Consider the following 144,179-nt stretch of genomic DNA (forward strand, 5'->3'; position numbering starts at 1 on the left):
GCCTCCCAGTGTATACCCGGCAGCTGCAGAGAGGAGCGGCCACTAGGGAGAAGTAAAGCCGCGAGTTGTGATGTTCGATCGTCATGGAGTTTTTCCTTTTACCTTCTTTGATATATCGGAGATCAATGTGTATAAAAATAAATATTAATATTATTTCTGATTCTATGTATCCTTTTGGTTACGACGATTCCTCGTGGGTCAAGATATCGGACTGACGGTTAGGGACGGTTAAGTAGTTTAAAAGTGTAAAGTTCTATCCATGCGCAGTACACCACAAATACTGTATTTCTGTGTTATTGTATACTGTGTTACACAGAGAAAAGTTGTTTTGTTTTTTATAAAATAAGGTTAGATAAGTTTTAAATAGAATGTTCTTGACTTAATTTAATTCTAAAATAAATGACAATTTCTGAGCGGTTTTGGAAAAAAACAAACATATTAGCCAGTTAAGTGGTTACGCCCGCATATATTGATTAAACACACTCCCACAAGAGGGGTGATTCCGAGTTGTTTGCCCGCTAGCTGCTTTTAGCAGCATTGCACACGCTAGGCTGCCGCCCTCTGGGAGTGTATCTTATCTTAGCAGAATTGCGAATAGAAATTTCTTAGCAGTTTCTGAGTAGCTCGAGACTTACTCACAAATAGCGATCATTTCAGTCAGTTTCGTTCCTGGTTTGACGTCACAAACACGCCCAGCGTTCAGCCAGCCACTCCCCCGTTTCTCCAGACACTCCCGCGTTTTTCCTTGGCACGCCTGCGTTTTTCCGCACTCTCCCAGAAAACGGACAGTTTCCGCCCAGAAACACCCACTTCCTGTCAATCACACTACGATCACTTCAACGATGAAAATTCTTCGTTCGGACGTGAGTAAATCTACTAAGTTTTGAGCTAAAATACTAACCGCATGCGCACTGCGAACTATGTGTATGCGCATTTTTGCCTTAATCGCTCCGTTGCGAAAATCGGCAACGAGCGAACAACTCGGAATGACCCCCAAAAATCATAATCTAAGCCCATGTGACCATGAAAGCACCAGTCAGTATCAGCAGTAGTTAGCAAACAGCCAATTATAATCAGTTTAATAGTGGAACTGTCATCTTCCCCAGAATGCACCTTTCTCTGACCAACCAAAAATAATGTGACTTTTATAGAGGTACAGTATATGTGTTTTTTCCACTGCCTGCATATGTTCGCAGTTGTGCAAATACAACCCTGCATGGGCGCATACTGTATGCCCACTGTACTGGGTATGCAAAGCGCCAATTCATGCAAGTATAAGTGCACAAATCAAGTGCGGAATGCCGTTGTGTGATGCAAAAGCCAGCGCTTTCCTAACCCATCCACCTCTGGGCTCAGGACAAAACTTGACTCCGGCAGCGCTAAATAATGCAGTTTTTCCCTTTGTTACCGTCGTTCTATTTCAGGACAATTGGCTAAGTGATAATTGCTCCCCTTCCGCCTTATCCATACACACAAATATATATCTCCTCTAACAAACCCACATTTGTATGAAATGATTGTGCTGACATCACCGCGCTTCCAGTAACCCAGACCAGTAATTAGAAATCTTATCAGGAATTTCTCAATTGATTTGCAAATCAGACCTTACTCCTGCATCACAATTTATCTCTTCTGTGGCCAAATGAAGCTTCTGCTAAAATATTACGGGTTCTGTACCTCCAGCAGAAAACAGTTTTATATATATTAAATTCCCTGCGAGGTGACTGGAGAGGAAGCGGAATGTGGCTTAAAGTCCTTCAGTATTGATCTAGGAAGCGCGGTGAGGTCAGGAGCCGCTTGTCAGGAAGGCTCTGCGCTCGTAACCGTACGGTTGGGGGGGAAAGAGGGAAGAAAAAGGCATGAAAGACATAAAATACACTTTTATGTTCATCTAAGTGACTTTAGTAATTCCTTTCTCCCCCTCGGGGAACATTCTCTGGTTCTGTGCGCACATTTCCTGCTCTAACCAGATGTATCCGCGCAAGATTGCTTATAATAAGGCTCCATGTTACAGGCATTGATCCAAGATGTACAATGTAACACACGGGTCACCATGACAGTCTCCTCTAGATTGGGCCGAGCTGTCCCGGTATAGGGGCCGTCCCGGAAAAAGTGCTGCCATTAGGCCTTTGTTCCAGTATGGCGGCAGTTGGGAGATACTCGCCCTAAGTGATTCCACTTCTATGTCGTGAATACTGGCGGTACTGAAGGGGTGATTTTGTAGTAACGGGGCCTGGGGGGCGGTCCGGTTCTTCCGAAGTGAAGGTAGTAGGGACTCACCCAAAGTAAAGTGGCCACTCCCCCACTTGTGTCAACACGTCATTTTCTCCGGTGCCCTCGGTCCGAAGCCTCCATCATGAATATTGTGAGGTATCTGAGTAGGGGGAGTGTTCTCAGGCCTTATAAAGAAGACGAATGGAGGTGTAGAACATAGTAGTAGAACTAGAAACCCATCATTTTTCTATCACAGCCTATAAAATGACAGAAGTTGATTGGTTGGTACCTTGGGGGCAAGTTTATCCAAGATCGGAGAGAGATAAAGTACCAGATAACCAGCTCCTGTCATTTTTCAAACACAGCCTGTAATATGACAGGCCGGAGCTGATTGGCTGGTACTTTATCTCCGTCCACTTTATTTCCATCCAAGGCTTAGTAAATAGACCCCTTTACCTCTCTCCGCTTTATCTCTCTCCGGGATTTGATAAATCTGTGCCTTTTTCTCTCTCCAAGATTTGTTAATCCCCCTCATAGAGTTGTGTGCACTGCAAGTAAAGGAAAATGGGAGTTATTCAGAGTTGTAAGCAAACCAAAAAAGTTAGCAATTGGGCATAACCATGTGCAGTGCAGGTGGGGCAGATGTAACATGTGCAGAGAGAGTTAGATTTGGGTGGGTTATTTTGTTTCTGTGCAGGGTAAATAGTGGCTGCCTTATTTTTACACAGCAATTTAGATTTCAGTTTGAACACCCCCCACCCAAATCTAACTCTCTCTGCACATGTTACATCTGCCCCTCTTGCAGTGCAGCATGGTTTTGCCCAGTTGCTTACTTTTTTGATTTTCTAACAAACCTGAACAAGTCTCTAGGATCAGAAGCCCTGGATCCCCCCCCCTCCCCCCCGCCCCCCATGACTAATTATGCAATTGTAAGTTTTCAGTTAGCTAAATTGGCCCAGTATTTGCGCATCATTATTTGGGTGAAATTCTGCCATTCTGCAAAGTACAAAATACTGGGTTAAGATGTGGGACAGGTATACGGGGATGCTATATGGATGGAACAAGTGTTTTAAACTTTGCACATATGGGGGGGGGGGGGGGGTCATTCCAACCCATTCGCACGCAGCGGTTCTTCGCTGCAGTGCGAACGGGCCGAAAATGCACATGCGCGGCAGACGTAATGTGCATGCGCGTCGTTGCCTGGCGATGATCGTCGCCGGGCAACGCCGCCACCAGCGACAAATGGACAGGAAGATGGACAGGCGGGAGGCGGGCGGATACTCACCGTTTCCAGCTGTTTTCAGGGAGTGGTAAGAAAAACGCAGGCGTGTCCAGGCGAATGGAGGGCGGATGTTTGACGTCAAAGCCGTGACCTCCATCGCTGGATCCGTCGCACAGGGTAAGTATGTCCAGGGCTGGTCTTGTTTAGTGTGAAACTTTTTTAGCATGGCAGGGCTGCACAAGCGATCGCAGCCCTGCTATGCTAAAATACACTCCCCCCATAGGCGGAGATTAGTTGATCGCACCAGCAGCAAAAAGTTGCTTGGTGCGATCAACTCGGAATGAGGGCCTTGATTCATAAGTGGCCTCAAATTGCCCCACAATCAACTCTTTTTTTTACATTTATGTGAATCCCAAATCTCAGTATTTATATAAACAAAAACATTTGCTTTATATAATTTTATAAATTTTTCTTTAAAAAATAAATGCAATAATCAGTCATTTTAAAAGCTCCAAATATATTCTTTGAGACAGGAATATACATCTATACTGTCTGCTACCCAATATTTATTTAAGGGCATTTTGTACGGTACAGGCTGACTTCCACATGGGGTTTTTTTCCAGAAAAATTATCGCGGCCATTTTTTTCAATTGAATATCACGAGAATTGGGAGCGCGCATTGCTGCGTGAATTAGAAATTGGGATAACCGTGTCAAGTTTTGCGGGAAAAATCTTGCGTTCAATTGTATATGGCCCATAAAATGCAATGACAGCGAAAGTTAGAAAAACAACATGAGATGAGAATTACAGCCACATTATAGAGAACCCAGCAGCAGCAGCAGGAGCGCGGGGGGTGGGTACTAATTACCCGGACTTGTTGGAGAGGCCCAGACCAGCCATCCCCCTGCCTTTCCTGTCAATCAGGGCAGCAGCATCTCTCCTGCTGTGTGCTGGGCTGCGGTGGATCCAGTTCGCCAAAACGCCTGTCAGTCACTGGGTTATCAGCAGGTCACCTGATCAGTCCCATGATCTAACGCTTTATAATTAGGCACAAGGCAAACACTTTGCCCCAAATGTAATGAGCTGATACCGGCGAATCAACTGCTACATTTACAGAAATTCGCTTTAAGGCAAAGGGGTCATTCCGAGTTGATCGCTCGCTAGCAGTTTTTAGCAGCCGTGCAAACACTATGCCGCCACCCACTGGGAGTGTATTTTAGCTTTGCAGAAGTGCGAATGAAAGGATTGCAGAGCGGCGGCAAAGTTTTTTTGTGCAGCTTTAGAGTAGCTCAAAACCTACTCAGCGCTTGCGATCACTTCAGACAGTTTAGTTCCTGTTTTGATGTCACAAACACGCCCTGCGTTCGGCCAGCCACGCCTGCATTGTTCCTGGCATGCCTGCGTTTTTCCTGGCACGCCTGCTTTTTTTTTGCGAACACTCCCTGAAAACGGTCAGTTGACACCCAGAAACGCCCACTTCCTGTCAATCCCTCTGCGGCCAGCAGTGCGACTAAAAAGCGTCGCTAGACCTTGTGTGAAACGACATCTTTCTTTGTACTTTAATGTCGCGCGTGCGCATTGTGCCGCATACACATGCGCAGAAGTGCCTTTTTTTTGCCTCATCGCGGCACAGCGAATGAAAGCAGCTAGCGATCAATTCAGAATGACCCCCAAAATCAGGTTGTTTTGTCTTAAAACCAATTGTCGCTATAAATCTTGCCGATGTATTGTCGGAATCATATAAATATACATATTTATTGATTAACAATTCTTAATTTCCAGTAGTTCCTTTGTGTTTTCGAACGTCCTGGATTATCGTCATTAAGAGTTTGATGCCGCGTTAGGTACATTACAGTGAAATCACTTAGCAATCATTGACCACCCCCCCACCCCCACCCAAAGCCAGACAGCATCTGTTCCTGCATACACCGAAGACTTCTGATGATGTCATCAATACTGCCGGTGCCCCCCCCCCCCCCCCCCCCCCTACAGTTATTGCAGTAATACACCCATGGGAGAGCAGGGGTTAAAGAGGTTCTGTCGCGCTGGGAATTTCATCATAAACTCTATGAATCCAGTAAAACTGCTCACATGCAGAAACGTATTGATCCTGACCTGGACGCCATGTATGTAATGCTCCGGGGATTCTATCCACATTTGGAAATTAATTAGATAATTGATTTTGATTACACTTGAAGCTGGAAGCGGAGTGTTGTGGGGAGGTCGTAACCCGCGGTTCGCTTCCCCAGAGTGACTGGTAAGACCACTCCTCAATTGATCTGCAAATTTGGCGATGACCTCTGAGGTACGTATGACGGAAAAGACAAATCAAAGCTCTCGTTAACTCGGGGGAAGAAAGTCGTCAACTTCAAAAACAGGGTTTTCATTTCTCGGTGTGGGGAATTTGTGGGTACAGGAGATGGGGCTCGGGGTAGCACAGACGGTTATGTGGTGTCTAAGGGCGGGATGTACTAAAGGTAAAATGCGTCCAAAACCCCCAAAACTGCCGTTTTCAGACTTTGGACGCATTTCCCATATGTACTAAGCTCTTATCAGCAGGTGCCACATCACGGAAGCGAGCTTAGTGTATCCTGCCCTAGAGATAAGTAAAGCTGCGGGAAATGTTTTCATAAACCAATTGCCGCAGAATAGGCCATTGCACAGATGTGTAAAGCTCCAGCGATTAAACCTTCCAGCTTCGCTATTCATAGAACTAGGATAATGACGGACAATTCATTCTGTTGTGTTCACTTCCGCGGGTAACGGCAGGTTCAATTCCGCCGGCGAATTGTGAGAAATGTCATATTCCGGTGAGTGAAAAGTTACTTCTATAAAACAATTATTAACAATAATCCAAGTACATCTTATAACGTGTCTTTTAACAAAAAATACATTGTATAATATTTAGCAAACGGCTAATTAGCAATGCAGATTGCAGTCCCCATTATTATGTCAGACTACGGCCTGACTTCTCTGCAGTGGCGTCACTTCCACTAGGCCACACCCACTTTTAGGTCGAGGGTCTTGGGCAACGACGCCCCTGCCAATATGTACCAAACTATGAAACACAAAGCTTTCCAGAGTTTGGCCTCTTTAATTTACACAGGTGGTCATTCATACCCGGCCGCTAATGCATCCCACAGTGCAGTTTGCAGATGGATGCGACCGCAACGTAATTGACAGCGGCGGGCACTTGCGGGGTGGTGATGCGGCATTCGGGGGTGGGGCAAGCCGAACGGGTGCGGGCCGGGACCCTTTTCAGGGCGGCTGTGTGACATTACACGCAGCCACTGCACTAAAAAATTGGTGGCCGACCCCTTAACAGCGCAGCTTGCCAGGGGTCAACCTTAGTTCTGATGCATCTGCAATCTAATAGCAGACACATCGGGAGGCGGCCTCACACATTCTGGGCGGCCTTACCCTGTGCTGGGCGTCCCCCAGCATGTGAGGGAGGAGATGGACGCAGATCTGGCTGCGTATGCAGCGCTCTGCATCCATCTCTGAATAAAATCCAGGGGCATGGGGTGGGCATCAAATCGTCTCTGTGTCTGATTGGTCGCGCACATCAAATAGAGAGTCTGCACATATAGAAGAGAGTCTGCACATATATTTTCAAGTGTCATAAAAAACTATATATATATATATATATATATATATATATATACATACACTGTATCTCTATACATATATGTGTATGCTTTGCTTGGAATTTCCTCAATCTCCGGCATTTACTGCAATGTGTTTCCATTTTTAGTTGCCACAGGGCATCCGTGCCTCCAGTTGTATATTACAGGCGCATCTGACCCAGAAACGTGTAGCGAAGGGAGCCGCAGATACAACGCTGTGCTGACGGATAACTCTGACTATGGGGGTGATTCCGAGTTGTTCGCTCGCTAGCTGCTTTTAGCAGCCTCTCACACGCTAGGCCGCCGCCCTCTGGGAGTGTATCTTCGCGTAGCAGAATAGCGAACGAAAGATTAGCAGAATTGCGAATAGAAAATTCTTAGCAGTTTCTGAGTAGCTCCAGACCTACTCCTACACTGCGATCAGCTCAGCCTGTTTCGTTCCTGGTTTGACGTCACAAACACGCCCTGCGTTCGGACAGCCACTCCAACGTTTCTCCAGACACTCCCGCGTTTTATCCTGGTACGCCTGCATTTTTCCGCACACTCCCAGAAAACGGTCAGTTTCCGCCCAGAAACACCCACTTCCTGTCAATCACTCTCCGATCACTTCAACGATGGAAATTCTTTGTTCTGCCGTGAGTAAATCTACTAAGTTTTGAGCTAAAATACTTAGCGCATGCGCACTGCGTACCATGCGCATGCGCATTTTCACCTTAATCGCTCCGTTGCGAAAATTGGCAACGAGCGAACAACTCGGAATGACCTCCTAAGTCCTAAAAATGCAATTCTGAATAAGTCCCTATAACGTGCAACCTCTCAGGGTGCCTCCCTGGTGTGCCCTCCTCCCACTGCCTCGGGCGCGCTGACCTCCCTCCCATATCCCGACATCCTGAGATGAGTGCCAGGCCCTCGGAAGTCACCGGTCAGCTGCGGGGAAACAGCTTCCCCTCTGACTCGGGTGCCCCGGCACATTATATCTATCTGTCAGACGCTGCTCCATGAGATCACATCAGTAAACCGGGAGTCGGACCCAGCACATGATTCCGGGAACCAGCCAGGGCCTGGCACCCTCTCTCGGTTATTACATTATTCCTATACGCAGTTGTGGTGCATGTAGTGGCACCTACTGCAGTTGTTGGGGGGTTTAATTTCTCCATGAACTCCCTGCAAGCCCTGGTCAGATCCCACAGCTGCTTCATCCTTGTCATTCCTGACCTTGCAGAGTGTGTTCTGCTCCTTCATGTCGGTTCTCCAAGGCTGACCGTGCGCACGGGGCAAGCGTCTCCTTCCACCGCGTACCTGGGAAATTAATCATCCTTTTCTTATAACACAGATGGGAAATTTCCAAGTCAGCGGGAATGGCCCAGCCGGCCCACACAGAATGATCTGTACAAACATACATTGCTGCTAGTAAATGGTGACTGAAGAAGCTGCCGCCGCCAGCGCGTATCTCTCAGGAAGGGGAAATTAGGTCCCAGATTTATCAAGCCTTGGAGAGTGATACATAGCACAGTGATAAAGTACCAGCCAATCAGCTCCTGGCATTTTTTCAAACACAGGACGGGATGTACTAAGCTGTGCCGTTGTGTTAACTGGCTTCTCTGCGCTCCCTTTGACATTCTCCACGGTAACCGTTCTCCTCCCCCAGCCGGCGCTTCCGTTCACTCCCTGTCTGTTGTTTTCTTCCCGGGCCTCCCCTCGCTGGTATTAATTTACATTTGCTCCGCCTCTTCACCACTGCGGCCACTCAGGTCTCACCATTGTTGATGCCGCGCTCCCCCTTTGCTATTCTCTTGCGCATGCGCACATGCCACAGCATCCCGAGCCTGTAAAATGGCAGTTAGGAGCTGGTACTTTATCTCTCTCCACTTTATCACTCTGCAAGGCTTAGTACATCTGACATATATCAAGTCTTGGAGAGAGATAAAGTGGGGTAGTTGCCCAAAGCAACTGATCTGTCTCCCCTCCACTGCAGCCTAACCCTAACCCCCCTCCAGCAGCTTAACCCTAACCCCCCTCCCACAGCCTAACCTTAACCCCTCTCCCGCAGCTTAACCCTAACCTCCCTCCCGCAGCTTAAACCTAACCCCCCTCCCACAGCCTAACCCTAACCCCTCTCCCGCAACTTAACCCTAACCCCTCTCCCGCAGCTTAACCCTAACCTCCCTCCCACAGCCTAACCCTAACCCCTCTCCCGCAGCTTAACCCTAACCTCCCTCCTGCAGCTTAACCCTAACCTCCCTCCCGCAGCCTAAACCTAACCCCCCTCCCGCAGCCTAACCCTAACCCCCCTCCCGCAGCTTAACCCTAACCCCTCTCCCGCAGCTTAACCCTAACCCCCCTCCCACAGCCTAACCCTAACCCCTCTCCCGCAGCTTAACCCTAACCCCCCTCCCACAGCCTAACCCTAACCCCCCTCCCGCAGCTTAACCCTAACCCCTCTCCCGCAGCTTAACCCTAACCCCCCTCCAGCAGCTTAACCCTAACCCCCCTCCCACAGCCTAACCCCTCTCCCGCAGCTTAACCCTAACCTCCCTCCCGCAGCTTAACCCTAACCTCCCTCCTGCAGCTTAACCCTAACCTCCCTCCCGCCGCCTATCCCTAACCCCCCTCCTGCAGCTTAACCCTAAACCCCCTCCTGCAGCTTAACCCTAACCTCCCTCCCACAGCCTAACCCTAACCTCCCTCCCGCAGCTTAACCCTAACCTCCCTCCTGCAGCTTAACCCTAACCTCCCTCCCGCAGCCTAACCCTAACCTCCCTCCCGCAGCCTAAACCCCCTCCTGCAGCTTAACCCTAATCCCCCTAATTTTTTCATAAAGAGTGCCCCAGCACAGAGTTTTTCTTTTTTCCTCCTTATTTTCAATGTAAACCCACTGATTCTGGGAGCACCACCGACGGCATATTATTTACACATCAGTGTTACATTTCCGATGTCGGTCACGGACACATTTCCTCATAATAAGGTCTTGTCTGTTATCATTTACCAGTGCGGAACACCCTCTTTTTCTTTTTGGATTATACCAAAGCTCCAGACCGGGCGGAAGAGTGCGGATGACTCTGCAGCACCGATTGAGCAAACATGAGGTTCTCATCAGCCAGGGTATCAAACTTGTAGAATTTTGCAAAAGTGTTTCAACCCAACCAAGTCGCCGCTCGGCAAAGCTGTAATGCCGACACGCCTCGGGCAGCCACCCAAGAAGAGCCCACCTTCCTAGTGGAATGGGCCTTTACCGAATTTGGTAACGGCAATCCAGCCGTAGAATGAGCCTGCTGAATCGTGTTACAGATCCAGCGAGCAATAGTCTGCCTAGAAGCAGGAGCGCCAACCTTGTTGGCTGCATACAGGACAAACCATGCCTCTGTTTTCCTAACCCGAGCCGTCCTGGCTACATAAATTTTTAAGGCCCTGACTAGTGACTACATCAAGGGACTTGGAATCCTCCAAGTCACCCATAGCCACAGGCACCACAATAGGTTGGTTCATATGAAACGACGAAACCACCTTAGGTAGAAATTGAGGACGAGTTCTCAACTCTGCTCGATCCACATGGAAAATCAGATAGGGGCTCTTGTGAGACAAAGCCGCCAATTCGGACACCCGCCTTGCAGATGCCAAGGCCAACAACATGACCACTTTCCAAGTGAGAAATTTTAATTCAACCGTTTGAAGAGGTTCAAACCAGTGTGACTTAAGGAACTGTAACACCACGTTAAGGTCCCACGGTGCCACTGGGGGCACAAAAGGAGGTTGGATGAGCCACACTCCCTTTACAAAAGTCTGGACTTCTGGGAGAGAAGCCAATTCCTTCTGAAAGAATATAGATAAGGCCGAAATCTGCACCTTAATGGAGCCTAACTTCAGGCCCATATCCACTCCTGTCTGTAGAAAATGGAGAAAACGACCCAGCTGAAAATCTTCCGTAGGAGCATTCTTGGCTTCACACCAAGATACATATTTCCTCCAGATATGGTGATAATGCTTCGCCGTTACCTCCTTCCTAGCTTTGATTAGAGTAGGGATGACTTCCCCCGGAATACCTTTCCTAGCTAGAATTTGGTGTTCAACCGCCATGCCGTCAAACGTAACCGCGGTTAGTCTTGGAACACACAGGGCCCCTGTTGCAACAGGTCCTCCCTGGGAGGAAGAGGCCACGGATCTTCTGTGAGCATTTCCTGAAGATCTGAATACCAGGCCCTTCGAGGCCAATCTGGGACAATGAGTATTGTCTGCACTCTTGTTCGTCTTATGATTCTCAATATTTTTGAGATGAGTGGAAGTGGAGGGAACACATAGACCGACTGAAACATCCACGGTGTAACTAGGGCGTCCACCGCCCCTGCCTGAGGGTCCCTCGACCTGGAACAATACGTCCGAAGCTTCTTGTTGAGGCGTGACACCATCATGTCTATTTGAGGAAGTCCCCAATGACTTGTTACCTCTGCAAAGACTTCTTAATGAAGTCCCCACTCTCCTGGATGGAGATCGTGCCTGCTGAGGAAGTCTGCGTCCCAGTTGTCTACTCCCGGAATGAAGACTGCTGACAGAGCGCTTACATGATTTTCCGCCCAGCGAAGAATCATGGTGGCTTCTGCCATTGCTGCTCTGCTCCTTGTCCCGCCCTGGCGGTTTACATGCGCCACGGCTGTGACATTGTCTGACTGGATCAGAACGGGTAGGTTGCGAAGAAGATTCTCCGCTTGTTGTAGGCCGTTGTATATGGCCCTTAATTCCAGCACATTGATGTGTAGACAAGCCTCCTGGCTTGACCATATTCCCTGAAAATTTCTTCCTTGTGTGACTGCTCCCCATCCTCGGAGGCTCGCGTCCGTGGTCACAAGAACCCAATCTTGAATGCCGAACCTGCGACCCTCTAGAAGGTGAGCACTCTGAAGCCACCACAGGAGAGATTCCCTGGCCCTTGGGGACAGGCTTATCCTCCGATGCATTTGCTGATGGGACCCTGACCACTTGTCCAGAAGGTCCCACTGAAAAGTTCTCGCATGGAACCTGCCGAACGGAATGGCCTCGTAGGCCGCCACCATCTTTCCCAATACTCGGGTGCATTGATGAACTGACACTCTTTTTGGTTTTAGCAGGTCCTTGACCATATTCTGGAGTTCCTGGGCTTTTTCCATTGGGAGAAAAACCCTCTTTTTTTCCGTGTCCAGAACCATGCCCAAAAATGACAGCCGAGTTGTCGAAACCAACTGCGACTTTGGTAGATTTAGAATCCAGCCGTGTTGTTGTAGTACTCTCAGGGAGAGAGCCACGCTTTTTATTCACTGATCTCTTGATCTTGCCTTTATCAGGAGATCGTCCAAGTATGGGATAATTGTGACTCCTTGCTTGCGCAAGAGCACCATCATTTCCGCCATTAACTTGGTGAAAATTCTCGGGGCCGTGAAAAGCCCAAACGGCAACGTCTGAAACTGGTAATGACAATCCTGTACAGCGAATCTCAGGTACGCCTGATGAGGCGGATATATGGGGACATGAAGGTATGCATCCTTAATGTCTAGTGACACCATAAAATCCCCCCCTTCCAGGCTGGAGATCACTGCCCGGAGAGATTCCATCTTGAATTTGAACCTTTTCAAATATAGGTTCAGGGATTTTAGATCCAGAATTGGTCTGACCGAGCCATCCGGCTTCGGGACCACAAATAGGGTTGAATAAAACCCTTTCCCCTGTTGCACTAGGGGAACCTTGATAATCACCTGCTGTTGACACAGCTTTTGTATGGCAGCTGAAACTATTTCCCTCTCTGGGGGAGAAGCTGGCAAGGCCGATTTGAAAAATCGGTGTGGAGGCACCTCTTCGAACTCCAGTTCGTAGCCTTGGGATACAATTTCGACCACCCAAGGATCCAAATCCGACTGAACCCAGACTTGGCTGAAGAGCCGAAGACGTGCCCCCACCGGTGCGGACTCCCGCAGCGGAGCCCCAGCGTCATGCAGTGTATTTTGTAGAGGCCGGGGAGGACTATTGTTCCTGGGAACTAGCCGTAGCTGGTGTTCTTTTCCCTCTACCTATACCTCTGGCGAGGAAGGAAGAGCCCCGACCCTTTCTGAACTTATGCGACCGAAAGGACTGCATCTGGTATTGAGGTGTTTTCTTTTGCTGTGGGGGAACGTAAGGCAAAAAAGAAGACTTACCCGCGGTAGCTGTGGAAACCAGGTCCGCGAGGCCCTCCCCAAATAAAACTCCACCTTTGTAAGGCAAAGCCTCCATATGTCTCTTTGAATCAGCATCACCTGTCCATTGACGGGTCCACAGGGACCTTCTAGCAGAAACTGCCATGGCATTGGCTCTTGAACCCAACAGCCCAATATCTCTCGCAGCCTCTCTCATATATAAGGCTGCGTCCTTAATGTGACCCAAGGTCAACAAAATACTATCTTTATCTAGGGTGTCAATGTCAGATGACAAGTTATCTGCCCACTCTGCAATTGCGCTACCCACCCATGCCGACGCTACTGCCGGTCTGAGCAGGGCGCCCGTAGTCATATAGATTGATTTTAAGGTAATTTCATGTCTGCGATCCGCAGGATCCTTGAGGGCTGCCGTGTCCGGGGACGGTAGTGCAACCTTTTTGGACAAGTGCGTCAAGGCCTTGTCCAGCGTGGGTAAGGATTCCCACCGTAACCTGTCCTTTGAGGGGAAAGGATGCCCCATAATAATTCTCTTGGGAACCTGCAGTCTCTTGTCTGGAGTTTCCCAAGCCTTTTCAAATAAAGCGTTCAGCTCATGAGATGGGGGAAACGTTACCTCAGGTTTCTTTTCCTTAAACATGCAGACCGTCGTGTCAGGGACAGAGGGTTCCTCTGTGATGTGCAAAACATCTTTTATTGCAATAATCATATATTGAATACTCGTGGCCACCCTTGGGTGCAACCGTACATCATCATAATCGACACTGGAGTCGGAATCCGTGTTGGTATCAGTTTCTGCTATCTGGGAAAAGGGACGTTTATGGGACCCTGAAGGGTCTTGTGACACAGTCAAAGCCATGGATTGACTCCCTGTTTTTTCCTTGGACTCAGCTTTGTCCAATCTCTTATGTAATAAGGTCACATTAGCATTTAAAACATTCCACATATCCAACCAATCAGGTGTCGGCTGTGCCGACGGAGACACCACCACCATCTGCTCTGCATCCTCCCTAGACGAGCCTTTCCGCTTCAGACATGTCGACACACACGTACTGACACCCCCACACACCCTGGGATATATTAACCTGGGGACAGCCCCCCAATAAGGCCCTTTGGAGAGATAGAGAGAGAGTATGCCAGCACACACCCAGCGCCACAATATACTGAAAACAAAGTCCCAGTCTGTACAGCGCTTTTTATATATAACTTGCACCAAATAAATGTGCCCCCCCCCTCGTTCTTTGCCCCGTTACTTGTTCAGCAGGGGAGAGTCCGGGAGCAGCTTCTCTGCAGCATGCTGCGGAGAAAATGGTGCTGGTTAGTGCTGGAGGATCAAAGCGGCGGGCTTCGGTCCCGCTCATTTGTTTATACTGGCGGGGGTTTTATAACATACTGCCTCCGCAGTATCTAATAATGGTGCCAGATTATGTGAGGTAATTATTAGAGATGATCGCCTGAAATTTTTCGGGTTTTGTGTTTTGGTTTTGGGTTCGGTTCCGCGGCCGTGTTTTGGGTTCGAACGCGTTTTGGCAAAACCTCACCGAATTTTTTTTGTCGGATTCGGGTGTGTTTTGGATTCGGGTGTTTTTTTCAAAAAACACTAAAAAACAGCTTAAATCATAGAATTTGGGGGTCATTTTGATCCCAAAGTATTATTAACCTCAAAAACCATAATTTACACTCATTTTCAGTCTATTCTGAATACCTCACACCTCACAATATTATTTTTAGTCCTAAAATTTGCACCGAGGTCGCTGTGTGAGTAAGATAAGCGACCCTAGTGGCCGACACAAACACCGGGCCCATCTAGGAGTGGCACTGCAGTGTCACGCAGGATGTCCCTTCCAAAAAACCCTCCCCAAACAGCACATGACGCAAAGAAAAAAAGAGGCGCAATGAGGTAGCTGTGTGAGTAAGATTAGCGACCCTAGTGGCCGACACAAACACCGGGCCCATCTAGGAGTGGCACTGCAGTGTCACGCAGGATGGCCCTTCCAAAAAACCCTCCCCAAACAGCACATGACGCAAAGAAAAAAAGAGGCGCAATGAGGTAGCTGTGTGAGTAAGATTAGCGACCCTAGTGGCCGACACAAACACCGGGCCCATCTAGGAGTGGCACTGCAGTGTCACGCAGGATGTCCCTTCCAAAAAACCCTCCCCAAACAGCACATGACGCAAAGAAAAAAAGAGGCGCAATGAGGTAGCTGTGTGAGTAAGATTAGCGACCCTAGTGGCCGACACAAACACCGGGCCCATCTAGGAGGGGCACTGCAGTGTCACGCAGGATGTCCCTTCCAAAAAACCCTCCCCAAACAGCACATGACGCAAAGAAAAAAAGAGGCGCAATGAGGTAGCTGACTGTGTGAGTAAGATTAGCGACCCTAGTGGCCGACACAAACACCGGGCCCATTTAGGAGTGGCACTGCAGTGTCACGCAGGATGTCCCTTCCAAAAAACCCTCCCCAATCAGCACATGATGCAAAGAAAAAGAAAAGAAAAAAGAGGTGCAAGATGGAATTGTCCTTGGGCCCTCCCACCCACCCTTATGTTGTATAAACAAAACAGGACATGCACACTTTAACCAACCCATCATTTCAGTGACAGGGTCTGCCACACGACTGTGACTGATATGACGGGTTGGTTTGGACCCCCCCCAAAAAAGAAGCAATTAATCTCTCCTTGCACAAACTGGCTCTACAGAGGCAAGATGTCCACCTCATCATCACCCTCCGATATATCACCGTGTACATCCCCCTCCTCACAGATTATCAATTCGTCCCCACTGGAATCCACCATCTCAGCTCCCTGTGTACTTTGTGGAGGCAATTGCTGCTGGTCAATGTCTCCGCGGAGGAATTGATTATAATTCATTTTAATGAACATCATCTTCTCCACATTTTCTGGATGTAACCTCGTACGCCGATTGCTGACAAGGTGAGCGGCGGCACTAAACACTCTTTCGGAGTACACACTTGTGGGAGGGCAACTTAGGTAGAATAAAGCCAGTTTGTGCAAGGGCCTCCAAATTGCCTCTTTTTCCTGCCAGTATAAGTACGGACTGTGTGACGTGCCTACTTGGATGCGGTCACTCATATAATCCTCCACCATTCTATCAATGTTGAGAGAATCATATGCAGTGACAGTAGACGACATGTCCGTAATCGTTGTCAGGTCCTTCAGTCCGGACCAGATGTCAGCATCAGCAGTCGCTCCAGACTGCCCTGCATCACCGCCAGCGGGTGGGCTCGGAATTCTGAGCCTTTTCCTCGCACCCCCAGTTGCGGGAGAATGTGAAGGAGGAGATGTTGACAGGTCGCGTTCCGCTTGACTTGACAATTTTGTCACCAGCAGGTCTTTCAACCCCAGCAGACTTGTGTCTGCCGGAAAGAGAGATCCAAGGTAGGCTTTAAATCTAGGATCGAGCACGGTGGCCAAAATGTAGTGCTCTGATTTCAACAGATTGACCACCCGTGAATCCTTGTTAAGCGAATTAAGGGCTCCATCCACAAGTCCCACATGCCTAGCGGAATCGCTCCGTGTTAGCTCCTCCTTCAATGTCTCCAGCTTCTTCTGCAAAAGCCTGATGAGGGGAATGACCTGACTCAGGCTGGCAGTGTCTGAACTGACTTCACGTGTGGCAAGTTCAAAGGGCATCAGAACCTTGCACAACGTTGAAATCATTCTCCACTGCGCCTGAGACAGGTGCATTCCACCTACTATATCGTGCTCAATTGTATAGGCTTGAATGGCCTTTTGCTGCTCCTCCAACCTCTGAAGCATATAGAGGGTTGAATTCCACCTCGTTACCACTTCTTGCTTCAGATGATGGCAGGGCAGGTTCAGTAGTTTTTGGTGGTGCTCCAGTCTTCTGTACGTGGTGCCTGTACGCCGAAAGTGTCCCGCAATTCTTCTGGCCACCGACAGCATCTCTTGCACGCCCCTGTCGTTTTTAAAAAAATTCTGCACCACCAAATTCAAGGTATGTGCAAAACATGGGACGTGCTGGAATTTGCCCATATTTAATGCACACACAATATTGCTGGCGTTGTCCGATGCCACAAATCCACAGGAGAGTCCAATTGGGGTAAGCCATTCCGCGATGATCTTCCTCAGTTGCCGTAAGAGGTTTTCAGCTGTGTGCGTATTCTGGAAAGCAGTGATACAAAGCGTAGCCTGCCTAGGAAAGAGTTGGCGTTTGCGAGATGCTGCTACTGGTGCCGCCGCTGCTGTTCTTGCGGCGGGAGTCCATACATCTACCCAGTGGGCTGTCACAGTCATATAGTCCTGACCCTGCCCTGCTCCACTTGTCCACATGTCCGTGGTTAAGTGGACATTGGGTACAACTGCATTTTTTAGGACACTGGTGAGTCTTTTTCTGACGTCCGTGTACATTCTCGGTATCGCCTGCCTAGAGAAGTGGAACCTAGATGGTATTTGGTAACGGGGGCACACTGCCTCAATAAATTGTCTAGTTCCCTGTGAACTAACGGCGGATACCGGACGCACGTCTAACACCAACATAGTTGTCAAGGCCTCAGTTATCCGCTTTGCAGCAGGATGACTGCTGTGATATTTCATCTTCCTCGCAAAGGACTGTTGAACAGTCAATTGCTTACTGGAAGTAGTACAAGTGGGCTTACGACTTCCCCTCTGGGATGACCATCGACTCCCAGCAGCAACAACAGCAGCGCCAGCAGCAGTAGGCGTTACACGCAAGGATGCATCGGAGGAATCCCAGGCAGGAGAGGAATCGTCAGAATTGCCAGTGACATGGCCTGCAGGACTATTGGCATTCCTGGGGAAGGAGGAAATTGACACTGAGGGAGTTGGTGGGGTGGTTTGCGTGAGCTTGGTTACAAGAGGAAGGGATTTACTGGTCAGTGGACTGCTTCCGCTGTTACCCAAAGTTTTTGAACTTGTCACTGACTTATTATGAATGCGCTGCAGGTGACGTATAAGGGAGGATGTTCCGAGGTGGTTAACGTCCTTACCCCTACTTATTACAGCTTGACAAAGGGAACACACGGCTTGACACCTGTTGTCCGCATTTCTGGTGAAATACCTCCACACCGAAGAGCTGATTTTTTTGGTATTTTCACCTGGCATGTCAACGGCCATATTCCTCCCACGGACAACAGGTGTCTCCCCGGGTGCCTGACTTAAACAAACCACCTCACCATCAGAATCCTCCTGGTCAATTTCCTCCCCAGCGCCAGCAACACCCATATCCTCCTCATCCTGGTGTACTTCAACACTGACATCTTCAATCTGACTATCAGGAACTGGACTGCGGGTGCTCCTTCCAGCACTTGCAGGGGGCGTGCAAATGGTGGAAGGCGCATGCTCTTCACGTCCAGTGTTGGGAAGGTCAGGCATCGCAACCGACACAATTGGACTCTCCTTGTGGATTTGGGATTTCGAAGAATGCACAGTTCTTTGCTGTGCTGCTTTTGCCAGCTTGAGTCTTTTCATTTTTCTAGCGAGAGGCTGAGTGCTTCCATCCTCATGTGAAGCTGAACCACTAGCCATGAACATAGGCCAGGGCCTCAGCCGTTTCTTGCCACTCCGTGTCGTAAATGGCATATTGGCAAGTTTACGCTTCTCCTCCGACAATTTTATTTTAGGTTTTGGAGTCCTTTTTTTTCTGATATTTGGTGTTTTGGATTTGACATGCTCTGTACTATGACATTGGGCATCGGCCTTGGCAGACGACGTTGCTGGCATTTCATCGTCTCGGCCATGACTAGTGGCAGCAGCTTCAGCACGAGGTGGAAGTGGATCTTGATCTTTCCCTAATTTTGGAACCTCAACATTTTTGTTCTCCATATTTTAATAGGCACAACTAAAAGGCACCTCAGGTAAACAATGGAGATGGATACTAGTATACAATTATGGACTGCCTGCCGAGTGCAGACACAGAGGTAGCCACAGCCGTGAACTACCGTACTGTACTGTGTCTGCTGCTAATATAGACTGGTTGATAAAGAGATGTCGTAGTAGTATGTATGTATAAAGAAGAAAAAAAAACCACGGTTAGGTGGTATATACAATTATGGACGGGCTGCCGAGTGCCGACACAGAGGTAGCCACAGCCGTGAACTACCGCACTGTACTGTGTCTGCTGCTAATATATAGACTGGTTGATAAAGAGATAGTATACTCGTAACTAGTATGTATGTATAAAGAAAGAAAAAAAAACCACGGTTAGGTGGTATATACAATTATGGACGGGCTGCCGAGTGCCGACACAGAGGTAGCCACAGCCGTGAACTACCGCACTGTACTGTGTCTGCTGCTAATATAGACTGGTTGATAAAGAGATAGTATACTCGTAACTAGTATGTATGTATAAAGAAAGAAAAAAAAACCACGGTTAGGTGGTATATACAATTATGGACGGGCTGCCGAGTGCCGACACAGAGGTAGCCACAGCCGTGAACTACCGCACTGTACTGTGTCTGCTGCTAATATAGACTGGTTGATAAAGAGATAGTATACTCGTAACTAGTATGACTATAAAGAAAGAAAAAAAAACCACGGTTAGGTGGTATATACAATTATGGACGGGCTGCCGAGTGCCGACACAGAGGTAGCCACAGCCGTGAACTACCGCACTGTACTGTGTCTGCTGCTAATATATAGACTGGTTGATAAAGAGATAGTATACTCGTAACTAGTATGTATGTATAAAGAAAGAAAAAAAAACCACGGTTAGGTGGTATATACAATTATGGACGGGCTGCCGAGTGCCGACACAGAGGTAGCCACAGCCGTGAACTACCGCACTGTACTGTGTCTGCTGCTAATATAGACTGGTTGATAAAGAGATAGTATACTCGTAACTAGTATGTATGTATAAAGAAAGAAAAAAAAACCACGGTTAGGTGGTATATACAATTATGGACGGGCTGCCGAGTGCCGACACAGAGGTAGCCACAGCCGTGAACTACCGCACTGTACTGTGTCTGCTGCTAATATATAGACTGGTTGATAAAGAGATAGTATACTCGTAACTAGTATGTATGTATAAAGAAAGAAAAAAAAACCACGGTTAGGTGGTATATACAATTATGGACGGGCTGCCGAGTGCCGACACAGAGGTAGCCACAGCCGTGAACTACCGCACTGTACTGTGTCTGCTGCTAATATATAGACTGGTTGATAAAGAGATAGTATACTCGTAACTAGTATGTATGTATAAAGAAAGAAAAAAAAACCACGGTTAGGTGGTATATACAATTATGGACGGGCTGCCGAGTGCCGACACAGAGGTAGCCACAGCCGTGAACTACCGCACTGTACTGTGTCTGCTGCTAATATAGACTGGTTGATAAAGAGATAGTATACTCGTAACTAGTATGTATGTATAAAGAAAGAAAAAAAAACCACGGTTAGGTGGTATATACAATTATGGACGGGCTGCCGAGTGCCGACACAGAGGTAGCCACAGCCGTGAACTACCGCACTGTACTGTGTCTGCTGCTAATATATAGACTGGTTGATAAAGAGATCGTATACTCGTAACTAGTATGTATGTATAAAGAAAGAAAAAAAAACCACGGTTAGGTGGTATATACAATTATGGACGGGCTGCCGAGTGCCGACACAGAGGTAGCCACAGCCGTGAACTACCGCACTGTACTGTGTCTGCTGCTAATATATAGACTGGTTGATAAAGAGATAGTATACTCGTAACTAGTATGTATGTATAAAGAAAGAAAAAAAAACCACGGTTAGGTGGTATATACAATTATGGACGGGCTGCCGAGTGCCGACACAGAGGTAGCCACAGCCGTGAACTACCGCACTGTACTGTGTCTGCTGCTAATATAGACTGGTTGATAAAGAGATAGTATACTCGTAACTAGTATGTATGTATAAAGAAAGAAAAAAAAACCACGGTTAGGTGGTATATACAATTATGGACGGGCTGCCGAGTGCCGACACAGAGGTAGCCACAGCCGTGAACTACCGCACTGTACTGTGTCTGCTGCTAATATAGACTGGTTGATAAAGAGATAGTATACTACTAATATTATATATACTGGTGGTCAGGTCACTAGTCACACTGGCAGTGGCACTCCTGCAGCAAAAGTGTGCACTGTTTAATTTTAATATAATATTATGTACTCCTGGCTCCTGCTATAACCTATAACTGGCACTGCAGTGCTCCCCAGTCTCCCCCACAATTATAAGCTGTGTGAGCTGAGCACAGTCAGATATATATATATACATTGATGCAGCACACTGGGCTGAGCAGTGCACACAGATATGGTATGTGACTGAGTCACTGTGTGTATCGTTTTTTTCAGGCAGAGAACGGATATATTAAATAAAACAAACAACTGCACTGTCTGGTGGTCACTGTGGTCGTCAGTCACTAAACTCTGCACTCTCTTCTACAGTATCACAGCCTCAGGTCAATCTCTCTCTCTCTCTCTCAACCCTAATCTAAATGGAGAGGACGCCAGCCACGTCCTCTCCCTATCAATCTCAATGCACGTGTGAAAATGGCGGCGACGCGCGGCTCCTTATATAGAATCCGAGTCTCGCGAGAATCCGACAGCGTCATGATGACGTTCGGGCGCGCTCGGGTTAACCGAGCAAGGCGGGAGGATCCGAGTCTGCTCGGACCCGTGAAAAAAACATGAAGTTCGTGCGGGTTCGGATTCAGAGAAACCGAACCCGCTCATCTCTAGTAATTATTGCTGCCCAGGGCGCCCCCCCCCTGCGCCCTGCACCCTGCACCCTTACTCTGCCTCGTGTGTGTGTGGGAGCAATGGCGCGCAGTGCGACCGCTGCGCGGTACCTCTCTGAAGATCTGAAGACTTCTGCCGCTCTTCTTACTTCATATACTCACCCGGCTTCTATCTTCCGGCTCTGTGAGGAGGACGGTGGCGCGGCTCCGGGACGAACAGCGAGGACGACACCTGTGTTCCGACCCTCTGGAGCTAATGTTGTCCAGTAGCCTAAGAAGCAGAGCCCATCAGTCAAGGAAAGTGGGTCTGCTTCTCTCCCCTCAGTCCCACGATGCAGGGAGCCTGTTGCCAGCAGTGCTCCCTGAAAATAATAAACCTAACAAAAGTCTTTTCAGAGAAACTCAGGAGAGCTCCCCTGCAGTGCATCCAGTCTCCTCTGGGCACAGGATCTAACTGAGGTCTGGAGGAGGGGCATAGAGGGAGGAGCCAGTTCACACCCATCTAAAGTCTTAGAGTGCCCATGTCTCCTGCGGAGTCCGTCTATACCCCATGGTCCTTACGGAGTCCCCAGCATCCTCTAGGACGTAAGAGAAATTGCCTGCACAGTCTATTTTTCCGTACAATGCCAACCCCACGGGGCCGCACATCGGCTTCTCGAACTGTATACATACGGTGCGTTATGATATAGGGGACATTTACTAAGCAGTGATAAGAGCGGAGAAGTGAGCCAGTGGAGAAGTTGCCCCATCAACCAATCAGCAGCTCTGTATCATTTTATAGTATGCAAATTATAGATGTTACTTCAGTGCTGACTGGTTGCCATGGGCAACTTCTCCACTGACTCACTTCTCCGCTCTTATCACGGCTTAGTAAATGTACCCCATAGTCTATATCAATAGTTATATTGCACCGTGTGTATGCCCCATAACTCTTAACCACCCTCCCGCAGCCTAACACCAGTGACGTGCGTTGGCGGCAGTGACTGGGGAGGCACTTAGTGACATGCACATATCCCCCCCACACACACACAAAAAAAAAAGCATAGGGTTCCCCATATTTAACCACAACCAGCACTAGGCTGAACCAGCCAGGGGGGATAATGCCACAGCAGGGGAGACACTCAGTGTGGGGTCCCACTGCCATAGCATTAAACACCCCCCAAACCAGTCAGCCCAGGGTTGGCATTCCTCAGAAAGTGTGGACCCCAAAAATTTAAATGGGGTCCCCCCTCCTTAGCAACAACCAGCAGTGCTATGCCCCACACCCCTGGTGGCGGTGGGTGCGGGGTTCATGACATACTAATATTGGCCCTCATTCCGAGTTGTTCGCTCGCAAGCTGCTTTTAGCAGTATTGCACACGCTAAGCCGCCGCCTACTGGGAGTGAATCTTAGCTTATCAAAATTGCGAACGAAAGATTCGCAATATTGCGAAAAGACTTCTCTGTGCAGTTTCTGAGTAGCTCGAGACTTACTCTTCCAGTGCGATCAGTTCAGTGCTTGTCGTTCCTGGTTTGACGTCACAAACACACCTAGCGTTCGCCCAGACACTCCTCCGTTTCTCCAGCCACTCCCGCGTTTCCCCCAGAAACGGTAGTGTTTTTTCACACACACCCATAAAACGGCCAGTTTCCGCCCAGAAACACCCACTTCCTGTCAATCACATTACGATCACCAGACTGAAGAAAAAACCTCATAATGCCGTGAGTAAAATTCCTAACTGCATAGCAAATTTACTTGGCGCAGTCGCACTGCGGACATTGCGCATGCGCATTAGCGACTAATCGCTCCGTTGCGAGAAAAAAATAACGAATGAACAACTCGGAATGACCCCCATTGGCCCTCATTCCGAGTTGTTCGCTCGCAAGCTGCTTTTAGCAGCTTTGCACACGCTAAGCCGCCGCCTACTGGGAGTGAATCTTAGCTTCTCAAAATTGCGAACAAAAGATTCGCAATATTGCGAAAAGACTTCTCTGTGCAGTTTCTGAGTAGCTCAAGACTTACTCTGCCAGTGCGATCAGTTCAGTGCTTGTCGTTCCTGGTTTGACGTCACAAACACACCCAGCGTTCGCCCAGACACTCCCCCGTTTCTCCAGCCACTCCCGCGTTTTTCCCAGAAACGGTAGCGTTTTTTCACACACTCCCATAAAACGGCCTGTTTCCGCCCAGAAACACCCACTTCCTGTCAATCACATTGCGATCACCAGAACGAAGAAAAAACCTTGTAATGCCGTGAGTAAAATTCCTAACTGCATAGCAAATTTACTTGGCGCAGTCGCAGTGCGAACATTGCGCATGCGCAATAAGTGGAAAATCGCTGCGATGCGAAGAAATTTACAGAGCGAACAACTCGGAATGACCACCTTTGTTCTTTACAGGCAGCCTACAGGTCCCAGCAAGCCTGACCCAGCATTGTGGCACTTGGAGAACCACAAGTGCCAGCATGCCCGGACATTAAGGGCGCGCTTGCACCCGTAGTCTGCCTGTAAAGAAAATATTACATTAAAACACAGATACCTAATGTTGTAATAGTTTATTTAGCTGCACCTTCACCTGGGGGCGGCGGCCTTTAAGCTCTTTTGCATGGCCGCCGCCGCCACAGGGCTTCCGGCGTCTTCTATCTTCGGGAGCTCTTGCCTGCTCCCTCCCCGCCGCCGGACTGACCGCTGCTACCTCGCCACTGGCTTATATAAGCCAGTTGAGGGGGCGCGGCGAGCCGTGATTGACTCGCGGCGGTCATCGTGAATTTAAAAAATTACGCCGAGGTGCCATTTTTGAAATGGGAAGCCGCTCTCCGCTGCCGAACTCTGAAGAATGGCTGGCAGGGACTGGATCCTTTCGTATCCAGGTCTGCCGCCAGCCACCGTTTCTCCACCGGGTACCGCTGTTAAGATGCCCGCTGCATTGCGCTGCCGCATGTGCCCGCTGGCCAGCGGATCCACTGGATCCGCTGGTCCAATCACATCTGGGGGACTGACAGGGGCGTGTATTCAGGTGGGATGAATGCACGCCCCTGTCATTGAGGCACCAGTATAGGTGCTGCTTCCCCATACAATTTCAATGTGCTTTTACAGCCCATGGCTTCGCCCTGCCCGCCCCCGCTACCCGAACTTTAGTATTGGCAGCGGGAGGCACCTCTCCCGCTGCCTCCCAGCTCAACATGCAGGTATTTTCATGGGGGGGGGGGGGGATAATGAAAATAATAAAAGAAGATATTTATCACAGAATCTGTGTTATATAAATATCTTCTTTGTATTATTTTTATTATTATGACAGGGGAGGCACTGCCTCCTACCTCACCTGCCTCCCCTTACTGCACGTCCCTGGTACACAAGCTAACGGCTGAAAATGACTACATTGTGCCCGGAGGCATGTAGTCAGTATACCGATCTCACCAGCATCACAAGTAAATACACACGGTGCGATATGTACTATGTTTCCGTGCAATATGGACTATATGGTCCATATCACATGGAAAATCGCACCGTGAGTATGCAGCTTTACCCTCCCCCCGCAGCATAACCCTCCTACAGTCTAACCCTAACTTCCCCCTCCTGCAGCCTAACCCTAATTGCCCTCCCTCCTAAGTCTAACTTTACCCTCCCCCTGAAGCTTAACCTCAACTTCCCCCACCACAGCCTAACCCTAACCTCCCCCCTCATAGCGTAACCCTAACCCCCCTCCCTGCAGCCTAACCCTAACCTCCCCCCTCATAGCATAACCCTAACCCCCCTCCCTGCAGCCTAACCCTAACCTCCCCCCTTATAGCGTAACCCTAACCCCCCTCCCTGCAGCCTAACCCTAACCTCCCCCCTCATAGCGTAACCCTAACCCCCCTCCCTGCAGCCTAACCCTAACCTCTCCCCTCATAGTGTATCCCTAACTTCCCCCTCCCTGCAGCCTAACCCCAACATCTCCCCTCATAGCGTAACCCTAACCCCCCTCCCTGCAGCCTAACCCTAACCTCCCCCCTCATAGCGTAACCCTAACCCCCCCTCCCTGCAGCCTAACCCTAACCTCCCCCCTCATAGTGTTACCCTAACTCCCCTCTCTGCAGCCTAACCCTAACCTCCCCCCTCATAGTGTAACCCTAACCCCCCTCCCTGCAGCCCAATCCTAACCTCCCCCCTCATAGTGTAACCCTAACCCCCCTCCCTGCAGCCTAACCTGCCCCCCTCATAGCGTAACCCTAATCCCCCTCCCTGCAGCCTAACCTCCCCCCTCATAGCGTAACCCTAACTTCCCCCTCCATGCAGCCTAACCCTAACCTCCCCCCTCATAGCGTAACCCTAACTTCCCCCTCCCTGCAGCCTGACCCTAACCTCCCCCCTCATAGTGTAACCCTAACCACCCTCCCTGCAGCCTAACCTCCCCCCTCATAGTGTAACCCTAACCCCCCGCCCTGCAGCCCAACCCTTACCTTCCCCCTCATAGTGTAACCCTAACCCCCCTCCCTGCAGCCTAACCCTAACCTGCCCCCTCATAGTGTAACCCTAACCCCCCTCCCTGCAGCCTAACCCTAACCTCCCCCCTCATATCCTAACCCTAACCCCCCTCCCTGCAGCCTAACCCAAACCTCCCCCCTCATAGTGTAACCCTAACCCCCCTCCCTGCAGCCCAATCCTAACCTCCCCCCTCATAGTGTAACCCTAACCCCCCTCCCTGCAGCCTAACCCCAACCTCTCCCCTCATAGCGTAACCCTAACCCCCTCCCTGCAGCCCAACCCTAACCTTCCCCCTCATAGCGTAACCCTAACCCCCCTCCCTGCAGCCTAACCCTAACCTGTCCCCTCATAGTGTAACCCTAACACCCCTCCCTGCAGCCTAACCCTAACCTCCCCCCTCATAGCGTAACCCTAACCCCCCTCCCTGCAGCCTAACCCTAACTTTCCCCCTCATAGTGTAACCCTAACCCCCCTCCCTGCAGCCCAATCCTAACCTCCCCCCTCATAGTGTAACCCTAACCCCCCTCCCTGCAGCCTAACCCAAACCTCCCCCTCATAGCGTAACCCTAACCCCCTCCCTGCAGCCTAACCCTAACCTCCCCCCTCATAGCGTAACCCTAACCCCCCTCCCTGCAGCCCAACCCTAACCTTCCCCCTCATAGTGTAACCCTAACCCCCCTCCCTGCAGCCTAACCCTAACCTTCCCCCTCATAGCGTAACCCTAACCCCCCTCCCTGCAGCCTAACCCAAACCTCCCCCCTCATAGCGTAACCCTAACCCCCCTCCCTGCAGCCCAACCCTAACCTCCCCTCATAGCGTAGCCCTAACCCCCCTCCCTGCAGCCTAACCCCAACCTCTCCCCTCATAGCGTAACCCTAAGCCCCCTCCCTGCAGCCTAACCCAAACCTCCCCCCTCATAGTGTTACCCTAACCCCCCTCCCTGCAGCCTAACCCTAACCTCCCCCCTCATAGCGTAACCCTAACCCCCCTCCCTGCAGCCTAACCCAAACCTCCCCCCTCAGAGCGTAACCCTAACCCCCCTCCCTACAGCCTAACCTCCCCCCTCATAGCGTAACCCTAACCTCCCCCCTCAGAGCGTAACCCTAACCCCCCTCCCTACAGCCTAACCTCCCCCCTCATAGCGTAACCCTAACATCCCCCCTCAGAGCGTAACCCTAACCCCCTTCCCTGCAGCCTAACCCTAACCTCCCCCCTCATAGCGTAACCCTAACCCCCCTCCCTGCAGCCTAACCCTTACCTCCCCCCTCATAGTGTAACCCTAACCCCCCGCCCTGCAGCCTAACCCTAACCTCCCCCCTCATAGCGTAACCCTAACCCCCCTCCCTGCAGCCTAACCCAAACCTCCCCCCTCATAGTGTAACCCTAACCCCCCTCCCTACAGCCCAACCCTAACCTCCCCTCATAGCGTAACCCTAACCCCCCTCCCTGCAGCCTAACCCCAACCTCTCCCCTCATAGCGTAACCCTAACCCCCCTCCCTGCAGCCTAACCCAAACCTCCCCCCTCATATCCTAACCCTAACCCCCCTCCCTGCAGCCTAACCCAAACCTCCCCCCTCATAGTGTAACCCTAACCCCCCTCCCTGCAGCCCAATCCTAACCTCCCCCCTCATAGTGTAACCCTAACCCCCCTCCCTGCAGCCTAACCCCAACCTCTCCCCTCATAGCGTATCCCTAACCCCCTCCCTGCAGCCCAACCCTAACCTTCCCCCTCATAGCGTAACCCTAACCCCCCTCCCTGCAGCCTAACCCTAACCTGTCCCCTCATAGTGTAACCCTAACACCCCTCCCTGCAGCCTAACCCTAACCTCCCCCCTCATAGCGTAACCCTAACCCCCCTCCCTGCAGCCTAACCCTAACTTTCCCCCTCATAGTGTAACCCTAACCCCCCTCCCTGCAGCCCAATCCTAACCTCCCCCCTCATAGTGTAACCCTAACCCCCCTCCCTGCAGCCTAACCCAAACCTCCCCCTCATAGCGTAACCCTAACCCCCTCCCTGCAGCCTAACCCTAACCTCCCCCCTCATAGCGTAACCCTAACCCCCCTCCCTGCAGCCCAACCCTAACCTTCCCCCTCATAGTGTAACCCTAACCCCCCTCCCTGCAGCCTAACCCTAACCTTCCCCCTCATAGCGTAACCCTAACCCCCCTCCCTGCAGCCTAACCCAAACCTCCCCCCTCATAGCGTAACCCTAACCCCCCTCCCTGCAGCCCAACCCTAACCTCCCCTCATAGCGTAGCCCTAACCCCCCTCCCTGCAGCCTAACCCCAACCTCTCCCCTCATAGCGTAACCCTAAGCCCCCTCCCTGCAGCCTAACCCAAACCTCCCCCCTCATAGTGTTACCCTAACCCCCCTCCCTGCAGCCTAACCCTAACCTCCCCCCTCATAGCGTAACCCTAACCCCCCTCCCTGCAGCCTAACCCAAACCTCCCCCCTCAGAGCGTAACCCTAACCCCCCTCCCTACAGCCTAACCTCCCCCCTCATAGCGTAACCCTAACCTCCCCCCTCAGAGCGTAACCCTAACCCCCCTCCCTACAGCCTAACCTCCCCCCTCATAGCGTAACCCTAACATCCCCCCTCAGAGCGTAACCCTAACCCCCTTCCCTGCAGCCTAACCCTAACCTCCCCCCTCATAGCGTAACCCTAACCCCCCTCCCTGCAGCCTAACCCTTACCTCCCCCCTCATAGTGTAACCCTAACCCCCCGCCCTGCAGCCTAACCCTAACCTCCCCCCTCATAGCGTAACCCTAACCCCCCTCCCTGCAGCCTAACCCAAACCTCCCCCCTCATAGTGTAACCCTAACCCCCCTCCCTACAGCCCAACCCTAACCTCCCCTCATAGCGTAACCCTAACCCCCCTCCCTGCAGCCTAACCCCAACCTCTCCCCTCATAGCGTAACCCTAACCCCCCTCCCTGCAGCCTAACCCAAACCTCCCCCCTCATAGTGTTACCCTAAGCCCCCTCCCTGCAGCCTAACCCTAACCTCCCCCCTCATAGCGTAACCCTAACCCCCCTCCCTGCAGCCTAACCCAAACCTCCCCCCTCAGAGCGTTACCCTAACCCCCCTCACTACAGCCTAACCTCCCCCCTCATAGCGTAACCCTAACCTCCCCCCTCAGAGCGTAACCCTAACCCCCTTCCCTGCAGCCTAACCCTAACCTCCCCCCTCATAGCGTAACCCTAACCCCCCTCCCTGCAGCCTAACCCTAACCTCCCCCCTCATAGTGTAACCCTAACCCCCCTCCCTGCAGCCCAACCCTAACCTCCCCCCTCATAGCGTAACCCTAACCCCCCTCCCTGCAGCCCAACCCTAACCTTCCCCCTCATAGTGTAACCCTAACCCCCCTCCCTGCAGCCTAACCCTAACCTGCCCCCTCATAGCGTAACCCTAACCCCCCTTCCTGCAGCCTAATCCTAACCTCCCCCTCATAGCGTAACCCTAACCCCCCTCCCTGCAGCCTAACCCTAACCTCCCCCCTCATATCCTAACCCTAACCCCCCTCCCTGCAGCCTAACCCTAACCTCCACCCTCATAGTGTAACCCTAACCCCCTCCCTGCAGCCTAACTCTAACCTCCCCCCTCATAGCGTAACCCTAACCCCCCTCCCTGCAGCCTAACCCTAACCTCCCCCCTCATAGCATAACCCTAACCCCCCTCCCTGCAGCCCAACCCAAACCTCCCCCCTCATAGCGTAACCCTAACCCCCCTCGCTGCAGCCTAACCCTAACCTCCCCCTCACAGTGTAACCCTAACCCCCCTCCCTGCAGCCCAACCCTAACCTTCCCCCTCATAGTGTAACCCTAACCCTAACCTCCCCCCTCATAGCGTAACCCTAACCCCCCTCCCTGCAGCCCGACCCTAACCTTCCCCCTCATAGTGTAACCCTAACCCCCCTCCCTGCAGCCTAACCCGCCCCCTCATAGTGTAACCCTAACCCCCCTCCCTGCAGCCTAACCCTAACCTCCCCCCTCATATCCTAACCCCCCTCCCTGCAGCCTAACCCCAACCTCTCCCCTCATAGCGTAACCCTAACCCCCCTCCCTGCAGCCTAACCCTAACCTCCCCTCATAGTGTAACCCTAACCCCCCTCCCTGCAGCCCAACCCTAACCTTCCCCCTCATAGTGTAACCCTAACCCCCCTCCCTGCAGCCTAACCCTAACCTGCCCCCTCATAGTGTAACCCTAACCCACCTCCCTGCAGCCTAACCCTAACCTCCCCCCTCATATCCTAACCCTAACCCCCCTCCCTGCAGCCTAACCCAAACCTCCCCCCTCAAAGCGTAACCCTAACCCCCCTCCCTGCAGCCCAATCCTAACCTCCCCCCTCATAGTGTAACCCTAACCCCCCTCCCTGCAGCCTAACCCTAACCTCCCCCCTCATAGCGTAACCTTAACCCCCCTCCCTGCAGCCTAACCCCAACCTCTCCCCTCATAGTGTAACCCTAACCCCCCTCCCTGCAGCCTAACCCTAACCTCCCCCCTCATAGCGTAACCCTAACCCCCCTCCCTGCAGCCTAACCCTAACCTCCCCCCTCATAGCGTAACCCTAACCCCCCTCCCTGCAGCCTAACCCTAACTTTCCCCCTCATAGTGTAACCCTAACCCCCCTCCCTGCAGCCCAATCCTAACCTCCCCCCTCATAGTGTAACCCTAACCCCCCTCCCTGCAGCCCAATCCTAACCTCCCCCCTCATAGTGTAACCCTAACCCCCCTCCCTGCAGCCTAACCCTAACCTCCCCCCTCATAGCGTAACCTTAACCCCCCTCCCTGCAGCCTAACCCCAACCTCTCCCCTCATAGCGTAACCCTAACCCCCCTCCCTGCAGCCTAACCCTAACCTCCCCCCTCATAGCGTAACCCTAACCCCCCTCCCTGCAGCCTAACCCTAACCTCCCCCCTCATAGCGTAACCCTAACCCCCCTCCCTGCAGCCTAACCCTAACTTTCCCCCTCATAGTGTAACCCTAACCCCCCTCCCTGCAGCCCAATTCTAACCTCCCCCCTCATAGTGTAACCCTAACCCCCCTCCCTGCAGCCTAACCCAAACCTCCCCCTCATAGCGTAACCCTAACCCCCTCCCTGCAGCCTAACCCTAACCTCCCCCCTCATAGCGTAACCCTAACCCCCCTCCCTGTAGCCCAACCCTAACCTTCCCCCTCATAGTGTAACCCTAACCCCCCTCCCTGCAGCCTAACTCTAACCTCCCCCCTCATAGCGTAACCCTAACCCCCCTCCCTGCAGCCTAACCCTAACCTCCCCCCTCATAGCATAACCCTAACCCCCCTCCCTGCAGCCCAACCCAAACCTCCCCCCTCATAGCGTAACCCTAACCCCCCTCGCTGCAGCCTAACCCTAACCTCCCCCTCACAGTGTAACCCTAACCCCCCTCCCTGCAGCCCAACCCTAACCTTCCCCCTCATAGTGTAACCCTAACCCTAACCTCCCCCCTCATAGCGTAACCCTAACCCCCCTCCCTGCAGCCCGACCCTAACCTTCCCCCTCATAGTGTAAACCTAACCCCCCTCCCTGCAGCCCAACCCTAACCTCCCCTCATAGCGTAACCCTAACCCCCCTCCCTGCAGCCTAACCCCAACCTCTCCCCTCATAGCGTAACCCTAACCCCCCTCCCTGCAGCCTAACCCAAACCTCCCCCCTCATAGTGTTACCCTAACCGCCCTCCCTGCAGCCTAACCCTAACCTCCCCCTCATAGCGTAACCCTAACCCCCCTCCGTGCAGCCAAACCCAAACCTCCCCCCTCAGAGCGTAACCCTAACCCCCCTCCATGCAGCCTAACCCAAACCTCCCCCCTCATAGCGTAACCCTAACCCCCCTCCCTGCAGCCCAATCCTAACCTCCCCCCTCATAGCGTAACCCTAACCCCCCTCCCTGCAGCCTAACCCAAACCTCCCCACTCATAGCGTAACCCTAACCCCCCTCCCTGCAGCCTAACCCAAACCTCCCCCTCATAGTGTAACCCTAACCCCCCTCCCTGCAGCCTAACCCAAACCTCCCCCCTCATAGTGTTACCCTAACCCCCCTCCCTGCAGCCTAACCCTAACCACCCCCCTCATAGTGTAACCCTAACCTCCCCCCTCATAGCGTAACCCTAACCCCCCTCCCTGCAGCCTAACCCAAACCTCCCCCCTCAGAGCGTAACCCTAACCCCCCTCCCTGCAACCTAACCCAAACCTCCCCCCTCATAGCGTAACCCTAACCACCCTCCCTGCAGCCTAACCCTAACCTCCCCCCTCATAGTGTTACCCTAACCCCCCTCCCTGCAGCCTAACCCTAACCTCCCCCCTCATAGCGTAACCCTAACCCCCCTCCCTGCAGCCTAACCCTAACCTCCCCCCTCATAGTGTAACCCTAACCTCCCCCCTCATAGCGTAACCCTAACCCCCCTCCCTGCAGCCTAACCCAAACCTCCCCCCTCAGAGCGTAACCCTAACCCCCCTCCCTGCAACCTAACCCAAACCTCCCCCCTCATAGCGTAACCCTAACCCCCCTCCCTGCAGCCTAACCCTAACCTCCCCCCTCATAGTGTTACCCTAACCCCCCTCCCTGCAGCCTAACCCTAACCTCCCCCCTCATAGCGTAACCCTAACCCCCCTCCCTGCAGCCTAACCCAAACCTCCCCCCTCATAGTGTTACCCTAACCCCCCTCCCTGCAGCCTAACCCTAACCTCCCCCCTCATAGTGTAACCCTAACCCCCCTCCCTGCAGCCTAACCCAAACCTCCCCCCTCATAGTGTTACCCTAACCCCCCTCCCTGCAGCCTAACCCTAACCTCCCCCCTCATAGCGTAACCCTAACCCCCCTCCCTGCAGCCTAACCCTAACCTCCCCCCTCATAGCGTAACCCTAACCCCCCTCCCTGCAGCCTAACCCTAACCTCCCCCCTCATAGTGTAACCCTAACCCCCCTCCCTGCAGCCTAACTCTAACCACCCCCCTCATAGCGTAACCCTAACCCCCCTCCCTGCAGCCTAACCCTAACCTCCCCCCTCATAGCATAACCCTAACCCCCCTCCCTGCAGCCCAACCCAAACCTCCCCCCTCATAGTGTAACCCTAACCCCCCTCCCTGCAGCCTAACCCTAACCTCCCCTCATAGCGTAACCCTAACCCCCCTCGCTGCAGCCTAACCCTAACCTCCCCCTCACAGTGTAACCCTAACCCCCCTCCCTGCAGCCCAACCCTAACCTTCCCCCTCATAGTGTAACCCTAACCCTAACCTCCCCCCTCATAGCGTAACCCTAACCCCCCTCCCTGCAGCCCGACCCTAACCTTCCCCCTCATAGTGTAACCCTAACCCCCCTCCCTGCAGCCTAACCCGCCCCCTCATAGTGTAACCCTAACCCCCCTCCCTGCAGCCTAACCCTAACCTCCCCCCTCATATCCTAACCCCCCTCCCTGCAGCCTAACCCCAACCTCTCCCCTCATAGTGTAACCCTAACCCCCCTCCCTGCAGCCCAACCCTAACCTTCCCCCTCATAGTGTAACCCTAACCCTAACCTCCCCCCTCATAGCGTAACCCTAACCCCCCGCCCTGCAGCCCAACCCTAACCTTCCCCCTCATAGTGTAACCCTAACCCCCCTCCCTGCAGCCTAACCCTAACCTGCCCCCTCATAGTGTAACCCTAACCCCCCTCCCTGCAGCCTAACCCTAACCTCCCCCCTCATATCCTAACCCTAACCCCCCTCCCTGCAGCCTAACCCAAACCTCCCCCCTCAAAGCGTAACCCTAACCCCCCTCCCTGCAGCCCAATCCTAACCTCCCCCCTCATAGTGTAACCCTAACCCCCCTCCCTGCAGCCTAACCCTAACCTCCCCCCTCATAGCGTAACCCTAACCCCCCTCCCTGCAGCCTAACCCCAACCTCTCCCCTCATAGCGTAACCCTAACCCCCCTCCCTGCAGCCTAACCCTAACCTCCCCCCTCATAGCGTAACCCTAACCCCCCTCCCTGCAGCCTAACCCTAACCTCCCCCCTCATAGCGTAACCCTAACCCCCCTCCCTGCAGCCTAACCCTAACTTTCCCCCTCATAGTGTAACTAGAGATGAGCGGGTTCGGTTTCTCTGAATCCGAACCCGCCAGAACTTCATGTTTTTTTTCACGGGTCCGAGCGTCTCGGATCTTCCCGCCTTGCTCGGTTAACCCGAGCGCGCCCGAACGTCATCATGACGCTGTCGGATTCTCGCGAGGCTCGGATTCTATCGCGAGACTCGGATTCTATATAAGGAGCCGCGCGTCGCCGCCATTTTCACACGTGCATTGAGATTGATAGGGAGAGGACGTGGCTGGCGTCCTCTCCGTTTAGACACTTGATTTACTAATTTTGGGGAGCATTAGGAGTACTCAGTAGTGTACAGTGCAGAGTTTTGCTGATAGTGACCAGTGACCACCACTTTTATTTATAATCCGTTCTCTGCCTGAAAAAAGCGATACACAGCACACAGTGACTCAGTCACATACATACCATATCTGTGTGCACTGCTCAGGCTCAGGCCAGTGTGCTGCATCATCTATATATATTATATATCTGTCTGACTGCTCAGCTCACACAGCTTATAATTGTGGGGGAGACTGGGGAGCACTACTGCAGTGCCAGTTATAGGTTATAGCAGGAGCCAGGAGTACATAATATTATATTAAAATTAAACAGTGCACACTTTTGCTGCAGGAGTGCCACTGCCAGTGTGACTAGTGACCAGTGACCTGACCACCAGTATATAATATTAGTAGTATACTATCTCTTTATCAACCAGTCTATATTAGCAGCAGACACAGTACAGTGCGGTAGTTCACGGCTGTGGCTACCTCTGTGTCGGCACTCGGCAGCCCGTCCATAATTGTATATACCAGTGACCTAACCGTGGTTTTTTTTTCTTTCTTTATACATACATACTAGTTACGAGTATACTATCTCTTTATCAACCAGTCTATATATTAGCAGCAGACACAGTACAGTGCGGTAGTTCACGGCTGTGGCTACCTCTGTGTCGGCACTCGGCAGCCCGTCCATAATTGTATATACCAGTGACCTAACCGTGGTTTTTTTTTCTTTCTTTATACATACATACTAGTTACGAGTATACTATCTCTTTATCAACCAGTCTATATATTAGCAGCAGACACAGTACAGTGCGGTAGTTCACGGCTGTGGCTACCTCTGTGTCGGCACTCGGCAGCCCGTCCATAATTGTATATACCACCTAACCGTGGTTTTTTTTTCTTTCTTTATACATACATACTAGTTACGAGTATACTATCTCTTTATCAACCAGTCTATATATTAGCAGCAGACACAGTACAGTGCGGTAGTTCACGGCTGTGGCTACCTCCGTGTCGGCACTCGGCAGCCCGTCCATAATTGTATATACCACCTAACCGTGGTTTTTTTTTCTTTCTTTATACATACATACTAGTTACGAGTATACTATCTCTTTATCAACCAGTCTATATATTAGCAGCAGACACAGTACAGTGCGGTAGTTCACGGCTGTGGCTACCTCTGTGTCGGCACTCGGCAGCCCGTCCATAATTGTATATACCACCTAACCGTGGTTTTTTTTTCTTTCTTTATACATACATACTAGTTACGAGTATACTATCTCTTTATCAACCAGTCTATATATTAGCAGCAGACACAGTACAGTGCGGTAGTTCACGGCTGTGGCTACCTCTGTGTCGGCACTCGGCAGCCCGTCCATAATTGTATATACCACCTAACCGTGGTTTTTTTTTCTTTCTTTATACATACATACTAGTTACGAGTATACTATCTCTTTATCAACCAGTCTATATATTAGCAGCAGACACAGTACAGTGCGGTAGTTCACGGCTGTGGCTACCTCTGTGTCGGCACTCGGCAGCCCGTCCATAATTGTATATACCACCTAACCGTGGTTTTTTTTTCTTTCTTTATACATACATACTAGTTACGAGTATACTATCTCTTTATCAACCAGTCTATATATTAGCAGCAGACACAGTACAGTGCGGTAGTTCACGGCTGTGGCTACCTCTGTGTCGGCACTCGGCAGCCCGTCCATAATTGTATATACCACCTAACCGTGGTTTTTTTTTCTTTCTTTATACATACATACTAGTTACGAGTATACTATCTCTTTATCAACCAGTCTATATATTAGCAGCAGACACAGTACAGTGCGGTAGTTCACGGCTGTGGCTACCTCTGTGTCGGCACTCGGCAGCCCGTCCATAATTGTATATACCACCTAACCGTGGTTTTTTTTTCTTTCTTTATACATACATACTAGTTACGAGTATACTATCTCTTTATCAACCAGTCTATATATTAGCAGCAGACACAGTACAGTGCGGTAGTTCACGGCTGTGGCTACCTCTGTGTCGGCACTCGGCAGCCCGTCCATAATTGTATACTAGTATCCAATCCATCCATCTCCATTGTTTACCTGAGGTGCCTTTTAGTTGTGCCTATTAAAATATGGAGAACAAAAATGTTGAGGTTCCAAAATTAGGGAAAGATCAAGATCCACTTCCACCTCGTGCTGAAGCTGCTGCCACTAGTCATGGCCGAGACGATGAAATGCCAGCAACGTCGTCTGCCAAGGCCGATGCCCAATGGCATAGTACAGAGCATGTCAAAACCAAAACACCAAATATCAGTAAAAAAAGGACTCCAAAACCTAAAATAAAATTGTCGGAGGAGAAGCGTAAACTTGCCAATATGCCATTTACCACACGGAGTGGCAAGGAACGGCTGAGGCCCTGGCCTATGTTCATGGCTAGTGGTTCAGCTTCACATGAGGATGGAAGCACTCAGCCTCTCGCTAGAAAACTGAAAAGACTCAAGCTGGCAAAAGCACCGCAAAGAACTGTGCGTTCTTTGAAATCCCAAATCCACAAGGAGAGTCCAATTGTGTCGGTTGCGATGCCTGACCTTCCCAACACTGGACGTGAAGAGCATGCGCCTTCCACCATTTGCACGCCCCCTGCAAGTGCTGGAAGGAGCACCCGCAGTCCAGTTCCTGATAGTCAGATTGAAGATGTCAGTGTTGAAGTACACCAGGATGAGGAGGATATGGGTGTTGCTGGCGCTGGGGAGGAAATTGACCAGGAGGATTCTGATGGTGAGGTGGTTTGTTTAAGTCAGGCACCCGGGGAGACACCTGTTGTCCGTGGGAGGAATATGGCCGTTGACATGCCAGGTGAAAATACCAAAAAAATCAGCTCTTCGGTGTGGAGGTATTTCACCAGAAATGCGGACAACAGGTGTCAAGCCGTGTGTTCCCTTTGTCAAGCTGTAATAAGTAGGGGTAAGGACGTTAACCACCTCGGAACATCCTCCCTTATACGTCACCTGCAGCGCATTCATAATAAGTCAGTGACAAGTTCAAAAACTTTGGGTGACAGCGGAAGCAGTCCACTGACCAGTAAATCCCTTCCTCTTGTAACCAAGCTCACGCAAACCACCCCACCAACTCCCTCAGTGTCAATTTCCTCCTTCCCCAGGAATGCCAATAGTCCTGCAGGCCATGTCACTGGCAAGTCTGACGAGTCCTCTCCTGCCTGGGATTCCTCCGATGCATCCTTGCGTGTAACGCCTACTGCTGCTGGCGCTGCTGTTGTTGCCGCTGGGAGTCGATGGTCATCCCAGAGGGGAAGTCGTAAGCCCACTTGTACTACTTCCAGTAAGCAATTGACTGTTCAACAGTCCTTTGCGAGGAAGATGAAATATCACAGCAGTCATCCTACTGCAAAGCGGATAACTGAGTCCTTGACAACTATGTTGGTGTTAGACGTGCGTCCGGTATCCGCCGTTAGTTCACAGGGAACTAGACAATTTATTGAGGCAGTGTGCCCCCGTTACCAAATACCATCTAGGTTCCACTTCTCTAGGCAGGCGATACCGAGAATGTACACGGACGTCAGAAAAAGACTCACCAGTCTCCTAAAAAATGCAGTTGTACCCAATGTCCACTTAACCACGGACATGTGGACAAGTGGAGCAGGGCAGGGTCAGGACTATATGACTGTGACAGCCCACTGGGTAGATGTATGGACTCCCGCCGCAAGAACAGCAGCGGCGGCACCAGTAGCAGCATCTCGCAAACGCCAACTCTTTCCTAGGCAGGCTACGCTTTGTATCACCGCTTTCCAGAATACGCACACAGCTGAAAACCTCTTACGGCAACTGAGGAAGATCATCGCGGAATGGCTTACCCCAATTGGACTCTCCTGTGGATTTGTGGCATCGGACAACGCCAGCAATATTGTGTGTGCATTAAATATGGGCAAATTCCAGCACGTCCCATGTTTTGCACATACCTTGAATTTGGTGGTGCAGAATTTTTTAAAAAACGACAGGGGCGTGCAAGAGATGCTGTCGGTGGCCAGAAAAATTGCGGGACACTTTCGGCGTACAGGCACCACGTACAGAAGACTGGAGCACCACCAAAAACTACTGAACCTGCCCTGCCATCATCTGAAGCAAGAAGTGGTAACGAGGTGGAATTCAACCCTCTATATGCTTCAGAGGTTGGAGGAGCAGCAAAAGGCCATTCAAGCCTATACAATTGAGCACGATATAGGAGATGGAATGCACCTGTCTCAAGTGCAGTGGAGAATGATTTCAACGTTGTGCAAGGTTCTGATGCCCTTTGAACTTGCCACACGTGAAGTCAGTTCAGACACTGCCAGCCTGAGTCAGGTCATTCCCCTCATCAGGCTTTTGCAGAAGAAGCTGGAGGCATTGAAGAAGGAGCTAAAAGGGAGCGATTCCGCTAGGCATGTGGGACTTGTGGATGCAGCCCTTAATTCGCTTAACAAGGATTCACGGGTGGTCAATCTGTTGAAATCAGAGCACTACATTTTGGCCACCGTGCTCGATCCTAGATTTAAAGCCTACCTTGGATCTCTCTTTCCGGCAGACACAGGTCTGCTGGGGTTGAAAGACCTGCTGGTGACAAAATTGTCAAGTCAAGCGGAACGCGACCTGTCAACATCTCCTCCTTCACATTCTCCCGCAACTGGGGGTGCGAGGAAAAGGCTCAGAATTCCGAGCCCACCCGCTGGCGGTGATGCAGGGCAGTCTGGAGCGACTGCTGATGCTGACATCTGGTCCGGACTGAAGGACCTGACAACGATTACGGACATGTCGTCTACTGTCACTGCATATGATTCTCTCAACATTGATAGAATGGTGGAGGATTATATGAGTGACCGCATCCAAGTAGGCACGTCACACAGTCCGTACTTATACTGGCAGGAAAAAGAGGCAATTTGGAGGCCCTTGCACAAACTGGCTTTATTCTACCTAAGTTGCCCTCCCACAAGTGTTGCCCTCCCACTCCGAAAGAGTGTTTAGTGCCGCCGCTCACCTTGTCAGCAATCGGCGTACGAGGTTACATCCAGAAAATGTGGAGAAGATGATGTTCATTAAAATGAATTATAATCAATTCCTCCGCGGAGACATTGACCAGCAGCAATTGCCTCCACAAAGTACACAGGGAGCTGAGATGGTGGATTCCAGTGGGGACGAATTGATAATCTGTGAGGAGGGGGATGTACACGGTGATATATCGGAGGGTGAAGATGAGGTGGACATCTTGCCTCTGTAGAGCCAGTTTGTGCAAGGAGAGATTAATTGCTTCTTTTTTGGGGGGGGTCCAAACCAACCCGTCATATCAGTCACAGTCGTGTGGCAGACCCTGTCACTGAAATGATGGGTTGGTTAAAGTGTGCATGTCCTGTTTTGTTTATACAACATAAGGGTGGGTGGGAGGGCCCAAGGACAATTCCATCTTGCACCTCTTTTTTCTTTTCTTTTTCTTTGCATCATGTGCTGATTGGGGAGGGTTTTTTGGAAGGGACATCCTGCGTGACACTGCAGTGCCACTCCTAGATGGGCCCGGTGTTTGTGTCGGCCACTAGGGTCGCTAATCTTACTCACACAGTCAGCTACCTCATTGCGCCTCTTTTTTTCTTTGCGTCATGTGCTGTTTGGGGAGGGTTTTTTGGAAGGGACATCCTGCGTGACACTGCAGTGCCACTCCTAGATGGGCCCGGTGTTTGTGTCGGCCACTAGGGTCGCTAATCTTACTCACACAGCTACCTCATTGCGCCTCTTTTTTTCGTTGCGTCATGTGCTGTTTGGGGAGGGTTTTTTGGAAGGGACATCCTGCGTGACACTGCAGTGCCACTCCTAGATGTGCCCGGTGTTTGTGTCGGCCACTAGGGTCGCTAATCTTACTCACACAGCTACCTCATTGCGCCTCTTTTTTTCTTTGCGTCATGTGCTGTTTGGGGAGGGTTTTTGGAAGGGACATCCTGCGTGACACTGCAGTGCCACTCCTAGATGGGCCCGGTGTTTGTGTCGGCCACTAGGGTCGCTAATCTTACTCACACAGCTACCTCATTGCGCCTCTTTTTTTCTTTGCGTCATGTGCTGTTTGGGGAGGGTTTTTTGGAAGGGACATCCTGCGTGACACTGCAGTGCCACTCCTAGATGGGCCCGGTGTTTGTGTCGGCCACTAGGGTCGCTAATCTTACTCACACAGTCAGCTACCTCATTGCGCCTCTTTTTTTCTTTGCGTCATGTGCTGTTTGGGGAGGGTTTTTTGGAAGGGCCATCCTGCGTGACACTGCAGTGCCACTCCTAGATGGGCCCGGTGTTTGTGTCGGCCACTAGGGTCGCTAATCTTACTCACACAGCTACCTCATTGCGCCTCTTTTTTTCTTTGCGTCATGTGCTGTTTGGGGAGGGTTTTTTGGAAGGGCCATCCTGCGTGACACTGCAGTGCCACTCCTAGATGGGCCCGGTGTTTGTGTCGGCCACTAGGGTCGCTAATCTTACTCACACAGCTACCTCATTGCGCCTCTTTTTTTCTTTGCGTCATGTGCTGTTTGGGGAGGGTTTTTTGGAAGGGACATCCTGCGTGACACTGCAGTGCCACTCCTAGATGGGCCCGGTGTTTGTGTCGGCCACTAGGGTCGCTTATCTTACTCACACAGCGACCTCGGTGCAAATTTTAGGACTAAAAATAATATTGTGAGGTGTGAGGTATTCAGAATAGACTGAAAATGAGTGTAAATTATGGTTTTTGAGGTTAATAATACTTTGGGATCAAAATGACCCCCAAATTCTATGATTTAAGCTGTTTTTTAGTGTTTTTGGAAAAAAACACCCGAATCCAAAACACACCCGAATCCGACAAAAATAATTCGGTGAGGTTTTGCCAAAACGCGTTCGAACCCAAAACACGGCCGCGGAACCGAACCCAAAACCAAAACACAAAACCCGAAAAATTTCAGGCGCTCATCTCTAAGTGTAACCCTAACCCCCCTCCCTGCAGCCCAATCCTAACCTCCCCCCTCATAGTGTAACCCTAACCCCCCTCCCTGCAGCCTAACCCAAACCTCCCCCTCATAGCGTAACCCTAACCCCCTCCCTGCAGCCTAACCCTAACCTCCCCCCTCATAGCGTAACCCTAACCCCCCTCCCTGCAGCCCAACCCTAACCTTCCCCCTCATAGTGTAACCCTAACCCCCCTCCCTGCAGCCTAACCCTAACCTTCCCCCTCATAGCGTAACCCTAACCCCCCTCCCTGCAGCCTAACCCAAACCTCCCCCCTCATAGTGTAACCCTAACCCCCCTCCCTGCAGCCCAACCCTAACCTCCCCTCATAGCGTAACCCTAACCCCCCTCCCTGCAGCCTAACCCCAACCTCTCCCCTCATAGCGTAACCCTAACCCCCCTCCCTGCAGCCTAACCCAAACCTCCCCCCTCATAGCGTAACCCTAACCCCCCTCCCTGCAGCCTAACCCAAACCTCCCCCCTCATAGTGTTACCCTAACCGCCCTCCCTGCAGCCTAACCCTAACCTCCCCCCTCAGAGCGTAACCCTAACCCCCCTCCATGCAGCCTAACCCAAACCTCCCCCCTCATAGCGTAACCCTAACCCCCCTCCCTGCAGCCCAATCCTAACCTCCCCCCTCATAGCGTAACCCTAACCCCCCTCCCTGCAGCCTAACCCAAACCTCCCCACTCATAGCGTAACCCTAACCCCCCTCCCTGCAGCCTAACCCAAACCTCCCCCTCATAGTGTAACCCTAACCCCCCTCCCTGCAGCCTAACCCAAACCTCCCCCCTCATAGTGTTACCCTAACCCCCCTCCCTGCAGCCTAACCCTAACCTCCCCCCTCATAGCGTAACCCTAACCCCCCTCCCTGCAGCCTAACCCTAACCTCCCCCCTCATAGTGTAACCCTAACCTCCCCCCTCATAGCGTAACCCTAACCCCCCTCCCTGCAGCCTAACCCAAACCTCCCCCCTCAGAGCGTAACCCTAACCCCCCTCCCTGCAACCTAACCCAAACCTCCCCCCTCATAGCGTAACCCTAACCCCCCTCCCTGCAGCCTAACCCTAACCTCCCCCCTCATAGTGTTACCCTAACCCCCCTCCCTGCAGCCTAACCCTAACCTCCCCCCTCATAGTGTAACCCTAACCCCCCTCCCTGCAGCCTAACCCTAACCTCCCCCCTCATAGTGTTACCCTAACCCCCCTCCCTGCAGCCTAACCCTAACCTCCCCCCTCATAGTGTAACCCTAACCCCCCTCCCTGCAGCCCAACCCTAACCTCCCCCCTCATAGCGTAACCCTAACCCCCCTCCGTGCAGCCAAACCCAAACCTCCCCCCTCAGAGCGTAACCCTAACCCCCCTCCATGCAGCCTAACCCAAACCTCCCCCCTCATAGCGTAACCCTAACCCCCCTCCCTGCAGCCCAATCCTAACCTCCCCCCTCATAGCGTAACCCTAACCCCCCTCCCTGCAGCCTAACCCAAACCTCCCCACTCATAGCGTAACCCTAACCCCCCTCCCTGCAGCCTAACCCAAACCTCCCCCTCATAGTGTAACCCTAACCCCCCTCCCTGCAGCCTAACCCAAACCTCCCCCCTCATAGTGTTACCCTAACCCCCCTCCCTGCAGCCTAACCCTAACCTCCCCCCTCATAGCGTAACCCTAACCCCCCTCCCTGCAGCCTAACCCTAACCTCCCCCCTCATAGTGTAACCCTAACCTCCCCCCTCATAGCGTAACCCTAACCCCCCTCCCTGCAGCCTAACCCAAACCTCCTCCCTCAGAGCGTAACCCTAACCCCACTCCCTGCAACCTAACCCAAACCTCCCCCCTCATAGCGTAACCCTAACCCCCCTCCCTGCAGCCTAACCCTAACCTCCCCCCTCATAGTGTTACCCTAACCCCCCTCCCTGCAGTCTAACCCTAACCTCCCCCCTCATAGCGTAACCCTAACCCCCCTCCCTGCAGCCTAACCCAAACCTCCCCCCTCATAGTGTTACCCTAACCCCCCTCCCTGCAGCCTAACCCTAACCTCCCCCCTCATAGTGTAACCCTAACCCCCTCCCTGCAGCCCAACCCTAACCTCTCCCCTCATAGCGTAACCCTAACCCCCCTCCCTGCAGCCTAACCCTAACCTCCCCCCTCATAGTGTAACCCTAACCCCCCTCCCTGCAGCCTAACCCTAACCTCCCCCCTCATAGTGTAACCCTAACCCCCCTCCCTGCAGCCTAACCCTAACCTCCCCCCTCATAGTGTAACCTTAACCCCCCTCCCTGCAGCCTAACCCTAACCTCCCCCCTCATAGTGTAACCCTAACCCCCCTCCCTGCAGCCCAACCCTAACCTCCCCCCTCATAGCGTAACCCTAACCCCCCTCCGTGCAGCCAAACCCAAACCTCCCCCCTCAGAGCGTAACCCTAACCCCCCTCCATGCAGCCTAACCCAAACCTCCCCCCTCATAGCGTAACCCTAACCCCCCTCCCTGCAGCCCAATCCTAACCTCCCCCCTCATAGCGTAACCCTAACCCCCTCCCTGCAGCCTAACCCAAACCTCCCCACTCATAGCGTAACCCTAACCCCCCTCCCTGCAGCCTAACCCAAACCTCCCCCTCATAGTGTAACCCTAACCCCCCTCCCTGCAGCCTAACCCAAACCTCCCCCCTCATAGTGTTACCCTAACCCCCCTCCCTGCAGCCTAACCCTAACCTCCCCCCTCATAGCGTAACCCTAACCCCCCTCCCTGCAGCCTAACCCTAACCTCCCCCCTCATAGTGTAACCCTAACCTCCCCCCTCATAGCGTAACCCTAACCCCCCTCCCTGCAGCCTAACCCAAACCTCCCCCCTCAGAGCGTAACCCTAACCCCCCTCCCTGCAACCTAACCCAAACCTCCCCCCTCATAGCGTAACTCTAACCCCCCTCCCTGCAGCCTAACCCTAACCTCCCCCCTCATAGTGTTACCCTAACCCCCTCCCTGCAGCCTAACCCTAACCTCCCCCCTCATTGCGTAACCCTAACCCCCCTCCCTGCAGCCTAACCCAAACCTCCCCCCTCATAGTGTTACCCTAACCCCCCTCCCTGCAGCCTAACCCTAACCTCCCCCCTCATAGTGTAACCCTAACCCCCTCCCTGCAGCCCAACCCTAACCTCTCCCCTCATAGCGTAACCCTAACCCCCCTCCCTGCAGCCTAACCCTAACCTCCCCCCTCATAGTGTAACCCTAACCCCCCGCCCTGCAGCCTAACCCTAACCTCCCCCCTCATAGTGTAACCCTAACCCCCCTCCCTGCAGCCTAACCCTAACCTCCCCCCTCATAGTGTAACCCTAACCCCCCTCCCTGCAGCCTAACCCTAACCTCCCCCCTCATAGTGTAACCCTAACCCCCCTCCCTGCAGCCTAACCCTAACCTCCCCCCTCATAGTGTAACCCTAACCCCCCTCCCTGCAGCCCAACCCTAACCTCCCCTCATAGCGTAACCCTAACCCCCTTCCCTGCAGCCTAACCCTAACCTCCCCCCTCATAGTGTAACCCTAACCCCCCTCCCTGCAGCCCAACCCTAACCTCCCCCTTCATAGCGTAACCCTAACCCCCCTCCCTGCAGCCCAACCCCAACCTCTCCCCTCATAGCGTAACCCTAACCCCCCTCCCTGCAGCCCAACCCTAACCTTCCCCCTCATAGTGTAACCCTAACCCCCCTCCCTGCAGCCTAACCCTAACCTGTCCCCTCATAGTGTAACCCTAACACCCCTCCCTGCAGCCTAACCCTAACCTGTCCCCTCATAGTGTTACCCTAACCCCCCTCCCTGCAGCCCAACCCTAACCTCCCCCTTCATAGCGTAACCCTAACCCCCCTCCCTGCAGCCCAACCCTAACCTCCCCCTTCATAGCGTAACCCTAACCCCCCTCCCTGCAGCCTAACCCTAACCTGTCCCCTCATAGTGTAACCCTAACACCCCTCCCTGCAGCCCAACCCTAACCTCCCCCTTCATAGCGTAACCCTAACCCCCCTCCCTGCAGCCTAACCCTTCTGACTACATCGGGTGTAGTATGGTCTGCCGGCGGTCGAGGTCCCGGTGACAAGCATACCAGCGCCGGAATCCCGACCGCCGGCATACCGACAGCTGGGCGAGTGCAAATGAGCCCCTTGCTGGCTCGCTGCGTTCGCCACGCTGCGGGCACAGTGGCATCTATTCTCCCTCCAGGGGGTTCGTGAACCACCAAGAGGGAGAAAAGATGTCGGTATGCCGGCGGTCAGGATTCCGGTGCCGGTATGGTGGTCGCCGGGAGCCCGGCCGCCGGCAACCCGAAGACCACCCGACTACATCCCTTTCTTCTTTATAGGCCATAAAAGCACACAAAATACTAGGTAAAATGGAGTTTATCAGACACATGACATGTCCCCGTCCAATGGGGGTGATTCCGAGTTGTTCGCTCGCTAGCTGATTTTAGCAGCATTGCACACGCTAGGCCGCCGCCCTCTGGGAGTGTATCTTAGCTTAGCAGTATTGCGAATAGAAAATTCTTAGCAGTTGCTGAGTAGCTCGAGACTTACTCCTACACTGCGATCTGCTCAGGCCGTTTCGTTCCTGGTTTGACGTCACACACACGCCCTGCGTTCGGCCAGCCACTCCCCCGTTTCTCCAGACACTCCCGCGTTTTATCCTGGCACGCCTGCGTATTTCCGCACACACCCTGAAAACGGTCAGTTTCCACCCAGAAACACCCACTTCCTGTCAATCACACTCCGATCACTTAAACGATGAAAATTCTTTGTTCTGCCGTGAGTAAATCTACTAAGTTTTGAGCTAAAATACTTAGCACATGCGCACCATGCGCATGCGCATTTTCGCATTAATCGCTCCGTTGCGAAAATCGGCAACGAGCGATCAACTTGGAATGACCCCCAATGTTCCATACCTTATACATAACACAGCGATCCTCCTTCCCTACAATATACACTAATATAGATCCCTCACATTGTACCGGGCGTCAGTAATGCTATGTAATACTGTTTCTGTGTGTAAATAAATCTCTGTATATATCCGTCAATCCCAGCTGCAGTAACATCATTTAGTCGGCCAGATAGAATTATCCCGGTATTTTGCATCTCTGACTCCCGTCCCTCGCAGTAATGCCCCCGGCCTGCGTCACACTAAACCGGAGGCAGAGATGCTATAAGAGGCACCTGATTAAATAAAATGCAATCAAAGTGTTGCATATTATATCCGGGAGTCATTTCTCATGGGGACCCAATTTGCACTGACTTTGGTTGGTGAGAGGGAGAACCTGCATGGTCAGCTCATTGCCCAGCTCACGTCTCTATTAGTGTCCGGATTAATATGGCCGCCTTCAGGCGAGCATCACATGAGGCTTGTTGTATGACTGCATCCCACCTCATGTCTCTGCTCTGAGTACAGGTCTCATCCAGGAGCTGAATGTAACGTTGGAGGAGACAGGAAATATTACGCCTCAGATGGGGTGCAGACAGTACACAGTGGTCAATTTCACGTCACCCTCCAGACTAAACTGGTGTCACTAGAGGTCACTTAGAAAATGGAGTCTCCACAGCACAAGCAAAGCTTGTTTACTTCCTGCTCAGGTTTAGTGTAAAGCAGCTGCAGAAGGGGCGGTGCGCGGCTTCCGTAAAATGTTACTGCAAACAGCAAACGTCGAACGCAAACGTCACTGGAAGATTTTAAACTGAAAATTGGAGCAGGGTTTATTGGTGATTGGACCACAATCCTCCCCGAAATGATTCTGTCTATGGGGGTCATTCTGACCCGTTTGCACGCTGCAGTTTTTCGCAGCCATGCGAACAGGTCACAAGTGCGCATGCGTGTGGACGCGGCAATGCGCAGGCGCGTTGTTGCCCGGCAACGGCCGTCGCCAGACAGCGACAAGAACAGCGAAGGAGGCGATCGCAGCGGCAAGCGCAAGAAGATTGACAGCAGGGAGGCGGATCTGGGTGACAACTGACTGTTTTCTGGGAGTGGTGAGGAAAACGCAGGCGTGTCGACTCGAGGCGTTTGCAGGGCGGGTGTCTGACGTCAATTCCGGGACCTGACAGGCTGAAGTGATCGCAGCGGCTGAGTAAGTACAGAGCTGCTCAAAAACTTTTTGACGCACTCTCCTGCACAAGCGATCGCACACTTGCTTAGCTAAAATACACTCCCTCATAGGCGGCGTCTATCTGATCGCACGGCTGCAAAAAGTTGCAGCGTGCGATCAACTTGGAATGACCCCCTATGTCTGTAGAGAATAGTAGCAGAAGCTGGTTCCTGCCTCATACTTATACTGCTGTATGCTATTACCGTGTCCAGTTGTCTGTCCTGGGCGGAGGCAGAAAACACTGCCTTCTGGGGTTGGGCATGATGTGTTGACAGTCATAATGTCAACATGAGAATGTTGACATGACCATTATGTTGATGTCAACATTAACCATGTAGACACGGATGAAATGTCGACATGCTAGAATGTGATGATGATCCGGAGGTCCCAGTCATGCACGACAGAATATAGAGTCCTACAACCGCACCTAAGAAAATGTAGAGTGCACAGCAATACGTAGAGTCACGTACTGCACACCCGTATAGCAGTATGTAGAGTCAAGTCCTGCACACCCGCATAGCAGAATGTAGAGTCACGTCATGCACACCCGCATGGCAGAATGTAGAATCACGTCCTGCACACCCGCATAGCAGAATGTGGAGTCACGTTCTGCCCACCAGCGTAGCAGAATGTAGAGTTATGTCCTGGACACCCGCGTAGCAGAATGTAGAGTCACGTCCTGCACACCCGCATAGCAGAATGTAGAGTCACGTCTTGCACACCCGCATAGCAGTATGTAGAGTCACGTACTGCACACCCGCATAGCAGTATGTAGTCACGTCCTGCACACCCGCATGGCAGAATGTAGAGTCACGTCCTGCACACCCGCATAGCAGAATGTAGAGTCACGTCCTGCACACCTGCATAGCAGTATGTAGAGTCACGTCCTGCACAACCGCATAGCAGAATGTGAAGTCACGTCCTGCACACCCGCATAGCAGAATGTAGAGTCACGTCCTGCACACCCGCATAGCAGAATGTAGAGTCACGTCCTGCACACCCGCAAAGCAGAATGTAGAGTCACGTCCTGCACACCCGCATAGCAGAATGTAGTCACGTCCTGCACACCCGCATAGCAGAATGTAGAGTCACGTCCTGCACACCCGCATAGCAGTACGTAGAGTCACGTCCTGCACACCCGCATAGCAGTATGTAGAGTCACGTCCTGCACACCCGCATAGCAGAATGTAGAGTCACGTCCTGCACACCCGCATAGCAGAATGTAGAGTCACGTCCTGCACACCCGCATAGCAGAATGTAGAGTCACGTCCTGCACACCCGCATAGCAGAATGTAGAGTCACGTCCTGCACACCCGCATAGCAGAATGTAGTCACGTCCTGCACACCCGCATAGTAGAATGTAGAGTCACGTCCTGCACACCCGCATAGTAGAATGTAGAGTCACGTCCTGCACACCCGCATAGCAGAATGTAGAGTCAAGTCCTGCACACCCGCGTAGCAGAATGTAGAGTCATGCTCCTACACACCTGTGCAGCAAAACGTAGAGTCACTCATTCACACGGCAGAATGTAGAGTTACGCAACCACACGGCAGAATGCAGAGTCCCGCAACTGCACCACAGAATGCAGAGTCCCACAACCACACCTAAGAAAATGTAGAGTGCACAGCAGTACGTAGAGTCACGTCCTGCACACCCGCATAGCAGAATGTAGAGTCACGTCCTGCACATCCGCATAGCAGAATGTAGAGTCACGTCCTGCACACCCGCATAGCAGAATGTAGAGTCACGTCCTGCACACCCGCATAGCAGTATGTAGAGTCACGTCCTGCACACCCGCATAGCAGAATGTAGAGTCACGTCCTGCACACCCGCATAGCAGTATGTAGAGTCACGTCCTGCACACCCGCATAGCAGAATGTGGAGTCACGTTCTGCACACCAGCGTAGCAGAATGTAGAGTCACGTCCTGCACACCCGCGTAGCAGAATGTAGAGTCACGTCTTGCACACCCGCATAGCAGTATGTAGAGTCACGTACTGCACACCCGCGTAGCAGAATGTAGAGTCACGTCCTGCACATCCGCATAGCAGAATGTAGAGTCACGTCCTGCACACCCGCATAGCAGAATGTGGAGTCACGTTCTGCACACCCGCATAGCAGAATGTGGAGTCACGTCCTGCACATCCGCATAGCAGAATGTAGTCACGTCCTGCACACCCGCATAGCAGAATGTAGAGTCACGTCCTGCACACCCGCATAGCAGTATGTAGTCACGTCCTGCACACCCGCATAGCAGAATGTGGAGTCACGTCCTGCACACCCGCATAGCAGTATGTAGTCACGTCCTGCACACCCGCGTAGCAGAATGTAGAGTCACGTCCTGCACATCCCCGTAGCAGAATGCAGAGCCACGTCCTGCACACCCGCATAGCAGTATGTAGTCACGTCCTGCACACCCGCGTAGCAGAATGTAGAGTCACGTCCTGCACATCCCCGTAGCAGAATGCAGAGCCACGTCCTGCACACCCGCATAGCAGTATGTAGTCACGTCCTGCACACCCGCGTAGCAGAATGTAGAGTCACGTCCTGCACATCCCCGTAGCAGAATGTAGAGTCACGTCCTGCACATCCCCGTAGTAGATTGTAGAGTCACGTCCTGCACACCCTCATAGCAGTATGTAGAGTCACGTCCTGCACACCCGCATAGCAGAATGTGGAGTCACGTCCTGCACACCCGCATAGCAGAATGTAGAGTCACGTCCTGCACACCCGCATAGCAGAATGTGGAGTCACGTCCTGCACACCCGCATAGCAGAGTGTGGAGTCACGTCCTGCACACCCGCATAGCAGAATGTGGAGTCACGTCCTGCACATCCGCATAGCAGAATGTAGAGTCACGTCCTGCACACCCGCATAGCAAAATGTAGAGTCACGTCCTGCACACCCGCATAGCAGTATGTAGAGTCACGTCCTGCACACCCGCATATCAGAATGTGGAGTCACGTTCTGCACACCAGTGTAGCAGAATGTAGATTCACGTCCTGCACACCCGCGTAGCAGAATGTAGAGTCACGTCCTGCACACCCGCATAGCAGAATGTAGAGTCACGTCCTGCACACCCGCATAGCAGTATGTAGAGTCACGTCCTGCACACCTGCATAGCAGTATGTAGAGTCACGTCCTGCACACCCGCATAGCAGAATGTAGAGTCACGTCCTGCACACCCGCATAGCAGTATGTAGAGTCACGTCCTGCACACCCGCATAGCAGAATGTGGAGTCACTTTCTGCACACCCGCGTAGCAGAATGTAGAGTCACGTCCGGCACACCAGCATAGCAGAATGTAGAGTCACGTCCTGCACACCCGCATAGCAGAATGTAGAGTCACGTCCTGCACACCCGCATAGCAGAATGTAGAGTCACGTCCTGCACACCCGCATAGCAGAATGTAGAGTCACGTCCTGCACACCCGCATAGCAGAATGTAGAGTCACGTCCTGCACACCCGCATAGCAGAATGTAGTCACGTCCTGCACACCCGCATAGTAGAATGTAGAGTCACGTCCTGCACACCCGCATAGTAGAATGTAGAGTCACGTCCTGCACACCCGCATAGCAGAATGTAGAGTCAAGTCCTGCACACCCGCGTAGCAGAATGTAGAGTAATGCTCCTACACACCTGTGCAGCAAAACGTAGAGTCACTCATTCACACGGCAGAATGTAGAGTTACGCAACCACACGGCAGAATGCAGAGTCCCGCAACTGCACCGCAGAATGCAGAGTCCCACAACCACACCTAAGAAAATGTAGAGTGCACAGCAGTACGTAGAGTCACGTCCTGCACACCCGCATAGCAGAATGTAGAGTCACGTCCTGCACATCCGCATAGCAGAATGTAGAGTCACGTCCTGCACACCCGCATAGCAGAATGTAGAGTCACGTCCTGCACACCCGCATAGCAGTATGTAGAGTCACGTCCTGCACACCCGCATAGCAGAATGTGGAGTCACGTTCTGCACACCAGCGTAGCAGAATGTAGAGTCACGTCCTGCACACCCGCGTAGCAGAATGTAGAGTCACGTCTTGCACACCCGCATAGCAGTATGTAGAGTCACGTACTGCACACCCGCATAGCAGTATGTAGAGTCACGTCCTGCACACCTGCATAGCAGAATGAAGAGTCACGTCCTGCACACCCGCATAGCAGAATGTAGAGTCACGTCCTGCACACCTGCATACCAGTATGTAGAGTCACGTCCTGCACAACCGCATAGCAGAATGTGGAGTCACGTCCTGCACACCCGCATAGCAGAATGTAGAGTCACGTCCTGCACACCCGCATAGCAGAATGTAGAGTCACGTCCTGCACACCCGCAAAGCAGAATGTAGAGTCACGTCCTGCACACCCGCATAGCAGAATGTAGTCACGTCCTGCACACCCGCATAGCAGAATGTAGAGTCACATCCTGCACACCCGCATAGTAGAATGTAGAGTCACGTCCTGCACACCCGCATAGTAGAATGTAGAGTCACGTCCTGCACACCCGCATAGCAGAATGTAGAGTCAAGTCCTGCACACCCGCGTAGCAGAATGTAGAGTCATGCTCCTACACACCTGTGCAGCAAAATGTAGAGTCACTCATTCACACGGCAGAATGTAGAGTCACGCAACCACACGGCAGAATGCAGAATCCCGCAACTGCACCGCAAAATGCAGAGTCCCGCAACTGCACCACAGAATGTAGAGTCACACAACTGCACCACAGAATGTAGAGTCATGCACCTGCACTGCAGAATGTAGTCACGTAACTGCACCACAGAATGTAGAGTCACACAACTGCACTGCAGAATGAAGAGTCACACAACTGAACCACAGAATGTAGAGTCACACAACTGCACCGCAGAAAGTAGAGTCACACAACTGCACCGCAGAATGTAGTCACACAACTGCACCACAGAATGTAGTCACACAACTGCACCGCAGAATGTAGAGTCATGCACGTGCACACCTGTGCAGCAAAATGTAGAGTCACTCATAAACTTCACACGTCAGATGCATACGCACGCCACTCAAGCACACTTATCTTAATAAATAAAGACACAACAACCGTAATTGGCGTGAAAGGGGTCAGCTTTTTATTTTAACTGAGAGGGAGGCCTATTAATACTAAAACTAAGAATGCAGACTTCCCTCTCTAACTAAGGTGGCGGGGAGAAGAACGGTTAAGCATAATAAAGAACTTAATAAGGGTGATACAAAATTATAGAAATAGAGCAATAAACATGTGTGTGTGAGGGGGCCTTCTGCCCCAGATGTTCCGGGATTGGCCTCCTGCCTCCATCCCGAGCAATAAAAACATATGTGTGAGGGGGCCTTCTGCCCCAGATGTTCCGGGATCGGCCTCCTGCCTCCATCCCAGACATCGGAAATCCAAAAATCCAAGGCCAGGGGTCGACCTTCTGCCACTACCCCTGCCCACCAACAGTTGTAGGGACGGAGGTACGCTCCGCCCCTATGGGGTAAAAAATAGGGCCACCGGCCCCGATCTCCACACATGTTTATGATCTATCGTATGGGCCCACCAGGTACGGTGGTGCCCCTCAATTAATAATAAGACTATAAAATTACCTAAAAGTTCACCCGAACTTACTAACAATAAACTCCTTAAGTTAAACTGAAATAACCGTTCAGAAACCGGCCACCAAAAGCCGACACAAGCAACCGCAGGGGAGCAACAAAAACCAAATCCCCAGGGCGGGCGGGTGGGTCACGGAAAAAGCAGGAAAGGGACAGGCTGTCCTAGGTCTGAAGGCTATATGTATGTCAGACCAGCCCCTATACAGAATCCAGCCAATCACAATCCAGGCAGTTTTCCTTACGTTCCTCCCACAAAAACTGTAACCCCTTCCGTGCCAGAGTGATGCATTAAGAGGCGTGCCGCATGCCCAGCCGGTGAGTTTATACTGTCTCGGCCACATTCATGACGTACGCCGTCTTAAACTTCACACGTCAGATGCATACGCACGCCACTCAAGCACACTTATCTTAATAAATAAAGACACAACAACCGTAATTGGCGTGAAAGGGGTCAGCTTTTTATTTTGACTGAGAGGGAGGCCTATTAATACTAAAACTAAGAATGCAGACTTCCCTCTCTAACTAAGGTGGCGGGGAGAAGAACGGTTAAGCATAATAAAGAACTTAATAAGGGTGATACAAAATTATAGAAATAGAGCAATAAACATGTGTGTGTGAGGGGGCCTTCTGCCCCAGATGTTCCGGGATTGGCCTCCTGCCTCCATCCCGAGCAATAAAAACATATGTGTGAGGGGGCCTTCTGCCCCAGATGTTCCGGGATCGGCCTCCTGCCTCCATCCCAGACATCGGAAATCCAAAAATCCAAGGCCAGGGGTCGACCTTCTGCCACTACCCCTGCCCACCAACAGTTGTAGGGACGGAGGTACGCTCCGCCCCTATGGGGTAAAAAATAGGGCCACCGGCCCCGATCTCCACACATGTTTATGATCTATCGTATGGGCCCACCAGGTACGGTGGTGCCCCTCAATTAATAATAAGACTATAAAATACATAAAAGTTCACCCGAACTTACTAACAATAAACTCCTTAAGTTAAACTGAAATAACCGTTCAGAAACCGGCCAACTGCCAGGTTACCAACCTGCCACCGCCACCGAACCGAAAACTCAACTCAACTAAACAAAGCAGAATACTAAAGAAAACAGAATACAAAACTAAAAAGACCTTAATCACATAAAGCGCGGATCTAGCCGCCTGCCTGCATGGGACTGAGGTTAAGAAATTAAATATATGGAGAAAATGAGTAACCTAACATGCATCCCTAACAGGGATGGGGGGGGGGGGGGGGGGGGGGGGTAGGGGTCGCCCAATTTGACTTGAGGCAAAAACGCAAAACTTCGTCAGCCAGCAACAGCCGTAATTAAAACCAACGATAAAACAAAAATTCCTCAAGGCCCCCGCAATCGCAAAGTGCAACTGTGACAAGAGGCTAATCCTCAAAAGGGCGCACTGGGAGGAATAGGCCTGATACAAAGCCTGACTGCACCAGACCTCCACCTACCCAGTGCCCGGACTGCGACTTCGGACCAACCCGCCGCAGCGGCTGCTGAAGCAGCGCCGATGCGGAAAGAGTGAGTCCCATAGTCGGCCGGAGATAGACCCATAACCGACCGGAATGGATATCTGGTAAACTGGGAACCGTCACTAGGACGAGCCACCCGGGAGGCGTTGGAGGCCGTACGGACAAAGAAGACCGGGCCGCGATAACTGGACAAATGCCCCGCATACGAGCCCGACCCACTTGAACCCACAGCCTCCTGCCGACTACGTCAGTCTTGGAGAGCTGAATCCTACACCGCAAACCGTCGGGGCGTGCGACGTCGTGGGCCGCCAGCATGGGCGAGGCAGGAGTCCGAGAGACGGACACCAGCTCATCCACCCTGAACACCCCGTGGAAGGCCCTAGAAAAGGCCGCCATGACGAGGCGAACCAAGTATCCCCGTATTGTATCCCCAAATCCTCGTATCGTGAGCGCTGAATCCTACACCACAAACAGTCGGGGCGTACGTCGACGGCTTCTATTGACTGAGAGGAAGGCCTATTAAATCTAAACTTGGATGAAAAACGCCCTCTCTAACTAAGGGACGGTTGAAATATTTATCACACATGGCATAAAGCACATGAAAAGAAAATATCTCAAAATTATAATTGAAGTAATAACCTAAATGTAGGAGGGCCTTCTGCCCAGATGTTCCGGGATCGGCCTTCTGCCACCATCCCTGAGGGCGTGCTGCCCAGATGTTCAGGGATCGGCCTTCTGCCACCATCCCTGACCATCCCGAATCCAATGCAACTATGGGCCATCTGCCTTGTGAGGGGTCTTACCACTACGGCCCCCCTCCAGAAGGTAGTGACTCCACCGCTCCCAAGCAGCCAGATAAGCCGCAAAATATGCAGGAGCCAAAGACCTGTGGGCTAAATCCTCCAATCCGCACACAGAAGTAGGACAGAAGTCCCCTTGGATTAGAGCTGCAGGAGCCAACTGCCTAAAACGCTGCCAGTCGCCGCGAGAAAGGGTATCATCAACTTCGTGGCGCGCGGCTGGGACATGCTGGGCTTGCAACGTAATGTCGGTCACCCAGCATAGAAAGACTATCTGCGCAAAGACCCGCAGTACCGACAAGTATGTGGATTCCTGCCTGATGATGGCAAAAACTACGGACAAATTGTCGCACCAGAAGACCACCTGGTTATTACGCAGGGCATAGCGCCAGAGCTCCCATGCAAGTGTGTTGCGAAGCGCTCGCTAATCGCAAGCACCAGAGGTGTCCGGGAAAAGCTCCAGGGAGGTGCCAGACACGACCGCCGTCCCACCCAACACAAACGCCGCTGAAACAAACCAGAAATTCCTCCATGGTACGTAAATCCCGCCGAATGTCGTGGGACAATCTGAGAAAAGGATGCAGGCGTCGAATTCCAACTGTCGGCCGCTCCAATTTTCTACAGAAAAAACCATACCCATGGGGATAACTTTGCAAGCAAAATTAAACAGGCCCCACAGGGATTGAGCCTGCATGAAAGGTAGCTTGCCCTCAGCAAGCACTTAAAAGATATCATCGCGAAGACGTTACACCGTATCTACCGAGAGCCTACAGAGGCCGGCGACCGAATCAAACTGAGGTCCGAGAGAAACTACGGATGCAGAGGGCCCATAAGGACGCTCAGGCACCACCGGAACCCCGAAGTGTGCGACGAGGGCGAGTGCCCTCCGTAACAAGCTAGCTAAGCGATCTGAGTCCTGTGGCCCGATGAAAAGGAAATCATACAAGCGAAGTTCGCCGTTCGCCCGTCGCATGCTCCAGAAAAAGGGGGGGGGGGCTATCCACCTGCCCAACGAAACCTCAGCCTGAACATTCTGCCGGAGCATGAGGAAACTCCCGAGCCGTACGCAGGGTCGTACCAGCCCCGGGACCCACTAGCCCAGATATCCGTAAGGAGAAGCCGAACGCGAAACTCGAGAGCAAAAATTGGGCGTCCAGCCGCCCCGGGTACCCTCGCAGCCAGAGTATGAGCGCCAGTAATCTAATTGGGGTGGGGGTCAAGGCCAGCGCCTGGGGCCGCGGGAACGCGACTCTGCCGGGTCTGCGAGCCGGGATAACCCCATGTCCCAGGACTGGTGCAGTCCTTGATCCCATGTGCTCCGCCACATGCGATGCAGGAGCGATGAACACGACACCGACCACCCAACATTGGGCATCATGGAAAGCGAAGCATGTACCATGCCCTGTGCGTGATGGACCCGCTCGAAAAGCAGCAGAACGAGAGACAGGCCGCTTTGGCCACCGTCTCGCCGTACTGCCCTCCTCTGTGCCCACGGAGCCCTGTGTCAGCTCCGAGCACCATTCGACATCCATTTTACCGAAATGTAGATATCCCGGCCGAGCAGTGTGCGCCGGAAGACCTAAAAGTAACGTCGCCAGGCCGACCTTTATACTCCTGGTACAGCACGTATATAAGGAATTGATAGAGCATTGGGTTCATGTGCCCGTCCGTGCGCATCTCTAAATAACACGCCGCGTAGATGAACATGCACCGAACCCCATTAGGGTAGGGTCGCAAGGCGGCTCCGCTGCCCTGTTCGCTTCTTCATAGCCGAAAGCAAAGCTTAACGATCAACACTAGTGAGGGCGAAGATATTGACGTATTGGCCCTTACGGATCCCGTCCCGGACCGAGGGCATCAGACCACGTTGCACCGCTGAATTTTGGCGCTCTCGCCGTTGACCCTGGCCAAACAGCCGTCGGAGGACACCCCCCAAGGGATGAGACCATGCCCCGACGCCTATGCCTGTGTCTACCGCTCTTGCTGGAAACCCTACGCGTACGTCCACCCTCGCTAGAGAAGCGGGACTGAGTACGTGATCCCAACCCGCTACGGGGAAGGGGGGGGGGGGAGTAACCATACTACCCCGGGCCAAGACAGGGTCCGATGAAGACTCACCTGCACGAGAAGCAAACTCCGTCCGTCCCTGCTCGCTCCGGATGACTCGCGGAGGCACCAGCTGACTCCATTCCAGTCCCGACGTCCACGGCTGGGGAGACAAAGGAGACACTGTTCCCGTGAGCCCCCAGCGGTCCCACAGCCTCCGCAAGCGGGGCGGGCGGGCCGGTCCGCCAGAGGACAGGAGCGGCGTAAGCATCTGCGCGATGCTATCAGCCAGAGAAGCGGCAGCCGGCCCCCGACCCCTGGGTACGGAGGATAACAAGGGAACCGCCTCCGACACGACTGCGGAACAAACGGCGGACAAGACGGTGGCGTCCATCGAAGGTGCGGACGCCGGCGCGCTAAGTTCAGACTCGGGACGCGAGTCCCGCGCCCCACGGGAGGTTAGCAAACCACCCGTAGGGAGAAAGGATCCCTAGCTGTCGGGTGTAACGGCATCGCTGTCCTGCTGCAATGAGTAGTGACTGACCGCCTGCATCGCGCCCTCCTACTATTCCTAGTATTGGTCTTGGGACTAGATCCCTGATTGCTGTAACTGTTAGAGAGACACAGCGCCCTTGTCCCCTGTGCCTTTTCCCTGCTAGGCCTGGAGAACGTGCTGTCCGCCCGCTCACGCCGTCCCCTTAAGGGGGGTACCGTCCTGCAGCTGTGCTTCGTGTCTGTGGCTGGCCAGGGTAGCACGGGCACGATGTCCGGCACTACCAGGCTTCCGGGTCATCCCCAGTGTGGGCCGGTGCCACGGTGCTACCCACTGCAGGGGAGGGGGGGGGGCTGAGGCTGCAGTATCGGCCCCAGCGCGACCGACCTAACCGGGCCCAATGCGGGCCCCCCCCCCCCGGTGCAAGCCCACGGCGACATCGTCCTGGCCGCGGCATTGCGGGCGCGGAGCCCTGTCCCACCGCGGGCAGCCGAGCGTGACCCGGTGCCTGCGTATAAGGTGGCCTACTGTGCTGGGCCTGATTAGGCTGTATGGGGGCCCCCTTGCGAGGGCCGACGGTGTCCCCGGCCAAGTCGCAGTAGTGCGGACGTGCTGGCCGTACCCACCTGAGCCGGCCACCGCGTGACCTCGCACAGCTCTGTGGAGCAATGTGTGGAATATAATATCTCCTATATAATAGCCCTATTCTGTGACTTTGTGACTCATTTGCTAACGCTGGGCGGAGTCACAACACTGGGCGGAGTTAGTCAAATGAGTCACAGATCTGGCCAAATCTACAGGAGACTAGGAGCAGAAGCAGATAGCATGGGCATTGGGCATGGCACAGGCAGGGGTGCACACCTCCCAGCTTTCTGCAGGAGCTTTCTTCAGACAGAAGGAGGGACACACACTCTGCAAAAAGGGGGCGTGGCTTCACGGGAGGGCCCCCGTTTTCGTCAGTGAGGGGGCATGCCCAGTGCTCTGTGAGCTGCTGGCATGCCCCCAGGGGCTGATTATGAGTCCGGGGGGCCCAGGGCACTTGAGACAGGGGAGCCCTATCTCATTGCTGTGCCTGCTGTGGGGTTGGGGGCGTGGCCTAATCGCGGGGCGCGAGGCCACGCCCCCTTATGCAAATTCCATGATTTATTTATTTTTTATGGAATTTTGGCCCCTCAGCTAGGGGTAAATGCAGAGGAGGTGGTCGCTCCCCCCTACACACCCGCACAGGCAGAAGAAAGCAGGGAGACTGCTGCCTCCCTGCAACACCACAGACCTGCCAATATGCAGCAGCGTGTGCTGACTATAGCACAATGCTGCTGCTGTTGCTGGCAGGACGGGGAAGCTTCAGAGCTGGGACAGAGCTACTCCAGCTGGGGGCCCCCTAAAACTGTGGGGCCAACGGTACGTACCCCCTGCCCCCCCCCCCCTTAATCTGGCTCTGCTGCTGGAACCCCCCATTAATCCGTACCCCCTGATGCCCCCTCTCCCTCTGTCTCCACTATTCACCGCTGCTCATGCTAAGCAGAACAGCGAGTACAAGAGCTTTCCAACTGCCCCCCCCCCCCCACCGCGGGACACTGCGACCTGCGGGTGGGATAGCGGGACAGACCCCCAAAAATGGGACTGTCCCACGAAAATCGGGACATTTGGGAGGTATGGGGGTGTGTGAGGGGGCAGGGCCGGCTCTAGGCATGTTCGAATAGAGCGGCCGCACAGGGCGCCACCCTTAATGGGCGCCGCGCGCTGGCGCCACCATATTCGATGCTGGAGCCGGCCCTGTGTGTGCAGCATTGGCCCGTGTGCACTGTGCGCTATGCGCGCTGCGCGGCGCCGGTGTCTGACGTCAGACGCCGGCGCCATAGTGCACACAAGTGGCCACCCGGACCCAGGCTCACTCTGACTCGCCGGCCGCCCGCCCGCCCGCCAGCACTCCCGCCCGCTCGCTCGCCAGCACACTCGGACAGGCGGACAGCAGCAGTACTCCTCCCCAGCAGCGCCGCAGGTATTGGGGGGATCCGCACTGTGGGGGCATTTCTGGCTATGGGGGGGGCATTTCTGGCACTGTGGGGGGCATTGCATATCTGGCTCTGTGGGGGCATATCTGGTTCTGTGGGGGCATATCTGGCACTGTGGGGGGCATATCTGGCACTGTGGGGGGCATTTCTGGCACTGTGCGGGCATATCTGGCACTGTGGGGGCATATCTGGCACTGTGGGGGCATATCTGGCTCTGTGGGTGGCATATCTGGCACTGTGGGGGGCATTTCTGGCACTGTGGGGGCATATCTGGCACTGTGGGGGCATATCTGGTTCTGTGGGGGCATATCTGGTTCTGTGGGGGCATATCTGGCACTGTGGGTGGCATATCTGGCACTGTGGGGGGCATATCTGGCACTGTGGGTGGCATATCTGGCACTGTGGGTGGCATATCTGGCACTGTGGGGGCATTTCTGGCACTGTGGGGGCATATCTGGCACTGTGGGGGCATATCTGGCACTGTGGGGGTATTTATCTGGCACTGTGGGGGTATTTATCTGGCTCTGTGGGGGCATTTATCTGGCTCTGTGGGGGCATTTATCTGGCTCTGTGGGGGCATATCTGGCTCTGTGGGGGCATTTATGTATCAGGCACTGTGGGGGCATTTATGTATCTGGCACCGTGGGGGCATTTATGTATCTGGCACCGTGGGGGCATTTATGTATCTGGCACCGTGGGGGCATTTATGTATCTGGCACCGTGGGGGCATTTATGTATCTGGCACCGTGGGGGCAATTATGTATCTGGCACCGTGGGGGCATTTATGTATCTGGCACTGTGGGGGCATTTCTTGCACTGTGGGGGCATATCTTGCACTGTGAGGGCATTAATGTATCTGGCACTGTGGGGGCATATCTGCGCTGTGGGGGCATTTATCCATCTGGAACTGTGTGGCCATTTATGTAGCTGGCACTGATGGGGGGCATGTCACGTGTAGCTGCCACTGCTGGGGGGCATGTCATGTGTAGCTGGCACTGCTGGGGGGCATATCATGTAGTGTTCCCGCTAGGCGTCTGTGGCTGGGCAGTGTGTCTCAGTGCTCTACCTGGCGCAATGTGTCTAACGTGCTCTTATAGGAGGTTCTACCTGGTGCAATGTGTATTAGCTGCACTACTGTGTGGTGTAATGTGAATTGCCACTATTATGTGGCTACGCACCTTCCCCACGAAGTAACTCCCCTAAATTTTTGCTGCGCGCCTTCGGCGCGCACTGTCCATGCTTTAGCGTGTGGAAATGGGTACAACAAGCATTACAATATGTACATCATTTTGCCCACCTAACTTAAAAATGTGCCCTCCCTGTGATCAGCACCATGCCCTAAAAAGTGAACACTATCATGTGTAGCTGGCACTGCTGGGAGTCATGTCACGTGTAGCTGGCACTGCCGGAGGGCATGTCATGTGTAGCTGGCACTGCTGGGGGGCGAGACCACGCCCACTTTTTCAGGAGGCCACACCCACTTTTTCAGGAGCGCGCGCCTTCGGCGCGCGCATGGGGGAGGGGGGGGGGGGCACTTTTAAATTTTCTCGCTCAGGGTGCTAGTAGGCCTGGAGCCGGCCCTGCGAGGGGGTATGCCGTACAGACAGATGGGCACCGGCTCACTGTGTGCTTGACCCCACATCAGCATACTCAGCAGGGTCTCTCTGACACGGAGGAGCGTCACTTTCTGGCACACTCCACGCTTCTTAGCTGCAGTTTTGTGGGGCACCTGCCGCTGTGCAGGTTCCGTATTGCCTCTGTTATCTCCAGCCCCGGCAACCCCACCGCTAGCTGCAGCGCTCCCGCGCGCAGTGAGGTGCGCCCAGCTCCTTCACACACTTTAGCCGGCGGGCAGCGCTGCAGAAGTCCGCGCTGCTTGCAGGCTCCGACCCCCTCCTCCCTCCAGCCGCAGCGTCTCCTGGGGGCTAACCAGTCACTCCCAGTCTCCCCTTACCACAGTGCCCGGCAGCCGCGAGGTCTGCGCCGCGTGCATGCTATGACCCCCTCCTCCCTCCAGCCGCAGCGTCTCCTGGGGGCTAACCAGTCACTCCCAGTCTCCCCTTACCACAGTGCCCGGCAGCCGCGAGGTCTGCGCCGCGTGCATGCTATGACCCCCTCCTCCCTCCAGCCGCAACGTCTCCTGGGGGCTAACCAGTCACTTCCAGTCTCCCCTTACCACAGTGCCCGGCAGCTGCGAGGTCCGCGCCGCGTACATGCTATGACCCCCTCCTCCCTCCAGCCGCAACGTCTCCTGGGGGCTAACCAGTCACTCCCAGTCTCCCCTTACCACAGTGCCCGGCAGCTGTGCGAGGTCTGCGGTGTGTGACTGAGGAGTGGGGGGAGGGATGCGGACGGGCAGAGGAAGCAGGACTCCAGCCTGAGAGAGTCAGCCATGCCAAGCCTCCACCAGCAGCAGATCCCAACAGGTTGGAGTGGAACAGCAGCAGCCAGCAGCAGTGACTCCGGTAAGACACATCTGTCTGTCACCACTGTTTTGTCCCTAATACCAATCTCTCCCGTGCCCTGTGTTCTGTCATGTCCCTGTCACCTCTGGCCTTGCCCTGTCACCCCTGGCCTTGCCCTGCCACCCTTATCCTGGCCCTTTCACCCTTATCCTGACCCTGTCACCCTTATGCTGGCCCTGTTACCCCTATCCTGGCCCTGTCACCCCTGTGCTTGCCATGTCAACCCTATACTGGCCCTGTCACCCCTGTCCTGGCCCTGCCGCCCCTACCCTGGCCCTGTCACCCCTATCCTGTCCCTGTCATTTCTGTCCTGGCCCCGTCGCCCCTGTCCTGGCCCCGTCACCCCTGTACTGGCCCCATCACCACTGTTCTGACCCTGTCACCCCTGTCCTGGCCCTGCTACTACATACCCTCCAACTACCTTTTTGGCAGGTACAGTACCCGCAGCGCCTCCAGACCTCTCCCCAATGCACCACACCTCCGCACCTTCCCCTCCACCACATGCGTCACTCCACCCCTCCCCCACACGCTGTGCCTCCAGACCCCCTACACCACCCGTGGCTCCCACTCCTCCGCCCCTTCACCACCCACAGCACCTCCAGGCCTCCTCCACCATCCACCCCCCTTATATGTCTCCCCTCACACCTGCCCCCCTCCACCCGCAGCATCTGCAGACACCCTCCTCCATCCACGGTCCCCCCCTCCCCCACCAATGACAACCCTGCACCTGCCCCTCCACCACCTGCAGCACCTTCCCCATCCGGGCCCCACCCCCACTTCCGCCGCCCCTCCACCCGCAGCATCTACAGACACCATCCGCAGTCCCCCCCGCACCCGCTACATTCTGCAGGTGCTGTTCACGGCGTCGCAAGGGGCTGCGCCTCCTTCACCATCGCACGCCCTTTCATTATGCAATATTTAACCACTAACAAAGGAATGCAGGTAATACTCCATGTAATACAAATATTGAACCCCAGAAAGGCATGCAAGGGTTAAGGGGGCGTAGCCCCTTGCGACGGTGTGAAGAGCGCCCGTAGGGCGCGATGAAGCACCTAGTATATATATATATATATATATGTATGATACCGCCCCAGACTCAAATCGGCAGCCTTCTCCTCCATAGACCAATAACCGCCGGGGCGAGGAAGCGCCCGGCCGAGCAGGCCGCCTCCGCCGGCCCGAGACACCCGGCGCCGCGTCATCCATCACCGCCGCTGCCAGCGGCGGAGACGAAGACTGACCAGGCACCCGGGGGGCCGTGAGAGCGTGCGGTCGAGCCCGGCCACGGACGCTCGTGGACACTGCCGCCCCAGGCGCAGGAGGTCTGCCCCAGCTCGCTCGGCTCACGGAGGAGTCGAGTAGCGGGTAGGCGTGCAGGTAGGCCTGCGCCGCGTACGGGTCCGGCGGCCATTGGAGGGGACGATAAATAAGGAATAGAAAATAAAGTAAATAGGACAGAAAGAGGTAGAAGAGAGGTAGGGATTATATAAAGCAGAAAGAATTAAAGCTTAGTGCAAATAGAAAAAGGACAGTTAGTAGGAAGCAAAGTGTTTTAAGGAAACACTGGTATCTTTAGGATATTAGCTTGTACTTAGCTGGTCCACGGAAAAAGCAGGAAAGGGACAGGCTGTCCTAGGTCTGAAGGCTATATGTATGTCAGACCAGCCCCTGTACAGAATCCAGCCAATCACAATCCAGGCAGTTTTCCTTACGTTCCTCCCACAAGAACTGTAACCCCTTCCATGCCAGAGTGATGCATTAAGAGGCGTGCCGCATGCCCAGCCGGTGAGTTTATACTGTCTTGGCCACATTCATGACCTACGCCGTCTTTCACACGGCAGAATGTAGAGTCACGCAACCACACGGCAGAATGCAGAGTCACGCAACTGCACCGCAGAATGCAGAGTCACACAACTGCACCACAGAATGTAGAGACATGCACCTGCACTGCAGAATGTAGTCACGTAACTGCACCACAGAATGTAGAGTCACACAACTGCACTGCAGAATGTAGAGTCACACAACTGCACCGCAGAATGTAGAGTCACACAACTGCACCACAGAATGTAGAGTCACACAACTGCACTGCAGAATGTAGAGTCACACAACTGCACCGCAGAATGTAGAGTCACACAACTGCACCGCAGAATGTAGAGTCACACAACTGCACCACAGAATGTAGTCACACAACTGCACCGCAGAAAGTAGAGTCACACAACTGCACCGCAGAAAGTAGAGTCACACAACTGCACCGCAGAATGTAGAGTCACACAACTGCACCGCAGAATGTAGAGTCATGCACCTACACACCTGTGCAGCAAAATGTAGAGTCACTCATTCACACGGCAGAATGTAGAGTCACACAACTGCACCGCAGAATGTAGAGTCATGCACCTACACACACCTGTGCAGCAAAATGTAGAGTCACTCATTCACACGGCAGAATGCAGAGTCCCGCAACTGCACCGCAGAATGCAGAGTCCCGCAACTGCACCGCAGAATGCAGAGTCACACAACTGCACCACAGAATGTAGAGTCATGCACCTGCACTGCAGAATGTAGTAGAGTCATGCATCCACACAGCAGGATGTAGAGTCACGCACCCACACTGCAGAATGTAGAGTCCTGCAACTGTATCGCAGGATGTAGAGTCCCGCACTCGCACTACAGAATGTAGACTCCTGCACAGCAAAATGTAGACTCACGCTCTTGCACACCTGCATAGCAGACTATAGACTCCTGCAACTGCACCGCTGGATGTAGCGTCCAGCACTCGCACCACAGAATGTAGCAAGGCAGGTACTGTATCTGCTTCTAAACAGAAGAGTGGTACTTTGGTGATGTGCGCAAAAACAGGCTGCTTTAACATATAGAACCTCCCTAACAGGTGTCACCACAGCCACAAATAGCATACACAGAAAAATTGACAGGAGATACTCGTATAAGCGCCTGATAACATGAAATCGGATATAAAATATACGTTCCTTATTTGTTGTATACACGGTAAGTGTCCTTCGTCCTCTGTCTTCAGTATTTCACTTCTGGATGAGAAGTACTCAGTCCCAATGGATATGTGCAAAAGAGAGAACAAAACAATGTATAGAAATGCTTCGTATCCACCTTATTTTCTATCGCCCACTAGACTCGGGGAGGGAAATAGTGGTAATCTGCAATGCGTACCCCAACTCACAGTGGAGTGCCCCAAGATGTGTATATAACGGTTTCTTTATAATGAGACCACATGTGACCCCCACCAGGAAATTTCTGGATAAGAGTGCGTACCCTACTCACTTGTGAGGAGGGAGTTTTCAAACTTCAAAAGGTTTCTTTAGTCTTGTTAAGTTGTGAATACGATAATTCCTCTTTCCCCTCTGTCTCCAATCCTTTTACCAGGATTTCTCGGTTCCCATAGGTATGTGGAAAAAACGCGTTTCGGCTCTTATTGGAGCCTTTGTCAAGACATCCTGGCCCTCATTCCGAGTTGTTCGCTCGCTAGCTGCTTTTAGCAGCTTTGCACACGCTAAGCCGCCGCCTACTGGGAGTGTATCTTAGCATAGCAGAATTGCGAACGAAAGATTAGCAGAATTGCGAATAGAAATTTCATAGCAGTTTCTGAGTAGCTCGAGACTTACTCCTACACTGCGATCAGTTCAGTCAGTTTCGTTCCTGGTTTGACGTCACAAACACACCCAGCGTTCACCCAGACACTCCCCCGTTTCTTCAGACACTCCCGTGTTTTTCCCAGAAACGGCAGCGTTTTTTCGCACACACCCATAAAACGGCCAGTTTCCGCCCAGAAACACCCACTTCCTGTCAATCACACTCCGATCACCAGAACGATGAAAAATCTTTGTTAGGCCGTGAGTAAAATAACAAACTTTTGTGCTAATTTACTTGGCGCAGGCGCACTGTGAACATTGCGCATGCGCAGTTTGCGACTAATCGCTCCGTTGCGAAAAAATCTAACGAGCGAACAACTCGGAATGAGGACCCTTGTCTTGACAAAGGCTCCAATAAGAGCCGAAACGCGTCGACTCCTGGTACCGTGACACAAAGCTTTTATAACATCGGGGACCAAAGAGACATTCCCTAGTGAAGGTCACACGTGGTCCTGCTGAAAAGATACCGCTATACACACATCTTGGGGTACTCCATTGTGAGTTGGGGTACGCTCCATAAACTATCATTACCTCTTCCCTTCGGGTTAAGTGGGCTATATATAATCAAATAGCTACAAGACATTTCTACACATTGTCACCTTTTTTCCACATACCTATGGGAACCGAGAAATCCTGGTAAAAGGATTGGAGACAGAGGGGAAAGAGGAATTATCGTATTCACAACTTAACAAGACTAAAGAAACCATTTGAAGTTTGAAAACTCCCTCCTCACAAGTGAGTAGGGTACGCACTCTTCTCCAGAAATTTCCTGGTGGAGGTCACATGTGGTCTCGTTATAAAGAAACCGTTATATACACATCTTGGGGCACGCCATTGTGAGTTGGGGTATGCATTGCAGATTACCACTATTTCCCTCCCCGAGTCTAGTGGGCGATAGAAAATAAGGTGGATACGAAGCATTTCTACACATTGTTTTGTTCTCTCTTTTGCACATATCCATTGGGACTGAGTACTTCTCATCCAGAAGTGAAATACTGAAGACAGAGGACGAAGAACACTTACCGTGTATACAACAAATAAGGAACGTATATTTTATATCCGATTTCATGTTATCAGGCGCTTATACGAGTATCTCCGCCTGTCAAATTTTCTAGGTACTGTATCTGGGTCATTCAGCCCCCCCATCCGAGTAATTTTGCCATGACGTGGGCTTTACTTACGGATGACACGGCCTGGCCCTGCCACGCCGTGTCTCCTCTTCCAGCTTCTCCCAGAGAGGAGACATGAAAAGTAGGTAAGTGAAGCAAATGGCCAGGAAACTACCTGCCGTTGGGTTGGTGCAAGTTACGATGGTGCAATCGATGTTAACAAGCGTTCTTTCAGCATCTACAGACAATGATCGTCATTTGCAGAAAGTTGCAGACATGACTGCGGCAAAGGACGTCCGCGACTTCATCCACCCCATAACCTGTGCATCGATTGAAAGGAACTATTTACGGTTATTATTATGAGTTTATTTTATTCTATGCCGCGGTGTTAGCATGTGGATATTTACGTTCACACCAATGAGTTATTTCATTTTAGTGCTGTGATGACCGTAACAGACACATAACTTCGCCCACAACTGCCATCGTCATCTGACAGCGACATCTTTAAAAAGTTGAGACACATTTTTGTGTTTAAAATGAAGAGCTTTATTCATCATATACGAAGCCCCGCCTTTACTGACCATGGGCCGTATTCAGAAGCAAGGGGCCAGTGTTTTCAGGTTTGTGCATGCGTCCGAGCCACACTGCGCATGTGTCCTGATGGTTACCGCACAAAGACGCAGATCGAAATTGCGCCTCCGTGCAATGTCCAATGTTGTGACCGATGGCGCAACTTAAAACACACAGTGGTGAATTGGCGCTACAGCCGGTGGCTGTGTCAGTAGGAAGCCAATCAGCTGCGGCTTTAGCATAAGGACGCAGCAGCAACAGCTCTGAATCAGGCCCAATGGGCAGTGACGCCGAAAAAGGGGTGGGGGGAGCGGATACTTTTTACCCAGGCCCAGGCTGACTGAAGAGGCCGACGGGGCCTGGGGCCTGCTGCCGACCCCCTTCCCTATTACAGAGAGCGGCACTTCGGGCAGGAAGAGTGAGGGCCGACTGCTGCTGCAGCAGCCGCTCTCCCCAGCTCACGGTACACACGGCTGCAGAAGTGGTCAGTCCTCTCTTTCCTTGCGTGATCTGTGTGTTGGGAAGTGATCGCACCCATCCACCTCTGCCCACTGGATCTGACACCGGCGTCCCCCTTCAGGGCCGCACATGAGCTGTCGTTTTTAATATTTTGTAAGGAGGGGGTCTGGCCACACCTCCCTATGTTGGTCACGCCCCCTTCCAGTACCAGAGTAACACTGCACCTTAGTAACACCATGCTGCACTGCAGGGGGGCAGATGTAACATGTGCAGAGAGAGTAGATGTGGGAGGGGCGTGTCCAAACGCAAATCTACTGTAATTTGCAGTGTAAAAAAGCCGGCTAGCATCTGTGGGCTACATGCAGTAGCAGACAGTATTTACCCTGCATGTACAAAAATAAATATATTGTTGATGCGTATTTAAGTGTAGGACAGAAAGTTGTGTTTGTTTGGAAGGTCACTGATTCATCGTCCTTTCAATAATGCAGCAACATTCAGATGCATTGTGTGTCTTATGGTGCATCAATTATACATCTGTTCCCCGCACAGGAAATATGTGTAAGTGCTTTTTCTTTTTACATGAATTTGGGCACATCTCAACTTTGATGCATGAATACTTTAACAAATTGTTGGCGATGTAGCGACATGTAGAGGATCATGTCCGTACAAGGGCTGGATAAAGGGAAATATGCCCTTCTGGGTGCATGAAACGAGCCTACTAAGGAAACTTTGCACAGTAAGGTGGTCTGATGGCGAAATGATCGCTCGCTTAATGCTTAATGCCACGTTTAAGATTTCAGAATACCAACCAGTGGCGGCTCCAGAGTTGCGGCACCCCTATTTGAGTTTTTGACTGCGCTGCAGCCTCACCTCTCAGGTACAGAGGGTAACACCAGGACAAGGTTTGGCTTATGAGCCACTCCCAGCTAGGCCTTTGATAGCCTTAACTGAAAGCAGCCATGATAGCACTCAGTGGCGCACGCAGGGGAAGGGGGGTCTCTGAGCACCCAGAAACCCCCCCTCCACCCAAAAAAAATATTTTTTATTTTTTTTGCTGCATTTTGCGAGCCGAGTATCATTAATGGCTGTCTAGTGCATACCTCCCAACTGTCCCGATTTTCGCGGGACAGTCCCGTTTTTTGTGGACTGTCCCGCTGTCCCACCCGCGGGCCGCAGTGTCCCGCGGTGGGGGGGGGCAGTTGGGAGGCTCCGTCTCTCGCTGCCCTGCTTAGAGCACTGGGCATGCCCCCTCAGTGACAAAAACGGGGGCGTGACTCGCGATTGCGGGTCCTCCCACAAAGCCACGCCCCCTTTTCCATAGGCCACACCCCTTTGTGGGAGCCTGTGTCCCTCTTTCGGACGGGACAAAGTTGGGAGGCATGGTCTAGTGTCCTCTGCAGTCTGCTGTCTTCCTGGTTGCACTTGTAAGTACTTAATAAAAGTTTACTTTATTTTAATTATAGTATATATATATATATATCCATGTGCATGCATATATACACATGTATTTACACACATATAAACACACACACACACACACACACACACACACACACACACACACACACACACACACATATGATATATATACATGTGTATATATATATACGTGTACTGTATGTATATAAGCCGTCTATTCATTTATTGTGCTTGACATTAACTATACACTTTAAACTAGCTTATCAACTAAAATAAAGACACGGACACAACTGCGTTGGATGAAATGGTCATTGGAATGACCTCACTCGCAGTGGGTGGCCAGGAAGACACTACCACTAACCAGCTCTAGTCACAGATCTAACAAAATGGCGGCGACTAAACGCCCCAACTGTCATGGGTGCGACTGAAACACCCCATCTATATATATCAGCACGACCTGTGTTGTGAAGGTCTCACCACCCCTTCCTATAGCAGAGTGAGGATGCTCCCCAAGGAAGCGCCCATCGCCCCTCCACAAGGGCAGGACACACTGGCTGTCCTTCAAAAGGGGTAAGTTCCCCACAACACCATTCATGCTACAAGTGACCGCTGGCCAGAAGCGCCTTCCCGCCCACTAAGTCTGAAAGAAAGTTAGTAGTAAGCCAAATTGAAAAGAGCCAAATTGGAGAGCTAAATCAAACGGCCAATGAGGTGGGTGGGTGGGCTTCCAACCATTCCAACCGACAAGAGGAAGCAGATCTGGAAGTTTCTACCCTTCATGCACTAAATCACCTCCCCTACACTCACCGATAGGCTGGCTTTAACCAATTACAACTCACTCCAAACTCACAAGTAAGGTATAGCAGCGCAGACGTACGGCACCCACAACCACTTGTAAAGAATGACAACAGCTTGATTGCTTATTACAACGTTTCAAACTCTATTATGAGTTCATGTTAACCTGAAGAAAAACTCATAATAGAGTTTGAAACGTTGTTATAAGCAATTAAGCTGTTGTCATTCTTTACAAGTGGTTGTGAGTGCCGTACGTCTGCGCTGCTATATATATATATATATATATATATATATATATATATATACGTTTGATATGCTATGTGTATATGTATATGTATATATATATATATATATATAGGTGTATATACGGTATACATGTGTGGAGATATGCATACGTGTGTGTGTGTGTATATATATATACTAGGTGCTTCATCGCGCCCTACGGGCGCTCTTCACACCGTCGCAAGGGGCTACGCCCCCTTAACCCTTGCATGCCTTTCTGGGGTTCAATATTTGTATTACATGGAGTATTACCTGCATTCCTTTGTTAGTGGTTAAATATTGCATAATGAAAGGGCGTGCAATGGTGAAGGAGGCGCAGCCCCTTGCGACGCCGTGAACAGCACCTGCAGGGCACGATGTACAGAATGTAGCGGGTGCGGGGGGGACTGCGGATGGTGTCTGTAGATGCTGCGGGTGGAGGGGCGGCGGAAGTGGGGGTGGGGCCCGGATGGGGAAGGTGCTGCAGGTGGTGGAGGGGCAGGTGCGGGGTTGTCATTGGTGGGGGAGGGGGGGACCGTGGATGGAGGAGGGTGTCTGCAGATGCTGCGGGTGGAGGGGGGCAGGTGTGAGGGGAGACATATAAGGGGGGTGGATGGTGGAGGAGGCCTGGAGGTGCTGTGGGTGGTGAAGGGGCGGAGGAGTGGGAGCCACGGGGGTCTGGAGGCACAGCGTGTGGGGGAGGGGTGGAGTGACGCATGTGGTGGAGGGGAAGGTGCGGAGGTGTGGTGCATTGGGGAGAGGTCTGGAGGCGCTGCGGGTACTGTACCTGCCAAAAAGGTAGTTGGAGGGTATGTAGTAGCAGGGCCAGGACAGGGGTGACAGGGTCAGAACAGTGGTGATGGGGCCAGGACAGGGGTGACGGGGCCAGGACAGGGGCGACGGGGCCAGGACAGAAATGACAGGGACAGGATAGGGGTGACAGGGCCAGGGTAGGGGCGGCAGGGCCAGGACAGGGGTGACAGGGCCAGTATAGGGTTGACATGGCAAGCACAGGGGTGACAGGGCCAGGATAGGGGTAACAGGGCCAGCATAAGGGTGACAGGGCCAGGATAAGGGTGAAAGGGCCAGGATAAGGGTTGCAGGGCAAGGCCAGGGGTGACAGGGCAAGGCCAGAGGTGACAGGGACATGACAGAACACAGGGCACGGGAGAGATTGGTATTAGGGACAAAACAGTGGTGACAGACAGATGTGTCTTACCGGAGTCACTGCTGCTGGCTGCTGCTGTTCCACTCCAACCTGTTGGGATCTGCTGCTGGTGGAGGCTTGGCATGGCTGACTCTCTCAGGCTGGAGTCCTGCTTCCTCTGCCCGTCCGCATCCCTCCCCCCACTCCTCAGTCACACACCGCAGACCTCGCGCAGCTGCCGGGCACTGTGGTAAGGGGAGACTGGGAGTGACTGGTTAGCCCCCAGGAGACGCTGCGGCTGGAGGGAGGAGGGGGTCGGAGCCTGCAAGCAGCGCGGACTTCTGCAGCGCTACCCGCCGGCTAAAGTGTGTGAAGGAGCTGGGGGCACCTCACTGCGGGTGGCAGCGCTGCAGCTAGCGGTGGGGTTGCCGGGGCTGGAGATAACAGAGGCAGTATGGAACCTGCACAGCGGCAGGTGCCCCACTAAACTGCAGCTAAGAAGCGTGGAGTGTGCCAGAAAGTGACGCTCCTCCGCACCAGAGAGACCCTGCTGAGTATGCTGATGTGGGGTCAAGCACACAGTGAGCCGGTGCCCGTCTGTCTGTATGACATACCCCTCACACACCCCCATACCTCCCAAATGTCCCGATTTTCGTGGGACAGTCCCATTTTTGGGGTCTGTCCTGCTGTCCCACCCGCGGGTCGCAGTATCCGGCGGTGGGGGGGGGGGGCAGTTGGAAAGCTCCTGTACTCGCTGTTCTGCTTAGCAGAGCAGCGGTGAATAGTGGAGACAGAGGGAGAGGGGGCATCAGGGGGTACGGATTAATGGGGGGGTTCCAGCAGCAGAGCCAGATTAAGGGGGGGGGGCAGGGGGTACGTACCGTTGGCCCCACAGTTTTAGGGGGCCCCCACCTGGAGTAGCTCTGTCCCAGCTCTGAAGCTTCCCCGTCCTGCCAGCAACATCAGCAGCATTGTGCTATAGTCAGCACACGCTGCTGCATATTGGCAGGTCTGTGGTGTTGCAGGGAGGCAGCAGTCTCACTGCTTTCTTCTGCCTGTGCGGGTGTGTAGGGGGGAGCGACCACCTCCTCTGGATTTACCCCTAGCTGAGGGGCCAAAATTCCATAAAAAATAAATAAATCATGGAATTTGCATAAGGGGGCGTGGCCTCGCGTCCCGCGATTAGGCCACGCCCCCAACCCCACAGCAGGCACAGCAATGAGATAGGGCTCCCCTGTCTCAAGTGCCCTGGGCCCCCCGAACTCATAATCAGCCCCTGGGGGCATGCCAGCAGCTCACAGAGCGCTGGGCATGCCCCCTCACTGACGAAAACGATGGCCCTCCCGTGAAGCCACGCCCCCTTTTCGCAGAGTGTGTGTCCCTCCTTCTGTCTGAAGAAAGCTCCTGCAGAAAGCTGGGAGGTCTGCACCCCTGCCTGTGCCATGCCCATACTATCTGCTTCTGCTCCTAGTCTCCTGTAGATTTGGCCAGATCTGTGACTCATTTGACTAACTCCGCCCAGTGTTGTGACTCCGCCCAGCATTAGCAAATGAGTCACAAAGTCACAGAATAGGGCTATTATATAGGAGATATATACACACACACACACACACAGACAGACACACTAGTTTTACGGACCCAGCATATACTGGGTCACCTCAGTCCCCACCCCCGTGCTTGGCTCCACCCAGTTCTGGAAACCCCCCCATGCTAATCCTGCGTTTGCCACTGGCACTAGGCAAAATTTCTTCAAAACAGAAAAAAAAAAAAAAAAAAAAAAATATATATATATATATATATATATATTGTAAATGAGTAAATCAGTGCGCTTGTCCAAATTATGCGAAGTACCTTACTGTAAAAGTGCAATCTAAAGTCACAAGTAAATTTGGTCAAATGACCAGTCCAATAAATGAGTTCTTCCAAAACTCGTGTTAGGTTTAATTGCCAAACAGTCCACACTTTCCCCGTTTTAACGGGTGGCTGCTCAGTTCTTCAAAAAGTGCCACTAGGTATGCGTAGCCCAAAAGGGAATCTGAAAATAGAGGAAGAAACAACAGAGCGCCTATAGTGTAGTATCCTTTAAAACAGTTTGTCACACGCAAGAATAATATTGCGTACCGGATTACGGCTTGACAACCAACATTGTTGGCTACCAACATTGGACAAGCTGGCTGGTGACTAGCTAGGTATCCAGAGTACAGTAAATAGAAGCAGGGTCAGGGGATACTTTGAATACTTTATGGATGTGAGTGCTGAACCCACACCTAATGCTTTCTGGGCATTCAATTACTACTGTCTTTGCCACAATTGATGTCATCATGGAATTGTTAAAGGACAGCCAGAACCTGTTGTCCACTTAGACAGCAGATCCAGGGAGATTCCAACAGAGACGTGGACTAAAAGACCAGGGGATCGATAGGCATTGTGTCAAGCCGTAATCCGGTACGCAATATTATTCTTGCGTGTGACAAACTGTTTTAAAGGATACTACACTATAGGCGCTCTGTTGTTTCTTCCTCTATTTTCATATATATATATATATATATATATATATATATATATACATACAATAAAGTTTTCCACCGCAGTTTTCTTTAGTAGAAGAGCTGGGGCCACTTGCTTGTGTTTGACCCCCAGTCTGCAAGTTGCCAACCGGCCCCTGTATCTAATGGGATACATTTACAAAGATGGGAGTTTTATTTAAGATGGGATGTTGCCCAGAGCAACCAGATTCTACTTCTCATTTATCTAGCATCTTCTAGAAGATAATACCTGGAAACTGATTGGTTGCTATGGGCAACATCCCATCTTAAATAGAACATCTTAGTAAATTTACCCCAATGTCTCCAAAGGTACCTGGTCTTTAGGTCGACACTCAGGTCGACCACTATTGGTCGACATGCATTAGGTCGACATGGTCACTAGGTCGACACATGAAAAGGTTGATATGGGATTTGACCCTTATGATCCACGTGGACTATGATTGGGAACGGTAATCTGTGCCGAGCGCAGCGGTAGTGAAGCGAGGGACCTTGCCCGCAGCATGGCAAGCAAAGCGAGCCATGCGAGGGGACACGGTGCACACTTGGGGTTCCAGGTCAGGTTACAAAGAAAACGACACCAATAATATATTGAAAACTCATGTTGACCGTTTTCCATGTCGGCATAATGATCGTGTCGACCTATTCCAGGTGTCAACCTAATGACTGTCGACCAATAGTGGCCGACCTAATGACTGTCGACCTAGTTACTGTCGACCCAATGATCCACACCCATCTCCAAAAGGTTTCCTCTGTGAGGGACGGAGGTGGCGCGGCAGGGGAAGACCAGCGAAGCGGACGTAGCAGGAGTGGGAGTGACCCTGCAGCTACCACTCAAAACACCCCAAAAGACCCGAGTGCCCCCTTGTGGCAATATCGTCAAGGGTTGCCTGCACCTATCTAAGCTCTGGGAGAGACGTTGACCAACACAGAACCTGACAGTTGCACTTTTTTCACCGTGACAGCAATGGGACGTCATCCACCCGTTACGGCAAAGACATCACCTGAACAGTTACACCGGGAGATATTTGTCTGCTCCGGTAATTAGAGCTTTCTGCTTAAACAGGGCTTGGATATTTACTTGATGCTTGTTTTGGGTCAATGGTCAGGTGATGGAAATCCTCAGCCAAATGGCAATATTTCTGGTAACTGGCCTTGTGATTCGGCAGCAGAAGAGGGCATCCGCCATATGAGAGTCATGTGATTGGTACGGGGCCATAGGCTGGATTGTGCGAGTGGTGCCATCACCCAGGGTGATGATGACGCACAGTCCCTGCATCTGGTTGTCTGGAACAGACCCCTGCGGCCAGTAGCCCTGTCACAGTGCCGCACCGAGCATCCAGGGTACTTTCTCCTGCTGGCGGCCCTACCCCATAATGTGACGTCACCCCAAACGCTGCCAAGCATCACCGGCCGGGACTCAGTGGCAGCAGGTGTGGCTCCCCTATTTGAATTCTGGACCACGCTGCAGGCCCGCCTCTGTTGCCGCCACTGGTGTGACATGACAATGGGCAGGAGGCTGCAGAGGCGCTGCGTATACTTCCCGTCACAAGTTATAAAGATATCTGCAACACAGAAGAAGCAGCACGAGCGGCCCCTCCGTGTCTCAATCTCTGGGCCTAATTCAGACGATCAGGTCTGAACTGAGCATGTGCCGGCACCGCAGTGCGCCGGCGCATGCCAGACAGGCAACAACCATCTCAGCCCCGCGACCGCCTCTGCCTGATTGACAGGCAGATGCGGTCGCTGGGCGGGAGGGGGGCGGTCCTGTGTGGCAGTTGGCCGCCGTTTAGGGGGCGCGGTCCGGACAATGCAGGCATGCCCGGACAATGCGGGTGGCTGTGTGTACCGCGGCGGCTGTGTGACATCACACGCAGCCGCTGCAACCCTCACAGCAACGAGTAGCTCCCTGCCAGCGTGCAGGAGCTGCGCTGGTAGGGAGCTACTCCTAAAGTACAAAAGCATCGCTGCTGTGCGATGCTTTTGTACTTGTGTGGGGGGGGTTAAGGCCTGACATGCGGGGCGGACTAGCCCTGTGCTGGGCGACCCCCCGCATGTCTGAGTATCTGATCGTAGCCGTGCACAATTTTGCACGGCTACAATCAGATCTGAAATAGGCCCTCTGTCTCCGTAGCAACACGGCCGGTAATTAGTACAAAGCTTCTGTATTAGCAGCCGACAGACGTCACAGGAAGAAATATTACAGGTGTATCTGAATTATAGCTGAAGCTGCAGATATTGCGGTCACCGTAATCTCCCCTTATTTATCTTACTGAGGACAATTTCCTGCGGAAGGGCCCCGGACTCACCAAGAGTTAAAGGGCAGAGACAGATTTCAGAGAATTCATTAGCCACAACCTCCTCGGTAGCTGAAATATAGCCGACTTGCTGAATAAGTGCCGGCAGATTATTCCAGTACGCTTAATTGTCTTGTTTATTGCAAAAACCTGAGCAGTCTGGAAAGTTTGTGCGCTGAACAAGGTCTGGTGAAGTGGCGTCTGCGGCCCTCGGGAACCCAAGACTCGTGATGGGACTGTCACTTACCGAACTCCTGCTAGCAACATTTTTTATTATTGGAAAGAAGGGGGTGCAGACAGGGCAGCCCTCAGGGGGGAACTGCGGGGACTGGAGTCCCGGGCCCTTACAGAGAAGGGGGCCCTTCCCTGGCTTCTACCACCGATACCTGGAGAGCAGCACCAGGCTTCCCGTCCCTGTGCATCAGCTCTCTGTGAATCGGTACCGCAGATCTGCAAAGCTCCACCTATATGTAACGTCATGATGCGTGACATCACATAGGGGTGGATTGGTGTGGCAGAATCTTATTTTTTAAGGGGGGGGTCCTGTCTATTTTGTCAGTATCTGATGGCAGCCCTTGGTGCAGACTGGTCAGTCCCTTGCGGCATCCCGACCGCTATACAGCACCCTAGTTGGAGGACACCGGTGCGCGGCTGGTCTGGCATGGAATTATGGGACTGTGATGAGCGTATGGGGCATATTTATCACAATCCACATTTTTAATGCAGATGAATATTTTTCGCACAAATTTGCAAAGTGAAAATTAATATTGAATTGACTACGTTACACTTGCCAGGAGACGGGCTTCTATATAGGCTGCCATTGGATAACGCCATCTGGAGATCGAGGCCAGGCTCCGGAATTCTTCAGGGAATATCCTGCAAATATTGAATGATAAATAGGCCCCTAAACAGGGGCGGAACTGTGGGAGGCAGTGGAGTCGGCTGCCGCCGGGCTCCTGACCTCAAGGGGGCACTTCTCCACTGTCTGCTCGCTGCTATTGCAGACGGAGGAGCTGTGAGTCCAGGGCCATTAACTTCACCAGGGGAATTACCGGTGGGCTGGTTGGTGCGTGAGGCCGCCTGTCATCTGTGGCTCCGCCCCCTTAGGTCATCACCGGGTCGCGGTTTTGTGCATGACAGGCAGCCCATACAGACTGTTACTAGTGAGGCCACTGTAGTGAGAAGAGGCTCGTCCCACCTAACTGAAAGGCGGTACACGCGCCACTGAAGTCACGGCTGTCACGCACCTCGGAAGATGAAAGGGAAGAGGGTGCGCATCCAGGAGAGGTGAGTTCAGCAGCCTGCACAGCGATCCCCCAGGCAGTCATCAGCTGTAGCCTGCCAGCCTGTGCACAGGAGCAGGTACACGAGGGCAGACAGAGTGGGGAAAGTCAGGTGCCACTGAATGAGTCTGATTGCACTGTTGGCACATGCTGCAGTCTTTAAAAAGTAAAATGTCATGCAGGTTGCAGGACTTTTTTTTTTTCTTTAAAGACTGACAGGCTGCCTACAGAGGTGCACTGGCTGATAGGGGGACATGGAGATCTGTCTGGGGGAGTGGGGGCACTAGCGCACGCAGGGGGGGTTTCTGAGTACCCAGAAACCCCCACTGCCAGACCAAATTATTATTATTTTTGTAAAAAACCCGCCGCGGAGACCCACGATTTAAGCCCCGCCCCTTTTGGATTTGGCTCTGCCCCTTTTAGAGACCCGCAAATCGCGGGTTGTACACCTGTTGTGGGCTGGCTGTATGTCAGCTGCAGCTGCTGTTGTCTCTGATGCTGCCACAGCCCTTACATTCCGTTCTGCTTCTATTCACTCAGCCCACTCTTCCTTCCTGGAGGAAGGTACTGTATTTCAAGCTTAGATAATTCACAAATATACATACAGCATGCAGTAATATTTTATAAGTTTATATTATATATATATATATATATATATATATATATATATATATATATATATATATTACAGATGTAGCCAGCCTCCTCTATCTCGCGATGTGTACGCACAGGCATACGCATCATGGATAGCGCATATGCGCCACACTGCGATTGATCGCAGCGTGGCATTTGCACATTGGAATACAGTGTATGTGCGTACGCACATGCGCAGCGGTCACACTACTTGCATCATCCATGCCGCTATGTGTACGCATTGCGAGATGGATGAGCATGGCTACATGTGTACAAATATTATATATATATATATATATATATATATATTAATTATACAGTGTATGTGTAATGTGAAAATGTCTTGTAAACGCCATTGAAGCGTTGAAGCACTGAAGACAAAGTCTTTCTGAGCTACGAGTGCCGCCGACACATGTATTATTTGGATGGTAATGGCTTTGTTTCATTAGTACCAGAGGGCACCGGCATATGCTACCTGAGGATGGGGAGTGTGTATGTATATATGTATATATATATATATATATATATATATATATATATATATATATATATTTATTGGTTTCCTTATCTGGCTAACCCCTTCAAGGTCTAGCACCTGGCATTGTCATGTTTCTATACAGTGATAGTTTTCTAATACATTTTTAGAATAGCTCTATGACTATTTTAAAATACATTTGGTCTGTCTGTCTGTCTGTCTGTCTGTCTGTCTATCTATCTATCATCACATGTAGGCCTTTCTTTCTATGCTAGTTTAATGGACCTGGCATATACTGGGTCACCACAGTCTCCACCCCCATGCTTGGCTCCACCCCCCTCTGGAAACCCCCTCCTGCATATCCTACGTTTGCCCCTGAGTGGGGGGGCAATGTGTAGTAGGGGGGAGAAGGTTATTTAGTGCCAGGAGCGTATCTCTTTATTGACCAGGATGGAACCTGCCCGAGGCACTAGCTAAGGAGGGGCACTGCCTGGCGGTGCCTCCAACTGCAATGGTTCGGAGCCAGCAATAATTAATCCGCAGAAGCAGTGATACGTGTGAGCTCCCCTAGAGTAGCAGACAAATACTCTCCTCATGGCAAGTTCCTTGCTGCTGCATGCACCCCTCTCCAGTAACAATCTCTGGCAGCCCATTGTGGTTTGGAGCTAGGGGGAGAGCAGGACCACACAGACAGCAGGACTGGCCTCATTCACTGCTGCCTGCTACAATCCTGGGAACCAACTGAACTGCGGTCACTTTAACTGATTTGCCCTACACACTGGCAGATCCACCGCCGAGCTGCCCGACGAAAGAGGCATGTGTGTATGTTTAAGTGAAAGAGGCGTGTGTGTGCTTTTAAGTGAATGAGGTGTTTGTGTGTTTTTTATATTTATCGGCACACCGCTGCGCCAAAGCATCTCCATCGAGACCTACTGGCGGGTGAGGGAGTGATGTAGGTGTACTATAAAGGTATGCTGGTTTCTGTTTTTATTGTAATGACTGACTTGGAGTGCGTCTACTTTTTATGTGTATCTATATCACTGTTGGGAAAGGTACCTGAGCACGCTGCTACTGTTCACCCTGAGTGCCGGATAGTTACATATGGTATGTGTGTGTATATGTAGGGGGGCACCAACATTTATCATGCCTCCGGGCGACTGGGACGAACTTACGCCACTGCCCCTAAAGGAGAAAATAATCCCACTTCTCCAAACAATCTCTAGTACTTGGGTCCAGTCCGGCTGTTTCCCTGTGGCTTCTGGCAGCCCGGACTGTGCCTTTAACAGGCAAGTGAGTGACCTGATAGTGGTGAGAAATCCCACACGTTGCGCTGTCCATGGCCGCTCTGCACATGATGAATGGCTCCGTTTTACAGCGATCCGCTCGTCTGAGCACCACGGAGGCCTTAAACTTCATGCAAAAGAGGAGGCCCGGCCATTTTTCACTCTCCGAGCGGCTCAGGAATACATTTTCCCCGGGAAAATGTGCTGGGATCAGTGTTTTTCTGGCTGAGGCCGGGGTGACAGGCTGTCAGGGAGCTGGATGTCTGAGATCGGAGCCTTTATTGCTTTTTCTAAAGACCTGGAGGGAGGAAAAATAAATAAATAAAAAATAAAACGCTGCTGTTTTTATGTCACTAGTCATATATACATTTATATTTACTGGTTGTGCATTTAACCCATTCACTGGCAGTAGATCCGCAAACGACCGATGAGAATAGATAAGTTGGTGCGCACACAAGTGAAGCACATCCGGAAATTATATTATAACAATCCAACTCGCAGAAGTTCCGTCCTGGTTCCTTTCAGAGCTGCATTTTGGGGGGCTCCCTGCAACTCTTAAGCATCTTGCAAACTTACGTACTGGTGACTGCAACTGATATCGTTGAAATCTGCTGCAGTCCCTGCGTTTAACCACAAAAGTAACCCCCATTTATTACCAAGTTTACCAGAGCATCCAGAGCTTGGCCTACAGTATGCTACACACCACAAAAGTTTCCAGGAGATGGTTCCGCACTCTCTGCTGGCACATGCAAGGTCAGCAGCGTGGCCGAGTCCTGAGTTTGGAAGTAAAGCCCCTGTCCTTGGTATTAAATCCCGGTGATCCGTAAATTCTTATTGCAGTGATAAGCGTACTTGTGTATGAGGTTCCCAGGCCTATGTTATCGCACTGGAGGAGCAAGGGGTCACATTTACTAAGCAGTGATAAGAGCGGAAAAGTGAGCCAGTGGAGAAATTGCCCCATCAACCAATCAGCAGCTCTGTATCATTTTATAGTATGCAAATTATAGATGTTAGTTCAATGCTGATTGGTTGCCATGGGCAACTTCTCCACTGGCTCACTTCTCCGCTCTTATCACTGCTTAGTAAATGTCCCCCTAAGTCCTGGGCTGCGCAGAGACTGCACACACAGAATTTTAGCAGCTCGGCGTACACATGGGATCGCACACTTGCGCGGTGATAATACACTCCCCCATGGAGGCGGAGAATATCTGAACGCAGGACAGCAAAACTCGCAGCCCAGCGATCAGATCTGAATCCCCCCCCCCCCTCCCCTTCCCCCATAGATAATTAGGAAACGATTACACCAGCGGTGATGAAGGCAGCGACATAAGGGGGGGGGCCTGGAATCTTGTGTTGAATTCCGATGTGCTACAAAGCGGATCACCTGGGAAAGCTCAGCAATAAATGTACGACCAGGCCCCCGAGTTAGCGGAACATATGTCCGGAGAACGTCATTGAATTGGATGACTCAGGGGGCACTTTGATCCTGGAGCCACAAGGTTATTGCAGCTATGAAATAATAATCATTGGCCGGGGTCCTTTGAGAATATCACTTCTTCCCATCTTATAATGTAGTAAGAGGAGACAGGCGCGTCACCCACCCTGTCACACTGTATAGACGCCTGTAGCGCTGTGATGGTTGTCACACTCTGTCACACCGCGTTGACCTCCTACATTACAGACTATAGAAGATAGGGAGCGCAGCGTGTGACCTCCTGATCTGCTGTCTCTGTCATGTTATATCAGTATAACACACTCCGGTGAGTGGGGGGGGGGGGGGGGGGGGCTATCCCTCCGCCACAAGGCGATGATATATTACCCAGCAAGCACCTCACCTCGCCTGGCCACATTGTAAATAGGAGATTATGAGGTGACAGAGGAGAGCAGTCTCTTTATTGTGTATGATAAATAACCGTCACGCTCCCGGCTGTCTCGCTGCTCGCAGAGGCTGGATGATAATGTCCCCTCTCTCGGTTCAGCTGTCTCATACATAATGTAGTTCCCTGGCCCCATTCGGGGCCGTTCCATGAACAATGCGCCAAGTCCAAAGTGTCACAAATAAATATGTGGCCTGACAGCTTTATCCTTTTTTAATGTTTATCACCAGGATATAGGGTTATAATAATAGGGATTTAACATTTCAGGACAGGACAAGGTAATAAGGCAGAAATACAGCAGCCTGTGCGCTGTGCAATGATCGGTACGGAGGAATCGGTCGCGTTTTTAGGCTGCTAGAATACAGTACATTGTATACTTGTTGCTGTATGTACAGGTGGGGATGTATCATTGAAAGGATTTGCCCTTATACCTTAACCCTCGATGTGATGGCCTCTTAGACGTCTGGAGTGTAAACTCTTAGCCACAAGGTACATGCACAACACAAGCAGTAAGAATTCACACTGTTTATTTAATAAATTACAGAGTACTATATAGAAAAGAAACATGGGTGTATACAATATGTGCAAGCATATGATTGGATAAATAGAAGTAGCATACGACATTACATGCAGGATATTTTAGTAACACACAGAAGTAACAGTTTTGATCTGGTATGTAATTGTCCTTGAAGATAAGACACACACAAGCCTTATATTATATGAACAGACAAAGGCATCTTGTAGAGAGTGCGTACGTGTCTATTCAAACACATAACAATTCATATAGCATGTTTAACCCTTCATTAGGGAGGTAGAAATATTCACTTTTACACTATACTTATTATAAGGAAATTGATCATATAAAAAGTAATATTTACAAAGACAGAAGAGCTAACCCTTCAATCCCCTCTTAGAATCATGATTATTATATGACATGATTCTTGAGTGAGGCTCCTTTCTTGTTTCTCCAGTTCTTGAGATATTGGACATAATCGTCGGGTCCTTTACTATCAGAGGAGGTGACAGGACTGGTGGTTATGTCATAATACATCAGGGCCTTATCAATGCCTTTGGAGGTAAGTTTCTTTCCACAGGGAATTACACAATAAACTATAATGCCTACAAGAATTAAAGTTACAAGTATGAATATGCTTATTTGCACAAGAGCCTGTTTCCAATTTTCAAACCACCCAAAATATTGGCTCCATGGGTTATCAATACCTGAATTTTTCTTAAGTTCTATGGATAAGGTTTCTAACTTGTTTATGGCTAAAGTAACCTTACCATTGGGACCAGTGTTGTCAGGAATATATGTACAACAGCCTTCCACCTTACTAATGTAAACACATGTACCGCCTTTTTCTGCTAGAATCATGTCAAGGGCCATTCTATTTTGAAATGTCATTTGGGAAGTGGCTTCTAGCTGTTCAGCTATACCTTTAAGAGCATCTTTGGTATCATTAACAAATCTTTGTTGATTATAATATATATAATTAATCCAGGCTACGTTTTTATTTACAGTTACTATAGGGAACAATGACTCAAAACCCGCAGCCACCTCATCTCTAGCTTTGAACTCATTTGGAACACCTCTTGGGACCCCTATAGCATCAATGTATACGTGGGGGTCAAAGCTACCTCCTGGGAGTGCTCTTTTCTTTCGATTAACAGGAGTATTAGAGGGAGGAGTGGGGTCATCGGTGATCATTAAAAAGGCTGAAAAAACAATTTTCCTGTTCTAGGGGTATATTAAGGGGCACTGTACCTAGGTGGGGCCTAGATTTGCCACAGACATAACAGTTGCTTTTATTGTGTTTGTTAGCACTATACTTCATCCATTCCAACCAAAATTAATGTCAGAGAAACCAGTTTCAATAGCTAGGGTGTCTTCAAAGGTAGGGTTAGTAATAGCCACCATATCTTTAAAAGTGGCAATATGGGGCTTTAAAGGTTTGTTTTGGGGAGCAATTTTAGGCTGGTATTTTGGGTTTTTGTACATGTCCCACAAATAAAACATTTGTCTTGCACTATAGTATCCTGCTTGCCACCATATACCAAGTACATAAGTCTCATTGTCGCTTCTGCTAGGGTTCACTATGTTTAGTCTAAACCTGTATGAATTTGGGCCTTCATCCATCTTATGAATGGATAGTCTAGAAAGTAGGGGTACTCCATATTTGCTCCATCTATTCTTTGCAAACGATGGGCCATATTTCCAATCTACTCCTGTATTCCACCCCACAGCTTCCCAGGAATTACAATTAGATCCATAATATCTATTGTCATAGTACCATTCGTCAGTAACACAAATATATACTGTCTCAGACATTCCTGATTTCCTCCTTTGTTGTATATAATATTTGTCATCAGCAATTTTGGGGAACATAAAATAGTCAAGGATATATGTGGCTACGTGTGTATTGGAGGAATTGTACCACAAGGTGGGGACCCCATCTGTTTGTGTGATGTCGACTTCACATATTGTGAGGTGAATGAGGGCCAGTAGGGCTATCGAGATAGTCCCCAGGATAAAGATAGGGGGCAGGTTCTTCATCGTTTTCTGTTCTTCTGTCTTCGCTAGGTGGGAGGTCAGGGCTGTCTGCCCCGGTTCGTACCTCACTGGAATCACTTGCTTCCCTCTCTAGGTCTGGTCTAGGAACCTTTTTTACTCGGGATGCATGGATCCAGGTAGGACTTTCCTCTGTCAGGACTGCTGTCCGGGTAACTGCTACGACCTCTGTCTCTGGACCATAGGTGAAGTCTCCTGGGCTCTTGTTCCTGGGGAGCACCTTCACCACGACTCTGTCTCCGACTTTAAAGGGGTGTGTAGGTTCCTGTGGATTCAAAGGGTTTTTACAAACAACCTCATGTTCAATTTCATTCAGTTTTGTTATCAGGGACCTGACATACTCTTCTCTGATGAGTTCTAGATCTCCTTCCTGTATTACTAGTGGTTTCTTAGCCCAGGGTGTAGGAAAAGGGTCTACCCATTAGTATTTCAAAGGGTGAGTATCCTAGAGTTTTCTGTGGGGTATTCAAGATGCTGGTGTTTAGCTTTATTAGGGTTGTTCCTGAGGCAAGTGATGCATCTGCTAACATACTGGTCCACAAGTGATTTGGCATTAGTAACATAAAAATCATTGGTTAGTAGGAGGAGTGTTGTGGCTTCACCACGGTGACCAACACCACGGCACTGGGCAACGAGCAAAGGGGCACTGGACTGGGGTATACAGGGTTTCCCCTCTTTGCAGATTAATCCTGATTTAGGATTTTTTCTGCAGAATTGGGTAAGTCCAGTCGGAGAGATCAGTATTAGTCGCAGCAGCTTGAAGTTGAGTGAGCAGATGGACGTTGTAAAGGGAGGGACATGCTCTAGTGAGTGCAATGAGTTCTGCAGCTTGCGCGGACCGACAAGGTATTGGTAGGGTTTCCAACACAGTATCAGGGAGGGTGACAATGGCATAGCCAGCCTGGTATGTATTGTCATTGGGCCTACCACATGAGCCGCCAACAAAAACTACGTCTGCGCCTGGTATGGGAACGGGAGACATGTCAAGTCTGGGAGAAGTTTCAGCTTCAATAGAAGCAGCACAGTCATGTAGGTCGGGTGGTTCATCCTCGGGACCTTTCAAGCCTAAAAGGGCATTGAGAATGGGTGCAGGGCCAGAAGAACTAGCAGTGTACTTGATGGTAAGGGTAGGGTTACTCAAAAGGAGTACTTCATATCCACTAAGGCGTTGTGCTGACATGTGCTGTGTGTAAGCCTTTAAGTATTGCCAGGACATCATGTGTGGTGTGGAGTACTGTGATGTGGCCTAAAGTGAGGGTAGTGGCCATTTCTGCAACCATTGCACAGGCTGCCAAAGCCCTGAGGCAGGCAGGCACACCTTGCACAGACACTGGCATGACTTTGGAAAAAAATGCCACGGGGCGCAACTTCCCTCCATGAAACTGTGTGAGCACCCCCGCCATGGTTTTACAATTGTCCCTTGCATATAGATGGAAAGGTAGTACATAATTGGGGAGGCCAAGTGCCGGACTTTTCATCAACATACATTTTAAACTTTCATATGCAGTTAACATTTCTTGTGACCATTGTACAGTTCTAGGTTTGTCCTTCAGTGTGGCTTGTCTCAAAATGTTATCACAATAAGAGCAATCAGATATCCACTGTCTGCAGTAATTTACCATACCCAGGAAGCACAGTAGTTCCTTCTGGGTAGTTGGGGTGACCAAGCCCAATACAGACTGCATGCGTTGTGGACTGACTTTCCTCTCTCCCTGAGTGAGCACAAAACCTAAGTAATCAACATGCTTTTTACACCATTGCATTTCTATTTTGGACACCTTGTGTCCACATTCACAAAGCCAGTTTAGTAATGAAACACCATCCTCTCGGCAGGCCTCCTCAGTTTTACTACAGAGCAGCAGATCATCTGCATACTGTAGCAGGACTGAACCATGGTGAGGTTGCCAGGGCCTCAATGTGGCCTGGAGACAACAGGTGCGTCAATAATCTGCACCAGGTAAGTTGTTTACCCTCAAAAGAAAAGGCAAAAGTAATTGTGTCTGTGAATCTACAGGTATGCTGAAAAAAAAGGCATTCTTCAAATCAATTACAGAGAACGCAGCATCTGCAGGGATTGCAGAAATGAGTGAGTTTACATCTGGAACAATTGGTGCAATTGGGACAATTAGCTGATTGATTGCTCTGAGATTCTGTACAAATCTTATACTACCATCAGCTTTGGCAACAGGGTTCACAGGAGTACAGTATGGTGATACAATATGTCTGAGAATACCCTGTTGTAAGAATTGCTGTATCACGGGGCGGAGACCTTCCATCTTTTCTGGTGAGAGGGGATACTACATAAGTCAGAACACAAAACACTGGTTGTTGCACCGCTGTCCACTAAAAAGGGAATTTTACTTCCATTTATAATAAGTGGCAGCAGAGGTGAATCTTCACTATGACGGGTGAGTTGAATAAAGGCTGGGATACCCTCCTCCGGGCCCCGTCAGTGCGCGGGGTCTTTGGAATGTTCCCTGACTGCGGGGTTGGTTCTGTCTGTCAAAGCGTCTGGGGTTCTGATAGTTATGAGTGGGCGCAGGTTTCTGTTTACAAGCTACAGCGACAGGCAAAAAGCACAGGCTTTAAAGACTTCCTTCATATGTGTATAGCTGCGTCCTTTGCAAGCTTTGCGCAAATAAGATATACAGCCATCGAGGGTAATAGTGGGCTTGGGACAGTGTTTTACTATTATCTAAACTCTGGGTTACTGATGCGTTAGGGACAGAGCTAGTGGAAGTTGGAGGCGATCCCATTTAGTGTGAAAGGGTTACTGCTGCCAAGAGATTTGTGTCTCTGAGCGCAGGATACATTGGAATGCAAAGGGGGGAGGCGAGAGGGATTTTCAAAGATTTACAGTTCTCTGCAGCTTCGCTTCTGTGCTAAACTGACATTTTTTCTTAAATCTCCATATAGAAAAGGTAATTACTGCCTTCCCGTAGGAATGGGTCCTGTCCTGCTTTCTCTGTCCATCCCGCTAAATTATCCACCCATGGGTTAACTAAATAATACTCTGAGGTAGAGTTACGGGCAACATACATCTTGCATGTCTCACCAGGGAGGGGCGGGGGATATGCAGTTTTTTACTCTGACTAGAGCCCATTGTCAGACAGTAATATAAATCAACAGTACAACTTTTAAAAGAAAATTATCTAAAATATACAACACTCTACTTATACATGCATCAGCTTAACCAGTTAATTAGTCATTGACAATATCACAATATTATCTGTATAATGAGAACATGAAATCTTTTGACGGGTACGCTTACCTTCGTACAAGATGTCAGAAAAATACAGCGTTTTAGACAGGAAGCAAGAAAAGTGTTTGAGCATAGATATCTGGCAGACGAAAACTTACCAGCCGTCTGAACCAAATATAAGAACTTATCTCACTACAACATACAAGAATATATAGGCGATCAAATCGGGGTATTCTCTACGTTACGTATAGACCCCAGGTCTATGTTTTTTTTAAGTATCCCAGATACTGACGTCTTTGGAGAATTGCGCTTGGACCCCGGGTCCTTTCTCAGACGTATTCTTTAAGTCCCAGACATTAAAGATTCTATGGTATCCCTGATACCTGTTTTATGTTTTTTCATAAAACTTCGTAATATTAAGTCCCGGACTTAAATATTACCTTGTCACGTGTTCCCGGAACACTGACACGGATTCAGCTTCAGTGTATGACCGCAATCCTGTATGGCAAAGTCAGACAATAAATTCTCTATTTTTACCATTCAGGGACGATCACTGAATCCCGGACATAGAGCTCCCAGCTGAAAGGATTTGCCCTTATACCTTAACCCTCGATGTGATGGCCTCTTAGACGTCTGGAGTGTAAACTCTTAGCCACAAGGTACATGCACAACACAAGCAGTAAGAATTCACACTGTTTATTTAATAAATTACAGAGTACTATATAGAAAAGAAACATGGGTGTATACAATATGTGCAAGCATATGATTGGATAAATAGAAGTAGCATACGACATTACATGCAGGATATTTTAGTAACACACAGAAGTAACAGTTTTGATCTGGTATGTAATTGTCCTTGAAGATAAGACACACACAAGCCTTATATTATATGAACAGACAAAGGCATCTTGTAGAGAGTGCGTACGTGTCTATTCAAACACATAACAATTCATATAGCATGTTTAACCCTTCATTAGGGAGGTAGAAATATTCACTTTTACACTATACTTATTATAAGGAAATTGATCATATAAAAAGTAATATTTACAAAGACAGAAGAGCTAACCCTTCAATCATAGCTTGGAGAGAGATAAAGTACCGACCAATTAGATCCTGTCATTTTTCAAACACAATATATAAACATTTTTCAAATACAGCCTGTAACATGACGGCTAGGAGCTGATTGGCTGGTACTTTATCTCTCTCTCTACTGTTTCTCTCTCCAAGGCTTGATAAATCTCCCCTATAGTGACATACATTTATGGCCTGTATGGAGTGTCATGTATACAGCTAACCCATACTTGAGTACTCTACCGGAAGGGTCTAGAGACTCCCGAATTTGGGTGGAACTCTCGGCCACCTGGAAAAGTTGGCACATCTACCGGAGGCGGCCTCCACGGCCCGCACCCCCCTACTGCTGTCCGTAAAAGTTGGCGATCAGGAGGGGTGCTGATGACGCGATTCGCACTGTATTGCATCATTGTAGCCACGCCCCCCACTTTATAATGCCTGTAATCTGGGCATTGTATAGTAAAGGGGGGTGTCATCGCGCTTCCATGCCCCCACACCTCCCACTTCTGCTAATGACTTGAGATCATGCATCCAGAGGTGTATCTATCTAGGGGTCTGAGCGCCCCTGGCAAAGTAAGGAACTGGCGCTCCCCCACCTCCCCCACCCAGGGACACAGTGGGGGAGTTACAGATAGGCTGAGATCAGGGACACTGAGGGGGAATTACAGGAGGGTGTGGGCAGGGACACTGAGGTGGAATTACAGGAGGGTGTGGGCAGGGACACTGAGATGGAATTACAGGAGGGTGTGGGCAGGGACACTGAGATGGAATTACAGGAGTGTGCGGGCAGGGACACTGAGATGGAATTACAGGAGGGTGTGGACAGGGACACTGAGATGGAATTACAGGATGGTGTGGGCAGGGACACAGAGGTGGAATTACAGGAGGGTGTGGGCAGGGACACTGAGATGTAATTACAGGAGGGTGTGGACAGGGACACTGAGATGGAATTACAGGAGGGTGTGGGCAGGGACACTGAGATGGAATTACAGGAGGGTGTGGGCAGGGACACTGAGATGGAATTACAGGAGGGTGTGGACAGGGACACTGAGATGGAATTACAGGAGGGTGTGGACAGGGACACAGGTGGAATTACTGGAGGGTGTGGACAGGGACACCGAGATGGAATTACAGGAGGGTGTGGACAGGGACACTGAGATGGAATTACAGGAGGGTGTGGACAGGGACACAGGTGGAATTACTGGAGGGTGTGGACAGGGACACCGAGATGGAATTACAGGAGGGTGTGGACAGGGACACTGAGATGGAATTACAGGAGGGTGTGGACAGGGACACAGGTGGAATTACTGGAGGGTGTGGACAGGGACACCGAGATGGAATTACAGGAGGGTGTGGACAGGGACACTGAGATGGAATTACAGGAGGGTGTGGACAGGGACACAGGTGGAATTACTGGAGGGTGTGGACAGGGACACAGGTGGAATTACAGGATGGTGTGGGCAGGGACACATGACTTGTTCATACTTTACCATCCCAGTGGACCTGGAGGGGGAATATAATAGTGTGCCGAGTGCTGTGAGCCATGCAAGAGGACACGGTACGCGGTTTTAGGTATCAACCTAAAAACTCATGTCAGTAGTTTGACATGTCGGCATTTCTAATGTTGGTATTCTGACTATGTCGGCATTTATCAGCATATTGAGTGTCGGTATTTTGACCGTATCTGTATTTTGACTGTAGGTCAATGACTGTCGGGAATATGACCGTCGGTTTTGTTTCCATCGGTAAATCATACTGAACCCTAGTAAATGGGTGCCTGCCGTGGAGTGGCGTCCCCCTTGAACTTAGAAGCCCATAAAAGCTGCACACCCTGCACCCCTCTGGAAATGTGTGGCGCCACTCACTGCTGTTTTCTCTTGCAGGTGTGCGTCTGGATTGCTGTGGGCTGAGTGCGCCGTGGCTGGTTTCCTTTGCAGGTCAGTAGGCTGGTACAGGTAGAGCACCTGCTACGGAGGCATGTGTTTTATGACCCTACCACCTGCAGTAGCAGCAGAAAAGACTAGGCAACATTTTTCCAATCAATAACTTCCCACTATTTTAATAAATGCTCCTGATATTTATCAACATTGCAATACGAATAGCAGCAGAAGTGATTTTTTTTTTGTAGAAAAATTGGTTCAGGAACTCCCAGGGGTGGGCAGAGGTGGGCTGAGCTGTGTGACAATGTGGGAGGAGCTACAGTGGGCAGGGCACCTTTGTAAGACTAAAGCCTTTTCCTATGTAAGAATAAAGGGGTGTGGCCTTGCTGTAAGAGGCGTAGGAAAAATAAAAATCCTGATTCATGCTTCTTACATTTTCTCTGACGTCCTAAGTGGATGCTGGGACTCCGTAAGGACCATGGGGGGTTAGCGGCTCCGCAGGAGACTGGGCACAACTAAAGAAAGCTTTAGGACTACCTGGTGTGCACTGGCTCCTCCCACTAAGTAAGACCCTCCTCCAGACCTCAGTTAGATTCTTGTGCCCGGCTGAGCTGGATGCACACTAGGGGCTCTCCTGAGCTCCTAGAAGGAGAAAGAATTGACTGCATAGGAGAGGAATGGGTTAAACATCCTGTGAGGGGGTGTACCCAGAAGTGAGGTAGTACAGCCTTAGGAAAAAGGGGAGGGTGAGGTATATATATAGACTGCAGCGGCCATTTTAGGCCTCTTTGCTGCTTGAATCTCTTTCCCGCCCTCCCGCCCTATGGGGATGAAGGTTGTCTTAAATCATGCGGAGTGCATTGGCGTTTTGATTGCTGGCTGGTTTTTCATTCGTTGGCTATTTATTGGCGGAAAAGAACGGCAGTTTGTAGTTGTATCGCTTATATATAGGTAGTAAGTTTCAGTTTATTTGGTTTAGGTGCACTCACCTCCATCGACTTAATGGCCGCTCGACCACCCATCCGGGAGGCAGCGGCAGGGCACCCAGGAGCGGTGGGAAGTCACTGTGGGGGTTGTGTTGACACCTATTACCGGTTTTTGATAAGGTGTTGGACGGTTTCGGTCAGTTTAATAATTTAACCTTACCAATAGTTAATTGAGCCGTTCTTTTTTCTGCCACCATTTTGCCGGCTGATTCGGCAGCTTAACAAATTTTCCATTCACAGGTTTGCTATGGTTAGGGTCAAATAAATAGCTAGCAATTTTTCTGCCAAAATCATGTCTCCGTGTCTTTATTTACTGAGTTTTAGAAGGTAACTAAGGTTTACTTTAAGAAGGGGGTACACCAATTACTACTAGGATGTTTAAGAAAGTATATTTTAGGTTTTTTATTTTACAGTGAGATCTGCTGGCAACAGACTCACTGCAGCGAGGGACTAAGGGGAGAAGAAGCGAACCTACCTAACTGGTGGTAGCTTGGGCTTCTTAGGCTACTGGACACCATTATCTCCAGAGGGATCGACCGCATGGAACCGGCCATTGATGTTCGGTCCCGGAGCCGCGCCGCCGGCCCCCTTACAGAGCCAGAAGCAAGAAGTGTTCCGGAAAATCGGCGGCAGAAGACTTCAGTCTTCACCAAGGTAGCGCACAGCACTGCAGCTGTGCGCCATTGCTCCTCATGCACACCTCACACTCCGGTCACTGATGGGTGCAGGGCGCTGGGGGGGGGGCGCACTGAGCAGCAATATAAACACCTTGCCTGGCAAAATCATCACAATATATAGCCCCAGAGGCTATATATGTGATAAATACCCCTGCCAGAATCCATAAAAAAGCGGGAGAAAAGTCAGCGAAAAAGGGGCGGAGCTATCTCCCTCAGCACACTGGCGCCATTTTCTCTTCACAGTGCAGCTGGAAGACAGCTCCCCAGGCTCTCCCCTGTAGTTTTCAGGCTCGAAGGGTTAAAAAGAGAGGGGGGGGCACTAAATTTAGGCGCAATATTGTTTATACAAGCAGCTATTGGGGGAAAAATCACTCAGTTATAGTGTTAATCCCTGCATTATATAGCGCTCTGGTGTGTGCTGGCATACTCTCTCTCTGTCTCCCCAAAGGACTTTGTGGGGTCCTGTCCTCAGTCAGAGCATTCCCTGTGTGTGTGCTGTGTGTCGGTACGGCTGTGTCGACATGTGGGATGAGGAAGGTTACGTGGAGGTGGAGCAGAGGCCGATAAATGGGATGTCGCCCCCTGTGGGGCCGACACCAGAGTAGATGGATAGGTGGAAGGTATTAACCGACAATTTCAACTCCTTACATAGAAGGCTGGATGACGTAAAACAGCTGTGGGACAGCCGGCTTCTCAGCCCGCGCCTGCCCAGGCGTCTCAAAGGCCATCAGGGGCTCAAAAAAGCGCCCGTTACCTCAGATGGCAGACACAGATGTCGACACGGAGTCTGACTCCAGTGTCGACGAGGTTGAGACATATACACAATCCACTAGGAACATCCGTTACATGATCTCGGCAATGAAAAATGTGTTACGCATTTCTGACATGAACCCAAGTACCACATAAAAGGGGTTTTATTTTTGGGGAGAAAAAGCAGCCAGTGTTTTGTTCCCCCATCAGATGAATGAATGAAGTGTGTAAAGTAGCGTGGGTTCCCCCGATAAGAAACTGGTAATTTCTAAAAAGTTACTGATGGCGTACCCTTTCCCGCCAGAGGATAGGTCACGTTGGGAGATATCCCTTAGGGTGGATAAGGCGCTCACACGTTTGTCAAAAAAGGTGGCACTGCCGTCTTAGGATACGGCCACCTTGAAGGAGCCTGCTGATAAAAAGCAGGAGGCTATCCTGAAGTCTGTATATACACACTCAGGTTATATACTGAGACCTGCAATTGCCTCAGCATAAATAGTGCTGCTGCAGCGTGGTCTGATACCCAGTCAGATAATATTAATACTCTAAGACAGGGATAATAGTTTGCTAACATAGAGCATATTAAAGACGTCGTCTTAGATATAAAGGATGCACAGAGGGATATTTGCCGGCTGGCATCCAGAATTAATACAATGTCCATTCTGCCAGGAGGGTATTAGAAACCCGGCAGTGGACAGGTGATGCTGCCTATAAAAGGCACATGGAGATTCTGCCTTATAAGGGTGAGGAATTGTTTGGGGATGGTCTCTGGGACCTCGTATCCACAGCAACAGCTGGGAAGAAATTTTTTTACCTCAGGTTTCCTCACAGCCTAAGAAAGCACTGTATTTTCAGGTACAGTCCTTTCGGCTTCAGAAAAGCAAGCGGGTCAAAGGCGCTTCCTTTCTGCACAGAGACAAGGGAAGAAGGAAAAAGCTGCACCAGCAGCCAGTTCCCAGGATCAAAAATCTTCCCCCGCTTCCTCTGAGTCCACCGCATGACGTTGGGGCTCCACAGGTGGAGACAGGTGCGGTAGGGGCGCGTCTCGGGAACTTCAGGGACCAGTGGGCTTGCCCACAGGTGGATCCCTAGGTTCTGCAAATAGTATCACAGGGATACAGGCTGGAGTTCGAGGCGACTCCCCCTCGCCGTTACCTCACATCAGCCTTGCCTGCTGCCCTCGGAGAAAGGTAGTACTGGCGGCAATTCACAAGCTGTACTTCCAGCAGGTGAAATCATGGTACCCCTACTTCAACAAGGCCGGGGTTACTATTCCAAAATGTTGTGGTACCGAAACCGGACGGTTCGGTGAGACCCATTCTAAAATTGAAAGCCTTGAACACTTATATATGAAGGTTCAAGTTCAAAATGGAATCGCTCAGGGCGATTATTGCAAGCCTGGAGAATTTCATGGTATCACTGGACATCAAGGATGCTTACCTGCATGTCCCTATTTACCCTCTTCACCAGGAGTACCTCAAAATTGTGGTACAGGATTGTCATTACCAATTCCAGACGTTGCCGTTGGTCTGTCCCCGGCACAGAGGTATTTACCAAGGTAATGGCCGAAATAATTATCCCGTACCTGGACGATCTCCTTATAAAGGCGAGATCCAGGGAGCAGTTGTTCGGCGGAGTAGCACTATCTCGAGAAGTGCTACAACAGCACGGCTGGATTCTGAATATTCCAAAGTCGCAGCTGGTTCCTATGACGCGTCTACTGTTCCTGGGTATGGTTCTGGACACAGAACAGGATAAAAAGGGTTTCTCCCGGAGGAGAAGTCCAAGGAGTTGTCGTCTCTAGACAGAGACCTCCTAATACGTATACACGTGTCGGTGCATCAATGCACGCGAGCCCTGGGAAGGATGGTAGCTTCTTACGAAGAAATTCCATTCGCCAGGTCCCATGCAAGGATTTTCCAGTGGGATCTGTTGGACAAGTGGTCCGGGTCGCATCTTCAGATGCATCGGCAGATAACCCTGTCTCCAAGGGCCAGGGTGTCGCTGTTGTGGTGGCTGCAGAGTGCTCATCTTCTAGGGGGCCGCAGATTCGGCATACAGGACTGGGTCCTGGTGACCACGGATGCCAGCCTTCGAGGCTGGGGGGCAGTCACACAGGGAAGAAACTTCCAAGGCTATGGAAAAGTCAGGAGACTTCTCTACACATAAATATTCTGGAACTAAGGGCCATTTACAATGCCCTAAGTCAGGCTAGACCCCTGCTTCAACACCGGCCGGTGCTGATCCAGTCAGACAACATCACGGCGGTCGCTCATGTAAACCGACAGGGCGGCACAAGAAGCAGGATGGCGATGGCAGAAGCCACAAGGATTCTCCGATGGGCGGAAAATCATGTGTTAGCACTGTCAGCAGTGTTCATTCCCGGAGTGGACAACTGAGAAGCAGACTTTCTCAGAAGACACAACCTCCACCCGGGAGAGTGGGGTCTTCATCCAGAAGTTTTCCAAATGATTGTACACCGTTGGGAAAGGCCACAGGTGGACATGATGGCGTCCCGCCTCAACAAAAAAGCTACAAAGATATTGCGCCAGGTCAAGGGACCCTCAGGCGATAGCTGTGGACGCTCTGGTAACACTGTGGGTGTACCAGTCGGTGTATGTGTTCCCTTCTCTGCCTCTCTTACCCAGGGTAATGAGAATAATAAGAAGGAGAGGAGTAAGAACTATACTCATTGTTCTGGGTTGGCCAAGAAAGCTTGGTAACCAGAACTCCAAGAAATGATCTCAGAGGACCCATGGCCTCTGTCGCTCAGACAGGACCTGCTGCAGCAGGGGGCCTGTCTGTTCCAAGACGTACCGCGGCTGCGTTTGACGGCATGGCGGTTGAACGCCGGATCCTGAAGGAAAAGGGCATTCCGGAGGAAGTTATCCCTACGCTATTTAAAGCTAGGAAAGAAGTGAACGCAAACCATTATCACCGCATATGGTGGAAATATGTTGCGTGCTGTGAGGCCAGGAAGGCCCCAAAGGAGAGATTTCAGCTAGGTCGATTTCTGCACTTCCTACAGTCAGAGGTGACTATGGGCCTAAAATTGGGTTCCATGAAGGTCCAGATTTCGGCTCTATCGATTTTCTTCCAAAATAGAACTGGCTTCACTGCCTGAAGTTCGGACTTTTGTTAAGGGAGTGCTGCATAGTCAGCCCCCGTTTGTGCCTCAAGTGGCACCGTGGGATCTCAACGTGGTGTTGGATTTCCTGAAGTCGCATTGGGTTGAGCCACTTAAATCCGTGGAGCTACAATACCTCACGTGGAAAGTGGTCATGCTGTGGGCCGTGGCGTCGGCCAGGCGTGTATCAGAATTGGCGGCTTTGTCATACAAAAGCCCTTATCTGTATTTTATATGGATAAGGCGGAATTGAGGACTCGTTCCCAATTCCTTCCTAAGGTGGTATCAGTTTTTCATGTGAACCAACCTATTGTGGTGCCTGCGGCTACTTGGGACTTGGAGGATTCCAAGTTACTGGACGTAGTCAGGGCCCTGAAAAGTATATGTTTCCAGGACGGCTGGAGTCAGGAAAACTGACTCGCTATTTATCCTGTATGCACCCAACAAGCTGGGTGCTCCTGCTTCTAAGCAGACTATTGCTCGCTGGATCTGTAGCACGATTCAACTTGCACATGCTGCGGCTGGACTGCCGCACCCTAAATCTGTAAAAGCCCATTCCACGAGGAAAGTGGGCTCTTCTTGGGCGGCTGCCCGAGGGGTCTCGGCTTTACAACTTTGCCGAGCTGTTACTTGGTCGGGTTCAAACATTTTTGCAACAGTCTACAAGTTTGATACCCTGGCTGAGGAGGACCTAGAGTTTGCTCATTCGGTGCTGCAGAGTCATCAGCACTCTCCCGCCCGTCTGGGGGGTAAATTTACTAAGCTCCCGATTTTGACCGAGATGGCGTTTTTTCATCAAAGTGTCATCTCGGTAATTTACTAAACTGAAATCACGGCAGTGATGTGGTCATTCGTAATATTTTGGAAGTTCAAGTTAAAAATCACGAATGAATACACCATCGGTCAAATTACGCCTGTTTAGATATGAATCTCGGTCATTTACTAACCATTCGTAATTGTAATTGCTGCCGTGAAAATGCATTTGCGGCCGCGAAAAATTACACATCGTAAAAAATTCCTAAAAAAAAACGCGCCAGCATTTGAAAAGCGTGTTTACATGTGTACTCAATTATCCATTACTCACACCTGAATGTTTGGCCCTATAAAAGTGTTCCAGGCACATTTTGAATTTCTCTCACTCTGAAATGGCGGCTGTGGTGTGTGCCAATGAATTTATGTTTGCTGTGGGATACCTTAGACTGCTCCATGAGGCTTCCAGGAATCAGGCCCAGGTAAGTGAACATGGTCAACAGGTTGTCCAGGTGCCGCGGAGGCTGCGCCAGCCTCGTTTTTTTAGAGGGCGTTTAAACTTAAACGCATTGTCCGATGATAGGGTCATACAGATGTTCCGCCTAAATAGAACCAACATTTTCCACCTGTATGACCTTGTCAAACTGGGCCTAGACCCTGAGACAGCACGCTCTCGCTCTGTCTCAGGCCTACACAAACTCCTGGCTGTGTTACACTTTATGGCTACTGGGAGCTTCCAGGCTGTGGCAGGCGACGTCATTGGTATCTCACAGCCCACCTTTTCAAGATATTTGAATCAGGTGAGTCTAAAAATACATATGCGGTTATGTGTAAGTGTTGCTTCTGTAAGTACAAACAACACAGTATTGTATAGAATACCTAACATGACACTCACCTTAGCTTCTTTAATGTCCACTCAGGTTTTGGATGTGTTGGATCCACACATTAATGCCTCAATCTGCTTCCCTACCGAGGAGTCGGAGTGGCGTGCTGTCAGGGTAGCTTTCTATGAGCTTGCTGGCATGCCCAATGTGCTGGGGGCCATAGATTGCACACACGTTCAGCTGAGATCACCTAGGGGCCGGCAATACATATATACAAATAGACATCTGGCACAATCAACTAATGTCCAGGTGGTCTGTGATGCAAACTTTAAAATTATGAGTGTTGTTGCAGGTTACCCTGGTGGCTGCCATGACTCCTTCATCCTCAGTCAGTCATCGCTCTTCGATAAATTTGAGGACGGACAAATGCCTGATGGCCTGCTGTTGGGTATGTTAAAAATGTTTTGTGTGTATGTCTTGTAACCACAAACTCTAGTTTTGAGTAGGGGAAAGAATAATCTAACACATGTACTAATGTTGACTATATCTGTTTTTCAGGTGATGGGGGTTACGGCTGCTACTCTTGGCTCCTTACTCCATTGTCCCAACCTGATTCTCCTGCTGAACACAGTTACAATCATGCACATAAGGCTACGCGGAATGTGATAGAAAGATGTTTTGGTGTGCTGAAGTCACGGTTTCGGTGTCTGGATAAATCTGCAGGCCTTTTGTTGTATAGTCCCTCAAAGGTGACTAGAATTGTGTTCTGCTGCTGTTTTCTCCATAATCTGTGTTTAAGTCAACATCTGGCACATGATGAGGGAGAAAGCAGTCAGCAAGCAGAGGAGTTAGAAACATCTGGTGACAGTGTGAGTACATATGTAGGGAGGCAGGTACGGCAAGAAGTGATCCTGCGGTATTTTTCTGGTAAGTTTTTGTAGGATGTAATTATCCTTGACTAAACACTTTGCAATACTTTCTATTGTGTGTTTTGTAACTTACTGTTTGTTGTTTATAGTGGTGTGTACATTGTACTTAGTTTATGTTATAAATACCTTTTCAGTCATTACCCATGAAAAACATACATACATACATAGCAGCTTCAACAATGTTTGAGACGGACACAGGAAGTTGTGTGTTTGTCAAATCCAAATTTTTATTCTGAAAATCACATTTGTCAAAATTGTTATTTTTTTCGCTTGTGTGTGCTGGGTGCTGTGCTTTGTGCTGGCTCACTGGCACGTGCTCTGGAGGAACGCCGAACAGGGGAGGTTACTGGCGTTTGGATAGGGGTCGTGGTCCCAGAGCTGGAGGTCACTTGTTGAGCTGCCATCAATGTTATGTTGTTGCTCAAATTATTAATGCTAGCATTCAGTTGTGTGTTGGTTGCAGTGTGGCTGGCTACAATCCAGGATAACGACTCATTCACAACCTGGTTGTGCTGAATGAGTTGAACGAGTGCCTGCTGATGGCGCTGTTGCTCATCAATGATGCGCGTTAAATGAGCCAGCATTTGGTTGTTGTCAGCCCTTATTTGCTCCATCGATGTTGCGATTCGGCCTACTTGTACAATCAGTCTGCCCGAGTTGCGACTAATGCGCGGTAGATGATGGGGCAGACTGGCAAGGTGTTGGGTATGTGCGGTCAGGCTGGCATTGCTTTGTGCCTGTTGGCTTGTCCAACTGGCCCAAAAGTCATCTGGTATTTGTGTTTGGGGTGGAGCTTGTGCCAGTTGTGGACTCATGGAGGCTTGGGGGATATCCTGCAGCTGTATTGGCTGGCTCGGGTCAACAGGTGTAAGTTGCAGTGTGATGGTTGCCTGTTGGTCTTGTCCCTGCTGGTCCACGTCGGCCATGAAGCTTGGCTCTGTATGGGGTGGCCAACATGCAATGTTTATTTTACAATTAATTTATTTGCTAGTTCTACACATTACTACATTCATAATACTCCATTTCTCAAGTTTTTAGACTTGTTTTTGTAAACTTATAATGTGTTTTTTCGCCAAAAACATATATACCATCACAGGCGTGCACATAGACAGACTTGAGTAATCCTCACCTAACTACCTCCCCTCCACAGCATTACAGTGTTATGTCACCTCCCCTGGCCACGATATAGTCTGCTTACCTGGATAGTCCAGAGGAGCGGAGCAAGTAAGCAGTCTACATACCGGACAGGGGAGATGTGTGAACACTATAATGTTGTGGAGGGTTTTTATTTTTATTTTTAAGGTTTTTATATTTATTTTAATGTGCACGTGTGTGGCCTAAATTTGTACAAATTTATGTTCTTTTTTAATAATGATGTTGGCGATATCAACCACTAAGACCTTGAAAAATTAAACATTTTCACCTTTAGCAATTGAAGACGTAACATCACATTGCTTGTTATGGCAAACATGTAATCTCAACTCCAACTCACAACATAGTAACTGTACTGTGTAGATTATTTGCTATGTGTTTAGTTTCTGTTTTGACTCACCAGATAACTGAGGTGATCGGGGCTCATCAATCTGTGGACTCGCCAATAGTGCCAGTGGTGGCTGGGGTGACACTGCAGAAATGCGCCGCCTGGGTGGGGAAGATGGAGCCGCAGATTCCGTGCCAAGACGCCGTGTCTTACTTGGCCTCCTGGGTAAGTGGCCCGAGCCCTGTGATGGGCGCCTTACAGGAGGTCGGCTTACAGAAGCAGAACCTATGAGAATATATAAACATTAATATTTTGTACTTCTATGTGTTTGCAGAATATGTGACTACAGTGAAGTCTTACCTGCAATCCCAGCATCATCCTGAGTTGTCTGAGGCCTGTCTGGCCGGCTGGTCTGTCGGACTGTTGAAAAAGTGGACCAAACATTATTACCATGCTTTATGTAAAAATTACAACTGCAAAGCCTTAGTGTACTGTAACCATCTATTAGGTATTCGAAAATAAACTAATTTCTGCTTAAGATCTTCGTGCTTCCTTAATTTGTGTTGTATATCAAAATGTACATGGTGTTGCACAAAATAAATCTGTTACATTTGAGAATTATGCGTCAGATATTGCATAGATTGACTACTTGCAAATGTTACCAAAATGTAATTTTGAATTAATAGAACCTTTTTTAGGAAGTAAATAAATAAAATATTAAAAAATACAATTAGATACAACACCGATGTCCAAGCAATATCTCCAAATTATTATGGCAAATACACATACCAGCAGGCATTGCACCTGTTTTAGCGCAAAATTTAATAAAAAATACAGCCAAGGCAAGATGGAAAATGCAATTTCTAAACACAAACACACCTTAAGGGTGCATAGGCCTGCAATATCTGACCAACAATTTGTGCATCCTTTATCCTTACAAAATAATTTAAAAAACATTTAGAGGACATTTAAATAAAAATATAACAAATCAAACTCACCATCCTGCGTGGGTCGGTCCGAATCCCGGACATGAGTAGCAGACACCACTTCTGCAGGAATCAATGCCCGCACAGGCTCCTCCCACTCCCGATAGGTTGCCCGGAAAGGGGGGCCACCTCCGGTTTTTCGGGCTGATTTTGCCTCTTTGGCCATCTTGGCCTTGACACGCCGCTTTATGTCATAGAACCTCTTGCGACACGTGTCCTCAGTCCGCCTCCCCACACCCTCACTATTGACGGCAACTATTACTTGCCCCCACAGGACAGACTTCCTGCGGGAGGACACCTTGCCAGCATCCTGACCAAACAATTGGCGATGGTGCTTCATCAGCTCACGCACCAACGCCATGTTTTCAGCATAGCTGAACTTAATATTCCTGCCAGTCTTGGTAGTGGTGCGTGGCTGCGGAGCCACAACACCATCACTATCACTGGAGAATACAGCAACAGGCACCCCCTCCTCCTCCTCCTCACTACCCCCCTCCACCTCACTAACAGCCTCCACCTCACTAACAGCCTCCACCTCACTAACAGCCTCCACCTCACTACCAGCCTCCACCTCACTACCAGCCTCCACCTCACTAACCTCCGCCACCACACTGACCTCTGAGTCTGACATGATGACAAACGACAAAAAACACTGAAAAATCAAAACACAAAACACACTCCTCCACTACTACTACTACTACACACCACACAGCCAACACACACGCTCACTCACTCACAAACAATGACAAAAGACTTTAAAAAAAAAAACAAGGACAAAAAAATTGACAAACTGAGAAAAAACAATACTACAAATATGACAAGACTACTTACACACACAGTACAGCACTCAACAATCACAAAACTCCTCTCCAAAACCTCCAAAAACTCCACCAAACTCACCAACTCCAAATACACCTTCCTCTCTCCTCTCCACTAGCTAAACCCACGAGGTGCGGTGTGTTTGGGGCGGTTTTATAGTAATATGCACAGACACTCCTCCTTCACGAATACAACCAATCACGGACGCGTGACAAAAACGAAACTTAGGACTAAAAACGCGGCAGCAATTTCTAAATCACTGCCGTAACAGACATGTGACGCAGTCGTAAAAATAAACAAAAACGCGGCCGCGAAACAACAAACGCGGCCGCATTATACAGCAGAAAACCACGAATGACATCGACATCGGAACAACAGAAAAACACGAATACGACAGCTTAGTAAATGAGTCGTAATCAATTCAAAAAGTTGCAATTTTACACTGTCGATGTCATTCGTGATTGAACTTTGACCTGAATCTGGAAAATACGAATCTTAGTAAATTTCCCCCCGGGAGCTTTGGTATAATCCCCATGGTCCTTACGGAGTCCCAGCATCCACTTAGGACGTCAGCGAAAATAAGATTTTACTCACCGGTAAATCTATTTCTCGTAGTCCGTAGTGGATGCTGGGCGCCCATCCCAAGTGCGGATTGTCTGCAATACTTGTTTATAGTTATTGCCTAACTAAAGGGTTATTGTTGAGCCATCTGTTGAGAGGCTCAGTTATATTTCATACTGTTAACTGGGTATAGTATCACGAGTTATACGGTGTGATTGGTGTGGCTGGTATGAGTCTTACCCGGGATTCAAAATCCTTCCTATTTGTGTCAGCTCTTCCGGGCACAGTATCCTAACTGAGGTCTGGAGGAGGGTCTTAGTGGGAGGAGCCAGTGCACACCAGGTAGTCCTAAAGCTTTCTTTAGTTGTGCCCAGTCTCCTGCGGAGCCGCTAACCCCCCATGGTCCTTACGGAGTCCCAGCATCCACTACGGACTACGAGAAATAGATTTACCGGTGAGTAAAATCTTATTATTTGACATTTTTCATCCTTATAGTAATGCCCCTTACACATTATGCCACACACCGTAATGCCCCTTACACATTATGCCACACACCGTAATGCCCATTACACATTATGCCTCACCGTAATGCCCATTACACAATGACACACCGTAATGCCCATTACACAATATGCCAAACACCGTAATGGCCATTATACATTATGCCACACACCGTAATAACCCATTACACAATGACACACCATAATGCCCTTTACACAATATGCCACACACCGTATCAAAAATTACACAATATGCCACACATCGTATCGCTCATTACATAATATGTCACACACCATAATGCCCATTGAACATTATGCCACACAATGTAATGCCCATTACACATTATACACCATATCGCCCATTACACAATATGCCACACACCGTATCGCTCATTACACAATATGCCACACACTGTAATGCCCATTACACATTATGCCACACACCTTGATGCCCCTGACACAGTATTACAGACTCCGTAATGCCCATTACACAATATGTCACACATAGGGGGTCATTCCGAGTTGTTAGCTCTGTAAATTTCTTCGCATCGCAGCGATTTTTCGCTTAGTGTGCATGCGCAATGTCCGCATTGTGACTGCGCCAAGTAAATTTGCTATGCAGTTAGGAATTTTACTCACGGTTTTTTCTTCGTTCTGGTGATCGTAATGTGATTGACAGGAAGTGGGTGTTTCTGGGCGGAAACTGGCCGTTTTATGGGAGTGTGTGAAAAAACGCTACTGTTTCTGGGAAAAACGCGGGAGTGGCTGGAGAAACGGAGGAGTGTCTGGGCGAACGCTGGGTGTGTTTGTGACGTCAAACCAGGAACGACAAGCACTGAACAGATCGCAGATGCCGAGTAAGTCTCGAGTTACTCAGAAACTGCACAGAGATATCTTATCACAATATTGCGAATCTTTCGTTCGCAATTTTAAGAAGCTAAGATTCACTCCCAGTAGGCGGCGGCTTAGCGTGTGCAAAGCTGCTAAAAGCAGCTTGCGAGCGAACAACTCGGAATGACCCCCATAGTTATGCCCAACACACAATAATGCGCCTTATAAATTAGGCGTTGTCAGGGGTCTCATTCTCCTTGCCAAGGGTTCCATGCTTGTTGCCAGGGGTTTCATTCTCTTGGTTCCATGCTCATTACCAGGGGTTTCCCTGCTCACTGCCAAGGGTCTCCTGATCGTTGCCAAGGGGTTTCCCTACTCGCTGCCAGGGGTCTCATGCTCATTACCAGGGGTTTCCCTGCTTGCTGCCAGGGGTTTCATGCTCACTGCCAAGGGGTTTACTGCTCATTGCCAAGGAGTTTACTGCTTATTGCCAAGAGGTTTCCCTTTTCACTGCCTGGGATCTCCTGTTCATTGCTAAGGGGTTTCCCTACTCGCTGCCAGGGGTCTCATGCTCGTTGCCAAGGGGTTTCCCTGTTCGCTGCCAGGGGTCTCATGCTCATTTCCAAGGGGTTTCTTGCTTGCTGCCAAGGGTTTCATGCCTGCTGCCGGGTGGTCTTCAGTATACCGGCGCCGGGAGCCCGACAGCCGGCATACCGACACTTATTTTCCCTCGTGGGGGTCCACGACCCCCATAGAGGGAGAATAAAATGCGCGCCACCGTGCCCGTAGCGTGGCGAGCGCAGCGAGCCCGCAAGGGGCTCATTTGCGCTCGCCACACTGTCGGTAAGCCGGCGGTCGGGCTCCCGGCGCCGGTATGCTGGTCGCCGGGAGCCCGACCGCCGGCCAGCCGTAGTGAACCCCCTGCTGCCAGGGGTCTCATTCTTGTTGCCAAGGGGTTTCCTGCTCATTGCTAAGGGGTCTCCCTGCTCGCTTCCAGGGGTCTCATGCTTTTTGCCAAGGGATTTTCTGCTGTACAGAGAGCAGCGGGGGCTGTGGGGGGCTGCATGAAAATAGCCCCTTACTGACTTGGAGCACCGTTGGCTGCAGGGGAGCCCACTGTTAAAAAAAAGTCTACCCAAAATTGTCACTACAGGGCAGGAGACAGACGCTAGAGATCCTAATTGACCTCTAGTGTATGTCTTCTGCTCTGCAGCTGCCATTTTGGGTGTTTTTTTTTTTACACAGCAGCTCCTTCGCAGCCCCGAGTGCTCCCAAGCCGCTACAGGGGTTGCGGAAACTATTTTTATGCAACACCCGCACCCGCCGGCACCCGACTGCACCTGCCCACCTACATTAAAAAAACACACCTTTTGGCGCCAGCAGCCAGGGCATTCCAGAAAGCTGTTCCTGGTGGCAGCGAATACATCTATCTCATCACAATCGCAGATAAAATGCGGACTGTGATAAGTAAGGGCCCTAACCTTCTGCCCCCACAGGATGCAATTAGATGGTGCATGTTAGCATATGGTTAGTGCGGGTCAGGTGTGACACAGCCAGCATTGATGGCCTAATATTCACAGCTCCCCTGATCAGCGGGAACACAATCCTCCCCTCCAGCACTGTTGTCACTCTGTGCCTATGGGGGGCCCTGTACAAACGGGCCTCATACTGCTAACACAGGACCGTGACATCACACAGCGGCAGCGTTACATGTTGGGAACATCCCCCAGATTGTGCCAACATATAACCGGCCCAGTTTTCCTCTCAGGGACAGGGCCAGTAGTCTCAATTAGGCGTGTTAGACAATTTGCCGCTGAATGATCCTGAATTACAGTCCGACAGCAGGAGGTGGCGGGAATGTGACAACCACAAACTGCCTAATTATCTTTTCATTTTTTGTTAAATGACTCAGTGAAGAACAAATGATAATTATGCTCCATGTTGGTCTTCTCCCATCTGGGATTTATTCAGAAATAGGCTTAAAAAAAATCGCAGGCCGTTAATTGGTACTGAGCGCCGTTAGCCTCAAATGACTTGTGGTATTCCACATCATATATATATCCTTCCGCTGATCACCAGACTCAATATCATAAACTGTATCCTGACCAATCTATAAATAACAGGACAACTTTAAAAAATTATCAGCTGTACAGAGTTGCACTGAACATCAGACTCTCATTTTAGTCTTTTTTGTTTAGAAAGGGGCAGTCCCCATAGGTGTACAGCCGACACCCAGAACCGTCCTTAGGCATAGGCAAACTAGGCAAATGCCTAGGGCATTCAGTATGCTTAGGGGCACCAGCAGCTTCTGCTGATTAAAATGATATGCGGCATGCCTATATTGTGTGTGTGACTGTGGCTGTATCTGCATACGAAATGCTATGTGTATTCCTTGAAATCACTGTAATGTAGCATTTCGTATGCCCGATACAGCTGCAGTGGAACACAGAATATAGGCATGCTGCATATCATTTTAATCAGCAGGAGCTGCTTGTGCACCCTAGCCACATAGTAATGCAAATAAGTAGCATTTTCATAAACAAAGGCGCCCAACATTAGCTGCCAGCTGACTCATGCCAGGCATCTCCTGCAGAACTAGTGGTGGTGCTAGGGGGCACCAGCCAAAATCTTGCCTAGGGCATCATATTGGTTAGGGCCGGCTCTGCCGACACCAGTAATATCTGGAGGGAGAAGGAGCTGTTTAGTGATTACAGGGGACAACCACCCCCAGCTTAATTGCATTACATAATGAAGTAGGTCAGTAGACCTGGCAGCCGTGACTGAGGCAAATACTTGTTCTGATTGCTTCCTGATAAAAAAAAAAAATGAAAGTTACGGTGCAATTTATTAGCACCGTAATATGGGCCTATCTGAATTTGCACCAACCATTGTTCCACCATCTTGCTTTGCTATTGGTAACGGTTGACGTTGCTGGTTTTGGAGAGATGCGTACAAGCTTCATTCAGTTCTTATCCCAATAATTTATATAAGCAGCCGCAGGAAACGTACGGACCAGATCATTTTTGCAGCACTCCCCAAAACCAGTTCCCCCGGCTGCGCAGTGATGGCGTGAGGAAATGTGTAATCTGATAAGGAAAAAATAATAACGTTATCATCGTAAATGGTCCTTTTCTAGGTTCCTTTCCCGCTGTCTGTCAGGAGTTACGTCTTCATCCCTGGAATAAGCAGACGTCAGCTGGACCGCTGAAATTGATGAGTGATCCTGGTTATTGGTGTCCCTCTGAAAGTAAATACATAGAGGCTAATGAATGAGATGCTGTATATCCTGTCCGTTACTGTCCCACATAAGTATTTAACAGCCGGTATTGGATTTTTGTGGTATCTATCACTAACCAGTGCATTATGACCATTAATGGATTTTTGAAGCTTGATTGATTTTTCATTAATTTGGTAAAAATCTTTCTCCTCTCCCATATAATTCCGTCTTAAAATGCTCCCTGTGACAGCTCGATAAGTCATGTGTCTCACAATGCTGGATGCGCCATCAATCTTCCGCTGCTCCCCGTTTTAGCGCCCACCCATCATTTTTCCCTACGCACTCTGTTGAAAGTAAACACTGAATTATTAACACAGTTTGACTTGGGCATTGCAGATGGATTTATGACGGACATTACTCTGTGGGTCTGTGATTACCTTACCTGTCCCAACTTCCAGCTCTTTAGGTTAATGCGCAGCGCCCATCTTTCATGTCTTGCTAATATCAGTATCTGCTGTCAGGGTCGGCACTGCCTGACATCAGTTAGTGGAAGTTTTATTTCTGCGGACTTAACCCTGTCACTGTCACGTAAATAGGCCATTTATGAAAGAGCATTTGCAAAGGAACCCCCCCCCCCAAAAAAATAATAATGTTTGCTGAAGAAAACAAAAGTACATATTCAGTAAACGGGGCCCTTCTTGCTCTAACCCACAGGTTCTCAAACTCGGTCCCCAGGACCCCACGCGGTCCATATTTTGCAGGTCACCTGTAGATTTTTAAAATGTGGCAGTTGGTGATACACAGTGCAGCTGCCGGGTGACATGGAAAACGTGAACCGTGTGGGGTCCTGAGGACCGAGTTTGAGAACCACTGCTCTAACCTATAGCACTTGTCCAACACAGCGAAATATAACCTTTTTGTACATACTGTACCAACATTTACCCCCTCAAAAATAAGCAGGTGGTGTTCCTGTGGTGAAGCAAAAAACAGATGATACGCTTTTCGTTGACACGCCCTTTCCCTGCATGAGAACACCCCCTCCGTCACCCACCCCCATTCCGCCTTCCTTTTACATTGTGTAAAGTTGCCTAGAATAGTGTTTGTTATTATTATCCTTTATATGGCGCCACAAGGGGTCCGCAGCTCCTTACAGAGTACATAAGCAGAAGCAGTGCAAATAAAAAAGTGCAAAAGACTTGCAGTACAAAACAGAACGTAAGATATAAGCTACTGTATACTGTATAACAAACAATTGCTGTAAATGTCACCTTTATACCAAATCAGTAAAACTCACCAAAAAACTCACCGGCTGAACCCAGAGATTCGGTTCAGTTGTAGGCAATGGGGAGGAGATGATAGCGAGGGAGGGAAAAGCACAAGAGGGATGGCGGCCCTGCCTGTGGGAGCTTACAATCTAAAGGGGATGGTTATCTGACAAAGCGCAATTACAAGGAATTGGGTCTCATATTATGATGAGACCCAATCTCTTCCAGCTGGTGGTATAGTGAAGCCCGTTAGCGCAGTAGGAATGGCTGTGCACCCCTTCCACAGCAGGACAGTCTCTGGAAATGTGCCCCCTACAACCCACAATTTCACCTCAATAATCTCACTCTGCAAGACAGAATCTAATTTCTGATCCTCTCTACAAAACCAGGTGCTAGGGTGGAACTGCTGCTGTAGCCACCACCACCATTGGACTGCGCAAACATCTGCTCACCTATCGCACTGTTAGATTAGAAGGCAGTGTGCTTGTGCACTGTATCCTTACTGTGCATACATGTTGGGCACTAGGACCTAGGGAGGTCTGTCCTCCAATCTGATGTCCTGCTGCACCATGTGGCTGCAACTATCTTGCAGATCCATAATGCAGAGAGCCTGTCGGTGGGATGTAATGGAGTCCGAGATCACCGGAGGTGTGGGATGCCGGCTGATCTTGGACGATTTTTTTGAAGGGGCAACGCTGGGATGCCCCCAGTCCCCCTGTCTCCACAGCATCGAATAGATGGAGACAGGTGGACTGGGGGCATGCCAACAGCTCATAGAGCGCTGGGCATGCCCCTCACTGACAACAATGGGGGCGTAGTTATCGATCTCGGCACTGCCACAAAGCTACGCCCCCTTTTCATAGGCCACGCCACTTGGGGGGGGGGGAGTGAAAGCTCTACGCGCACGCAGAAGTCCCTCTCCATCTATTTCAAATGTTGGGAAGTATGGAAAAACCATGCCTTGTAAATGATTGGCACTTTAAAAAAACATCCGAGCAACACGCACCGCGGGCCCTTGTTAAAAGTGACATGGTGGAGACACTTAGTCTCTCACTTAGCTCCTGATAGACCCCAGTGATTACCTGCATGAAGCTGTTCCAGATTCCTGCACCTCTACGTGCAAGCAGCACAGCCTCCCTGGTTGGTGATCAATATAGAATCCCTCTCCACTCAAGCTCCGCCATCACCAGTGTGTATACAACAGTGAGTACGGCTGTACCTCTTATAGTACAATAAAGCAACACAAGTAACTGGGTTGTTCACAGCTTGGGAGATCTGCTGGTGTGTGTCTACAGTATATAGCTCTGCAAATAACAAAACCCGCACACACAATTATTATAAAACAGGCACCACCATCCCGCTCCGCAGGAGATCTCCCACTAGAGTAGCGGCAAATATTGTAACTCAGAATATAAATCAGTATCAAAACCTAATTCCTGTGTTGTTTATACCGTTATAGAGGATCAAAGCACCTAAGACTATAATAAGCAACAGTAATGGAGCAGTAATAGCAAACCTCAGACTGTATCACCGGAACGTCGCACCTAAAAGCCGGTTCCGCAGTGAAATGTTGCTCATCTATCACCCAATCAATTCCTATCTGTCATTTTTCAAACAGTCTGTAAAATGACAGTTAAGAGCTGATTGGTTGGTTCTTTATTTCTCTCTACTTTATCTTTATCCAAGGTTTGATCTTAGGGTTAGTAATGCAGTGATGCCATTAATTGCCGTGAGGTGGGAGCAGGTCAGTCTGTAAATGCAGTTGTTGCCCAATGAGACACCGTTATCTCCGAGCCGTGTACCCACAGAATGTACAGGAATATCTATCTTATCCTGTCGGCGAGATTGCCGTCTGCGCCCTGTGATGTCAGGATGGTGACGTCAGTTATCGCCTCCTCCCACAGACACTCAGTAATGCAAAGTCTCCAACGTCCACTACATAGGCCCGGATTGTGAATCCACCTAGCCAGGCGTCCCTGAGTCAGACTCTACGGTGCGGTCAAGGAGCCTTTAGTACATCACTGAATAAAACCGCTTGACAGGAGTGGTTGTAAAACCTCTGTTACTGTAATATTGATCCCCACAGATCGGGCTACACCAGCAATTTTTTTTAAATAACAGTCGCATTAATATTAAATGAAGCTAAATGAATGATGTTTCGGCGACATCTTAGGACGGTTCCGTCATCATTGAGAGAACGGAGATAAGACAACGACGCTCTCTGCGCTCATGAACCTTGAACAAAGTATTCATACTGCAGTTGGTACTTGGCAGAGTCTTCTCCAGCACCCGTTATAGGGGGAGTCGCTCTGACGGGTCTGTGGCATATGTTCATGATGAAGCTTATGCTCTGAAATGTCCTTTGCTGGTGTCAGACAAGCTGATTGCGCTACGCAGCACCACCTCTCAGGGTCTTACTAAATATTAACTCAAGTTTAAATAAATCATTTTGATAACTAATAAATACAGGTAGCTTTGGATGGAGGCCTCTCTGGGCAGATGTGTACCTCCAAAGGACATAATGGCCCTCATTCCGAGTTGTTCGCTGCTTTTAGCAGCTTTGCACACGCTAAGCCGCCGCCTACTGGGAGTGAATCTTAGCTTAGCAAAATTGCGAACGAAAGATTAGCAAAATTGCGAATAGACACTTCTTAGCAGTTTCTGAGTAGCTCCACACTTACTCGGCATCTGCGATCAGTTCAGTCAGTTTCGTTCCTGGTTTGACATCATAAACACACCCAGCGTTCGCCCAGACACTCCCCCGTTTCTCCAGCCACTCCCGCGTTTTTCCCAGAAACGGTAGCGTTTTTTCACACACTCCCATAAAACGGCCAGTTTCCGCCCAGAAACACCCACTTCCTGTCAATCACACTCCGATCACCAGAACGAAGAAAAAACCTTGTAATGCCGTGAGTAAAATACCAAACTGCATAGCAAATTTACTTGGCGCAGTCGCACTGCGGACATTGCGCATGCGCATTAGCGACTAATCGCTCCGTTGCGAGAAAAATATAACGAGCGAACAACTCGGAATGACCCCCAATGTCCATTGACTTTTATCTTCTCTTCTAAAGTACTAAGGTTTTGTCAGTCAGTGGAGTTGTCGATGCCCCGCCCCCTTTAACTTGCATTATTAAGAAGTTCATAGAGGGGAGGTTAATGACAACTTGGCTGCTGGACTGGACCGAAACAGGCAATTAGAAGTAGGTGAGATCCACTGAGATCTAAAGGGGGATTCACAGGATGAGGGAATCACAGTACTGGCCATAAATAGAACCAATCTTATGTTAGAGCTGACCTAGACCCCTGCGCTAGGGAATAAAAAATAAATAAAAAGTGTGCCATTGATGGCGGAAAGCTATCATATCCCTGCCATCGATGGCAAGATTGTCATCCATCAGCAGCAAACAATAGTTGCTAACCATCGATGGTTGATGGGCATCCCTAGAACAGGGCAGTGACAAGTGTGAGGAGGGGAACAGAGGCAGCAAGAAGCCACAGACTGAGAGTTGTATAGCAGGCACCCCAGCAGCACAGAGTATATCAGGAGATGAGTGATGTGTCAGTGAGGACAGGGCTGCATGTGAAACACCTTTCTCATCAATTAACTAGCTCACCACAGGCAGTGGCGTAACTAGAAATTTTTCTCCCCAAAGCAAAAAAATTATCTGGCGTGCCCCCCCCCCCATAATTGGCACTAGTAAAGCGATGAATTTGCGCGCGCTGCAAAAAGGGGTGTGGCTTTGTTGGAGTGGGTGTGGCTTTGCATAAAGGGGCGTGGCATTGCAGGAAAAGACTACCTTATACCCCAGTTTTGCAACCTGCATGCCCAGACGTTAGCCACCACAGGAAAAAAAATAATCCTGATTCATGCCCCTTACATTATTTGTCATTTTTCCTCCTTATAGTATTGCCCAGTATACATTATGCCACATACTGCAATGGCCCTTAGACATTATGCCACACACAATAATGCACATGACACAATATGCCACACACCATAATGCCCCCGACACATTATGCCACACACCGTAATGCCTGTGACACATTATGACAGGAATCGCGATGCCCGTTATACATTATGCTACACACTGCAATGCCCCTGATACATTATAGCACATACAATGCCTGTGACACATTATGACACACACCGCAATGACCCCGAGACATTATACCACATACCACAATGCCCATGATATAGTATACAACACACCGTAATGCCTGACACATTATGACACACAGCGCAATGTCCGTGATACATTATGCCACACACTGCAATGACCCTGATACATTATAGCACATACAATGTCTGTGACACATTATGACACACACCGCAATGCCCGTTATACATTATGCTACACACTGCAATGCCCATGAACATTATAGCACATACAATGTCTGTGACACATTAAGACACACACCGCAATGACCCTGAGACATTATACCACATACCACAATGCCCGTGATATAGTATACCACACACCGTACTGCCTGTGACACATTATGACATACACCGCAATGTCCGTGATACATTATGCCACACACTGCAATGACCCTGAGACATTATACCACATACCACAATGCCCGTGATATAGTATACCACACACCGTAATGCCTGTGACACATACCGCAATGCCCGTTATACCCTATGCCACACACCACAATGCCCGTTATACATTATGCCACACTGCAATGCCCCTGAGACATTATACCACAATGCCCGTGATATAGTATGCCACACACTGTAATGCCTGTGACCATTATGACACACACCGCAATGTCCGTGATACATTATGCCACACACCGCAATGCCCATTACACATTAAGTCCTACAGTAAGGCTTCTAATTACTTTTAAATTACCTGCTCATTGCCAGGGGTTTCATGCTCTTGGTTCCATGCACGGTGCCAGGAGTTTTATGCTCAGGGTGTCATGCTCGTTTACAGGGGTTTCATGCACTGGGTGTCATGCTCGTTGCCAGGGGTTTCATGCACTGGATGTCATGCTCGTTGCCAGGGGTTTCATGCACTGGGTGTCATGCTCGTTGCCAGGGGTTTCATGCTCTTGGTTCCATGCACGGTGCCAGAGGTTTTCATGCACTTGGTGTCATGCTCGTTGCTAGGGGGTAATGCTTGTTGCTAGGGCTGTGCTCCCAGTGCCACATATGCCCCCAGTGCCAGATATTCCTCCACAGTGCCAGGCACACATGCCCCCAGTGCCAAATATAGCCCCCCCCCTGGGGCCAGGTATACATATGCTCCCCCAAGTGCCAAATATGCTCCCCCTCCCCCCTGTGCCGAATATGCTCCCCCAGTGCCAGTTGAACCCCCCCTCCCCCCGCTGTTTTGTGATGGAAGGACACGGAGGGCACAGCGCGTGCCTCTTCTGTGTCCCTCCTGCGTCTCCGGCGGGTCTGTTAAATGAAGTGCCGGTTCGTGAGCCAATCAGAGCTCATGAACGGCACTTCATTTAATAGACCCACCGGAGACGCAGGAGGGACACAGGAGAGGCGCGCGCTGTGCCCTCCGTGTCCCTCCTTCACAGCAGCGGAGGAAAGGAGGGAGAGGAGACAGCAGATTGACATGCGGACGGCTCGTCCGCATGTCAATCTGCGCTAAATCAGTGGCGGCACCCCCCGCAGCCCTGCGCCTCCAAGCCACCGCGAGGGCTGCGGGGGCAGTAGTTACGCCACTGACCACAGGTGATGGCAATCATACATTACCAGGAAAGTCCAGGAACAGAGCATTTTCTCCCTCATGGAGAGGGTCAGGTAGGCAAGTATGGAATGTGGGCAGCAGGAAGTCACAGACTGAGAGTTATATAGTGGGAGGAGCAGGGACCCCAGCAGCACAGAGTATATCAGGAGATGAGTGATGTGTCAGTGAGGACAGGGCTGCATGTGACAGGGGCAGTGACATGATGTGAGGAGGGGAAAGGAGGCAGCAGGAAGACACAGACTGATAGTTATATATATAGTGGAAGGAGAAGGGTCCCCAGCAGCACAGAGTATATCAGGAGATGAGTGATGTGTCAGTGAGGACAGGGCTGCATGTGACAGGGGCAGTGACATGATGTGAGGAGGGGAATGTAGGCAGCAGGAAGTCACAGACTGAGAGTTATATAGTGGGAGGAGCAGGGTCCCCAGCAGCACAGAGTATACCAGGAGATGAGTGATGTGTCAGTGAGGACAGGGCTGCATGTGACAGGGGCAGTGACATGATGTGAGGAGGGGAATGGAGGCAGCAGGAAGCCACAGACTGAGAGTTATATAGTGGGAGGAGCAGGGTCCCCAGCAGCACAGAGTATACCAGAGCCCTCCTGGATACATATAAGAAGTTAGGAATTGGTGCAAACATTATAATAAAGTAGCACTGAGTCATAATGAGTAAGGACAGGGAGTATTAGAGCACTGACGAGGAGAAACTGTATTACTACACTCACCAAGTTGGATTCATTTGGTTATTAAGGATCCAATTAACTAGCAAGAGGTTAACAAGTCCTCCAGTGTTCATATGTAATTATTGCAGTGTCACATTAGCTGGATACATTACTGGAGTGTGAGTTAGGACGCAACCCGCTAAACCTCTCAATACTACATTGTCATAGTGGAAATTAATGGCATTTAAACTTTCTCCTCTCCCTCCTTGTTACAATTAATGGTGAGTGGACATTAATTCATGCTAAATGACAATGAATTGTATCTAACGCTTATATTAATAGGGCTCAGGCATATGATGGGTAATATGGCACCCACCCAATCAATTCAGGACGGATGAATAATCTTCCGCCGCGGATGGTGCAGGACGACCTTCCCATTATAGCATAATGAGGCGTCAGACAGAGAATGCGGCGGTGATCCTGGTAATTACACTAGTGGCTGTTTTTTTTCTTTCTTTATTAAGCACCTTTTTATTTATCATAACTTATCATATGTAATGATGGTGTTTTTTCATGCTTTTTTACTGTACAAAGGGTGAGATGTACTAAGCCGTGACAAGTGATAAAGTGGAGAGAGAGAAAGTGCCAACCAATCAGCTCCTAACTGCCATGTCACTGGCTGTGTTTGAAAAATGACAGGAGCTAATTGGCTGGTAGTTTATCACTCTCCACTTTATCACTTTTTAAGGCTTAGTACATCTGGCCCATAGACTCCTAAAACTTTTTTGGCGTATACGTTACACTGTGTGTATGCGCTATGTACAGAGGCGCTGTTGCGATTGCGACCAGCGGTTTCAGAAATGTATTGGAAATGTGTTGGGTGTTCCTGGGCAGTGGCTGGTAGTTGATAAATATATTTTCAGTCTCCAAAGGTAAGCGCAGGAAAAGCGACGGCCAAAAGGAGTTTCCCCCATTCCCTGACTAGCCCTGGAAGGAAATAATGGGTTTGCAGACTTGGCTTCCTCGGTTACGGTGCAGAGTTTGGCTGTAGACGTTGGTGCGGGATTGTCCATACATGTTCCATCATCTCCCGTCCTTTCTGCCGGTATGACAAGGTCCCGGCTGTGACACACTTCCAGTTATCATGAAATCCACGTCTGCATTTCTCTAACCATCTGAGTGATTGATTCTGTTTCAGTCCTGCTGGCACGATGCCACCTGTTCCTCCATAATCCCCGTTACTCAAGGTAGAGACTCTTTCCTCAAACATCTGCCAGCGCCATCCCCAGCCATCCCGCCGGTCCTGGGTCTCTAACGTCGCCGCTCGATTAGAAGCTGAGGAACCAGATATTTAACAGAATGTTACGTTTAATGTGTGATTGATTCACTTGGTTATTTCAAGGGATGTCTGCCAGCCCAATGTAGTTATTCCAAGGAATCCTTTACACCACAATGTATTCATGTCATAGACAGACAGACATACAGATAGATAGATAGATAGATAGATAAATAGACAGACAGATAGATAGATAGACAGCCAGATAGATACATAGATAGATAGATAGATAGATAGATAGATAGATAGATAGATAGATAGATAGATAGATGTGACATGCGATAGATAGATAGATAGAGAGATAGATAGATAGATAGATGTAACATGCGATAGATAGATAGATAGATAGATAGATAGATAGATAGATAGATAGAGAGATAGATAGATAGATGTAACATGCGATAGATAGATAGATAGATAGATAGATAGATAGATAGATAGATGTGACATGCGATAGATAGCTAGATAGATAGATGTAACATGCGATAGATAGATAGATAGATAGATAGATAGATAGATAGATAGATAGATGTGACATATGATAAATAGATAGATAGATAGATAGATAGATAGACAGACTGACAGAAAGATGTGAAATGCGATAGATAGATAGATAGATAGATAGATAGATAGATAGATAGATAGATAGACAGAAAGATGTGAAATGCGATAGATAGATAGATAGATAGATAGATAGATAGATGTGGCATGAGATAGATAGAGAGATAGACAGACAGACAGAAAGATATGACATGCGATAAATAGATAGATAGATAGATAGATAGATAGATAGATAGATAGATAGTCAGACAGACATATAGAATGAAAGAAAGATGTGACATGCGATAAATAGATAGACAGAAAGATAGATAGATAGATAGATAGATAGATAGATAGATAGATAGATACGGTATCCGTTCACATGGTCGACCATGTTATGGTCGACAGTCATTAGGTCGACCACTATTGGTCGACATTGACATGGTCGATATGGACACATGGTCGACACATGAAAATGGTCGACACATGAAAGGTCGACACATGAAAAGGTCGACATGAATTTTTTAACTTTTTTTCTTTTGGGGAACTTTTCCATACTTTACGATCCACATGGACTACGATTGGAACGGTAAAGTGTGCCGAGCGAAGCGAAGGCACCATGCCCGAAGCATGGCGAGCGAAGCGAGCCATGCGAGGGGACGCGGTGCACTAATTGGGGTTCCCAGTCACTTTACGCAAAAAACGACACCAAAAAAAGTTAAAAAACTCATGTCGACCTTTTCATATGTCGACCTTTCATGCGTCGACCATTTTCATGTGTCGACCACGTGTCCATGTCGACCATGTCAATGTCGACCAATAGTGGTCGACCTAATGACTGTCGACCATAACATGGTCGACCATTCATACCGGAACCGATAGATAGATAGATAGATAGATAGATAGATAGATGTGCAGTATATAGATACCTTTCGACACTCCAGTTATATCATGTGTGTATATTATATATAGTATGATATGTTAATGTTTCAAAGATGGTGGCAGAGCGGTTTCTTGCAGCGGGCGAGGCGTGCCGTCGCACGAGGTGCCCGCTGTGACTCTTTGGTGGCTCCTGGTGCTCCCCCTCCTCCCCGCCATTACTACTCGCATAATGACGCGTTTGCGTCATGTCATTTTGCTGGATCATTGTTTGCAGCCCGTGTGTAGCTGAGCCCGTACAGTCAGTGAGATTAGCAGAATAAGGGGCATACATATAGTTATCACATTCCACATCTCTGATAAATTCTCCACAATCTGCAATGCGACAATTGCATACAACACAGGGATGTATCAGTTATGGCATGCAGAGGCAGCTCTGTCCCTGAATCCACACAAATATCAGTGTTTTTTATCGTGAAAAATACCCTGAGATTGTGTCCACGCATGCGCAACCTCCGCCTACCCCCCCCCCCCCCCCCCCCCGCCCCCCGACCCCCACCTCCGATTACACTAACTGAACCTGTACCAGAAACCGGTGATCCAGGATGGCAGCCAGTCTTTGGATCGTGTGCTCCGCTGTGACCTCCGGTGCTGTAAAGTGAGCCACGGTTTCGCATAGCAGCAGGTCATAGCAGCAGCACAGTGATCACATGACCGGCTGCCCTCACCGGATCACCGGTTCCTGGGTGCAGGCATGTATTTTTTTTCACAGTGTGTCCATCAGTTACACACGGCTGATCACAGGGGACAAATCTGAGCAAGGCTTTGCAGGGATACTGGAACCAGAGGGAAATCTGGATAACGTTATCAATAGATAGCGTTATTATCACAGGGCTCCCTCCTGTGTTTTTTTTACAATTTCTCCTCCAATTGCCCTTTAGTACATTCTTGTGATACTAACAATGTGAAAAGGGAGTGAAAATAATAAAATAATTTTGATAGATATGCCCATAAGAGTGGACTCATGGAGAATTATTTAACAGTTACTGTAGGATAGTTATTGTTTCTGTCTTAGGTTAGAAGATGCTAATGACAGCAAAAATGTATCTTTGTGACGTTATACACTAATCCTGAGTAACCTGCATAAGATGCGCTGTCTGACTGCAAATTCCTTCTGCCCCAGCACATCAAGACAAAATAGCGACACCTCTAATTGGGGCTTATTAGGCAATTTTATTGCTTCTATTAGGCAATGCCATCTATAGATGGCATTGCCTGACGGAGCTTGGTACCTGTGGGGAAAGTGGGCAAAGCTCAGAAAATTGCATTTTTTTTTTCAGTTTTGTCCGCATTTACACTAGAGATGAGCGGGTTCGGTTTCTCTGAATCCGAACCCGCCAGAACTTCATGTTTTTTTTCACGGGTCCGAGCGACTCGGATCTTCCCGCCTTGCTCGGTTAACCCGAGCGCGCCCGAACGTCATCATGACGCTGTCGGATTCTCGCGAGGCTCGGATTCTATCGCGAGACTCGGATTCTATATAAGGAGCCGCGCGTCGCCGCCATTTTCACACGTGCATTGAGATTGATAGGGAGAGGACGTGGCTGGCGTCCTCTCCGTTTAGAATAGATTAGAGAGACACTTGATTTACTAATTTTGGGGAGCATTAGGAGTACTCAGTACAGTGCAGAGTTTTGCTGATAGTGACCAGTGACCACCAGTTTTATTTATAATCCGTTCTCTGCCTGAAAAAAGCGATACACAGCACACAGTGACTCAGTCACATACCATATCTGTGTGCACTGCTCAGGCTCAGGCCAGTGTGCTGCATCATCTATTATCTATATATAATATTATATATATCTGTCTGACTGCTCAGCTCACACAGCTTATAATTGTGGGGGAGACTGGGGAGCACTACTGCAGTGCCAGTTATAGGTTATAGCAGGAGCCAGGAGTACATAATATATTATATAGTGAGTGACCACCAGACACACAGTGCAGTTTATTTAATATATCCGTTCTCTGCCTGAAAAAAGCGATACACACAGTGACTCAGTCAGTCACATACCATATCTGTGTGCACTGCTCAGGCTCAGGCCAGTGTGCTGCATCATCTATATATATTATATATCTGTCTGACTGCTCAGCTCACACAGCTTATAATTGTGGGGGAGACTGGGGAGCACTACTGCAGTGCCAGTTATAGGTTATAGCAGGAGCCAGGAGTACATAATATTATATTAAAATTAAACAGTGCACACTTTTGCTGCAGGAGTGCCACTGCCAGTGTGACTAGTGACCAGTGACCTGACCACCAGTATATATAATATTAGTAGTATACTATCTCTTTATCAACCAGTCTATATTAGCAGCAGACACAGTACAGTGCGGTAGTTCACGGCTGTGGCTACCTCTGTGTCGGCACTCGGCAGCCCGTCCATAATTGTATATACCACCTAACCGTGGTTTTTTTTTCTTTCTTTATACATACATACTAGTTACGAGTATACTATCTCTTTATCAACCAGTCTATATATTAGCAGCAGACACAGTACAGTGCGGTAGTTCACGGCTGTGGCTACCTCTGTGTCGGCACTCGGCAGCCCGTCCATAATTGTATATACCACCTAACCGTGGTTTTTTTTTCTTTCTTTATACATACATACTAGTTACGAGTATACTATCTCTTTATCAACCAGTCTATATATTAGCAGCAGACACAGTACAGTGCGGTAGTTCACGGCTGTGGCTACCTCTGTGTCGGCACTCGGCAGCCCGTCCATAATTGTATATACCACCTAACAGTGGTTTTTTTTTCTTTCTTTATACATACATACTAGTTACGAGTATACTATCTCTTTATCAACCAGTCTATATATTAGCAGCAGACACAGTACAGTGCGGTAGTTCACGGCTGTGGCTACCTCTGTGTCGGCACTCGGCAGCCCGTCCATAATTGTATATACCACCTAACCGTGGTTTTTTTTTCTTTCTTTATACATACATACTAGTTACGACTACACTATAGTACATCCCACCCTAAAGGATACGTAATACCCCTAGGAGACTTTAATCCAGTTTATACATGGCCTGGAAAGTTTCACTTTAAGTGGAGACATCAGGGGGAGATGTATCAATCCTTGGAGTGTGGGAGACTAGATCCAGTAAGATCCACTAGTGACTAGAGAGTCACCGGACATTGGGAGATTCCAGAGTGGGTTGAACATCAGATCTTATGTAAAGTCCAGTTTTGTTCTTCAACCCTATGAGATATCCTTCAAGTTAGTCCTAAGAAATACAATGTCTGATATGCCCTAAGACAATCCCTTCTTACGGTGTGATATAAAGGAGACTGAAGGAGAGGAGTCAGTCTTGTGCAGGAGTTTGGAGGATGACTTCCCCTGGGAGGATGTAGCGAGTGAAGGTTCAATACACCCGGGAGGACACAGAGAGTGAAGGAAAACTAATTCATAAAGTACAAATTGCCTAAAAGTCTTATTAAGCAAAACAACGGGGCCTTTTTTTAAACACACATCAATCAGCGGCGGCTAAGAGTGATCTATTGCTGCTGCTACAGGAAAGTTAAGGGCTAATATTGATAGGAAGTAGAGTCGTACGGAGAAGTAATTAGCTGCGTCTGATGCGGCAAAATGACATGGCCCTTAGAGCAATCCGGAATAACCGAACTGCTTACCTGGACGATAGCTTGATGGGAGGAAATGGAGCCCTCGCTTACTATGAGTGACCGGGGGGCTCTTTCCGAGAGTTAAAATACAGAAACATATTTCTGAGTATTTACACATCTCAGGATGACACTAATGGACGTTACATAAAAGCAACATGTGATGGCGCAGCAAAGTCTGCGGGATGTTATCATTTCATAATCAGTTTGGTATCTATAGTGAGCGCTATTCTCCATAAGGAAGTTGCAATCCAAATTAAACAAAGTCTAATTTATAACAAAAAAGACATGATTTGTTAGGTCAAATATCCATGATTATACAGTGACACAGTGCACATAAACATGGATTCAACAAACAGTACATGAAATACAAGGATAAAAGACGATGCATTGCACAGACCCTTTAGTGAACATTAGCATGTAAACATTAGAGGACAGTCTATGTGCTCAAAATATTTTTGATGAGTGCGGAACTTCTGGCTCATACCGTTTTGGGTATGTGGTGTGTGCCTTGATGTTAAATGGTAGGTTCCCAACAGGCAGCCCAGCAACACACCACAAGCTTAGCCCAATGTAGATGGATACACAGTGGCACTCCCGGGGTGGGGGGTGTTCCGTGCACCCAGAAACCCCCCTCCACCCAAAAAAATTTTTTTTATTTTTTTTGCTGCATGAGTATTATTAATGGCTGTCTAGCGTCCTCTGCAGCCTGCTGTCTCCCTGGTGGTCCTTGTAAGTGCTTAATAAAAGTTTACTTTATTTTAATTATAGTACGTATATATCCATGTGCATACATATATACACATGTATATACACTATACATACATACATACATATAAACACACACACATATGATAAATATTAGAGATGAGCGCCGGAAATTTTTCGGGTTTTGTGTTTTGGTTTTGGGTTCGGTTCCGCGGCCGTGTTTTGGGTTCGACCGCGTTTTGGCAAAACCTCACCGAATTTTTTTGGTCGGATTCGGGTGTGTTTTGGATTCGGGTGTTTTTTTCAAAAAACCCTAAAAAACAGCTTAAATCATAGAATTTGGGGGTCATTTTGATCCCAAAGTATTATTAACCTCAAAAACCATAATTTACACTCATTTTCAGTCTATTCTGAATACCTCACACCTCACAATATTATTTTTAGTCCTAAAATTTGCACCGAGGTCGCTGTGTGAGTAAGATAAGCGACCCTAGTGGCCGACACAAACACCGGGCCCATCTAGGAGTGGCACTGCAGTGTCACGCAGGATGTCCCTTCCAAAAAACCCTCCCCAAACAGCACATGACGCAAAGAAAAAAAGAGGCGCAATGAGGTAGCTGTGTGAGTAAGATAAGCGACCCTAGTGGCCGACACAAACACCGGGCCCATCTAGGAGTGGCACTGCAGTGTCACGCAGGATGTCCCTTCCAAAAAACCCTCCCCAAACAGCACATGACGCAAAGAAAAAAAGAGGCGCAATGAGGTAGCTGACTGTGTGAGTAAGATAAGCGACCCTAGTGGCCGACACAAACACCGGGCCCATCTAGGAGTGGCACTGCAGTGTCACGCAGGATGTCCCTTCCAAAAAACCCTCCCCAAACAGCACATGACGCAAAGAAAAAAAGAGGCGCAATGAGGTAGCTGTGTGAGTAAGATAAGCGACCCTAGTGGCCGACACAAACACTGGGCCCATCTAGGAGTAGCACTGCAGTGTCACGCAGGATGTCCCTTCCAAAAAACCCTCCCCAAACAGCACATGACGCAAAGAAAAAAAGAGGCGCAATGAGGTAGCTGACTGTGTGAGTAAGATAAGCGACCCTAGTGGCCGACACAAACACCGGGCCCATCTAGGAGTGGCACTGCAGTGTCACGCAGGATGTCCCTTCCAAAAAACCCTCCCCAAACAGCACATGACGCAAAGAAAAAAGAGGCGCAATGAGGTAGCTGACTGTGTGAGTAAGATAAGCGACCCTAGTGGCCGACACAAACACCGGGCCCATCTAGGAGTGGCACTGCAGTGTCACGCAGGATGGCCCTTCCAAAAAACCCTCCCCAAACAGCACATGACGCAAAGAAAAATAAAAGAAAAAAGAGGTGCAAGATGGAATTGTCCTTGGGCCCTCCCACCCACCCTTATGTTGTATAAACAAAACAGGACATGCACACTTTAACCAACCCATCATTTCAGTGACAGGGTCTGCCACACGACTGTGACTGATATGACGGGTTGGTTTGGACCCCCCCCAAAAAAGAAGCAATTAATCTCTCCTTGCACAAACTGGCTCTACAGAGGCAAGATGTCCACCTCATCATCATCCTCCGATATATCACCGTGTACATCCCCCTCCTCACAGATTATCAATTCGTCCCCACTGGAATCCACCATCTCAGCTCCCTGTGTACTTTGTGGAGGCAATTGCTGCTGGTCAATGTCTCCGCGGAGGAATTGATTATAATTCATTTTAATGAACATCATCTTCTCCACATTTTCTGGATGTAACCTCGTACGCCGATTGCTGACAAGGTGAGCGGCGGCACTAAACACTCTTTCGGAGTACACACTTGTGGGAGGGCAACTTAGGTAGAATAAAGCCAGTTTGTGCAAGGGCCTCCAAATTGCCTCTTTTTCCTGCCAGTATAAGTACGGACTGTGTGACGTGCCTACTTGGATGCGGTCACTCATATAATCCTCCACCATTCTTTCAATGGGGAGAGAATCATATGCAGTGCCAGTAGACGACATGTCCGTATCCGTAATCGTTGTCAGGTCCTTCAGTCCGGACCAGATGTCAGCATCAGCAGTCGCTCCAGACGGGTGGGCTCGGAATTCTGAGCCTTTTCCTCGCACCCCCAGTTGCGGGAGAATGTGAAGGAGGAGATGTTGACAGGTCGCGTTCCGCTTGACTTGACAATTTTCTCACCAGCAGGTCTTTCAACCCCAGCAGACTTGTGTCTGCCGGAAAGAGAGATCCAAGGTAGGCTTTAAATCTAGGATCGAGCACGGTGGCCAAAATGTAGTGCTCTGATTTCAACAGATTGACCACCCGTGAATCCTTGTTAAGCGAATTAAGGGCTCCATCCACAAGTCCCAGATGCCTAGCGGAATCGCTCCGTGTTAGCTCCTCCTTCAATGTCTCCAGCTTCTTCTGCAAAAGCCTGATGAGGGGAATGACCTGACTCAGGCTGGCAGTGTCTGAACTGACTTCACGTGTGGCAAGTTCAAAGGGCATCAGAACCTTGCACAACGTTGAAATCATTCTCCACTGCGCTTGAGACAGGTGCATTCCACCTCCTATATCGTGCTCAATTGTATAGGCTTGAATGGCCTTTTGCTGCTCCTCCAACCTCTGAAGCATATAGAGGGTTGAATTCCACCTCGTTACCACTTCTTGCTTCAGATGATGGCAGGGCAGGTTCAGTAGTTTTTGGTGGTGCTCCAGTCTTCTGTACGTGGTGCCTGTACGCCGATAGTGTCCCGCAATTCTTCTGGCCACCGACAGCATCTCTTGCACGCCCCTGTCGTTTTTTAAAAAATTCTGCACCACCAAATTCAAGGTATGTGCAAAACATGGGACGTGCTGGAATTTGCCCATATTTAATGCACACACAATATTGCTGGCGTTGTCCGATGCCACAAATCCACAGGAGAGTCCAATTGGGGTAAGCCATTCCGCGATGATCTTCCTCAGTTGCCGTAAGAGGTTTTCAGCTGTGTGCGTATTCTGGAAACCGGTGATACAAAGCGTAGCCTGCCTAGGAAAGAGTTGGCGTTTGCGAGATGCTGCTACTGGTGCCGCCGCTGCTGTTCTTGCGGCGGGAGTCCATACATCTACCCAGTGGGCTGTCACAGTCATATAGTCCTGACCCTGCCCTGCTCCACTTGTCCACATGTCCGTGGTTAAATGGACATTGGGTACAACTTCATTTTTTAGGACACTGGTGAGTCTTTTTCTGACGTCCGTGTACATTCTCGGTATCGCCTGCCTAGAGAAGTGGAACCTAGATGGTATTTGGTAACGGGGGCACACTGCCTCAATAAATTGTCTAGTTCCCTGTGAACTAACGGCGGATACCGGACGCACGTCTAACACCAACATAGTTGTCAAGGCCTCAGTTATCCGCTTTGCAGCAGGATGACTGCTGTGATATTTCATCTTCCTCGCAAAGGACTGTTGAACAGTCAATTGCTTACTGGAAGTAGTACAAGTGGGCTTACGACTTCCCCTCTGGGATGACCATCGACTCCCAGCAGCAACAACAGCAGCGCAGCAGCAGTAGGCGTTACACGCAAGGATGCATCGGAGGAATCCCAGGCAGGAGAGGAATCATCAGAATTGCCAGTGACATGGCCTGCAGGACTATTGGCATTCCTGGGGAAGGAGGAAATTGACACTGAGGGAGTTGGTGGGGTGGTTTGCATGAGCTTGGTTACAAGAGGAAGGGATTTACTGGTCAGTGGACTGCTTCCGCTGTCGGCCAAAGTTTTTGAACTTGTCACTGACTTATTATGAATGCGCTGCAGGTGACGTATAAGGGAGGATGTTCCGAGGTGGTTAACGTCCTTACCCCTACTTATTACAGCTTGACAAAGGGAACACACGGCTTGACAAATGTTGTCCGCATTTCTGGTGAAATACTTCCACACCAAAGAGCTGATTTTTTTGGTATTTTCACCAGGCATGTCAACGGCCATATTCCTCCCACGGACAACAGGTGTCTCCACGGGTGCCTGACTTAAACAAACCACCTCACCATCAGAATCCTCCTGGTCAATTTCCTCCCCAGCGCCAGCAACACCCATATCCTCCTCATCCTGGTGTACTTCAACACTGACATCTTCAATCTGACTATCAGGAACTGGACTGCGGGTGCTCCTTCCAGCACTTGCAGGGGGCGTGCAAATGGTGGAAGGCGCATGCTCTTCACGTCCAGTGTTGGGAAGGTCAGGCATCGCAACCGACACAATTGGACTCTCCTTCTGGATTTGGGATTTCGAAGAACGCACAGTTCTTTGCTGTGCTTTTTCCAGCTTGAGTCTTTTCATTTTTCTAGCGAGAGGCTGAGTGCTTCCATCCTCATGTGAAGCTGAACCACTAGCCATGAACATAGGCCAGGGCCTCAGCCGTTCCTTGCCACTCCGTGTGGTAAATGGCATATTGGCAAGTTTACGCTTCTCCTCCGACAATTTTATTTTAGGTTTTGGAGTCCTTTTTTTACTGATATTTGGTGTTTTGGATTTGACATGCTCTGTACTATGACATTGGGCATCGGCCTTGGCAGACGACGTTGCTGGCATTTCATCGTCTCGGCCATGACTAGTGGCAGCAGCTTCAGCACGAGGTGGAAGTGGATCTTGATCTTTCCCTAATTTTGGAACCTCAACATTTTTGTTCTCCATATTTTAATAGGCACAACTAAAAGGCACCTCAGGTAAACAATGGAGATGGATGGATACTAGTATACAATTATGGATGGACTGCCGAGTGCCGACACAGAGGTAGCTACAGCCGTGGACTAACGTACTGTACTGTGTCTGCTGCTAATATAGACTGGTTGATAATGAGATGTAGTATGTATGTATAAAGAAGAAAGAAAAAAAAAACACGGGTAGGTGGTATACAATTATGGACGGACTGCCGAGTGCCGACACAGAGGTAGCTACAGCCGTGGACTACCGTACTGTACTGTGTCTGCTGCTAATATAGACTGGATGATAATGAGATGTAGTATGTATAAAGAAGAAAAAAAAAAACACGGGTAGGTGGTATACAATTATGGATGGACTGCCGAGTGCCGACACAGAGGTAGCTACAGCCGTGGACTACCATACTGTACTGTGTCTGCTGCTAATATAGACTGGATGATAATGAGATGTAGTATGTATAAAGAAGAAAGAAAAAAAACCCACAGGTAGGTGGTATACAATTATGGACGGACTGCCGAGTGCCGACACAGAGGTAGCTACAGCCGTGGACTACCGTACTGTACTGTGTCTGCTGCTAATATAGACTGGATGATAATGAGATGTAGTATGTATAAAGAAGAAAAAAAAAAACACGGGTAGGTGGTATACAATTATGGATGGACTGCCGAGTGCCGACACAGAGGTAGCTACAGCCGTGGACTACCGTACTGTACTGTGTCTGCTGCTAATATAGACTGGATGATAATGAGATGTAGTATGTATAAAGAAGAAAGAAAAAAAAAACCACGGGTAGGTGGTATACAATTATGGATGGACTGCCGAGTGCCGACACAGAGGTAGCTACAGCCGTGAACTACCGTACTGTGTCTGCTGCGACTGGATGATAAATAATGATATAAAAAATATATATATATCACTACTGCAGCCGGACAGGTATATATTATATAATGACGGACCTGCTGGACACTGTCTGTCAGCAGAATGACTTTTTATAGAATAAAAAAACACCACACAAGTCACACGACGAGTGTTTAACTTTTTCAGGCAATCACAATATAGTATACTATACTGGTGGTCAGTGTGGTCAGGTCACTGGTCAGTCACACTGGCAGTGGCACTCCTGCAGCAAAAGTGTGCACTGTTTAATTTTAATAATATGTACTCCTGGCTCCTGCTATAACCTATAACTGCTCCCCAGTCTCCCCCACAATTAAGCTGTGTGAGCACAGTCAGATATTATACATAGATGATGCAGCACACTGGGCTGAGCACAGATATGGTATGTGACTGAGTCACTGTGTATCGTTTTTTTCAGGCAGAGAACGGATTATATTAAATAAAACTGCACTGGTGGTCACTGGTCAGTGGTAAGTCACTAGTAAACTCTGCACTCTCTAGTACTCCTAAGCTCCAGTAAATCAAGTGTCTCTGTCTCAATCTCACTCTCTCTCTTCTAATCTAAATGGAGAGGACGCCAGCCACGTCCTCTCCCTATCAATCTCAATGCACGTGTGAAAATGGCGGCGACGCGCGGCTCCTTATATAGAATCCGAGTCTCGCGATAGAATCCGAGCCTCGCGAGAATCCGACAGCGTCATGATGACGTTCGGGCGCGCTCGGGTTAACCGAGCAAGGCGGGAAGATCCGAGTCGCTCGGATCCGTGTAAAAAAAGCTGAAGTTCGGGCGGGTTCGGATTCCGAGGAACCGAACCCGCTCATCTCTAATAAATATACATGTGTATATATACGTGTACTGTATATATATATATATATATATATGTGTATGCATGTTTAATATGCTATGTATATGTGTATATGTATAAATATATATAAATATATATATATGTGTGTGTATATACGGTATACATATGTGTAGATATGTGTGTGTGTGTGTATATATATATATATATATATACATATATATACACACACACAGACACTAGTTTTACGGACCCAGCATATACTGGGTCTCCTCAGTCCCCACCCCCGTGATTGGCTCCGCCCAGTTCTGGAAACACCCCCCCCCCCCCCCATGCAAATCCTGCGTTTGCTACTGATACAGCAAAACACCGGTTGGAGTCCAAGAAGATTAAAGTGCCGATATTGGCACTATCGGGACTTTAATGCCTGCCTGATGGGAACCTACCATTCAACATCAAGGCACACACCACATACCCAAAACGGTATGAGCCAGAAGTTCCGCACTCATCAAAAATATTTTGAGCACATAGACTGTCCTCTAATGTTTACATGCTAATGTTCACTAAAGGGTCTGTGCAATGCATCGTCTTTTATCCTTGTATTTCATGTACTGTTTGTTGAATCCATGTTTATGTGCACTGTGTCACTTTATAATCATGGATATTTGACCTAATAAATCCTATGTCTTTTTTGTTATAAATTAGACTTTGTTTAATTTGGATTGCAACTTCCTTATGGAGAATAGCGCTCACTATAGATACCAAACTTTTTTCACATATTTCATGATTTTGGCACTGGTGTTTGTGCCTATTGGTATCCTAATAGTCTGCGGCAAATTTTCATTAAAGTGCGCACCATTCAGTATGCAAATTATGGATATTACTTAAGTGCTGATTGGTTGCCATGGGCAACTTCTCCACTGGCTCACTTCTCCGCTCTTATCACTGCTTAGTAAATGTCCCCCACAGCCTGTAGCACGGCAGTTAGAAGTGGATTGGTTTGTAGTTTATCTCTCTCTGCTTTATCACTCTCCAAGGCTTAGTAAATAGACCCCACAGCCTGTAGCACGGTAGTTAGAAGCTGATTGGTTGCAGCCTAGGAATACAGCAGTAATATATTTAACAATAACCCGTATAATGGAAGGATGAGAAACGAGGTATTTTTCTCATTTCACGCCCGCCGTGACATTCGCAGCATGAACGATCCGCCAGGTTAAAAAACGAAATCAACGTCCATTTCTCCTCTGCACGCTGTCAGATGCGTGAGCTCTGGGCCCCGGCCGCCTTGTGCAGAATTACCCACACCTGGCCTGTCTGATGAATAAATATATCTCTCTCCCATTTATTTTATGGCCGTGAATGTTAATACTTCCCCAGAACATGATAGTAATTTTCTGGAAAGTGCCATCATTTTAGTGACTTACACCAATTAATTACATCTTCTAAGAATTTGCAGCGGCGATGATGGATTCTTAGGCAAAGGCAGGAACAATCCTTCATGGAACACGTCTGGTGTCAGGAGGTCCCGGGACGGTGTCCAAGATAAAAGCCATAACGTGCGCGTGATATCATTACAGCATTAATCATATTCCAGCTATGGAGGACGGTGACTTGTAAGTTTCTCATCCGATGGTTTCCGTAGGGGGGCACCTAGAACTGACAGGGGACCCGCCCAGCTAGGGGTGACCGTATAGGCCTGTTGTGAACCCTCGCTTACCGGGCTGGATGGAGGTGTTGCTTATTGCAACCAATCACATTCTAGCTAGTATTTATCTATTGCACTCTATAAAGTGATAGTTAGGGGCAGTGGCGGAACTACCGCCAGTGCATGCAGTGCCTTGCACTGGGGCCCGCCACTGTCCAGGGGCCCAAAGCCAGCGCGGCATGTGATGAGTCAAACTGGAGGAGGGAGATGGAGGAGGGAGCCGCAGCAGCGCAGTGTAATTGGTGGAGGCGCTGCTGCTGCTGCTGTCCCTCTCCTTCACCATAGGCTGCCCTCCACCGCTGTGAATACTGGGAAGGGGATGCTGTCTGCCGTAATGTGTAAAAAAGGGGGACACTGTCTGCCGTAATGTGTAAAAAGGAGACGCTGTCTGCCGTAATGTGTAAAAAGGGGAATCTGTCCGCCGTAATGTGTAAAAGGGGCTCTACCTGGTGTAGTGGTGCTGCTGTGCGGCAAAATTTGATTAATGGAGACTACTGTGCACCGTTATATGAATTGGTATTATTTTGTGGCCACGCCCCTATATTTTTTGCGAACGCCTATGGCGTGCACTGCCCCTGTTTTCCATAGAGGTGGGGGGGCTCCGATACCGTTTCTTGCACACAGCACTAAAATGTCTAGTTACGGCACTGTTGCTAGGTATCCATTTCTCTGGCCCTGAGCAGGTCCCCCTCACCAGATCCTCTTCAGGGGTGAGGCGGTGGACTTGGATGGGATGGGGGGAGCAAAGCATTTTGTCGCACCTGGGCCCACCGCTCGCTAGTTCTGCCACTGGCTAGGAGTATATTTACTAAAGGTCAATTTTGATTTTTACAGATTTTAAATCGATTTAAAAAAAACGTTAAAATCGACCGTTAGTAAATACACCCCCTAACATCTTATTGGCTGCTACGGTCAACACTTACATTTGCCCTTTGCAGAAGGTTTGATAATTCATGTCCCCCTAGATTTCTTCAGGGAGGACTGGAACCACTTACACTTATGCAGTGTGTAGTTGCTGCAGAACCTCGTGGTTAAAGCCTCCTGAATGCTTACTTACATCTGGGCTGCGGGGTAGTTGGGGGACGCTGGACTCATTGCAGGACAGTTGAGAGATGGAGCAAAGTGTGAGTGTGACACCTCTAGTGTGGATCCCACCTTAGCTTCCGAACCCCTGGCCACGGCAGAGACAGGGCACTCCCCCATTCCACAATGCAATGACGAGACCAATGGGAGAAGTGACGCCAACTTTCATTAAACACTCCGACACTTTTTAGCTGTTGCGAAATAGAGGTTACCACAATCCGCACAATACAACACTGTATTGAATAATGAGGCGCAATCAGGATAATACCATACAATATGACAACAAAACACAATCACTTGGCTGTTGCTACTAGCAACCCTACCTAACTGTAACTCCATATAAATATGATCTCAGCTTCGTTATACGTTTTAACACTTCACTGGTCTATGACCCGTATGAATAAATGTGATGTGACTGACCAGAATAACTGCCTTTAACAATTGTCCTACTATATCCCCTGACTCGTGCAGGAAGTGGAACGCAAATAATTATATCTTACTATAGTGCTTGGCAATAATACCAACATACAATTTAAGTATCAGTACTGGCATACTGTACAAAGCAATGGCAAAAATTGAATTTGCAGGCAAAGGAGTTTCGTGATTCACAGATATAACAATCGGACAAAAAAAGCGATGTTTGCTCACACAATGTCAATTGCAATTTCCCCTGGCCCAGGCTTACGTCGGTGCATGTATAATTTAGAGGGGAGGCGGTCAGGATCCCGCCGGACGGAATCCCGGCGGTCGAAATATCGACGCCAGAATCCCGACCGGCACAATCCCGACATATTCTCCCTCCATGGGTGTCCACGACACCCATAGAGGGAAAATATAATAGTGTGCCGAGCGTAGCAAGGCATCGTGCCCGCAGCATGGCGAGCGAAGCGAGCCCACAAGGGGCTGCATTCCGCTCACCACCCCTGTCGAGATTGTGTGGTCGGGATTCCGGCGGCGGTATTTCGACCGCCGGGATCCCGTCCGGCGGGATTTAGTACTGATCCCATTTAGAGAGCACATATATTTTAGAAAGCATGTATAATTTAGAGAGGCACTATTACCTGATTGCTAGGGTGCGTTTTTTGCATCCCTGCGATCAGGTAGTCGCCGCCTACAGGAGGAGGGGGAAAACCGCTGTGCAGGGGTGCGATGGCATGTGCAGGAGAGCTGTATAAACAGAAGTTTGTGCTGTCTCTACACAGACCAGGACTTACTCTTCCAGTGCGATGATCGGGGCCGGAGCTGACGTCAGGAACCCTCCCTCCAAACGCCTGAACCCTCCTGCGTTTCTCTGGACAGGCCTTAAAAACGGTCAGTTGGCACCCACAAAAGCCCTCTTCCTGTCAGTCACCTTGCGATCGCCCGTGCAATCGCTTTTCTCGCTCCTTCCCGTCGCTGCCCAGCGCTCCCCGTGGCTGCTGACCGACGCACCTGCGCATTGTGGTGCATACGCATGCACAGTTCAGACCTGATCGCAGGCTGTACAAAAACGCAGCCTAGCGATCAGGTCTGAATTAGGCCCCATATTTGCTGAATGGACCTGTAAGGTCTTTTCTGTACTTCCCAGTAGGTTTTGGCTTAGCACTGCTGGTCTAGGTGCCTCCTGGGTCCTAGTGTCCTCTCTGTTTGCCCTGTGGTGTTCGCTGGTTTCTGCTGGGTCCCAGAGGGGTATATTCAATTGAAGTCGGATCCATTCCAACATTCATTTATTGGAATGGATCCGACCTGGGCTATTCAATGCTATTTCAATTCGACTTTTAAAAAGTCGAATTGAGATGCAGGAGGGGAGACGGGGGTGAGCCGCGGGCAGACGGGGGAGAGCAGCGCTACAGCAGCTGCTATATAGCCGCGGCTTTAGCGCTGTTCTCCCCCGTCTGCCCGCGGCTCTCCCCACCCCCCCTCCTTCTGTGCCTCTCCCCGTCCCCGCATCACAGCCGCCGCTCACAGCAGCATCCACCCGGCTCCAGCAAGCGAGGTCTCACCTGCTGGAGCCGGGTGGACGCTGCTGTGAGCTGCGGCTGTGACATCCTCCGGCGCTGCTCTCCCCGTCTCCGGTGCGGCTCTCCCTGTCTCCGGCGCGGCTCTCCCCGTCTCCAGGGCTGCTTTCCCTGTCTCCGGCGCGGCTCTCCCCGTCTCCGGCGTGGCTCTCCCCGTCTCACTTCGACTTATTTTAAAGTCGAATTGAGATGGTCGAAAAGGGGGCCAAAACCGACATTTTCGACACAAGCATGCGGATCGGCAGCTATTCCGCCGATCCACGTGCTTTTCGACAAGTCGAATTCCTCAACTTGTCCAAAAATTTGGGTTTAGATTGAATAGGTCGGAACCCCTTCCGACATAAAAAAGTCGAAAACTGCCGTCTTTTCGACAGACGGCAGCTTTCAACTTCAATTGAATATACCCAAGAGCCTCTTTTATGATCTGATGGATTGCCATATGAGCTCAACAGTAACAAAGCAGGGTCTATGTAGAATAGATGATAAGTTGTTAATGGTTTTATTAGAATACTGTAGCTACAAGCCCGTATACACTGTATTAACACCAGGGCTTAAACTAGTCCCCGCCCTTTAGCCACTGCACAACCACGGGCCTTGTCACTGCGCTGTCACTAAACATTGGCAATTGGGGTATTCTCTCCCCATCCACTGTACATGCTGAGTCGGGGAGGGCCTGTTAGGCACCATGCATGGGCTGAGGGATCTTAGATAACCCTGATGTGGGAGGACTGCGGTTGTTGGTCGATAGAGATGAGGAGACCAGTGATAACATTTTCACGTTGAGAGATTTGCGGCAGAACAGGGCGTGTTGCGGAGGCACAGTGACATCTGCTTGGCTGTGCCGGTCTGCGGATTTCTTTTACATACCATATTTGCACATTTTTATTTATGAATCTATGAATAGCGCTGGGACGATGTTGGTCGGATCATACTGCTGTGTGCTGCTGTTGGGACTGGGAACACATTGGGATTCTGATTTAGGAATAAGTAAAAAATAAAAAAAAAGCAAGTACAGTAAGTTTGCACCTTGGTAAGTATAAAGCTGCCCTGCATCTGTGGGCTACATGCAGAAGCAACCAATATTTACTCTGCATGCAAAAAAATAAAAATGAATTTGCCTGCCTCTTGCAGTGCAACATGGTTTGTTCCAAGTGCAAATATACTAGCTTTTTGAGAATTCCAGCAGCCGGATGCAGAACGAGGCGTCTCTGTGACACAGCCAGGGTGCACTGTACGGCACATACTTGCCTACTTTTGAAAAAGCCTGTCAGGGAGATTGTGAAAGTGACACCTATCAGTGCGGACGTGCGCTGCTACATCTGAGAGGCGTGTCAAAAAATGTACTTACATCCAAATGTAAATGAGCCCCAGAGTTAGTAAGATCTACTTGTTGAGGAAAAGACACTGATATTTTGCAGGATGTTTGTGTATTGTGTTTTACAAAAGGTTCCATATACTGAGTCCACGAGAAACCTTATTTAAAATGCATGTAGCCATAGAGATCATTGTGCCTTATAACCAATGCCGGGGAATGGCGCTGATGACCCCATCTGAATGTATGTATCTCTGTTCCCCCCCCAAGAATGTAACAGCTATATAATGGGGTATGGTGCAATGAGGGAGATTTTAGGTCTATTCAGGGAGTCAGGGAGATTGCTGCTATTTCAGGGAGTCTCCTGCAGAATGAGGGAGGGTAGACAACTATGAAGCAAGTGCTTTGTATTCCATCATCTGTAACGTGTTGTACTCTGTAATATGTGAGCAGTTACCGCTGGCGAGCGGCTGCTGCGCACTGATGCACGCTAAGAGATCCCCTTGTACTCCTGTCCTGCAGGCAGCGAATACACTGAGCTCCGTGCAGGACCAGCTGCGGTAACCGCACATTCCCGGGAAAACAAATGACTGCCCTGCACTCCTCATTAATTTAGATAAAAATTGCAGAGTGTGGAAAGAGAATGGCTGTAAGTGCCCCTCCTTCATCATACATCTGCTTAGCAAACGCTGCTCCTCTTACAAACTCCATTATCTACTTAAAGAGCAAAAACTGCAAGGTCATTTTTAATACAGCGAAAATGAGAAGTTATTATTGGGGGAGATGCTGTTCCGTGCGCGGTGCAGCCAGGTGACGGGGAAGGCGCACAAGTCTTCTGTTTGCTAATACTTAGCTTTCAGGATATTTTTCCTGTTATATATAAACGCTGAAGATGCCCAGATACAAATAACCACACAAGCTTCTAACGGGGGCATTAGTGATTTATAATGCCTGTGTATTATATACAGTAGCTATGACCCGCATACTGTACTGCACATTAGAACAGATCCTCTTTCTGCCTTTAGCCTAAAGCCGGGTACACACTATACAATTTTCGGCAGTTTGGACAAGAATGGTATGATTGGGCCGATGGGGGTCATTCCGACCTGTTCGCACGCAGCGGTTTGTCGCTGCGGTGCGAACGGGTCCGGAATGCGCATGCACGGCGGCTGCATTGTGCGTGCGCGACGTAGCCCGGCAACAGGGGTCGCCAGGTTACGTCCAGAACTACGAAGAAAGTGGTCGCACAGCCGACCGCAAGAAGATTGACAGACAGAAGGCGTTCCTTGGCGGATCCGGACTATTGGCTGGCGTTTTCGGGGAGTGGTAAGGAAAACGCAGGCGTGTCCAGGAGAACGGAGAGCAGATGTCTGACGTCAAAGCCGGCCCCAGCATCGCACAGATCGTCGCACAGGGTAAGTATGTCCAGAGCTGGTCTAGTTGTACATTACATTTTTTTAGCTTAGCAGGGCTGCACAAGCGATCGCAGCCCTGCTAAGCTAATATACACTCCCCGTAGACGTGGACTAGTTGATCGCAGCAGCAGCAAAAAGTTGCTGGCTGCGATCAACTCTGAATGACCACCGATAACTGCATAGGTGTTACAGATTGTACCTGCCCTATTTGAATGATCCACAGGGTAATTAACCGGGAATTAGCTGCAGGATGACACAGCAGGGCAGGGGTTAACAGAAGGCAGACTAGACTTGGGTTGTACAGACTGGAATAACTACTGTAGCTGATGAGACTGAAGCCTGCATGATTGGATGTACAGTATGTTGAATGCATGGCAGGATAATGGTTAATGAGGAATAGAGTGTAAGCTGCTGGTGAACATAGGGAGTAATTCCGACCCGATCGCTCGCTGCAGTTTATCGCAGCGCAGCAATCGGGTCGGAACTGCGCAAGCGCCGCAGTGTGCCGGCGCATGGCAGCCGTCATTGCCTAGTGATCGCCTCTGAGGCAGAGGCGGTCGCTGGGCGGGAGGGGGATGGACGGCGGCGTTAATCCGCCGTTTAGGGGGCGTGGTCCAGCCAACGCAGGCATGGCCGGACCGTTGGGGGGGCGGGCCATGGCGGCTGCGTGACGTCACACGCAGCCGCTGCGGGCCAGGAAGCGACGAGTAGCTGCCGGCCAGCACGCTAAAGCTGCGCTGGTCGGGAGCTACTCCTGAAGTGCAAAGGCATCGCTGCTGTGCGATGCCTTTGCACTTCTGCGGGGGCGGCCGACACTGACATGCGGGGTGGACTATCCCTGTGCTGGGCGTCCCCTCGCATGTCAGTGTGAATGATCGTAGCTGTGCTAAATTTAGCACAGCTACGATCAACTCGGAATGACCCCCATGGCCAGGTGACGGTTAATTGCTACAACAGTCTGAAGCTGGGTGTGTACTGTGCTCTGAGGCAGAGTCCAAACAGAATGAGTTTACCTGTAGGGAGACTTGCAGATGAACAGAGTGACAAAGCTGTAATCTGTAGTTACAGACAGAGGGGGTCATTCAGACCCAATCACAGGCTGCATTTTTTCGCAGCTGTATGATCAGGTCTGAACAGCGCAAGCATGTGGCCCGCAATGCGCAGGTGCTTCGGCCGCCGGTGATGTCCGTCGCCTGGCAGCAACAAATCTAATGAAGAAAGCGATCGCACAGGCGATCGCAAGAAGATTGACAGGCAGAAGACGTTCGTGGGCAGCAACTCACCGTTTTCTGGCAGTGCCCGGAAAAATGCAAGCGTGCCCAGCCGTTCCAGAGGCGGATTCCTGACGTCACCACCTGTCCTAGGCTGTGCAGAAACCTGTAGGCGGCGATTACCTGGTCGCAGCAGTGCAAAAAATAGCCTGCGTGCGACCAGGTCTGGATTAGGCCCAAAGTTGTGACTTGGGTACAGGTACAGACTTGCAACTACAGGATATGCTGACAGGAGCACTTGTGCTTGCTATAATGGGTTGGGGTGATATGCCGGCGGTCGGGTTATTGGAAGGTCAGCATACCAACCCCGGGATTCCGGCTGCCAGAATGCCGGAGGGGGTGAGCACAATGGGGCACCTTGCGGGCTCATTGCACTCGCCACAGGTTCTATTCCCACTCTGTGGGTGTCGTGGACACCCACTAGTGGGAATAGATCCTGTTAGCCAGCATTCCGGCTGGCGGCATTGTCACTGGTCAGGATTACGGTGGCGGTATCCTGACAGCTGGATCCCATGGATAGTCACCGACACCCAGAGTGGAAGTGCTCAGAACCAGGACTTGATATGCTTAACTTGACAAGATGTGTACACAGAAACTTGCTGGAGCTGGACCCAGAGTGGAAGTAACACGAAAGGTAAGCTGAGGGTCTGGGCAAGTTACAGAGCTGGAATGGAGACAAGGCACGGGTGCAGGGTGGAATCCAACAGGGCTAGGGAGCAGGACTGGTAGGAACAGGACACAGGTGCAGGGTGGAATGCAACAGGGCTTGGATGCAGGACTGGCAGGCACTCTCCAGAATCCCTAATGAAAGGGAGGCAGACCAATAACAAGAGACAAAACAGGTGTAATGCTGCACGTAGCAGCCAGTGTCCAAGTTGCTAAGCAACTGCTGGAATGGAAATAGGAAAGAGCCGAAGCTGCGTCTAAGTTGCTAAGCAGCGTCTGAGAGCCAATCAGACAGAGAGCCGCAGAGGCACATGTAACAGGTGCGTGTGTATGGGAGCGCCAGCTGATAAACGGATCCAATGGCTCCTGCAACAGTTGGATCGGGAGGTCGGGATTTTATGTCCTGCTTAAAAATATTAAACAGTATCAACTGTATATGGCGACACAAGGGTTCCGCAGCGCCTAACAAAGTACAAATACATATGAGCAAAATAAGAAAAACAGTGACTTGCAGTACAAGACAATGCAGGACAAGGACATGGTATATAAATATTGCTGCATCAGCGGACATGACACTGACATAAGGAGCAAAGTGGCTGCAACCAACGGTTATGTGCCATTGTGGAGAGTATGGAGTAGATGATGGTATCTCCAAACTATTTGAACGACTGGTTTACAGCCGTCTCACCAGCTACCTCTCTGACAACTCCATCCTTGATCCACCACAATCTGGCTTTCGCCCACTCCACTCCACTGAGACTGCCCTGGTGAAAGTCACCAATGACCTGCTTTCGGCCAAATCCAGGGGCCACTTCTCTCTGCTTATCTTTCTGGCCCTCTCTGCTGCCTTCGACACCATAGATCATCCTCTCCTCCACACACTCCAAAACATTGGCCTCTCTAGCACTGTCCTTGACTGGTTTACCTTTTACCTCACTAACCGCTCCTTCTCGGTGTCTGCCTCCTGCACCACCTCACACTCTTCCATCCTTCCTGTTGGTGTCCGTCAGGGTTCTGTCCTCGGCCCCCTTCTGTTCTCCCTGTACACCTCTTTCCTGGGTGCGCTCATTAGCTTCTCTGGCCTTCAATACCACTTCTATGCTGATGACACAGAACTCTACCTCTCCCCTCCTGATCTGTCCCCATCTGTCCTCTCTCAGGTTTCCAGCTGCCTCTCCACCATCTCCTCCTGGATGTCTGAGCGCTCTTTGAAGCTCAACATGGACAAAACTGAACTCATTATCTTTCCACCAGCCAGAGTAACACCCCCTACCAATATCTATATCACTGTTGACAACACAATCATCTCCAACTCCACTGCTTGGGTGTCACTCTTGACTCCTCCCTCTCCTTTGCACTCCACATCCAAGCTCTGGCACAATCCTGTCGGTTCCAGCTACGCAACATTGCTCGCATCAGGCCATTTCTCTCTCAGAGTGCAACTACACTTATCATCCACTCACTGGTCATCTCACAGCTTGACTACTGCAACGTTCTCCTCATTGGCCTCACTTGCTCCCATCTTGCTCCCCTCCAATCTGTCCTCAACTCCGCAGCCTGGCTTGTCTTCCTTTCCCGCCGCTCCACTTCTGCCACTCCCCTTTGACAAAATCTGCACTGGCTCCCATTCCCCTACAGAATCCTCTTCAAACTCCTCACCCTCACATACAAGGACATCTCTAATTCCACTACTCCCTACATCTCCATACTCCCTTCCACCCCCTACAGTCGTCCAATGACCGTCGCCTCTCCTCTGCCCTGGTCACTGCTTCCCATGTTCAAGTTCAAGATTTGGCCTGTGTTGCACAACTTCAGTGGAACGCGCTCCCCCGCTCCATTAGACTCTCCCCGACCTTGCAAAGCTTCAAACGGGCACTGAAAACCCACCTATTCATCAAAGCGTACCCTCGCAATGCATAACCTAGTCCTGAGGATGCTCCTCCATCCCCCTGCCTCATGCCTTGAACATCTCAGCTTTGCTTACATCCTGCCATCAGGCTACCTCCCGCTTGCACCTCATGTCATCTGTCTGTCGCCCCTTCCTACTAGATTGTTAGCTCCTCAGAGCAGGGCCCTCTTTCCTCTTGTGGTCAAAGACCTCTTCTCGACAGATTTCACTCACAGCTCTCCCCTACTCAGCGACCATCTTTACCCGCTCTTTCTCCTGCTGGTAAAAGCTCATCTCTATCTATAGCCACCAGCTCCTAGTAGTACAATGATTACTCCCTCGCTACTTACATCTTAGCTGTATTATGTATGAGAATTGTGGTGCTCTTTGTTACCTGTACTCTAGTTTTGTTATTTATTTACTGTAATGCTAAGTTTTGTCTCCCTGTACTGTCCTTTGTAAGGCGCTGCGAAACACTTGTGGCGCCCTATAAATAAAATTGTAATAATAATGGTATAAGTAAGAGAAGGCGCAGCACCTGAGGGGAGGTCCCTGCTCGTGAGAGCTTACATTCTAAAGAAGAGGGTCAGACAGACAGGGGTGACACAGATGGGGTGGACAGTGAGCGTGGGGCACAATATAAAACAAAATGTTTTATATTGTCTCTGTCCTGTTATCCTTGAACAGCTGTACGCACTTTGTACAGCACTGCGGTCAGATCCCTATAAATAATAATAATAATAATAATAATAATGATGCTGCAGTAAGTGAAATAAATAGCTAAAATTCAAAAATGTGTTTCCGGTTTCTCTGTTTTACATGTGTATATTTGCCAATATTCTACCATCAGTAACAGTAACATCTGGAGGTACAGCCAGTCCATGTGACACCACAGGCGGCACATTCAGCGGATGCTGCCTCCGTCCAGGGCCGTCTTTTCGTATGGGCTCAATGGGCTCTTGCCCAAGGGCCCCAGGAGTTTAAGGGCCCTAGGCTGATAGCTGAGCGTCCTCTCTTTCCAGGGGTACCAGATTTTTGAAAATCGGCCCTGGGGAACTGAAGATATCTGACTTGAAACCACTGGTCCCCATCCAAGCCTGTTAATTTCTCTTCCTAGCCAGATATCTCAGGTTCTGTCTGAGGGTGGTATTCATGTGACCGCCGGTCAGCTGACCGACAGTCACATGACCTCCTCCACGAGCCCGACGGCTCACTATCCCGATGGTCGGCATGCCGACCAACAGGGACTATTTCCACTTGTGGGTGTCCACGACACCCATAGAGTGGGAATAGAACCCGTGGCGACCGCAGGTCGCCACCGAGCCCGCAGCGTGGCGAGCGGTCAGCAGTACTACACCCCTGTCTGACGTAGAGTTTTTCTCCAAAAGCTGTGGCTCTCCCCTTTTGGTGGACACTGGCAGCTTTTCTCTACTATGCCCAGAACCAGAGATATCAGCCTTCAAGCAGATGGTCCCTGCTCCAGCTCCACAGGCCTGGTATGCAGTTTTATATTTTCGTTGGTGAATTGCTCTGGCTCCTAAACTCTAAACCCCAAGTCCCCAGAACCGTCTGAAAGGTGTCCCCAGTGCCTCCTGAAAGGTGTCCCCAGCGCCTCCTGAATGGTGTCCCCAGCGCCTCCTGAATGGTGTCCCCAGCGCCTCCTGAATGGTGTCCCCAGCGCCTCCTGAAAGGTGTCCCCAGTGCCTCCTGAAAGGTGTCCCCAGTGCCTCCTGAAAGGTGTCCCCAGTGCCTCCTGAATGGTGCTCCCAGCGCCTCCTGAAAGGTGTCCCCAGCGCCTCCTGAAAGGTGTCCCCAGCGCCTCCTGAAAGGTGTCCCCAGTGCCTCCTGAAAGGTGTCCCCAGCGCCTCCTGAAAGGTGGGACTCTAGTTTTTTTTTATCCCATTGAAAGCTAAGACATATATTTCCAGGAACTGGAGATATCTGCAGTCAGGGAAGCTGCCCTCCCACCAGAAAATGATGAATATTAAGCCCACTCCACTATCCACCCCTCCCCTACATATTAAACACCCCCTGCCACCCTGGAAGTCATGTACCAGGGCCCCTTCATTCAGCACAATGCCCCCTTCTACAGTTTAGTCCCATCTGTGCAGTACAGGAGTAATTAGCAGAAATTACTGCTCTAGGACCTACATGCTGAGTGGAAGATAGAACACCCCATGCCGCCCGCGGGACATCAAACCTGCCGCTGATACACTGAAAGATGGGTAGGGGGCCCAGTGCATTGCTGTGCCCAGAGGCCTACACTACTGTTAAGACGGCCCTGCCTCCGTCGCCGTGCCTTCAGCCATGGGACACAGGGCCTAATTCAGACCTGATCGCTCGTTAGGGTTTTCTCGCAGTCCTGCATTTGCATAGTCGCCGCCCACCGGGGAGTGTATTTTAGCTGTGCAAGTGTGCGAGCGCATGTGCAGCCGGGCGGTACACAAAAACTGTGCAGTTTCTGAGTAGCCCAGAACTTACTCAGCCGCTGCAATCACTTCAGCCTGTCCGGGGGTGTTTTTCCAAACACGCCCTGAAAACGGTCAGTTGCCACCCACAAACGCCTTCTTCCTGTCAATCTCCTTGCGCTCGGCTGTGCGAATGGATTCTTCGTAAAACCCATCGCACAGCAATGATCGGCTTTGTACCCATGCAACGCGCCTGCGCATTGCGGTGCATATGCTAGCGAGCGATCGGGTCTGAATGAGGCCCACAGACCAGTAAGTAAGTGGCCGAGCATAAACTGAGCGGCTGAAACGCTGGATCTGGTAGGGAAGGGAAAGGGGATACTTTGTTGTCTCCATTGTACTTTGTAAAGCAGAACAATACAAGGTTGGGATTGGGAAACAGGGATGGGGATTGGGGTGTGTTACACGGGTCAGCGATGTAGCAGCAAGAATTAGTATCCGACGCAGTGTCCTTTACCGCTACACCCTCCTGCACTAAAATCATCCTGTCACCATTAAACTCCTAACCTACTAACTTGTGAGCTAGAGACTTCAGCTGACTTGTATCTGCTGTAGCTGACTTGTATCTGCTGTAGCTGACTTGTATCTGCTGTAGCTGACTTGAATTTGAAAAAAGAACAGTCCAAGAAACTAGAGATGTGTTTGGTTTTGGTTCTAGTTTCATCCTCATGTGTTGGCTTTGTAAAATCACCCTCAAGTGTTTTGGTTCAGATTTGGTTCAGTTTATAAAATCGATAAAAAATCGATAATCATTGTTAAAAAAAACAAACGATAAGCATCAATAAAATAAAAACAGCTAAAATAATTTCATTTTTGCAAACCAAAACCCAAAATGTGGTTTTTAATGTCAAATTCTGAACTGCGGAAGATCCGAACAGGGACTCGGGGTAATTCAGACCTAATCGCTCACTAGGGGTTTCTTGCACTGCTGCATACAGATAGTCGCCGCCCATAGGGGAGTGTATTTTCGCTTTGCAAATGTGCAATCGCATGTGTAGCCGAGCTGTACAAACAGATTTTGTGCAATCTCTGCGCAGCCCAGAACTTACTCAGCCGCTGCGATCACATCAGCCTGTCCGGGACCGAAATTGACGGCAGGAACCCTCCCTGCAAATGCAAGGACACGCCTGCGTTTTTCCAACCACTCCCTGAAAACAGTCAGTTACCACCCACAAACGCCTTCTTCCTGTCAATGGGGGTAATTCCAAGTTGATCGCAGCAGGAAATTTTTTAGCACTTGGGCAAAACCATGTGCACTGCAGGGGGGGCAGATATAACATGTGCAGAGAGAGTTAGATTTGGGTGGGGTGAGTTCAATCTGCAATCTAATTTGCAGTGTAAAAATAAAGCAGCCAGTATTTACCCTGCACAGAAACAAAATAACCCACCCAAATCTAACTCTCTCTGCACATGTTATATCTGCCTCCCCTGCAGTGCACATGGTTTTGCCCAACTGCTAAAAAATTTCCAGCTGCGATCAAC

At 50.0% G+C, this 144,179-nt stretch overlaps 1 long non-coding RNA gene across 1 annotated transcript; it reads right to left on the reverse strand.

Annotated features, from left to right (window-relative positions):
- Positions 1-1,865: 1,865 nt before the first annotated feature.
- On the reverse strand, positions 1,866-78,242 carry LOC134928757 (uncharacterized). The gene is made up of 3 exons (XR_010177987.1): positions 78,039-78,242; positions 2,671-2,762; positions 1,866-2,471 (listed from the first exon to the last, which is right to left on the reverse strand). It is a non-coding gene; the product is annotated as an uncharacterized LOC134928757 (long non-coding RNA).
- Between the last annotated feature and the right edge of the window lie 65,937 nt (positions 78,243-144,179).

This window comes from Pseudophryne corroboree, chromosome 5 (genome assembly GCF_028390025.1).
Source record: "Pseudophryne corroboree isolate aPseCor3 chromosome 5, aPseCor3.hap2, whole genome shotgun sequence".
Taxonomy (NCBI): Eukaryota; Metazoa; Chordata; class Amphibia; order Anura; family Myobatrachidae; genus Pseudophryne; species Pseudophryne corroboree.